The sequence below is a fragment of the Mobula birostris genome, chromosome 10 (genome assembly GCF_030028105.1).
Source record: "Mobula birostris isolate sMobBir1 chromosome 10, sMobBir1.hap1, whole genome shotgun sequence".
In the NCBI taxonomy this organism is placed as follows: Eukaryota; Metazoa; Chordata; class Chondrichthyes; order Myliobatiformes; family Myliobatidae; genus Mobula; species Mobula birostris.
The window spans coordinates 110,320,556-110,464,734 of NC_092379.1; the positions used below are offsets into that span (position 1 = coordinate 110,320,556).

At 40.6% G+C, this 144,179-nt stretch overlaps 1 protein-coding gene across 2 annotated transcripts; it reads right to left on the reverse strand.

Annotated features, from left to right (window-relative positions):
- Positions 1-21,085: 21,085 nt before the first annotated feature.
- On the reverse strand, positions 21,086-109,253 carry LOC140204255 (uncharacterized protein C8orf48-like). Of its 2 annotated transcripts, none has more exons than XM_072270818.1 (6): positions 109,087-109,253; positions 104,532-104,820; positions 89,552-89,701; positions 48,916-49,148; positions 32,201-32,353; positions 21,086-25,949 (listed from the first exon to the last, which is right to left on the reverse strand). In XM_072270818.1, exons 2-6 carry the CDS (start codon positions 104,785-104,787, stop codon positions 25,845-25,847), a joined length of 897 nt encoding a protein of 298 aa, XP_072126919.1. In that variant the 5' UTR covers positions 104,788-104,820; positions 109,087-109,253; the 3' UTR covers positions 21,086-25,844. The 2 variants fall into 2 exon arrangements, with proteins under 2 accessions (XP_072126919.1, XP_072126920.1); XM_072270819.1 differs by lacking the exon at positions 109,087-109,253 and adding an exon at positions 108,964-109,018.
- Positions 109,254-144,179: the final 34,926 nt, after the last annotated feature.

Below are 144,179 nucleotides of genomic sequence, written 5' to 3' on the forward strand. Positions count from 1 at the left end.
AAGTGCATACATGTGCACATAAATATCTGATGAGATTTTCATTGCTTGTAGTTACTGATGGAAATCTTTGCAAAAGCTTGGTAAGTTTGGTAAGGCATGGGCAGGAGTGGACATCCAAAATTTCCTAATGTAGTACTGGATATTTTGGTTCACAGCATAGAGAGGAGAGATCCCCTTAAGAAGCCCTCTTAATCCACTATAAAGCAGCAGTGAGAGAAGATTATGTTCGTCTGGTTGAAACACCAAAACCAGGGACCCATTGGTCCAACTCAGTATAGCTGGCTCCAAATCTTTGTTGCCATTAATAGCACTTCTACACTCATACACAGCTCCGTGCATTATGTCCTTATTACTCAGATAAGAATAATCTATCAGTCAGGGTTTTTACCCAAATCTGCCACCTCCATCATTTGATTCCATATTCTTCTCCAATCTGATTCCATCATCTTTGACCCTATGTTGCTTTTAACTATTTCCTCCCAGCTTCTTCCACTCTCCCCTATCTGCCTATCACCCCTCCTCACTTGGTTCCACCTATCCCTTGCTAGCTCTTGCTCTACCCTTTCCCTTCACATTTTTATACTGGCTATATATAATCTCAGTCCAGAATATCAGCTATTCATTTCTCACAACAGATGCTGCCCAAGTTTACCTTGTTTTTAGTAGTAGTAGTAGTAGTCGTAGTCATACTTTATTGATCCCAGGGGAAATTGGTTTTTGTTACAGTTGCACCATAAATAATAAATAGTAATAGAACCATAAATAGTAATATGTAAATTATGCCAGTAAGTTATGAAATAAGTCCAGGACCAGCCTATTGGCTCAGAGTGTCTGACCCTCCAAGGGAGGAGTTGTAATGTTTGATGGCCACAGGCAGGAATGACTTCCTATGACGCTCTGTGTTGCATCTCGGTGGAATGAGTCTCTGGCTGAATGTACTCCTGTGCCCACCCAGTACATTATGTAGTGGATGGGAGACATTGACCAAGATGGCATGCAACTTAGACAGCATCCTCTTTTCAGACACCACCGTGAGAGAGTCCAGTTCCATCCCCACAACATCACTGGCCTTACGAATGAGTTTGTTGATTCTGTTGGTGTCTGCTACCCTCAGCCTGCTGCCCCAGCACACAACAGCAAACATGATAGCACTGGCCACCACAGACTCATAGAACATCCTCAGCATCGTCCGGCAGATGTTAAAGGACCTCAGTCTCCTCAGGAAATAGAGACGGCTCTGTCCCTTCTTGTAGACAGCCTCAGTGTTCTTTGACCAGTCCAGTTTTTTGTCAATTCATATCCCCAGGTATTTGTAATCCTCCACCATGTCCACACTGACCCCCTGGATGGAAACAGGGGTCACCGATACCTTAGCTCTCCTCAGGTCTACCACCAGCTCCTTAGGCTTTTTCACATTAAGCTGCAGATAATTCTGCTCACACCATGTGACAAAGTTTCCTACCATAGCCCTGTACTCAGCCTCATCTCCCTTGCTGATGCATCCAACTATGGCAGAGTCATCCGAAAACTTCTGAAGATGACAAGACTCTGTGCAGTAGTTGAAGTCCAATGTGTAAATGGTGAAGAGAAAGGGAGAAAAGACAGTCCCCTGTGGAGCCCCAGTGCTGCTGATCACTCTGTTGTACACACAATGTTGCAAGCACACGTACTGTGGTCTGCCAGTCAGGTAATCAAGAATCCATGATACCAGGGAAGCATCCACCTGCATCGCTGTCAGCTTCTCCCTCAGCAGAGCAGGGCAGATGGTGTTGAACGCACTGGAGAAGTCGAAAAACATGACCCTCACAGTGCTCGCTGGCTTGTCCAGGTGGGCGTAGACACGGTTCAGCAGGTAGACGATGGCATCCTCAACTCCTAGTCGGGGCTGGTAGGTGAACTGGAGGGGATCTATGTGTGGCCTGACCATAGGCCGGAGCAGCTCCAGAACAAGTCTCTCCAGGGTCTTCATGATGTGGGAGGTCAATGCCACCGGTCTGTAGTCATTGAGGCCACTGGAACGCGGCGTCTTCAGCACAGGGACGAGGCAGGACGTCTTCCACAGCACAGGAACCCTCAGGAGCCTCAGGCTCAGGTTGAATACATGGCGAAGTACTCCACATAGCTGAGGGGCACAGGCTTTGAGCACCCTGGTACTGACGCCATCCGGTCCTGCAGCCTTGCTTGGGTTGAGACGTTTCAGCTGTCTTCTCACCTGTTCAGCCGTGAAGCCCACCGTGGTGGTTTTGTGTGGGGGAAGGGTATAGTCATGACAGCAGGCTGGGGGACTGTGAGGAGGGGTAGGAGGGGAGAGTGGAACATGTGTTGGTTGGGGGCCGACAACAGATGGCTAATGTGGGGGATGGGCAGGGGCCACAATGTCAAATCTGTTAAAGAACAGGTTAAGTTCATTGGCCCTATCCACACTGCCTTCAGCTCCTCTGTTGCTAGTTTGCCGGAACCCAGTGATGGTCCTCATCCCACTCCAGACCTCTCTCAGGTTGTTCTGCTGGAGTTTCCACTCAAGCTTCCTCCTGTACCTGTCTTTAGCCTCCCTGATCCTGGCTTTCAGGTCCCTCTGTATTGCCCTCAGCTCCTCCCTATTTCCATCTCTAAACGCTCTCTTTTTAGCATTCAGGATGTCCTTAATGTACTTTGTCGCCCATGGCTTGTTATTTGAATAACAAAGGACAGTTCTTGTCGGAACATTGCAGTCCACACAGAAGTTGGTGTAATCAGTGATGCACTCTGTGAGCCCATCAATATCCTCTCCATGTGGCTCACAGAGTGCCTCCCAATCTGTCACCTCAAAACAACCCTGGAGCCTCTTCCGACCATTTCCTCACTGTTCTCGAGGTTGCAGGTTTACTCTTCACTAGAGGCACGTAGTAGGGTTTTAGATGCACCAGGCTGTGATCTGACCTTCCCAGTGGGGGGAGGGGAGAGGAGCTGTATGCATCCTTAGCGTTAGCATACATCAACTCCAGAGTCCTCTCCCCTCTGGTTGTACAGCTCACATACTGCGTGAAGTTGGGCAGTGTTCTAGCCATGGCAACATGGTTGAAGACACCTGAGATGGTAATGAGGGTACTCGGGTGCTGGGTTTGTAATCTGGCTATGACGGTGTAAATGATGTTACACGCCGACGTCGGGTTGGCAGAGGAAGGGATGTTCACAACAACCACAATTGCATGCGAGATTTCCCTTGGCAAACCAGTTTTCAGCATCAGCAGTTTATTGTGTCTTCTTACAACACGTAGCAGGGTTTTAGATGCACCAGGTGCATCGGTTGATCTTTTCCACGGATGCTGCCCAACCTGCTGAGTTCCTCCAGTGTGTTGTGAGTGTTGCTTTGACCTCAGCATCTGCAGATTATTTTGTGTTTATTGTGTCTTCTTTTTACCTATCATTCACCAGTGCTCCATAATTGCATTCACATCTCATGACTATCACTTTTCACCTGCTATTTAAATATAATCTGCATTTCATCGAAGCAGACTGCACGTCATTGAGCACCCTCTTTCTTGTAGAAGAGGATGCTTAACTGATACTACAAACAGAAGAATGATGGGGAACAAGCTGGGATAAATCAGCTCAGTGGATATTTTCAGCAGAACCTCTGGGTAACATAAATCATAAGACAAGGAGTAATGAATACTGTACACAGAATGGTTTGTGCGTTTATGAAGTTAACTTCCCACATTTCTGTTGTAGTTCCACATTCTTGACTGACTATACCTTGAATTAACCATGCTAACTATGATGAAGCCTGAAATATCTCTTTGAGGAAGTATCAAACTGTAAGACTGCGTGATTTTATCAAATACGCAGCAGCCATGGTCCACAGTGATTTTAGCTGAAGATGTTCCAATGACTTCTACTAAATCTAGCACACACTAGGCTTTCTCTGTGTTAGACATACAATTCATGCATCTCAAGCAAAATAACGCACCTCATGCTGTTGTTGGCCTGAGGATAATTCCTCTCCATTTTGAAGAGCGCGATGGTAATTCTGTTGACAAAGTAGGTAGATTAACAGCCTCTGGTGTGACCTCAATGTGGGCTGCACTTTGAATTCCATAAGAATGGTAATGGAAGCAACTCCACCTCTAAACTTTCTGTCCAAGTTACACACTATCCTGACTTGGAAATAGAACAGCATTCATTCATTGCCACTGGATCAAAATCCTATTACTCCTCAGTCAATAATAATATGTGAGGATATCCACCATGCTGCTCTTAAGAATGCAGTTCAATATCAAATTTTCAAGGGTTATTAGAGATCACTTCAGATGTATGAATACAAGAAAACCCAGTACACTTTGCTGCTCTGGCTAGATCATTCAAGCAGTTATTGGAATGAATCTTGGTCATGGGTATAGTGCTACAACAATTTACCAGCTCTTTCCAAAAGTACTGTGGACTATACTTAACCACTTTAAGCATTAGATGAGAAGGGCACATTCTCTTTTTTTTCCCTTTCACTTTTTCAACCAGCACTTCAACAACTGGACCCGTGACACAAAATAAAACGGAAAGGGCTTGAAATAGTTTCTCATCAGGTAGCATTTGGAGAGCAAGAGAAAAAATGAGAATTAGCATTTAGTTTACTCTAGGATGAATCACAACACCATAAATGAATCTTTGGATAAATTAATTTGGAGTTACCGACAACATGAATACAACCTCCCTTTAAGAAGTACAAGTCACACTATAAATAGTGAGTGGGCAGTCCTCAGGAAATCTTGGATTCCAAGTGTGTAGGCTGCCTGTACTCAATTCAATTGTGTGGGTAGTTCACCAGTCATATTAAAATAATGTCTGGCTTTCCACCTGCCAGAAATCATAATGGTTTAGATTCTCCACCTATGCTTTCTCTCTAATACCTGCTTGTTCACATGTTCATTAAATGCACCTGATGAACAAGGTAATTTGCTATAGTCACCATAGATACTGTGCAATAGATGGAATTTGCTCCACAGAAACAGGTTATTCATACTAAAAGGTGTGTGTGACTGCTTATGCTCCATGAAGACCTTTTTCCTCTTCCTTTTCATCTAGCCCTAATAAAATACCCTCCCTTTCCTTTCCTCTTCACATACTTATCTGATGAATATAGATGTATGCTAATTCATTTCAACTACTTCTTGTGCTACTCAGTTACATAATGATTCTGTAAAATGAAGTAATGCTTATTTCTATTTGGATTTATTTTGAATTCTTTATTTTACCTTCTCAGATCTCATTGTAAAGCTGAATCCCTGATCATGCCACTTCTGGTACAGCATTACCAAATTTCACATTCCATTCCCTCCATCAATAGAGTTGAATCTTAATTTACCAGGATCTGCCCTAATTTACCCAGAGAGTAGCCATTGGCTCCAAAGTTTGTAGCCTGTAGCAAAGGGAAAAGAAAAAAAAAGTCTTCTTCTATGTCCTTATTGAATATTTTCAAATCAGTATATGGACATCCACTTTGGTAGAAGAAATAAATGTACAGACTATTTTCTAAATGGGGAGAAAATCCAAAAATCTGAGATGCAAAGGAAGTTGGGAGTCCTTATGCAGAATACCCTAAAGGTTAACTTGTAGGAAGAGTCAGTCGTGAGGAAAACAAATGCAATGTTAACAGTCATTTCAAGAGGTCTAGAAAACAACTGCAGGGGTATGATGCTGAGGCTTTATAAGGCACTGGTGAAGCCTCACCTTAAGTATTGTAGACAGTTTTGGGTTCCTCATGTACGAAAAGATGTGCTGGCATTCAAGAGAGCTCAGAGGACGTTCACAGGAATGAAAGGGTTGTCATACAAGGAATGTTTAACAGGGCTTGGACTCGCTGGAATTTAGAAGGGTGAGGGCAGATCTCATTGAAACCTTTCGAATGTTGAAAGGCCTAGACAGAATAGATGTGGAAACTACACCTTATATTCCGTCTGGGTAGCCTCCAACCTGATGGCATGAACATCGACTTCTCTAACTTCCGCTAATGCTCCACCTCCCTCTCGTACCTCATCTGTTATTTATTTTTATACACACATTCTTTCTCTCACTCTCCTTTTTCTCCCTCTGTCCCTCCGACTATACCCCTTGCCCATCCTCTGGGTCCCCCCCCCTTGTCTTTCTTCCCGGACCTCCTGTCCCATGATCCTCTCATATCCCCTTTGCCAATCACCTGTCCAGCTCTTGGCTCCATCCCTCCCCCTCCTGTCTTCTCCAATCATTTTGGATCTCTCCCTCCCCCTCCAACTTTCAAATCCCTTACTCACTCTTCCTTCAGTTAATCCTGACGAAGGGTCTCGGCCTGAAACGTCGACTGTACCTCTTCCTAGAGATGCTGCCTGGCCTGCTGCGTTCACCAGCAACTTTGATGTGTGTTGCATAGATGTGGAAAGGATGTTTTGCTTGGTGGGAGAGTTTAGGACAAAGAGGCCGCGGCCTAGGATAGAGGAGTGTCTATTTAAAACAGAGATGAAGAGAAATTTATTTAGCCAGATGGTGGTGATTTTGTAGAATTTATTACCAGAGGCAGGTGTGGAGGTTAGGTCTTTGGGTGTATTTAACATCCAGAAACATCCACTGTACCTTTTTTCCAAAGATGCTGCCTGGCCTGCTGAGTTGCCTCAGCATTTTGTGTGTTGAAAGGGAACTTTATATGTTTTCACCATAATAGGATTAAGATTTTATTTCTTTTGTCTCTCCTTAGATTACATGCCTCTAGATGGGCTGGTAGAATTTATATTGCTTTGAATAAGAGATTATGACTGAATACCACAGGATATACAGGGAATTTTTTGTTGTATATTTTAATATGTTCATTTTTGCCACAGGCAGTCACACCATTTAGTTATTGCTGAGAATGGCCAATCATATTGATGTTAAATGTATATTTTCTTTCAGATATTCTGGTCGGTTTTGTACCTCGGCCGTAGTTTTGATCGGCTCGGTGGCACCGGCATTCTGTCTGTACTCAAGTTATTGACACGCTAGTCAGCTTTAGCAGTGACTGAATACTTGCTCAACCTTTCCTGTCTAACGCACCACTCCGCCTCTCTTGCGCAATAGTGTGCTCAGAATATAAATGCTATCTAAATATCATTTTTCTTGTGGACTTTTGTGGATATCTCGCTGATGGGGAATAATAGTGGGGAGCAGCATCCTTTGTATTTTTAGCACTCGGTGATATCATCAAGTATCCCAGGTCGGGTATAATCTATCTCGGCGTAAATAAAAATCGTTTGCATTAAACAGAGTAATTTATCCCGGTACTAATCAAAGAAGAGCACCCCCATTCATACCAAATAGCGCAACGTAATAGTAACTTTAGTCCAATAATTAATTTTATCCCAAAAGCATTACGACACATCTATGTGAAGTGTCACTGTACGTTGATGAGGTTTCAGTTCACATCACCAGCTTTGAACTGACTGAAACAAGACAAAAGCTCCATCGTCCTAACGAGAACTGCACTGGAGGAAGGCTGCGGCGACCAGATTAGCAACACTTCTCAGGGTTCATGAATTACTATCTTCAACTAGACAATTTAATCGGTTGTATGTTCAAGTGGGGGATTGATTACCCAGATTCTATTTTTATCCCCCCTAGTTGACAGCGTGTTGCGTTACCGCAGAATGGGCCATTAAAGAACAGTGTAAAACAACAGGATCAGTCTCCTTAATGATGTTCCCGATGACTGAACAGCCAACACCCACTGGCACCACTAATATATCAAGAGCAGGTACTTTTAGGGGCACAGGCATGGTAGAGACTGGGTCAATATCTTTAGAAAGGGCTGGGTAAAAATACTCAAGATTTCTCAAAGCAAAATGTGTACGGACATGCTTTTTTTCGATTGACTGTTTTTGTCATAGAATGCTGGATTTACTTATTCTTCGAGGGTTTCCGACCAAGCTCTGCTTGAACCATACTGCCAGGGCTTGACTTGCAAAACAATTATTGTGTGGTGCATATTTAGCTAAATAAAGTATGCTGCTCTCGCATATTTATGTTATCGTGTCAGTTATCATGATCACAGAGAAGTATAGAGGAGCTCCGTAACCTTGGCATTTCATCGGGGCTTGTCCTAACAGCCTTTGAATAAAAAAAAACACGTAAATCCTGGAAATATACTTTACTGTTTAGTTTGAGTTAATTAAACTTTACCCTCCTCTCAGTGTGAGTACCGTTTGGCATGGTCGAATAAATAGTTCTGCTTCGTGGCGTTTCTCACCGCATCCCTATTTTTCTGAGCTCTCTGTCTCCACCTCCCTCGTTTTCTGAATCGTATCATTTCTTCCCAAGATCTCGTATTGGACCGTACCATTCCGTTCACGTGATGTGATTCTGAATAAAGTAAAGTAAAGTTGAAGAGAGAAGGGAGATACCGGCAGGGTTCATCACTGAATGTTGATCAAACTGGAATAATGCTGGATCATTTTAACGCCAGCGCGGAAACCTCTGATACTGCAGCAGGGGAGAGCGCCTGTTCAGCATTGGCTCCCCATTATTAAACATTCTTCCATCTGCGGCAGATCTTTCAAAAACAGGTAACGGTTTTAACCATTCCGAAGCTATCACATTAAATAAAGAAATCAGGCATCGTTGCTGTTTTTACATAAATTCTGTAAAAGAATAAACCAGAGTTTACAGTATAAGGCGGCGGGTGGCAGATGATTTCTAATTTTATGAAATGAGAAACTATGTTTAAGGAAAGATGGTATTGCAGTTTGCGATTTGCGAATCCCGCTTTTGTACATAAAACGACAGATTCCAGTTCAAATATGCCGAGGCTTCTGTAAATCCTCAGTAATCACTTAAAAGCATCATCATTGCCCCTGGGATTAACCGTCGCTACAATTCAGTCAATGCATGGCTTTAAATTATCTTCCTAATATTTAAGTTCCTGCAGGGCTTCGGTCATTTTATTTCTTATTATGCATTCATCGCCAGCCTATATATGAATGTAGATTTGCCTTGCTTTTTTTTAAACGTGATATAGAACTGCTAAATGTATCAACACATATCTATAAGTCTGAATAAGTTTGTTTCAGTGTATACATTTATGTGCATATGCTATTTTGCTTCCCATGCAATCATGAATTAGTTTCCATAGATATCTAATAGTCATATATGAATAAATAGATTCGGAAATTAAAAGGTTAATATATAGCCCACTGAATGATTTATGTGTGGGAGAATAGTTTCGCTATGTCTCACTAGACACTGGGTATTTGTAAATGTACTGAAATAAATGCATTTTCACTACAGTTGTTCACTCCACTCATCTATTCCCTTAGTGCTACCAACGAAACAAGACTGTACAAAACTGCAATAGAATTTATCCTGCATAACTATCTGAGCAAATAAGGTCACATAGGAATTACCAGCACAGTCATTATGTAAATAAAAATGTAATGGATTTTTACAAGAACATACCCCATGAATTTAAGATGATCAAAACATGATTTTCTATACAATAAATGTTTAAAAGGGAAATAGTTCCTTTCCTATCCTTGTAGAGATGCTCCTTTCCAAAAATGTTATTTGGTTCATTGACTTAACTGGGTTTCAAACTTTTCAGTCAGTGCTTTCAATACCAACTGGTTAAGTAATTGAATGCCCACATTTGTAGTTAAAGGAGAGACTGATTTTCAATATTTATCAAAAAAATTAAAAGACAGCATTTAGAAAAAGAACATCTCAATGCAGTACTGTATTGGGTTATAATACACTGAGACACCATATAACTGAACATGCCTTATATATGGTCCAAATCGCTGCCATATATAATGATACTGTAGTCTTAAAATAACCTTTCCAAATTGTCTATTCATAATATTTGGCTGTGTATACTATACCACTGCATTTACAATTCAACCATTTAGAGTGAAGTAATCACATTTTCTATTAAATTACTTCCCATTCACTGTCTTGAAATCCAAGTAAAATTTGTGCATAAGCTTAACTCAGGGTAAAAGATTATTTTTAGAAAAAGGTATAACAATGTAATATATTCTAAGTGTTGTCCTCCTCTCAAACATTTTCTCAAAATGTTGTTATACAGAAGAATACTGGCAAAACACGATGTTTTGTCTTTGCATTGCTTTGCGTAGAGCCTCTTTCAACCAAACATGGGCCAAAGTAATAACTTGGGTTTATTCAAAAAGAACCTTTCATAGTAAGACCATGTTTTGCGCAAAACAAAACACATCACAAAGTTGCTCTCATAATTTTAAGCATAATCCCAGTTTCCTTATTTTGTACTTTATTTGCAGATGTAATTTTTGTTTAAAGTTCTTACATTTTCCATATCTTTTTCCTGTACTGCTCCAGTATATAATTCACCCTAAAGCTACTGTACACAGCAGAATCTATATTTTAAAAAATCAGTAACTACATAAAATCATTAGTGCTGTGAAAGATTTTCATATATGATTAACATAAATGTTTACTGTAAAAATAATTCAATTGTCTGACAAAAAAAATCCAAAAGTACAGATACATGAAATTAATTACAACTTCCATGAATCTAGATAGAACATGCTGGTTTGTTATTAGCAACATGCTGTATATTACATCAATTTTCTTTGACTTGATTAAACCTATTGAGCCTCTGATACTTGTCTTAACTGGAGCATCTTTACAGTTTACCAGTGCACCATTGATTGTCAATTCCCACATTCTCTACCCTGGGGCTTTACTGATTGCAATGCCAAGATGATTCCATTTAGATTGTATGCACAACTACCAGAAAATGCATTGAAACTATGCAAAATCATTGTGTTAAATCAGAAGTAACCATTTGAGAAATAGACAACACTGGAAGTAATTTCATTTTGGACATTATTAATGACTCTTCTCATTTGTATGCAACATGGAATAATATGGTCGATATAAATGCCAATAGAATTTTACAATTAAATTACTCAGCATTGCTATTAAGATATTCCACCTGTCAGCTTCCCATTCTATCAAAGAAAGACATTAATGATTTTATCTATGCTTGAAAAACAGAATTAAGCCTATGCTTTAAATAGAAATGTTTCTTTCTCTAGACTGCCTCCTGATGCACCATATTTGAAATTCAGCAGTTTTCCTAAAAAGGGCTTTGAAACTACGTGTGAACCTAACAGCAAGATCACTTAAAACCAACTACAAAATAACTGAAGATACCAGCACTTTGACAAAGCTAGCTTGTGAGACAATGGAGGTTCATGTTTGCTGACCATATCATCTTATCATGAACAGTTCTTGATCTCTTAACATTATCTATGTTGATTCTTTAACATTAAATATAAACTTACACTATGTTAATGGAGACACATTTTTGAAATTAGAATTTCATGATAAATCCCAAACTCAAGTTCATGCTTCATGAAGAATCAGTGAAATAGATATTTTGAGCTTTAATTTCAAAATGAATTCTAAGTTTCATAAAGTTTTAATGCCAACATTGCTGCCAAGTAATCAAAATGAAAACATTTCAAAATTTAACTCAACTAATGAAGGGGACCCAAAACGTCTGGAGGAAAGTATCTCTTCATTTGTGGCACTGCTTATCCTGCTGGCTTTAATAATTACCTTATTATCTACATCTCTTGCAACCTTTCACTTCCATAAATGGAAACTGAAAAGCAAAAAAATTCAACGAGCCCAGGAGGAATATGAAAGAGACCAAGGGAATTCCAAGCTACACCATTCCACCTGAATAATTCTAAAACTCGGTCAATCGAGATTCTGGAAGACTTTTTTTCCACCAGGAATAGTTGAAGACAAAACTGGCCTGTTTACAATAAAGACATTTAAGATTATAAACTCTTTTGAAAATAAACCATTTAGTCTTAAGCTTGCCTGCACAGACATAGTAAGGGTTACCTATTTTTACAGATGGAGGGGAGAGAATATAAGTACTGACAAGTGGTAAGATGAAAAAAATATTTACTGCATTTACTTTGTTTTGCCTTGCATAATCTGTAACTTTTTGCATGAATGTAAGTTTATAGTCCTTAGTTCTTGTTTCTATATTGGACTGGTCATTTGAAAAGTCCACAGAGCTGATCAACTCCTGTCAACAATGATGTCAATCTAACTTACAGAGTACATCTATTTTCATGAGACAAACATTTTCCAAGATAGAACTCCATTAAACTCACCATCATCCACGAAAAGAAAATATTTTATTTTGCAGGCAATTTTTGGTCAATTTTTTGTGCTTCATTAATGACAATTTTCAATAAGACAAGCTGCAATACAAACAAAACTATCTGTAAATTTCCTTTTTTTTGCTCTAGTGGGTTATTTTACTTATGGTCTAATGATAGAGATAAGAATGTAAAATTATCATATATAAATATATATCTATATATAAACAATAGTACTTTTGCACACAACATTGTTTATACGGAGGTAGTATCGAATTACTTTTTCCTCAATTACCTTAACAATACTTAACATTTGTTATGATTTTAAAGAATATATGCTTCTTGCAAACGCAAACTAACAGATATTATCTACTTTGCTACAAGACATAATGTTCTTTGATTAAAATGTGAATATTTCTCTTTATTGAAAGCTTAAGCAATAAGATCAAATGATAATTTAAGTGATAATTGATCATGGTTTCTTGAATCTGCTTATACAAGGTCATAAAAGGTGTATGGAACATATGAATGTACTTATCCCTAAAGAAAATTAAATTGATCTTAAAATGTCCTCTGTGAATTCTTGTGAGGTGATGGTCAGTGTTTCAGTTCCAATACTTTTTTCAAAAGTTATATTCAGTATATATCTTTCTGAAGTAACTACATAGCAAATAGTGCAGAGGTGTAGTATTCAATTTAAGTGTATTATATTTAAATAAAATTATTACAATTTTTAGCCTTTAGCTTCTTCTCATTGCTATTTGTCTGCTATGTATTTGTGGTATTAAATGCTAATATTTGGCACCACTATCCATTTTCTCTAATTGAAAGCCAGAATTAAACAAAGATCTAAGAATTACACAGTAATTCCAGAAATGGCTGGAAAGAGAGAGAGAGAAAAATAATGCCTGCTTAATATTTTTCCATCATCTAAATGATCTCGTTAGGTATGCCCTTTTTGAAATACTGACCTAAACAATACTCAAGAAACTCCACTTTGAATGGAAGCTGGATTTGAGTGGTCAGAAAAGAAAACTGACAGTTCCTAATTGGCTTTACTCTGACCTTTCACCACCCAAATACTTTCTCACAATTACTGTCAATCCACCTTCAACAATCATTATCTCAATCTTTTCTCTCTGCGAACTACAGCTTCCCATATTCTCTCCGCGCCCACCCAACCACCACCCCAACCCTGCCTCCCAAAGCTGTTTTCCGGGAATATCCATGAGAAACCACCATTGATGAAACAGAAGCCTTAAGTTTACATCTGTTCCAATGGTAAGCTACCTGGATACAACAGTTATGCACATTTTGTCAGCCTGATTTAAAATAAAAGTTGTGTGCCTAAGTTTGGACTACTACCTTCAATACTAAGAGAACTCTCACCAGAATGACACTATTTAGCTTCAACTTCATAGTTTTTTGATAATTATTGCAAAGTTACAAATTATCATGCCAAATGAACACAAGAACATAAGAAAAAGAAGCAAGACTAGGTAAATTAGTCCCATATGCCTGCTCCACATTCAGTAAGATCATAAACTGATCTTTAGTTTCACTGCCACTAACCTGCACAAACTCCATCACCTTTGGTTCCTGGAAAACCTAAACATTTATAAATTACTATCATGAATATATTTGGCAGCTGGGGCTCCACAGTCCTTTTGGTCAGAGAATTCCAAAGATTCACCATTTACCGGGTGAAGAAATTTCTTCTGAACTCCGTCCTGAATAATTAATCATGACTTTTAGACTGCAATTCCTGAATATACCCCAACCATAGGAAACATTACACATCTATACTGGAAAACCCTTTAACAACTTCTGATACTTTAATGAGATGAACACCCATTCTTAATCTCTCCTCATATGTTGTACCCACCATGCCAGGAAACAAACTGGTGGCCCTTCACTGCAATCCTTATATGGCAAATATGTGTATCCTTCTTCAGGCTGGGAGACCAGACCTCTACATAAACTCCAAGATGCTATCTCACTAGGACTCTCTAGAACTGGATCACAGCATCTCTATTTTGTTGTTATTTTCTCTTTTAATTGTTTACTTAATCTGTATGTTAAACTTCAGTTAGTCTTGTACAAGAACACCCATGAGTTCTTTTGAACTCCAGTATCTATCACATTTACATAAAATACACTGCCTTCCTATTTTCAATCTCACATTGTCCAGATTATATGCTCTGTAATAGCTTTTGTCGTTTACTTGGCTTGTTCACATAATCATAGTGTCATAGAGTACTACAGCACAGCAACAGGCCTTTCAGCCCATCTAGTCCGTGCCAAACAATTATTCCGTCTAGTACCATCGACCATCATCAGGACCATAGCCCTTCAAACCCATCCCATCCATGTACTTATCCAAACTCCCCTTAGATGGTGAAATTGAAAAATCGAACCCACATCCACCATTTCTACATTTCTCATCACCCTCTGAGTGAAGTTCCCCCTCATGTTCCCCTTAAGCATTTCACCTTTTACCCATAAACCCTCTAGTTCTAGTCTTACACAACCTAAAAGGAAAAAAAAAAGCTTGAATTTACTCTTCATAATTCTGTATCCTCCTAAAAGCTCTGTATCCTTCCTGCAGCCTACGTTACCACCTAAATTTATATCATCTGCAAATTTACATATTGTCCTTGATTTTCTCATCTAAATCATTAACATAAAATGTGAACAGCTCGGGACTTGGCGCCAATCCCTGCAGCGCTCCAATGGTTACATCCTCCTCACCCAAAAACGAGTCAATGATATTCACTATGCGTTGTCTATCCACTAACCAATCCTCAATGTACACTAGTATATTATTTCTAATATCGTACACTCCAATTTTATTGAATAATCTCTTATGTGGCATCTCAACAAAGGCCTTCCACAAACCCAAATACAACTCATGAACTGGTTTACCCTTAAACTAAAGAATCAAAAAATTCCAAAAGGTTTGTCAAACACAATTTCCCCTTGATAAATCCATGTTGACTCTGTCCAATCTTACTAATAATTTCCATGTCCCATTGATTACTTATGGATTCCAGCATTTTCCCTACTATGATGTCAGGCTAGTTATTCTACAGTTCCCTGTTATCACTCCTTTACCTTTCATAAATAGTGGGATTACAATTTCTACCCACCAATCTGGAGAAATGATTATGGAATCTATGGAATTTTGGAAACTGCAACCAGGGTGTCCATTATCTGCATTGTTACATTATTCAAAACCGTAGGATCAAGTCCTAGAGATCAACTTTCAAAGCTCAAAGCAAATTTATTATCAAAGTACATATATGTTACCATATACTATACCTTGAGATTTATTTTCTTGCGAGCATTCACAGTAATTACAATGGAATCAATGAAAGACCATGCACAACAAAGACAAATGAACCAGTGTGCAAAAGACAATAAACTGTACAAATACAAGAAAAAAAGTCATAATAAATATATAAGCAATAAATAGCGAGAACATGAGATTGTAGAGAGCTTGAAAGTGAGTCCATAGGTTGTAGAATCAATTCAGTGTTGGGGTTTGTGAAGTGAAGTGAATTTATCCCTTCTAATCCAAGAGCTTGATAGTTGAGGGGTCTTGAACTTGGTGGTGTAGACCCTGAGGCTCCTGTACCTCCTTCCTGTTTGCAGCAATGAGAAGAGAGCATGGCCTGGATGGCTGCGGTCCTTGATGATGGATATTGCTTTCCTGAAAAAGTGCTCCTTGTAGATGTGCTCAATGGTGGGGAGGGCTTTTAACTGTGACGGACTAGGCTGTATCCACTACTTTTTGTAGGCACTGGTATTTCCATACCAGGCTGTGATGCAGTAAGTTAGTATACTCTCCACCTACAGAAGTTTGTCAAAATTTTACGTGACATGAGAAGCTTTGCAAATTTCTAGCACTTATGAGCTGGGCCCAGGACAGATCCTCTTAAGTGATAACAGCGAGGAATTTAAAGTTGCTGACCCTCTCCACCTCTGATCCCCTGAGGAGAACTGATTCATGTTCCTCCTGTAGTCAATAATCAGCTCTTTGGTAATGCTGACATTGAGTGAGAGGCTGTTGTTATATCATTCTACCAGATTTTCAATCTCCCTCCTTTACGCTGATTCATCACCATCATTGATTCAGCCATCAGCAGACATGTCATCATCAAATTTAAAAATGGCATTGGAGCTGTACTTGGCCTCACACTCATAAGTGTAAAGCAAGTAGAGCAGGGGGCCTTGAGGTGCACCTGTGCTGATGGTGATTGTGGAGATGTTGTTACCAATCCGAACTGACTTGGTTCTACAGGTGAGGAAATTGAGGATCTAGTTGTACAAGCTCACACTAAGGTCTAGATCTTGGAGCTTATTGATTAGTTTTGAGGGGATGATAGTGTTGATGCTGAACTATAGTCAATGAAGAGCATCCTGATGTATGTGTCTTCACTGTTCAGATGTTCCAGGGTTGAGTGAAGAGCCAATGAAATGGTATCTGCTGTTGAGCTGTTGAGCCAGTAGGCAAATTAAAGTGGATCCAAGTCGCTCCTCAGGCAGGAGTTGATATACTTCATCACCAATCTCTCAAAGCACTTCATCACAGTGGATGAATGTGCTAAAGGATTTATTACCTTTCATTCCTAACACTACAATTTTATTACTCCAGACCTGTAGTCCAGTGTCATTTCCAAAAGGTTTTCTATGCATTCTTTTATGAAGACAGACACAAAATATCTGAGTCTGTCTTTAAAATGAATGCCATAGAAATTGCAAAATTACTTTCACTTGTTATTTTTCAAATGGTAAATGGTTTTCAATTACCCATGGGAAGGTCTGTAATTTCAGCAGAATCCTTGGGTTTTGTAGTCTATTGAAATAGATAAGCTTCTGAAGGAGCTTGACAGAATGTTTTGACTCATGGAGGATCTAAAGGAACCATGGTTTCAGATCTAAGAAACAAAACAATTAGATATATTTTCTATCGGAGCGTCATAAATGTTTGGAATTCTCTATCTCAGAGAGCAGTGTAGGCTGAGTTATTGAAGTTATTTAAGGCCAAAACAGATAAATGTTGGTACTACAAGGGTATGGAGAAGAAAGCAGGAAAGTAGAGTTGAGGTCAAGATTAGATTTGCACTGAAGTGCAAAGCAGGTTTTAATGGCCCATGTAGCCTATCCCTGTTTTTATTACTCATGACACACATTATCTCAATTTGGAAATATATTAGAAATACATTGTGCTGTATCAAAAACCTGGTATGTCTGATGTAACAGCTTTATGGCAGTATGATCAATCAAAGGATTGCAGTGAATTAAACAGGCAACAGTCTAGTACTTTATCAGACATATTCAGAGGTGGGTGTTAAATGGTGGTCTTGCCAACATGAACCATACTGGACAAATAAAAGACAATAGACCAACACTGTCTTGATAAGGAGCTTGACAACAACAGCATCAGACATTCTCAATAATGGCAGGTCCCAAGCTAAGCTGATGTGTCTGCAAACAACTTCACCCAAAAGTGCTTTGTGGATAATTCATCGCTGCTTTGTCTTCAGGCATCCGTCAGTCACAGAAAAGTTCAGATCACTTAATAGGATACCAAGAACAATGGATAGAGGAAAGTCTCAAAACAAATCACAGATATTAAGCTGAAGATTGTAGTTCCAGAACTATCTGTGCATTAAGCCAGTGGTATTTATTTGGCAACATGGTAAAATCCCAGGTCTGTCTTGTAGATAACAACAACACATAAATGCAATCCAGCTAATTATGTACTTTCCATCAGGCTACTCTCAGTTATCAAGTGATGGAAGGTATCATGAACATTGGAAATAAACATCACTTAATTACCTGCTCACAGATGCCCAAGATTTGATTGCATCAGGACCACAAAACTCCAGATCTCATTGCAGCTTCTCTGAATTTCAGCCATGAACTGAAGTAAAAGTAATTGCTCTTGGCATCAAGTTTCTTTGGTGAAAATGAAGTCAATGGGCATTAGTGGGAAACTTTTACCTGGCTGGAGTTGTTCCAAGTACAAGGGAAAGATGATTCAGATTGTTTAAGAATACATCTAAATTGAAGAAGATCTTCATGATAGCTTCCTGCCCACAACCATGTTCAGTTGTTTCATTAATCACCTTACCTCTGTCATAAGGTGTGTTCCTTTCCTATTCTTACTGGTCCACCTAATTTCTCTCTTCCTTTGTTTACAATTTCCACCCCCATCCTCTTACCTAGATTCAATTCCCTCTCCCACCTGATTCCATCTGCACTATCCACTTGGTGTTTTTCTCCTTTAGTCTTACTTTCCTTTCCCCTCTCCCATATGGCTCCACCTGTCCATAATCTTCCCTCCACCTCCCACCCGATCATGTTCTACATAACACCTTCTCGACTTTGTCTGAAACTGTTCCTTAGTTTCCCTCACCAGATCCATCTGCCTGATTTGATTGTCTTATCTGTTTCCATCTATCAACTACCAGCCTCTGCCTTGAAATTGGTACCATAGGTTGGGACAGTAGTCATAAAAATATTTGGAATCTGTTTTTCACAAATCCAAGAGCAAGAAAGTCATGATAAATATTTATAAAGCATTAGTTCAGCCTCTGTTGGGGTACCATGCCCATTTTTGGGTATCACACTTTCATAAGACGTGAAGATGTTGGAGGGGCTTCAGAAATGTTTACCAAAATGATTCCAGGAATGTGAAATTCTAGTTATGTAGATAAACTGCAAAAGCTGGGATCATTCTAACCTAGAATGGAGAAAGTTGTACGAAGTTATAATATATGTTTTTAAATCACAATGGGTATTTACAGAGCTAATAAAGCAAAACTAGTGGAGAGGCCAAAAGCTAGGAGACACAGGAAGAAGATGCTTGGCAAAAGAACCGAATAGAAACATGAGGAAAAATAATGTACACAGAAATTAGTTAGTGTCATGGGGTTGTGAAATCAGATGCAGCTGCAGTATTAAAAAAAAAGGAACCAAAACCATAAAAGAGTATATAAACATGTCATATGGCCCACAATTTTGTTCTGATCTTGACACCAATTTATACTAAATGACCATCTCCTTTAAATTATCCAAATCCAATCTAATTACTTCATATTCATGTGTCTATTTAAAAGCCTCTTATACTCCACCAAACTGCCTGCTTCCAATGATACCTCTGAACAAATACAGTACGTGAAAAAAAGAAACACAAACTACAAAGCTTGGGTACAAAGCAGGAGGTGGGACTCAACTGGGTGAACAGCTGGAACCATTCTGAAGTTATGTGATGCTGAGCTGCAATATATCTCTCCTTAGATTTATTGTGAAACAATTTGTTAATTTTTCTGACAAATTTTTCATTACCCTGTCAAATGTGCTACCAGTTGAATTCTTTAATTCTGCATATCATGGTGCCAATATTATATTCAAATTCACAGAGATCACAAAAATACCTTGAGGGTCTGTACCCACAGCCCCAAACAGTATTCTTGCCCTTCTCATATATTCAGGAATGCAGTGTTGGTAGAGTTTTACAGGTACGTAACAGTTTAGAACTTGAAACATAATTAAATTTGACTGGATCATCCTTCACCAACTAGCTAAAATTATGTTTTCAAAACACTGGCATGACAGATTCACTTCAATGTCAAAATTTATGAACCAGCAATTGCTTTGATAAAATGTGCCTTGATGCATGGGATACAATTTTCTGCATGGCGGTAAACCAGCATGGAAAGGAGTGACCTGCAAAATATAGTCCAATGGAAAGCTTGATTGACTTTTTATTTGCAGCAGACCGGTTCCTAAACCTGGCAAAACTCATATTATAAGGTTTTGCACAATGGTTTTAACACAAAGAGGGATCTTATGCTTCAATCCTACAGAGAAAACACTTTTTGACTGTAGAGAAAGGTCTACTTTGGTTGGCATGTTCAATCTTCTTTTCATTGATAAAGAAAGCCCTTTGTAAATAAGGCATTCAGTGATCCTCATAACATATTCTACATGCTTGTACTTACTGAGGGTTTTCGGTCAGCCACTAAACAGATCATGTCTTCAAATAAAAGTGCTTCAAACCAACAGCTGAGCTATTGTACAGATACAGTATTGGACATAATCATTGCATTTAATAAGAGGCCTAAGGGAAAAACAGGTAAGATTACGTTCTGAGCCTTAAACAGGTCATGTAATGTAGCAAAATGACTGAAAGGGAAAAGTGTAAATTAATCAAATATAATTCAGTTAAATCATAGACATAAGAGATTCTGCAGATGCTGGAAATCCTCAGCAACACACACAACATGCTCAAGGGGCTTGGGTATCTTTGGAGGGGAATGAACAGTCAACAATTTTGGCCAGGATCCTTCATCAGGACTGCTAAATCAAGCTTAATGAAGCAGCCAGAATGGTTAAATGCTCTAATCCGATTCCTAAATGTCTTCTTGCTATGTTTTAAAGTGTTAACATACCACACATTACACAATCCAAATCCTACAGTTCTCTGTAGATCTTTTTGGACCATTATATTTTATTCGAGAATCATTTCTAAATTTCTGTTAACTCTTCAATGTTTCCTCAATAAGCTTGTTCCGATATTCAAAGGACATTATATCTAACCTGCAGTTCTGTTCGCTATCATCCAGGTTATTAAAATACCTCTAAAATGCAAGGCAAATACCGAAACACTCCTTATAGAACAGAAATAATGTGAAGACATCAGTTGCTATAATTAATAAAAAGCTTCAACATATATTCAGTAGCAGCAAAAAAAAAAGACACAAGTGTGATTGCACCTCTTCCCTCATGTAGGGATTGGAGTTAGCAAAAGGTAGTAAATCAATCTATAATTGCCATCAACACCCAGCTACAAAAAACTTGCAAGCATCTGAAATTGTAGAAGAATGCCTAGACAATTCTTTTAAAGAAAGGCCATATTCAATGACATTCAAACTAAGTCCTACAGTTCAATAGATGCAGGAAGCTCTTCCCAAATGCACGAAACTCATGTGACATCTCTTTTATGGGTCATGATTATAAAAACTTGGCCAAGAGCCTTAGCCTGTAATTAGATACTATTCCATTCAGGTTTGTCCAGCCTGATCAAACAGATTTGGCACAGAAACAGCACTTAGATTGTATTATAAACTCTTTGTTAAGTACTGGAGACTGTTAGTCCTCCGTTAGCTCTTACAGCTGCGCAAGAGAAGTGATTGGGCGAAATTGAAATGCCTTTATCTTCCTTAAGTGGATTCAACTACCCTAATGTCTGCCAAATCCATTAAGCTGGATACAGGCTCTTAATTATAATAAGCTGTCCTTGGTCTGCCTAACATAAAAATATTAAATTAAATTTGACTATTACCTAAGAAGTCAAAACAGCAAGAGTCACATTAGGTCATGGAACATTGGAGAATCTTGGTGGTGGTTCTTCATTATAACCAACAATGTTAACCATCTTAACTGAATGTGAAAATTGAAATGCTCATGAATTCTCAGATGAGCCCAACATGTAGCCATTCTGTGCATGATCAAGTTCCATCTAGTCATATTGAAAATTAATGTTTGCAGTTAATTTGTACTTTTCTTCCACTGCTTACTTTTTTATTGTTTTATTATACACATAGTTCAAATTTTGAACACACTTTGTCTACACTTCCCTTATAAATCTACAATACTTTTGTATGTAAATAGCTTGCAAAGTACATTATGTTCAGATTATTACAAAAAAAAGGCAAACAATCCCAGTACTGCCAAGTAAGGAGAATTTCCCTACCCACATATTTACCTTTTGAAAAATAGTGCAGGGGTGTAATTCTCTGTTCTAAATGTCAAATATTTCCACTTTTATAGCTGTAATATATTTTTTTAAATAATTGTAGGGATTTACATATAAATTCCTCTTGGCTAATATTCTATCACAGCTTCTTACCCAAATTTCAACAGTTCAAACCATTAGCCAAGTTACAATAATTCACGTGTACAGTAAGTATTCTCAGTGTCTCAGTGGATAATTGACAGTATTTTTAATCACAGTGGAGTTCAGATATGATAACAGATTTTTTTTAAACTGCAGATGCTGGAAATCTAAAACAAAAATAGAAAATGCTGGAAATATTCAGCAAGTCAGCCTGCATCTGTGGGAAGAGAAAAATAATTATTTCTTCAGATTTTAAGACACATTGTCATTACCTTAGCCCATAAAACATTCATTTTGTATCTTAAGCAGTTCTGGATTGAAGATTATTTGCTTCCACACCATTTTGTTTGTTCTGAAGGGACCGATGAAGTTAATATGGGAACTGCAGACTCTTCTCCAGATAGGACAAGTGAACAAGTAGGCATGTGGAGAGTTTGGGGGGGGGTTTGTTTGTTCCATTATTTGAGCATGGGTTTGATGTTCTCAATACCATTGCCAATGCTCTTACTCCATTTGGAAAGGTCATAAGCTCGAGATTCCCAGAGTTTCGTGTACTTCTTCAAGGAGACCTTGAGCACCACCTTGAATCTTCTCCTCTGTCTACAGAGTCATCACTGTGTGACAAAGCCAGAATAGAATGCAAACTGGTATGCAAACATCATGACTTGCCCAGCATAAATAGAATCTCCACTGGGGTGCTGGCCGAGGAGAAGACAGTGAATTTGGATGAATTTGTAGAAATAGCATTGGTGGTATCTTTCTATTGCCCTGATGTACCTATTGTTGCCAGCCCAAATCTAAAATATAGGATTAAGGATCATCGTTGGCCAGCAAATCATCTATTTTGAAACAGGTATAGCAATCCAACTGCTGCCCTGTTAATTTGCTGGTCTCGGGATCCAGTAGCTGTATCCAGGAGATATTGGAGACCATATCTCTCTTCTCTCTTACCCCACTGATTTCACCTCATCCACGAGACTCATCTTCTGCTCTCTTGACCCCATTTCCAGAAAAATACTAACAATTTAATTAACCTTCTTGGGACCAATGCCAACTGAATTTCTTTGGACTGTTTCAGTCCCTATACCCTTGTCCTTTAGTTTCTTACAAAGAAATACCAAGTTCAGCTAAGTTCCTTCCTCAAATATCATTTTCTGAGTCTCTTCTACAAGTTCAAGGAAAATTCTGGTCACTTTTAGAACTAAGGGACATTTATACAGTCAGTATCATGCAGCACAAAAACAGGTCCTGTGGCCCAACTGGTCCATGCAGACCAAGATTCCCATCTAAACTCGTCCTGTTTGTCTGCATTTAGCCAATTTCCCTCTGAACCTGTCCAAGAACCTTTCCAAATACCAGCTCTTTACTTATAGTGTAATACTCATTAGTTTCCACCTCTGTGGCCTTTTCACACAGGTATCCACATTATTCTAAACAAATGCACAGTGTAATGCTGCTCCTAATTTCCATCCATCTTCCTACTAGATTGGAGTTAATTTACAGGAAGAATGAAAGTATGAAAAAATGTAGTTCTGATAGTCCAGAACAAAGGTCACTGTAATCTCAGCATTCAAGCTGCAATTTACAAAAAAACAAGTACATCTGGAGACTAAGCTACAAATTCTTGACTCATCTGCTGAAGAATACAAGAGGATGGGCATTTCTTTTATTATGTTCTAGACAAAGGTTTCTTATCAACTTGCACTCCAACAATAAGGATTCAGAAAAACTGTGAACCACTTCTCACAGAAAACAATGAACAGTACATCACAGGAACAGGCCCCTCAGCCCACTACACCTGCATCCACCACGATGCCAATCTAAACCAATCCCATCTGCCTGCACATGATCCACATCCCTCTATTCCTTGTCTGTTCATGTGTCCAACTAATGCCCCTTGAAAGCATTGTTGTTGTGTTTCTGCCACCTCCTCCTATATATCATGTCCTGTATTTTAAAAAATTGTCTCACAACTCACCCTTAAATAAGGTTTCCTCTCACCTTAAAACTATGCCTTTTAGAATTTGGTATTTCCGCACTGAGAGAAAAAAAAGAAAAACAAAGAAAAAAATATCAACCTCACATCATTTTATATACTTCTATCAGATTACCTTTCAGCCTCTGAAATTTTAATCCAGGCAATATACCAGTGAATTCATTGGTGTAATGGTGATCAGAACTGCATACAATATGCTAATTTTAGCCTAATAGTTTTATAGTTGCAGCAGGACTTTCACTCATGCTCATTGCCTCAAGCAATGAAGGCAAGCATGCCAAACACCTTCTTCACCACCCTACCTACATGTGTTTTCACTTTCAGAAAACTACACTTGTACCCCAAGATCCCTCATTAATGATTCACGGATGCTGTCTTTTTTTGTATGCGTCTCTCACTTGCACTTGACCTCCCAAATGCATCATATCAAGAGTAACCGTTCAGCAAGGGCACATACCAATGAAAATTTAACCAACTGAGTAAAATATTGTTTGAAGATTAAGGGCACTAATCTCCTCTTCCACTGGCCTCCAATAATCCCTGATCTCCTATATGTTTCATGAGATTTAGATTGCCTACAGCAGGCACCTCAACACAGGGAAGTCCCAGTAAAATCTTCTAGATCTACTGGAAGATTAAACAAACTATCCCCAGTGTCCTCTCTCAGGCCGACCTTAACACTGTGATCCTAATTACATTTAGTCATCTCTGTTGGGCTATAGCATATTCACAAAACAAAGGCTCTATTCAAAATCATCAATGGACATGAATTATTCAAGAATGTTTGGAAATTCTCCTGAGAAAACACAATATCCATATTGACTCCTCAGAACCTTTAGTCTATGACTGCTTACAGAGGAGAAGAAGCATTTAGAATGTCTTTGGAAATCTTAAATTCATACACAAGAGCACTTAGAAGCCCGATATAAATGGTGGAAGGAGAGCACCACTTCAGTAGCTACCCTGCCTCCCACCCTTAAGGCATCTCTTTTTATGGAACAGGTTATGCTTCCAGTAATGACTTCAACAGTCACCTCAGAACGCAATGAACTGGAGTGGAAGCCAGTTATCTTCAGGATGCCAAAAAAAAGATGAAATAGACATTACAAAACCTTTCTACCTGAAGGGACAGATGGAGGAATAGCACAGGGTGGGAGGAAAAATAAATTGGCAATGTGAACTTGAAGCAGTGAGAACATATGCAATAATATGCTGTGAGATGTTGTTGTGAGATGCTTTGAAGTATAAATAGTGTGAAGTAGAAGATAAAACATTCTAATGAAATACAATTTCTAATGAAGAGACTGAAATTCAATTTCATCACTTGCTTATAAATATGACCTCTGCTGTTTTCCTCTCAGATTTTTAAACCCTATCAAAGGGATATCGCAGCTAATCTTTTCCTTATCTAAGCTGCACACAGAGTTCTCATGATACAAGCACGGGCAAAATCCTCATAGTTCTTTTCCATTTTATATCCCATTGAGAGCATTTTTGTTGCTTAATTATTGTACTAGTCAAAATTAACAAACACAGCATTGACCAGGCATGGAAATGTTGCCCTTCTAACATTTATAAATATGTCCTGCTTTCATTATCTAGACTATGTGGCAAGTGATGTTGTTGTCTGATGCAGGATTAGTTCAACAACCGTTATTTAAGTGTTTGGAAAAGACGACTTTGGTTAGGTCCTTATTAGTCTTTTTGAATCCAGAGAAGCCCCAAGCATTCAGTAACCATTTCTTATTATATTTTGACCATTTTCAAAGGTCTTCTTGCTTCGACAGGTTCAATTATTACATCATTATTTTAGAATTATTTTATCAAATAATCTCTTCCAGACCAGAGAAGTAGCATCTGAATACTTTGGAAGGCTGCTGTGTATTTCTCCAATCAATGTAATTCCATCCTACAAAAGAAACAAATGAAAGAGCAAAATTAAGGAAAACTTAACAAACAATGAAAACATAATGCAGATCAGCCAGTATAATCATATGAAAAAAAGAAATATTATGACATTGCAGCTACATCTTTCATTTGAACGTAGGTAGGCCTGGACAAAAACTAGAATCCTAATAAGAACGGCAGTTTGTTCACATGATACAATGATAAAATCCCTCAAACCTTAAATTCTGATACAGAGGTATATCTAAAATATTAGTCTGTCACAGAGATACATACACTTCACACCTGTTTTAAACATATAAAGTACTCTAGAGTCCCTAAAACACTGAAGGTTTCCCTTTACCTGCTCCAGAACAAAGCAATTGACTGATTGGTAAAAGCCATCCTTTATCAGATTCATCTTCTGCCCTGGATGTGCCGCTGGAGTCACAGCTGGCACCAATATTATGTAAATGAAACTGACAGATCAGCTTTGCAAGGTCTTGCTCTTATCTCCATCAGACAACTGTAATGCATATTCTTTCAGAATATTTACTTTACATACAGTATGCTAACAATATACAACAAAACAACCAGGTTTTCCTTACAAATGTTGCAAAGGCAAGAATTTAAAGATATCTAATCCTTCATATCATTGAATCAAATCAAGTACTCCCTCTCATGGGAAGACAAATGGAGCAACAGGTTTGGGCTTCATGCAGCTGATGAGACTAGACCATAGAATTCATCAGAAGGCCTAAATCAGTTTAATTTCCCACTCTTACCATTGAGCTTTGCCACCCTACAAAACTGTAGTAACTTAGTATCACCAACTATTAAAGGGATGAAATTTCATGTTCCGGAAAATAACGAATCCATGATTTGCTATTGTTTTATATTGATGTGTTGCAGGTTTTGCCTGCAATGCAATGCTTATTATCAACCCTTGGCTGTGGTGAAGACGGGATCCAGTTTGGTTTACTCTCTGTGCCTCCATTCAGTTGGAATTAAAAAACAGTACAGACACTAATTTATGGGCATGCAGAGGCAAGGGTGTTTCTGCAGAGGTATTTTTGGATAGGTATCTGAAGAACTTAGCCTTAAATCTTTGTTTTCTCCAACTATTCCCTCTTGAACTAACACTGAAAAAAATCACTGAAAGAAAATACTGGAAATAGTAGATCAAATAACATTGAAAATATAAGGTACAGCTTTTACCAAAAAAAATCTTGAAATCAAGAGTTTTCTGTTTCATCAAAATAAGAAAAATATTTTTGTTTCTAGTGGGCTATTGCTAGCTAGCTGTTGGGGATTGGGGCTGTGTAGGGGGAATGGTTGGAGGTGGGCATCACATTTTTCTGAAATAACAAATCAGGAGTGTTGAAGTAGAACTCCCTTTATATATGGTGTGAATCATTATTCACTTTTGAAATTCCAGCAGTTTCTAGAAACTGTGAACCACATTTTGTAAGGGAAGGAACATGGCATGGATACCAAGGAGAAAGAAATAACAGGAAATGTGATACATCAGCTCACAGCATTTGGGCTGCTTCAAGTTCATATAACCACTTTAAACAACTGAGTCTGCTACAACTAAAAGAAATGCAGTTAGTCATGTATATGTCACTCAAGTAAGATTTTGCTGCAGAATAATGTGAAAAGATGTGAATCAGAAGTTACAGAATGAATTGGACACTCTGAATAGTCAGTTGAAATTTAACACAGACAATGTAAACAATACAGGTGGTCACTTTTGCCTTTGAAATAATTGAGGATGACTGGAAAGACCCAAGAATTTTCAGTGCTAAATAATTAAATCCAAAACAGACCATTAAACTAACAAATGATGAAATATGCAGCTCAAACCACAGAATGTAAGCCAGAGGAATTTGTACCTTGACTGCTGCATCCAATTCAGAATACTTTAGCGAAAATTGTATAGCAGTACACAGAAACAAAGCTGCTCCTTAGTTTTAGATGTCTATGTTAAGAGGTAAGACTTCGGCTTTGCAAAGTAGAAAGGTGACATTTCAAAGGTAATTTTAGAGTTGATTAAGGAACATAAAATGTGCAACTGATTACGGATAGGATTCAAATTAGCAAAAAAAATTTTTTTTGATTTGTGTTCTGAAACTTTAAAATAAAACGTAATCAATACATGAAGCAGTGAGTGAGAAAACCTTTGAATTCTGTAAGAACCAATTATTTGTAGACATTGAGAACATCAGGACTATTTTGAATGGACGAACTAAAATGGATTGAAGAGTGCAATATTTCCTTAGTTTCCATTGAAATTGTGATGATGAATGAATCAAGGATGAATGACTTTTGCTATCCTTTCCTGGTCACCCATTTTATATATTTTTTGTAAACAGATGATGGGCATTACTGACAATCCAGCATTTATTCCCCATTCCTAACTGCCCTTGAGAAAGTGGTAGCAATCCACATTCCTGAACCACTGCAGTACTGCTGATAAAGGTACTTTCAGAATGTTCTGGGCAAGGGACGACCGTTACTTACAAACCCCATTTCCAGAAAAGTTGGGATATTCTCCAAAATGCAATAAAAACAAAAATCTGTGATATGTTAATTCACGTGAACCTTTATTTAAATGACAAAAGTACAAAGAAAAGATTTTCAATAGTTTTACTGACCAACTTAATTGTATTTTGTAAATATACACAAATTTAGAATTTGATAGCTGCAACACACTCAACAAAAGTTGGGACAGAGTTAAAATAAGATTGAAAAGTGCACAGAATATTCAAGTAACACCAGTTTGGAAGACTCCACATTAAGCAGGCTAATTGGTAGCAGGTGAGGTATCATGACTGGGTATAAAAGTAGTGTCCTTCAAAGGCTCAGTCTTTGCAAGCAAGGATGGGTCGTGGCTCACCCCTTTGTGCCAAAATTCGTGAGAGAATTGTTAGTCAGTTCAAAAGGACCATTTCTCAATGCAAGATTGCAGAAAAATTAGGTCTTTCAACATCTACAGTACATAATATTGTGAAAAGATTCTGAGAATTCAGAGACATCTCAGTGCGTAAAGGGCAAGGTCGGAAACCACTGTTGAATGCGCATGATCTTCGAGTCCTCAGGCGGCACTGCCCAAGAAACCATCATGCTACTCTGACAATTATAGCCACCTGGGCTCGGGAGCACTTTGGAAAACCATTGTTACTCAACACAGTCCGTCGCTGCATCCAGAAATGCAACTTGAAACTTATTATGCAAGGAGGAAGCCATATATCAACTCTATGCAGAAACGCCGGCGAGTTCTCTGGGCCCGAGCTCATTTCAGATGGATGGAAAGACTGTGGAACCGTGTGCTGTGGTCAGATGAGTCCACATTTCAGCTAGTTTTCAGAAAAAATGGGCGCCGAGTTCTCCGTGCCAAAGATGAAAACGACCATCCAGATTGATATCAGCAAAAGGTGCAAAAGCCAGCATCTGTGATGGTATGGGGGTGCATCAGTGCCCACGGCATGGGTGAGTTGCATGTATGTGAAGGTACCATTGACTCTGAGGCGTATATTAGGATTTTAGAGAGACATATGTTGCCATCAAGGCGACGTCTCTTCCCGGGATGTCCATGCTTATTTCAGCAGGACAATGCCAGACCACATTCTGCACGGGCTACAACAGCGTGGCTTTGTAGACACAGAGTGCGTGTGCTTGACTGGCCTGCTGTCAGTCCAGATCTATCTCCTATTGAAAATGTATGGCGCATCATGAAGAGGAGAATCAGACAACGGAGACCACAGACTGTTGAGCAGCTGAAGTCTTATATCAAGCAAGAATGGACAAAATTTCCAATTGCAAATCTACTATAATTAGTATCCTCAGTTCCAAAACGATTAAAAAGTGTTACTAAAAGGAAAGGTGGTGTAACACAATGGTAAACCTGTCTCTGTCCCAACTTTTGTTGAGTGTGTTGTAGCCATCAAATTCTAAATTTGTGTATGTTTACAAAATACAATTAAGTTGGTCAGTGAAACTATTGAAAATCTTTTCTTTGTACTTTTGTCAGTTAAATAAAGGTTCACGTGAATTAACATATCACAGATTTTTGTTTTTATTGCATTTTGGAGAATATCCCAACTTTTCTGGAAATGGAGTTTGTAAAATCAGTGATGATAAAGAGGTGGCAATATACTTCCACATCAGGATTCAAGTTTCAAGATTGTTTAATGTCATTTCCAAAACACAAATGTAAAGCAGCACAAAAAGAAACACAATAAGATAAAGAAGACAATAATTTAAAAAACCACAATAAATATAAATACATAAGACAGCTTATAGATAGAGACTGATTGTATATCCATAAATTAACACTAGGCACACAAATATCGTACATAAGGGGACTCTGACCAGAAATAATAAAGTAATGGTGGTGGGGTGGAAGGATGGCTAAGTGGGTGGAGACGTTGATTAGCCTAACTGCTTGGGGGAAAGTAACGCAAACACGAGAAAATCTGCAGGTGCTGGAAATTCAGGCAACACACACAAAATGCTGGTGGAACCCAGCAGGCCAGGCAGCATCTATAGGAAGAAGTACAGTCGACTTTTCAAGCCGAGACCCTTCCTGCGTAGTTCCACCAGCATTTTGTGTGTGTTGGGGGAAAGTAAGTGTTTTTAAGACTGATGGTCCCAGTGTGGATGCTACGTAGCATCCTCCCTCATGGGAGTGGGACAAACATTTCATCAGCAAGGTCAACAAGATGCTTCATGATGTTACTAGTCCTTTCCTGGTGCCTTTCTCTATACATGTTCTTGATTACAGGTAGGCTGGTGCAAGTGATGCGTTGAACTGTTTAGACTACCCATTGTAGAGCTTCCCTGTCTGCTACTGTGCAGTTTCCATGACATGCAGTGATACAGCTTGTTAGGATGCTTCTTACTACACATCTGTAGAAGAATGAGATCACTGATGTGCATAGTCCAGATCTCTTCAGCCTCCTCAGAAAGCAAAGGTGTTGGTGAGCTTTCCTGATTGTGTAAAATGAGTTCTGGAACCATGGGAGGTTGTGTGGGATGTGTACGCCCAAGAGTTTGAAACTGCTTGAAGTTTCCACTGCTGTGCTTCCGATGTAAAGAGGGGATATGAGTGGTGCGAGTTCTCCTGAAGTTAATAACCATCTTTTTTATCATGTTGACAGTGAGGAAGAGCTTATTTGTCTGGTACCAGTGAGTAACTTGGAGGGGAAGCTGGAGATACAAGTATTTCTGAAATCTGGTGCTCCTACCCTTTTTGTTGGCAAAACTTGTAGATTTGTGAGGTATTGTTGGATTAACCTTGCAAAGTAACTGAAACATGTGTGCTGGGTGAACAGACTACAGCCAGTGGTATAGAGAATGAAGCTAATGGATGGGATGCAAATCAAATGGGCAGCTTTGGCCAGGGTGTCAGTGATTTTATTCAGAGTTGTTAGAACTGCATTAATTAGGTTCTGTGGGAAAGGACAAAATCTAAATCTGAATCACAGAACATCAGCAGGTAGTTCCAACAAGTAGTTCATAAGGTAAAGGGAATATAAGCCTTTATTGCAAAGGGGTTGGAGTTTAAGAATAGAGATGATTTGTAACATTTGTGCAGTACGCTAGTGAGGTCACATCTAGAATACTGTGCACAGTTTTGGTACCCTTACCAAAAGGGGATGAATATGGTAGCATCAGAAGCAGTCCACAGGAGTTTAACCAGGCTAATTCCTGGATGAGAGGGTTGTCCTATTCCTTGGAGGTTAGAAATGATAAGTGACCTTATTTAAAGATATGAGATCCTCAGGGAGCTTGACAGGATAGATATTGGGATGTTTTCACTAGTGGGAAAGTCACAAACAAGGATAACTGACAATAAGGTAAAAGGGCTAGTCATTTAGAACAGGGATTTTGAAACTTCTTTGCTCAAAGGATGGTCAATGTCTGGAATTTTCTGCCTTCAAGGGATATGGAGGCCAGATTATTAGATGTACTTAAGGTAGAGACAGATAAATATTTAAAACATCTAAGAACTAACGGTCATGAGGAACTGGCACTAAAGCAGAGTTGTGGTCAGCATAGATCAGCTATGTTCATAATAAAGGATGGGGCATGCTGTGGGACTGAGTGGCATACTCCTGTTCCTCTTTTCTCATGAATCAAACCTGGGATTTTCTGATTTGTATAGCTCAGTTTCACTGCATCTAATGATAGAAGAAAGAAAACTGTTCTTAAAAGACAGAAATTGATGAGAATATGCAAAAAAGCAAATAAGCAAAATATAAAGTTGTATACCTTAGTATAAATATGTTCCTCTATTTTCTCCTGTATAGAAGCTTCTTCCAATTGTATCTTCTTGACACGGAAAAAATTCTGTTCTGCCAGTTTACTGATCTCTTTCAAGCAGGCAGCACATCTGGAGGGTTGGTGCATATTTGTCTGAACAACCTACGACCAACATAATAGAGAACATGGCAACTAAGTAAATAGCCAAGATCTTCTACCACTTCCTCTTTACTGATTCACTGTTTCACAAGCACCACTGAACTTCAAACTGTACAAACAAGTACAATTCAGTGTGTAAGGGCAGTCAGTAAACTATTCAACCACCAGAGGTATTGCTAATCAGCCGTCCACATATGCATTCACCTACCAGTAGGTCCCAATAGATAAATTTGTAAATCTGGTAAATTGGTTTATCATTGTCACGTGTACCAAGGTATAGTGAAAAACTGTTTTGCATGCCATCTATACAGATCATTTCACGTTAATACACTGAGGTAGTATAATAAATAACGAAATGCAGAATGCAGACACAAGACAGACTGCAGATGATGGAAACCTGGATCAACACACACAAAACGCTGCAGGAACTCAACAGATCAGGCAGCATCTATGGAAGGAAATGAACAGTCAGTGTTTCTAGCTGAGACCTTCGGAAGAGGGCAGAAGTCAGAACAAAAGGGTAGGGGAAGGGGAAGCAGTGCATGCTGGCAGATGATAAGTGAATTCAGGTGAGAAGGTGGGAGGGGGACAAGGAGTAATGTGAGTTGGGAGATGATAGGGAGGAGAGGCAAAGGACTGAAGGAGGAGGAATCTGATGCAAGAGGCACTGAAGTGGGAGTGATGTAAGTGTAGATAGATAGCAATTAGAAAATAAAATCCTGGCTGATTACTTTTTATCTCAATGCTGCCTCTTTGCATATGTTTTAATTGTTAAATCATTTGAGAATGACATGTGGAAATCATATGTGGAAATCACAGGTGGAAGGAGAAACTGAATATATATCCATAATCTATATAATATGCTATGTGACAGCAATATGAAAATTAAGCTGTTGAGGTGAAACTAATGGGCCTAGAACCAAATCAGATGGCCCAACAAGCCAAAGTTCAAAGCACATTTATGATCAAAATGCGTATACCATATGCAACCCTGAGATTCGTCTTCTTGCAGGCAGCCGTTAAACAAAGAAATATGATAGAATTCGCAAAAAACCCACAAAGCAAAGATGGTTACACATCCACTGTGCAAAAAGAACAAGTCATACAAACAACAAATAAAGTAAACAAATAACACAGAACCTGAACCGCAGAGTCCTTGAAAAGTGAGTCCACAGTAACAGAACCAGTTCAGTGCTGAGGTGAGTGCTGTAGTTAGTTCAGCTCTGAGGTGGGTGAAGCTTCACAGAGTAGTGAGCTGAACACTGGTCTGTCCTTCGCCCTTGGCCTCAATGCTTTTAATGTTTTAATCAGGCTCAGTGCTTTAATCAGTTAAACATCAGTTAGTTTTCTGCTCTCAGGCCATGCCACGTCAATCCAGCCTGGAGTCTGCTCCAGCAATGGCCACGGTGGCTGTACCTGCATTCTCCCAGTTCACCAAATCCTTCAGGATACCGCAAAAACGCCAGGTTGTACAAACGGTTCAAAAGCACAACTCACAAAGGGCAATTAAAGGCTGTGGATTAGTGATTGTAGTCCAGAAAAAATATATTTAATGGAAAATCAATAGTGTCTTGACAACACCATCTTGAGAGGGCATTGGGAGGCATCATGGGAGTCAGCATCTCTGATCCATCTCAGCTCATGTACACTTGTTGAGATGAAGTTATAACCTGTTTAAGTTAACTTGTATGTAATACCCCAGTTAATTTAAATGGGTTGCAACTTTAGTTAATTTATTGGTCCAATTTTTAATATAATTATTGAATACAAAAGTATTTGAAATTTTTCACTTAGTAATATTTCTATGTCTATGAGGATAAGTCATAATTCTTCAAAAATCATTTCAAGAAAAAGAATTTAGTGATAAAGAGAACCATAATTCAATAAAAATTTTTTAAAATAGCATAGCTAACAACATTTTCCATTATGGTAAAGATACAACAGCTTAAACATGAAAATTTGCAGATACAGTAAAGGGGAGCACTTATATTTTGATCTTGCTTTGTTTTAACCTGTTCTTTCTTATTTCTACAGCAAAATCCTTGGCACAAGAAAGAGTATGTGAACAAAGCAGAGGACAGGTTCCAAGAACAATTATTCATGGAATGTCAGGTCAGCTTATACAAGATGGAAGATGATTGGTGTTACACAGAGCCTACAGCATAAAAAGAAACCAGTTGGCGCAATGAGCTAGCATCTCTGTTTCAGATCAGCCCAAGAGCATTAGAGAAATGATGTGTAGGTTACAACCACGATTTGCTACTTCTGTACTGGCAGCAAAGTGACTGTTCGTGTTTTGAACCTATAGTTTCTTTCATATGGTTTTAGATACTTGAGAAAGCACGTTATAAATCAAAACAAGCTTTTTTTAGTCTAGCTCTGAACTTGATTCAAAGTCAGACACCAAGATCAATTTTCAAGGTGTTAACCCACTAAACTTTGCCCATCTCTGGTAACGTCCATTGAATTCTGCCCATGTCCCCCCCAACCAATCATGACTTATCTTTTTACCTATTCTTTCCTATTTCTATCATTCTATCCTTTGTTTCCTTCAATCGATATTTTCAGCTTCACTGTAAATCCAGCTGACATGCTAAACACTCACAGAACTATGGTGTAAATTTAACTGTTTACACATCAGGAGCTGGCATCAGATACAGAGGCTTTATATAGGTGACCTTCACATATTTAACTAGAAACTCTGTGGAGATATCTTGTGCATTAAGAGTAATAATTATGCCAGTTTTCAAGCAATCAGGGAACACTATTGTAACAAAGATTTTAAAGTTGGAGAGGGTGAACAAAATGAAGCAGGGTCACTGAAACAATAATTGTGAAAAGTACTTTGAGAACTTTCCACTGGAACAGGAAAAACTGAAAACAGATTTGATGGAGCATTTTAAAATTGGAAAAGTCTTTGACAAATTGATAGAAATTTAACCAGTACATACCCATTGTTGGGAATAAACAGTATTTATAGTTCCTCAGATTTTCCCTGAATTTCCATGAGATATGGCAATCAAGTTGGTGTTAGTGAAAAATGGAAAATGTGTACTAGTCCCCCTGAGGCATCAGTGATTGTGTGTACAAGGAAAACAATTATTTTCTAGAAACAAAATGATGAAGCAGTACTTCTGAGGGATCGAGACAACTCCATTTCAATAAAACTAAAACATAACTGATAATGGGATCTTTCCATGTGGATTGGAAAGTCTGTCTTTGTTCTATAGTAATGCTGATGTATTAACGAATGGAGACACACAAGCATGCACAAGAGTTCAGTGACACACCCCAACACCATTGCAATAATTTTCATTGATGTATGGGTGACCCTCATCACCCAATGACCACTCCTACAGAACCCAGCTGCATTGATCCTGTTACCCCTTCTTCAGCAGGACTTAAAGGAACCTCTCTGGCAATCTAACAATGGGGGGGTCCAATGTCATGAGAGGTCTCCGTTATACTCCTGAACATTCCTCTGACACATTTCTCATCTTCATCCCCACCCTTGAAATTCTCACAAGTACGATTCCCTCCATCCCTACACCAGAACCATCCTCTTTTAACTATTCACCCTGTACCTCAACTGCTACACCTCTAAACCCTAGCCCTAGTCCTTCTTATTGGTTGTCACATCTAATATTAACTTCCTCCACCATTTATAACTGCACCAATTCCCACATTAACTGCTGACCCCACACAACTGCACACATTGGCAATTAAAGCCTCCTTAACTACCCTTTCTATCCATCAACTATCACTCTATCACTCAATCCTTACCCCTCTGATTCCTAACCCGCTGGCACAAATTATGATCTTCCCATGTACCCGCAAGCTCCTGTCCTTCATGGTGGCAGAGGTTATGGGCTTCTGAATTACTGTCAGAATAGCCTAGGTGAGTTAACTGCAGTTCATTTTGCACATGGCACGCATTACAACTACTTCAGCCTTTTTTCCTTGGAGCGACAGAGGATGAGAGGTGACCTGGTAGAGATGTATAAGATGATGAGAGGCATTGATCGTGTGGATAGTCAGAGGCTTTTTCCCAGGGCTTTAATGGCTACCATGAGAGGGCACAGTTTTAAGGAGCTTGGAAGTAGGTACAGAGGAGATGTCAGGGGTAAGTTTTTTTTTCTCGCAGAGTGGTGAGTGCGTGGAATGGGCTGCCGGCGACGGTGGTGGAAGCAGATACGATAGGGTATTTTAAGAGACTCCTGGATAGGTACATGGAGCTCAGAAAAATAGAGGGCTATGGGTAACCCTAGGTAATTTCTAAGGTAAGGACATGTTCGGCACAGCTTTGTGGGCTGAAGGGCCTGTATTGTGCTGTAAGTCTTCTATGTTTCTACTTCGCAGCTATAATGAAGGGAATGATTATTTAACATGGTTGATAGGATGCTGATTAAATGGGCTGCTTTGTTCTAGATGGTGGTGAGCTTCTTGTGAGTTCTTGGGGCAAGTGGAGAGTATTTTAATCACACTCTATATAGATGACGGAAAGGGCTTGGGGTGCTAGAAAGCGAGTCACTCACTGTAGGATGCTCACCTTCTGACCTGCTCTTATGGATGCAGTATTCATGTAGCAGGGCCAGGTGAGCTTCTGGTCAATTGACTGCAAAAGGTGCCTTCACAAGTATCAAACATTTTTTTAGAATTTATTCCTGTGATCTGTTTATGTCATCACCTCAGGATTAAATAATGCAGAGTTTGAAACAAGCATTGCAAGACAGAATGAATCAACAAAACAAAAAGGTAAAGAAAAAATGATTGACAGAAAATATCGAGAGAAAAAAGTAAAGTAAAATTGAAGTCAGGATGCTTTGCCACAGAAACCTTAGTTGAATAAAACAAGTTGAAAATAGTCTTTGGCTTTGAGTACTAAATGAAAATAAATCTCCAACATCCATTAAAATTTGAAGGATTGAACAAGAATCAACATTTTAACATGATGATTCATTGTTGGTGCCCAAGAGGTTGATTGTTAGCAATTAACATATAACCACTTTAAAGAAAGTACTTAGAGTGACAAGGTTTGACTTTCACTTGTGACTTTACTGTTATTTTCTACAGCACAGTTGTTGAGCTCACAAACGAGAAAATCCGCAGATGCAGGAAATATGAACAACGTCGTACAAAATACTGGAGGAACTCAGCAGGCCAGGCAGCGTCTATGGAAAAAAAAGTACAGTCGACGTTTCGGGCCGAAACCCTTCAGCAGGACTGGAGAAAAAAGCTGAGGAGTAGAGTTGAAAGGTGGGGGAGGGGAGAGAGAAACACCAGGCGATAGGTGAAACTTGGAGGGGGAACGATGAAGCAAGGAATTAGGAAGTTGACTGGTGAAAGAGATAAAAGGCCATGGAAGAAAGAAAAGGTGGAGAGGGTGGGGGGAAGGAGCACAAGAGGGAGCCAATGGGCAGGCAAGGGAATACAACAGAATAAGCGGGATCTCCCAGTAGCCACCCATTTTGATTCTACTTCCCCTTCCCATCCAACATGTCCATCCATGGCCTCGTCCACTGTCAAGATAAGGTCACACTTATGTCAGAGGAACACCACCTTATATTCCATTTGGGTAGCCTCCAACCTGACGGCATGAACATCAATTTCTCAAACTTCCAGTCATACCTCTCCCCACCCCTTCACCATTTCCCATCCCCTTATCCCTCCCTCATGTTATCGCCTTGCCTGCCCATCACCTCCCTCTAGTGCTCCTCCCTTCCCCCCCCACCTTTTTTTCTTGCTTCCACGGCCTTCTGTCTTCTTCACCAATCAACTTCCCAGCTCTTTGCTTCATCCCTCCCCATCCAAGCTTCACCCATCACCTGGCATTTCTCTCTCACCCTTCCCCCCACCTTTCAAATCTACTCTGCAGCTTTTTTTCCTCCAGTCCTGCCGAAGGGTTTCAGCCCGAAACATCAACTGTACTTTTTTCCATAAATGCCGCCTGGCCTGCTAAGTTCCTCCAGCATTTTGTGTGTGTTACTTTTTGAGCCAATACCCATCCCAGATAGTAACTTCCAGATTTTCACATTTAACTGCATATCTGCACTCACTTGTGATTTTGATCTGAATTCTACATAGTTAACAAGGAGTATTATTTTCATTCATAGTTCTGCAACAAATTCTGTCCCAATTATTTCTTGTCGTGGAGTTGCTGTTGAGGAACCATTATATGAAAACTTATTTATTTAAAAGTTAAGAGATTTTTTAAAACAATCCTTCTTAGTTAAAACACAGAATGCTTTCCTGCAGAGATGATTAAAGACACAATTGAATTGATATTTATCCTTGGCTATGAGCACTAAATGCCAGGGCATCAATCACTAGTTGTACCCACCTCCATACATTTGGTTCCAAGTTTTAATAGATCTAATGTACGCGAGATAATTGATATTCTCACACATGTTGAATGCTAATGACTAAAAATGAAACTCTTCACAAAAGTTCAGAGGAAAGTTCGTCAGATAATTTTAAAGCAAGAGCGACATTTGGATTGTTTTAGAATTACTGTGGCAAAGAGTCAGGGGGAAATAGCAAGATGAATGACCTGTTTTGAAGCTATAATCTGTTGTGGAATTGCAAAAGACTTCAATCAACATTAGAGGGGATTGTAAAAATACAAATAATGGAGGTCACACTTATCATTCTTCATTTAACATAATTTTAGAATATTTCTAAGCACTAGCTCCAACAAAATAACTATCAATTGATTGTGGAGGTTTTAGTTATTTATGGCTTGAGTAGCATTTCACCAGTAGATTTTAATTATTAAACTACACAGAATTTAAAATTATATTACATTTTTCTTTCTGAATATCATTGCTAGTTGTCAAGAATATTCTCAAAATTAATAAAAAATAAATCTTGCCTCATCTTAAATGAAGTAGCAGTGGTCGGCAATGTGAGAAGACTCCAGACCAAGGTTTCTCAACTGGGGTTCCGCGAGAGATCATGATTAAAAATAAACATTGTTTTTTGAACTTTGTCCGATGCTCACGCTTGCAGTGGTGTGCAGTAACTAAGCAGCCCCGTGAGAGGCCTCTCAGTCCAGTATGGCACTGCGCAGTAGGACCATGTTTATTTGGTTCAGTCCATTCTCAGTTTCTGACATAAGATAGGGGAGGCTGTTGATAATTGGTGAGTGCTGTATTGCACAGAGGGGAGGATGTAGGTTGATAATTGGTGAGTGCTATATTGCACAGAGAGGAGGATGTAGGTTGATAGTTGGTGAGTGCTGTATTGCACAGAGGGGAGGATGTAGGTTGATAATTGGTGAGCGCTGTATTGCACAGAGGGGAGGCTGTAGGTTGATAATTGGTGAGCGCTGTATTGCACAGAGGGGAGGATGTAGGTTGATAGTTGGTGAGTGCTGTATTGCACAGAGAGGAGGATGTAGGTTGATAATTGGTGAGCGCTGTATTGCACAGAGGGGAGGATGTAGGTTGATAATTGGTGAGCGCTGTATTGCACAGAGGGGAGGATGTAGGTTGATAATTGGTGAGTGCTGTATTGCACAGAGGGGAGGATGTAGGTTGATAATTGGTGAGTGCTGTATTGCACAGAGGGGAGGATGTAGGTTGATAATTGGTGAGTGCTGTATTGCACAGAGAGGAGGATGTAGGTTGATAATTGGTGAGTGCTGTATTGCACAGAGAGGAGGATGTAGGTTGATAATTGGTGAGCGCTGTATTGCACAGAGAGGAGGATGTAGGTTGATAATTGGTGAGTGCTGTATTGCACAGAGAGGAGGATGTAGGTTGATAATTGGTGAGCGCTGTATTGCACAGAGGGGAGGATGTAGGTTGATAATTGGTGAGTGCTGTATTGCACAGAGGGGAGGATGTAGGTTGATAATTGGTGAGCGCTGTATTGCACAGAGGGGAGGATGTAGGTTGATAATTGGTGAGTGCTGTATTGCACAGAGGGGAGGATGTAGGTTGATAATTGGTGAGTGCTATATTGCACAGAGGGGAGGATGTAGGTTGATTATTGGTGAGTGCTATATTGCACAGAGGGGAGGATGTAGGTTGATAATTGTACTGCACAGAGGAGAGGATGGTAAGTTGATGAGGAGCCTGAAGTGTGTTTTCCAAGCATTGAGTGGACTCGCCCAACTCGGGCTGTAACATCAGCTTCTCCTTCCTGAATTATCTCCCCCAACTTACCCTGGCGTGCTGCCGACTGACTTACGGGAGCATACAAACTACCAATGTAGTAGAAAATTAAGGGAAATTTTCATTCTAAAGAAGGTTCAGTGTAGCAATTTTTGAAGAGTAGGTGTGAGATGGAAAAGGATAATTCTAGGTCTAGACCTATGGACAATTCTGATAAAGTTAGTGATGAAGAATTACAATTTTCTGAGTCATTTCACTGTACTAGTGCAACAACGGACACACAAGAAAGTCTGTCTTTACAATGAAAGCTACTTATCAATGGGTTTTACATGGACTGGTGATCCAAGGTGTCCTATTCCATTGTGCCTAGTTTGTGGCAAACAACTTACAAATGTAGCAATGGCTCTTGCAAAATTGAAAAGATATGTAACTACAAATCATAGCCATATGAGACATAAAAGTGCTGATTATTTTAAATGATTATTGGAATCTCAAAATAAACAGATTAAAGCTTTTGAAAATAAAATCATAGTCAGCAAAAAAAAACCTCAGGAAGCAAATTATTTAGTAGCTTTAAGACCAGTTCACTCGAGAATGTTTAAAAAACTGAAAACCTGGACAGAGAGCACACCATTCTCCTGCTACTTACAGAAATCCAGGGGCTTAGCAGAGGAAGAGTTCTAAATAGGGTGTTTGAGCTGAAAGATGAATTGCTGGAGTACTTTCAAGAAAATAGTAGGTCAGATTTTGTAAGTGTTCTAAAAATGAAGAATGACTGCAGAAACTAGACATTTTTCATCATATGAACCAGGTGAACAAGTCTCTGCAAGGCCCTGGCAAAAATGTTTTGACTTCAAGTGACAATATTTTTGGATTTAAGAGGAAATTGAATCTTTGGAAATATCATGCTGCAAAATGAAATTCTGAAATGTTTCCACAAATGCTTGGGCTTGAGAGTGAGGAAGGATATCAGAAAGTTTCGAGTCTTATTGAAAACCACCTGTAAAAACTGTAGAACAAAATTGAACAGTATTTTTCATCCCTTTCAACACAAGTGCATGACTGGGTGAGGGGCCCTTTCTCTGAATCTTCCACTCAGCCTGAGAACTTGACTTCGAGAGAAGAGGAAGAACTTTGTGACCTGCACTCTAACCATGCATTCAAGATGAGATTCATTGAACTGCCCCTGGACAAGATCTGGATTTCTTTGAAAGAAGAGTATTCTGCCATTCATGGGAAAGCAATGAACATTTTGCTGCAGTTTTCAACTTCTTACATGCGTGAACAAGCTTTTTCTTGTTTAACAAGCATCAAGAGCATGGACAGAAATCATTTCATTTCATTTGGAGCTGAAATCTATGTGAGCTTATCTCAAGTTGGACCCAGAACTGAGAAATTTATTATGTTTGCATTATGAGTTTTTAAAATTTTATGGAAGGGAAAGAAAGAGATTAATTTCAAGAAAGATAAACTAAGCTTAACTATCTTTTTCTTTCCCCAAGAAAGGTTGGCTAAATGTTCATTCTCTACTCAAAAGAGCATTGACAATCATTTTTGGATTATTATATCTACAACGTACTGATCACGCCAATGTTCTGTAAGCTCTAGATGTAATAATTTTTATGCAGAGGTTCACTGAGACCTGAAAACTATTTCAAGGGTTCCTCTAGGGTAAAAAGGTTGAGAAAGGCTGCTCCAGACAGTAAAAGGATAGCAACTTATGATTCTTAATCTTGAAAGTTAACTTGGGCCTTCAGAAAAGAAACACAGAAAAGGATAACAGCTGTAGTACAGCTGATGATCCCATTCATTGTTGAGGAACTTGCAATAACTGACAGTTGAATTTTGTTTCTGCTACTGCTTATTAGTATATGATCTACTGAAACAAAATCAGATTTATTATCACTGACGTATGTTATGTACTGCAGCAATACAACGCAAAGCAAGAAAAAATTACAAGTTACAATAAATAGGTAGGTAGGTAAAGTTAAAGAGGAGTAGCAAGTTTGTGTGCTCTAGTGAGGAAAATAATTAGGTGCAGATGTCTCCCCCTAAAGACAGCCAAATCTATTAAAGAGAGATACATTATAGTTGCAATCATTAACAATGGCTAAAAAAACTTATCAGCCACATACAAAGTGGAGTTGCTGCAAAGAATGCCTGGAAAAAATTGGTAAGTGGGAGGGAACTGCTTTTCCCAATCAGTAAACAACACATTCTCCAAACTGATTACGCATTATATTTGAATGGACCAGTTTAAAATGGATCTGTTTAAAAGATTGTATTCAGTATTATGCTAGCTATGAAGGAAAAAGTTTAATAAGATCATGTCTGGCTTACAACTCACCTAGTTTCAACTTCCTTTCGCTTTCCTGCATTCAGAGCAGCATATTTCACATTTTCTTTGTTGCTTCCGTTAAGAACATAGGGATGGAAATAGCTATTCAACTGCAAGTTTATTCTGCCTTTAGATTGTGGCTGATCTCTGTGTTGCTTCCATTTACTTGTTTGTACTGCACAATCTATTAATTCATATCAATAATCTAACAAAATTGTCAAACTAGTTCATTTTGCTTATCTCACAATCACTTGTCTCCTTTACCCATACACCTCACGTCTGCTAACAGGTTCTGAAAATGACTCACCAAGCTACCACTAAAACTCTCCCTTCTTTCTTGTAGGAAATGCTAGATATCAAAGCAGGAGTCTGTTGTAATTTAAAATTGCAGACACAAGGATGACGGAGTTATTGGAACTGTCATGTCATAGAGGAACTTCTACTTATTCATGTAATGTGGGTATCACTGACAATAGTGGAAGTTATTATTCTGTCCTAAGTTTTCTTGAGCTGAGAAGCTATTTATGAATGAACAGAACTCTGTACCTGTAAACTCCGCTATTATTTTGCCATTAGTGGTACATTTTCAATGATACTGCATCTATGGTGATAAAATTGTTAAATTACTTTATTATTGTCACATGCTGTACTGAGGTATAGTGAAAAACTTGTCTTGCATACTGTCCACCACACAGATCAATTCATTACACAGTACAAGGTAAAACAATAACAGAGTGGAGAATGTAGTGTTACAGTACAGAGAATATGCAGTGCAGGTCACAAAGAAGTAGATGTGAGGTTGTGTCCATCTTATCGGAAACAGTCAGTAGTCTTATAGCAGTAGAATAGAAGCTGTACTTGACCTTGGTGGTACATGTCTTCATGTACATACTTTACCAATGAATAGGGTAGCTTCATTATGTGCCGTGTTGTATGACGTAGGCAATCATGGTCTCATGACCATGATTGTTCTTGACAAATTTTTCTACATTAGTGGTTTGCTATTGCCTTCTTCCGGGAAGTGTCTTGGCTGGGTGACCCCAGCCATTATCAATACTGTTCAGAAATTGTCTGTCTGGTGTCAGTGGTCACATAACCGGGACTTATGTCCTTCCACCACCTGCTCCCATGGATTCATGTGACCCTGATCGGGGAGCTAAGCAGGTGTTACACTTTGCCCCAGGGTGAGCAGCAGGCTAGTGAAGGAAAGGGTCAACTTACACCTCCACCTTGCCACCCATATAGGGTATGTACAAGTAGTAATCCTCAAATGCTTTGGCTTATGATGATGTGAACTGCATTTGCATTGATGTTGTTAACAAAAATGTAGCACAATTAACGGGCCTTGCAATCTGTGACGGGGTCCTGAATTACCCCTATGAACTGTGCTCGATTACCCCTATGAACTGTGTTTTGGAAAAGAGACAGAGAGAGAGTTATTTAACACCAACAACTTGTTTTTAAAAGAGAGAGAGAGATGAAGACTGCTCACAGGTTGTTCATACTGTCTTCAAGGATATTTGCCTGCTTGTACATTTCTTACACAGAGAAGGAAGAGTTATTTGAATGACAGCTAATACCCAGTACAGTGAGATAAATAGGAGGTCAGATGATATAGACCTCAGACACGTTTTGGGACACTGAATGAGCTTTGTTGTGTCCGCAGAAAAAGTGGGTTTTTGGAGGCTTGATCAGGCAGATCGATCAGTCGTTCTTGCAGTGAAAAGAAAAGGCAGTGACCGGTGGGGAGTTGTCCATGAGTCCACCCTTGCCTGGGTGATAGCTCCACCACAGAAAACCGGTCCCCTTTGTTGAAGTCACATTCGGTGACTTTTAAAGGGTTTCAGAGGACAACAAGAAGATCGACGGCACCAGCTCACCTGAAGACTCAAATCTCTCCCTCTCCCTCTCTCGCTCCATCACTACTCAACTCAATACCACGAACTGAACTGAACTTTACTCATCTTCATAAGACTGTACCTTTTTACCCCTAGACTTGAAGAAGCTTGATTTTCATATATATTCCACACTTACTTTTATATAATCATTGCTAACCTGTTTGATTTATCTACATTTATATTACTGTATTGTGTAGTTACTAATAAATATTATTAGGTAATAGCAATACTGGACTCCAAAGTGTTTTCTATTTCTGCTGGTTCTTTATTCCCCTCACGGGGTACGAGACAAATCCAATATCTTATTTGGTAAAGCTATTTCCACTGAATTCAGTGCTATGATTGGAAAAGCAGATTATGATTTGGAATGAGAGTAAAAGGAAAAAAAGTTTCATATTTTATGACAACTGATTTTAGTTCACAACTAACACGCCCTAACAGTGAACTTTAATTAAATTGTTATGATGTTCAAATAATGTTGCATTCATATAAAAACCTGAGGAATACATTGCAGGGTGTGTTATTATGAAGTTGTTTGAATATTCAGATGTTTCAAGCAATAGCCTACCCCTGGGTCCAACAAAATGAACGTTATTGATCTCTAGCTTTTCTCCCTGGTTGTGTGTTGCTGCATGTGGATAAAGGAGTCATGGAAATCAGTCTCACTGTTGGCTAAGCCTTTCTCCAATAACAGTTCTGAAGGCAAAGAGAAAATGAAACATGAAATTTTGGACATGGAAGTGGTGCAGTTCTTAGTGGTGTTGTTTCACAGCTCCAGAAATCTGGCTTTAATCCTGTCCTTGTTGTGTGGAGATTACATATTTCCCAAAGGGATCCAGTTTCCTCCCACGTGGTAGGTCGATTGCTAGTGTAAATTACCCCTTATGTACATGAGTAGCAGTAGGATTAGATGGGGTGGGAAAGGAAATTGATCAAGAATGGGAGAGGGAAAATGAGAATAGTGTACATATGTGTGCTTGAAGGCCTGTTTCTGTGTTATATAACATTGAGTTCAGTGGTCAGTTATGACATGATTAGTATGTTATACATCTCCTATAACATATATAATAAGTGTCTGTGGATGAAAATTGCTCCTTACTGGCTTTACAAAACAGTTTGTGACAGGAATTCCAGAAGAGAACTACTGAAATGAAATAGCTTTTAAGGCTGTTTTGTGAATGTGGTATCTCTGTTTATAGTTAAAATCCCAAAATTTACCAGCATCAGCAAGAGAATAGGGGAGACACTAAGACAAGTACTGGTAAGTGATAATACTTCTCATGATTTTATGCTGTGATTTAGCAAATAATATTTGGCAGCTTATTAATTTTGGCACCCTGTGGTTGAATATCCAGATCTGTATATTATTTTTATTTATATACTTAATGTTATTAAAACTAATGGTAGTTTATACCTTAATTCACATGCTACTAGAACACTTATATTGTTTTATAAAGTCAAGAAATTTGTGGAAGGACATAAAATGTTCATTAAACCAAATACACTGACAAAGACCTCTATTCAGCCCCATGCATTTACAAAAATGAACTGAATGACTAACAGGTAAAGACTTCCTCTATTCATGGAAGAAAGAAGGCTTGTTTATTGAAATCATTTGCAACACTGACATAAGAAAATAATCAGAGGAAAGTTTAACCGATCAAAACAAATATCACTAGCTTTTCAGAGTTACAAACAGAAATTGTTTTCTTGGCTGGCACACACTAGGTTCTGAATTTTCTGTGATGCATTGAAGAAAATCTATCTGAATTTCATCTGTTTTTACTGATTTAGATTTGCTTCTTGGAATTCTGACCATTGACTTAACAGCAATCTCTATAAATAGACTGCCACTTTGGTTGCTTTTCTAAGCTGCATTGCAAATTTAATTGCTTTAAATCCCCACAAGAATGGTTCTGCAAGAGTGCCAAGGATTGAATGTAGGTACGATTTGCAATAATGTTTAATTACACTTTAGTGGATAATCCCACAAGAAAGGTGCATCGCAGCTGCAGAGTTTGGTTTCCAATTTCAGTATTCCATTTATTGCAATGCACTAGGGCAAATTTAATCGTACATAATTGCAAGATTGCTAAATACCCCTTTCATTTTTCTTTCCACCAAGATCTTCTTATGGTGGAAGTGCTTGTGATAGTTGGCTGCCAGCTGATGAAGTGGCAAAGAGGTTTGATTAAGGCTGATTATGTGGAATGCATAGTGAAACTAATGAATCAAAACCAATTAGAGTCAAGTTGGACAGTGCCTATCACCATACTGCCATTTGCCACAGGGCAACCTTTAAAATTTAGCTAGAAAAATATCTACTTAGAGGTAACTTGCAAGGTTTATCCTGACCTAATGAAATGTCATATGCTGGATAAGTTCTACATTTGAATCTCAGTTTTGTTGATTTACTTAATCTTTGCCAAGGCAGCATGAAGTTGTCCTTGACCTGATTACTAACTTGTGATTGTGGCTGGAAAATAGGCATTGTTGAATTTAGTGCCCTGACGTTAACCTCTTCCCTCCCTCCCAATAGCATGGGCAAGGCAGTTAAGTTGGCCTTGGTGATTGGACATCATAACCTTCTTAATTTTACGTACAAGAACAAACAATGGGAGCAAACTAAAGAGGAAAAGATAAGCCACAATAACAGAACATACACTCAATGGCCACACCTGACCATTAGATATACCCGTTTGTTAATGCAAATATCCAATCAGCCAATCATGTAGCAGCGGCTCAATACATAAACACATGCAGATGTGTTTATTTGACACAAGAGATTTATTTGACATTCAGACCAAACATCAGAATGGGGAAGAAATGTGATCTAAGTGACTTTGACCATGGAATGATTGTTGGTGCCAGACAGAGTGATTTGAGTAGCTCAGAAACTGCTGATCTCCTGGAGTTTTCATGCACAACAATTTCCAGAGAATGGTGCAAAAAACAAAAAACATCTAGTGAGAGACAGTTCTGTGGGCAATATTGCCTTGTTATTGAGAGAGGTCAGAGGAGAATGGCCAGACTGATTCAAGCTGACAGGAAGGCGACAGTAACACAAATAATCATGTGTTACAACAGTTGTGTGCAAAAGAGCATCTGCACAACACAAAGAACCTGGAAGTGGATGGGCTACAGCAGCAGAAGACCACCCTCGGTTCAACTCTATACTTTAAAAAGTGGCCACTAAGTATACAAACCATTTTGAATACGGGCTTGGGGAAGTGCTGCAGTCATGCTCCCTTGTGTACCGAGCTGTAAAATCTGGTAAAGTTCCTGCCTGAAAATGCTTAGGGAAGCAGGTTTCTGCTAGTCCCAAAAAGAAACCTCGGGCCTTTGTTTACTTTGGTTTTACTACCTTCCTTCTGTCGTGCAGCTTTACAGTTCCTCATCCCACTAGAAGTCTGTTTACCTTGTCGAGAAGGATTTTTGCGGCACCCCTGTGTCAACTTGATCACACTATATTACATTTCAACTCCCACTTAGTGATAATAATATTGCTGTTGCCAGCTTTTGTTGGGTGTCAGATTAGTAATGAAAGCTAAAGCCGCTCCAGGTCATCCTGTTGTAGTCACTCTCTGAAAGCCAAATATTTCACTGCCTATCCCTGCTATTGAAGTCCAACATCCGAGCTCAGTGGTGGTCAGAATTGAACCAGATATTTGACCCCTTTCCCAAAACAGATGAAATAACACCACTGATTACATCTCCCTTAAACTTTCCTCACATTGCTGACACCAGCCACAGTTGAAGCTACCTAAAACAAATGAACATAATTTTGTAAACAGAAGAGATTCTGCAGATGCTGGAAATCCACAGCAACACAGAGAAAATGCTGAAGGAAATAAGCAAGTCAGGCAGCATCTATAGATATGAATAAATCGAAGGTTACATTCTGACTTTTTCCCCCTTCCTTTCCAGTCCTGATGAAGGGTCTTGGCCTGAAGTGTCAACTGTTTATTTATTTCCATATATGGTTCTTGACCTAACGAGTTCCTCCAGCATTTCGTGTGCGTTGCTCTGAATGTGATTTTGTGCAAGATATGGAGAATCCTTAATGTTGCAACAAGAGAGGAACACTGTCAATTATAACTAAATTAACTTGCTTAATGCATTTTAGCCCTAAATCCAATGTCTTCTATTCTCAATACACTGCAACCAATACATGAACACACAATGGGTTGAAATAAGAAAGAGGACTAATACCTGTTTGACTGACTCTGTGATGTACTTGAGCCTTACTTGATTTATCAGATGCTGGGGCACTATGCAGTTTTGCTGAGGAGCAGTTTCTCTCCCCAATGGCTTGGTCAAATGTTGCATTCCATACATATTAGGCTCTGATTGCTCCTGTTGAATGCACTGTTGAATCTGATCAATTTTCAAGCTGCAGTATTTTTGCACAGGTGCTGATTCTTCTAGGATTGGCTGAATAGACTCTGTAGAAAAAAGTAGTTCAAAATAAATTGTACGTGGAGAAGGAAATTCACGGGTATAAAGTTCACAAAATCAAAAGCTACTGTGGTGAGGAAATTAGTTTTGCTTCACATAAATTTACCTACTCCTTCTACGCAAATGCAGTGTAACATCCTTTATTGAAACTGGCCACAGTTCTAAGCGCCTCAGTTGGCTTAAGTTATTCTCCCAAATTACAGTCCATGAATCTTCTGAGCACAATGCTTCACAGAATCCCACTACATTCATTACTATTCCATATTGCAAGAACTTACATTTATCATTAGAGATACATTAATGCATAACATAAAACATCTCTAAATTATCCATCATTTGCCAAAGATGATTATATTCTGGAACACAACAGGATCTCTCGAGTAGGTGAGCATCCTCCATAGCTTGAACTCTTGTGCTAATTTTTGCATTATCCACAAACTTCTGTTTCATTTCTTGAAAGTGTCTACATCATGAATACAAATAATATTAGAGCCCTTAGTATTGATTTTTCAAGGAAGCACTGAAACCTGGTTTACAAGTTGATCAAAATTCCCTGACTGAATGATGAACGATAGCAAATAGTTATCAATCTCAATTTAGATTATCACTATATTTTCAAACTTTTATTTTATAGAAAATCCTATTGTTAGGTCACCCAGAGAAATATCCACATCCTATGTGGTCATATGCCCTATGTTGAAGGAAATTAGTTAAACATTACTTTTTGCATGAAACTGCATTGAATACCACTGATTTGTTTGTATGTAATCATACATGGCATCCATAATTATACAATTGAGCTTTTCACCTAGGCCCAAGTGAGTGTGTGAGTGGGCCAACAACTACTTGTTTTTTTTTACCTTATCCAAGTATTTTCAAATATTGAAAATGTGTTGCCTCTTTTCCTGTGTACAGGAGGAACCTTCAGAAATATATTAAGGATAAATTAGATGCACCACAGTGTCTTTTTTAGAATGTTCCTTAATTTAACAAACACAATATTCTTATCTATAGTAATGTCAATAATTACATTCCTAACATCATCATAAAATGCTGTCAAGTTGAACCATCTTTTGGAGAGAAGGCCAATGTAAACTTTTATGACAATCATGATGCCATATATTTAGGAATCATTTGTAACTTGTCCTTCTGTATTATTCAATAACCCAGTATGATTTTAATGGTACTTCAGTTAATGTCCATTTCCCAGCTTTAGCCATATGAATGTAACTATGACACTAAAAAGTAACTCATTCTTTATAAAACACCTTAGGATATAATTAAAAATTGCAATAATGCCATGGTATGAAATAATAAATCTCCTCATCATTGCAATGTGTACAAGAGTCCATAAGTCAATTATCAAGATTTTTAAAAAAGCTGCATCCCCTTCAAGTCAATGAAGTAAACTTTGAAGTTTATATTAAACTAAGAAAAAACTTATGTGTTTATATTGCACCCTTCATAATCTAGGAAACCCCAAAACACTGGAGAAATAACACACTTTTAACTTGTCAGTATTGTAATCCATGGAAACACAACAATTTCTACACAGCAACACGCACAAGTTGCTGGTCAGCAGGCCAGGCAACATCTATGGAAAAAAGTATAGCCTACATTTATACACAGAAAGGTCTGACTAACAACAAAGAGATAAATGACTGGGGCTTGAGCTGCAGTTTTTGCATGTTGTATTTTTCAATTTTTTCCATTAAAATGTTTTATCAGCAGGAGCCATGATCATTTTTATGCGATCTTATGGAGAATTAAAAAAGCTTATGTTTAGGGTGGCAGGGTGGAGATACACCTATATCAGAGGAGCTATAAAGCTCTCCTTCCTCCTGCTAGCTAACACGTCACCCTTGGGCAAGGTGTTGCACCTGTTTAGTCCATCCCCCCTACCCCATGATCAGGATCATGCGAAGTCACGGGAGAAAGTGGCTGATGGTCCTATGAGCAGTTGGTGTATATCACAAGTCCTGGTTATGCGACCACTGACACCAGGCAGCCAATCTCTGAAAAATATATTTATAGTGGCTGGGGTCACCCATCTTGTCAAGACACTGCCCAAAAGGAGGCAATGGGAAACCTCTTCTGTAGAAAAATTTGCCAAGAACAATCATGATCATGGAAAGACCATGATCGCCCATCTTATACAACACAACACATAACAAACAAATGAATGATGCTTTGGAATTAAAATTTTTTCTTTTTTTATATTAGGTTACTTTCTGTGTTTTTGAAAAATTAAAACCATGTCCTTAGAAGCAATATTTCTTAATGGTTGACACCAGAGATTCTGCAGATGCTGGAAATTCAGAGTAACACATACAAAATGCTTGAGGAACTCAGCAGATCAGGCAGCACCTCTGGAAGGGAATAAACGGTCAACGTTTCAGGCCAGGAGCCTTCACCAGTCCTGATAAAGGGTCTCAGCCCGAAACAACCACTGTTTATTCCTACCCATAGATGCTGCCTGACCTGCTGAGTTCCTCCAACATTTTGCATTTGTTATTTCTTAACGGTTGATTCTGGATTCATTGCATCAGTTTACATTACTAATGAGAAAGCCTGCTGGTTTGTTAGTCCCATATAAAGATCCTGTAGAGATCTTGAACAAGTTAACAACTGATGCCTATAGCTATAAAGCAGGGGTTCCCAACTTTCTTTACGCCATGGACCCCTGCCATTAACCGAGGGGTCGGTGGACCCCCAGGCTGGGAACCCCTGCGAGGGTGAAAGAAATCAGATGGGAATCACATACTACTCTGCAGTGACATCTGCTGGAAAGTTCAGGTGCAATCATTGGCCTCGATTTTGATGGTTCATGCCAGTAATACCATTCAGAAATGTAGATATTTGCCCATTTCAATGACAGCAATTCAAATGAAGATAAGCAAGAGCAGACCAATTAGCCTGTCAAGGTTGCTCCACGATTCAATAAGATATTAAATGATCCAATCTTCACCTCTATACCACTCTCCCCATTCACTCCCTTGTTCAACTGTGTTAATTTCTGCCTCGAATGTATTCAATACCTCCGCATCAACTGCTCACTAAGAGAAGTCCCTCTTCATCACCTTAAATGGGCAACACCTTACTCTGCAACTATGCTTCTTTTCCAGATACACCCTAAAAGAAATATCATTTCAGTATCTACTCTTATCAAGCCCTCTCATGGGCACTGCAATGGTGTAGTGGTGAGCACGAAGCTATTACAGCAGAGTTCAGAGTTCAATGCCAGCAGCCTCCCTGTGGAATGCCTGGGTTTTCTCCAGCTTCCTTCCATGGTCCAAAGATGTACCAGGTAGATCACCCAAGCTGAGATGGGACTTTGCTAGCTTTCAAAGTTGACAAGGGAATTTCAGGTAAACTAGTTCAGTGCACCACTCAAGGTTGTGAGGGGTATGGATAGGGTAAATGCACGCAGGCTTTTTCCACTGAGATTGAGTAAGACTAGAGCTAGAGGTCATGGGTTAAGCATGAAGGGTAAAATTCTTAAGGGGAACGCGAGGCGAAAAGTCTTTAGAGGGAGGTGAGATTGAAAGTGATGAATGCAGGTTCAATTTCTGCATTTAAGAGAAGTCTGGATGAGTACTTGGATGGGAGGGAAATGGAGGGCAATAGTCCAGGTGCAGGTAAATAGGACTAGACATAATAACAGTTCACAAGGACTAGGTGGGCGAAACAGCCTGCTTCTTTGCTGTAGTTCTCTATGACTCTAAGTTTTACAATTTCAGTGGAGTCTGGGATACATCAGGCTCATATGCAAGGAGAAATCCAGGGAGCCTTCATATGACTAGAAGGATATCCCAATGTATTTTAGAACCAATAAAGTACTGTTGGGGTGTAGTTACTGTGGGAAGCACCACAGCCATTTATAGAAAAAATATCTCACAAACAGCAACATGATAATAACGGGACCATTTTTTTTTCCGTTAAGATTGTTATTTTTTTCAGGACATAAGACATAACTCACAACTCTGATATAGAGTCAGAGAGTGTAAAATCTTTGTGGGTGGAGTTAAGAAACTGCAATGATAGATAAAAATCATTATGGGAATCATATATAGACCTCCAAATAGTAGCCAAGATGTGGGGTTGAAAATGCAAAGAGAGCTGAAAAGGCCATGTAAAGAGGGTAATGTCACAATTGTAATGGGGGACTTCAATATGCAAGGGGAGCGAGAAAATCAGGTTGGTGTTGGATTGCAAGAGAAGGAATTTGTTGAATACCTATGAGATGGCTTTTCAGAGCAGCTTGTGCTTGAGCCTATTTGGGGAAAGGCCATCTTAGATTGGGTGTGGTGCAATAACCCAGATTTTATTAGTCATCTTAATGTAAAGGAACCTTAGGAGGTAGTGATAATAAGATATGACTGAATTCATATTGTAATTTGAGAGGGAGAAGCACAACTCACATGTATTAGTATCGCAATGGAATACAGAGGCATGAGAGAGGAGCTTGCCCTCGAGATTGGAAGGGGGTACTGGTGGGGATAACAGCTGAAGTTTCTGGAAATAGTTCACAAGGCACAGGACAGATATGTCCCAGAAAGAAGTTCTCAAATAGCAGGGCTAGGCAACCATGGCTGACAAGGGAAGTTAAGGACTGCATAAAAGCCAAGGAAAGTGCATATAAGGTAGCAAAAGCGAATGGGAATTTGGATGATTGAAAAGTTTTAAAAATCCAACAAAAGGCAACTAAAAAAGCTACAAGGAGGGAAAAGATGAAATATGAGGGCAAACTAGCTGATAATATAAAGCAGGATACTGTTTTTCAGTTATATAAATAACAAAAGGGAGGTAAGAGTTGATATTGGACCACTGGAAAATGATGCTGGTGAGGTAGTAATGGGGGACAAAGAAATGGCATATGAACTGAATAAGTACTTTGCTTCAGTCTCTACTGTGGAAGTCACTAGCAACATGCCAGAAGTCCATGAGTTTCAGCGTGCAGGAGTAAGTGCCATTGCTATTTCAAAGGAAAAAGTCCAAAGCAAACTGAAAAGTCTTAAGGTGGATAAGTCACCTGGGCCAGATGGACTACATCCCAGAGTACGGAAAAGAGATTGGTATGGTCTTTCAAGAAATCACTTGATTCTGGCATGGTTCCAGAGGACTGGAAAATCGCCAATGTCACTCCACTCTTTAAGAAGGGAGCAAGACAAAAGAGAGGAAATTATAGGCAGTTAGCCAAACCTCAGTGGTTGGGAAAATGTTGGAGTTCAGTATTAAGGATGAGCTTTCAAGGTACTTGGGGACTAATGATAAAATAAGTCAAAGTCAGCATGGTTTCTGTCAAGGGAAATCTTGCCTGACAAATCTGTTAGAATTCTTCAAGGAAGTATCAAGCCGGGTGGACAAAGGAGAGGCAGTGGATGTCATTTACTTAAGATTTTCAGAAGGCATTTGATAAGATGCCTCACATGAGGCTACTTAACAAGATAAAATCCTACGGTGTCGCAGGAAATATACTGCCATGGATAGAGGAGTGGCTGACAAGCAGGAGGCAGCAAGAGATGCAAACACAAGGAAATCTGCAGATGCTGGAATTTCAAGCAAAACACATAAAAATTGCTGGTGAACACAGCAGGCCTGGCAGCATCTATAGGAAGAGGTAGAGTCGACGTTTCAGGCCGAGACCCTTCGTCAGGTTGCTTGAGTGGGAATAGAGAGGGCGTTTTCTGGTTGGCTGCCGGTGACTAGTGGTGTTCCTCAGAGGTCAATATTCAGACTGCTACTTTTCACATTGTTCATCTGTGATTTAAATATTGGAATTGATAACTTTGTGACAAAGTTTGCTGACGATACGAAGATAGGTGGAAGGTAGTGTTGAGGAAGCAATGCGATTGTAGTAGGACTTAGACAAATTGGAAGAATGGGCAAAAAAGTGGCAGATGGAATGCAGTGTTGGAGAATGTATGATAACACATTTTGGTAAAAGGAACAATAGTGAACAACTATTATATAAATGAGGAGAAGGTTCAAACATCACTGGTACAGAGGGATTTAGGAGTCCTTGTGCAAAACTCCCAGAAGGTCAATGCACAGGTTAAGTCTGTGGCAAAGAAGGCAAATGCATTGTTGGCATTTATTTCAAGGGGAACAGAATATAAAAACAAGGAGACAATGCTGAAGCTTTAGAAGACAATAATCATACCACACTTGGAGTACTGTCAACAATTTTGGGCCTCCTATTTCAGAAAGGATGTATTATCATTGGAGAGAGTCCAGAGGAGATTCACTAGGATTATTCTGGAAATGAAAGGGTTAACATTTGAGGAGCAGCTTTGGGCCTGAACTCACTGGAATTTTAAAGAATGTTTGGGGATCACATTGAAACCCACCGAATGTTGAAAAGACCAGATAAGCTGGATATGGAGAGGATGTTCCCTCTGGTGGGGATATCAAGAACTAGAGGGCACAGCTTCAAAATTGAAGGGCAAACTTTTAAAACAGAAGTAAGGAGGTGCTTTTATTATTAAGCAGAGAATGGTGAATCTGTGGAATGCTCTGCCACAGACTGCGGTGGAGGCCAAATCTGTAGGTATACTTAAAGTGGAAGTTAATAGCTTTCTGTTTGGTCAGGTCATCAAGGGATATAGTGAGAGGGCAGGTGCATGGGGTTGAATCAGATCTGGGATCAGCCAAGATGAAATGGTGAAGTGGACTCAATAGACTGAATGGCCTAATTTTGCTACTGTGTCTGATGGTCTTCTGGTCTAACTCTTTGAAATGCTTCAGTATTCTTGAGAAAGTGCAAAGGATCAATTTAACCAGTTAACTCCAAGTGTGCATGCTTCCTTAGAAATGAACAGGAGTATCAACCCATAATTTTAAAATTCAAGTCCCTGGAATGATATTACTGTTGTATTCCTTGCACAAATATATTTCTGTCAAAAATAAATGATATTACATAGAAAAATAGTTTATGATAAGTGCAGAACAAAAATCAATGTGAAAAGATTTCATGGTATAATTACATCTTAAATGAAACCCAGTCCTAGCTAAAGCAGAAATAAAGTAACTGATAAGAGCAAATGAGATCCTACCATGAACTTTGTAATAGCTTGTGAATTAATCTTTATTCATAGCCTGTCAAATCTTAATGATATGAAGCAAGTCCCACTCATTTTGGCTTAATGATCTAAACAATTTCAATTCACCTCACATGCTCCAAAAGTTAAACATACAGTGACTCCTTTACAAATGATCTTTAAAAAATCCCTTATTCTGACTATAATCAAGCAATCAAACTGCATCTAGGTTTCTTCCAGTTAGAAATGAACCAAGCAAGTATCATAATTTATAATTGGGGAAGGGCAAATTATGAGGCTATAAGGCTAGAACTTGCAGGTGTGAATTGGGATGGTGTTTTTGCAGGGAAATGTACTATGGACATGTGGTCAATGTTTAGGGATCTCTTGCAGGATGTTAGGGATAAATTTGTCCCAGTGAGGAAGATAAAGAATGGAAGGGTGAAGGAACCATGGGTGACAAGTGAGGTGGAGAATCTAGTCAGGTGGAAGAAGGCAGCATACATGAGGTTTAGGAAGCAAGGAACAGATGGGTCTATTGAGGAATATAGGGTAGCAAGAAAGAAGATTAAGAAGGGGCTGAGGAGAGCAAGAAGGGGACATGAGAAGGCCTTGGCAAGTAGGGTAAAGGAAAATCCTAAGGCATTTTTCAATTATGTGAAGAACAAAAGGATGACAGAAGTGAAGATAGGACCGATTAGAGATAAAGATGGGAAGATATGCCTGGAGGCTGTGGAAGTGAGCGAGGTCCTCAATGAATACTTCTCTTCAGTATTCACCAATGAGAGGAAACTTGATGATGGTGAGGACAATATGAGTGAGGCTGATGTTCTGGAGCATGTTGATATGAAGGGAGAGGAGGTGTTGGAGTTGTTAAAATACATTAGGATGCATAATTCCCCAGGGCCTAACGGAATATTCCCCAGGCTGCTCCACGAAGCGAGGGAAGAGATTGCTGAGCCTCTGGCTAGGATCTTTATGTCCTCGTTGTCCACGGGAATGGTACCGGAGGATTGGAGGGAGGCGAATGTTGTCCCTTTGTTCAAAAAAGGTAGTAGGGATAGTCCGGGTAATTATAGACCAGTGAGCCTTACATCTGTAGTGGGAAAGCTGTTGGAAAAGATTCTTAGAGATAGGATTGATGGGCATTTAGAGAATTATGGTCTGATCAGGGACAGTTAGAATGGCTTTGTGAAGGGCAGATTGTGTCTAACAAGCCTGATAGAGTTCCTTGAGGAGGTGACCAGGCATATAGATGAGGGTAGTGCAGTGGATGTGATCTACATGGATTTTAGTAAGGCATTTGACAAGGTTCCACACGGTAGGCTTATTCAGAAAGTCAGAAGGCATGGGATCCAGGGATGTTTGGCCTGGTGGATTCAGAATTGGCTCGCCTGTAGAAAGCAGAGGGTCGTGGTGGAGAGAGTACATTCGGATTGGAGGGTTGTGACTAGTGGTGTCCCACAAGGATCGGTTCTGGGACCTCTACTTTTCGTGATTTTTATTAACAACTTGGATGTGGGGGTAGAAGAGTGGATTGGCAAGTTTGCAGACGACACAAAGGTTGGTGGTGTTGTAGATAGTGTAGAGGATTGTCAAAGATTGCAGAGAGACATTGATAGGATGCAGGAGTGGGCTGAGAAGTGGCAGATGGAGTTCAACCCGGAGAAGTGTGAGGTGGTACACTTTGGAAAGACAAACTCCAAGGCAGAGTACAAAGTAAATGGCAGGATACCTGGTAGTGTGGAGGAGCAGAGGGATCTCAGGGTACATGTCCACAGATCCCTGTAAGTTGCCTCACAGGTGGATAGGGTAGTTAAGAAAGCTTATGGGGTGTTAGCTTTCATAAGTTGAGGGATAGAGTTTAAGAGTCACGATTTAATGATGCAGCTCTATAAAACTCTGGTTAGGCCACACTTGGAGTACTATGTCCAGTTCTGGTCACCTCACTATAAGAAGGATGTGGAAGCATTGGAAAGGGTGCAGAGGAGATTTACCAGGATGCTGCCTGGTTTAGAAAGTATGCATTATGAGCAGAGATTAAGGGAGCTAGGGCTTTACTCTCTGGAGAGAAGGAGGATGAGAGGAGACATGATAGAGGTATACAAGATATTAAGAGGAACAGATAGAGTGGATAGCCAGCGCCTCTTCCCCAAGGCACCACTGCTCAATACAAGAGGACATGGCTTTAAGGTAAGAGGTGGGAAGTTCAATGGGGATATTAGCGGAAGGTTTTTCACTCAGAGAATGGTTGGTGGGTGGAATGCACTGCCTGAGTCAGTGGTGGAGGCAGACAGACTAGTGAAATTTAAGAGACTACTAGACAGGTATATGGAGGAATTTAAGGTGGGGGGTTATATGGGATGCAGGGTTTAAGGGTCGGCACAACATTGTGGGCCAAAGGGTCTGTACTGTCTGTACTGTTCTATAATGGCACCAAACAGAAGCTAGTCATCAGTGGTTTCTCTGCTGATCAAAACTTTTCAACCAGTTGACAAGCTACTTTGCTAAATGAGAAGTAGAAACCTTTCTGACTTTATTTAGATGCGAAATAGGAGCAGAGAGCCCTTTGAAAATTTTACAAAATCTTGCATTTATAAAACATTTCACACTGCAAATGAATGATTCCAAATGGTTTACTCTCTAGGTTTGTAAAAGATAAATTCAGATGATAAAAAAATAAGAAACAGGCCTTATTTAAATTGAATGATGACTGCTTCCTATCTTAGGAACTCACTTTTTTTCCATCACCATTTCAGATAGTCTCTATATGTATGCTCCCTGGTTCATTCAAAGAACTTTCAGATACGAGTCTCCAACTTGCTTTTTTTTTGCTTATTTAAGCTTGAGTCCCTTTAACTTTGGGTGGCAGGGTAGAGCGACATTTCTACCAAAGGAGGCATAAGGCACTCCTTTCCACTGGCCTGCAAGTTACTTTCGTGCAAGACAGATAGATTCCAAATAAGAAGAAATTTTCGAATGAAAGGAGGACTATACCGTGACTGACAAGTGAAGTCAGAACCAAAGCAAAAGCAAAAGGAAGGGCATATAAGAAAGCCAAAGCTAGTGGGAAGATAGAGGATTGGGAGCTTTTAAAAACTTGCAAAAAGGAAACTACGAAGGTCATTAGGAAGGAAAAGATGAATTATGAAAGGAAGCTGGCGACTAATATCAAAGAAGATACTAAAAGCTTTTTTAAGTAAATAAAGGGTAAAAGAGAGTCGAAGGCAGATATAGGAGTGATAGAAAGTGGCGCTGAAGATATTGTAATGAGAGACACAGAGATGGCAGAGGAACTTAATGCGTATTTTGCATTGGTCTTCACAGTAGAAGACAGCGGTGTACTGGACATGCAAGAGTGTCAGGGAAATTAAGGATGTGCAGTGAAAATTACGACTGAGAAGGTGCTCAGGAAGCTTAATGGTCTGAGGGTAGATAAATCTCCTGGATCTGATGGAATGCACCTTCGGGATCTGAAGGAAGTAGCTGGCGAGACTGCGGAGGCATTAACAATGATCTTTCAATAATTGATACATTCTGGCGTTGTACTGAATGACTGGAAAATTGCAAATGTTACTCAGCAATCTAAGAAGGGTGGGAGGCAAAAGAAAGGAAACTATGGACCTGTTAGCCTAACATCAATGGTTGGGAAGTTGTTGGAATCGATTGTTAGGGGTGAAATTATGGAGCACCTGGAGACACATGACAAGGTAGGCCAAAGCCAGCATGGTTTCCTGAAAGGAAAAATCCTGCCTGACTAACCTACTGCAATTTTTTGAGGAAATTAGAAGCAGTGGATGTGATGTAATTGGATTTTCAGAAGGTCTTTGACAAGGTGCTGTACGTGAGGCTGCTTAGCAAGATAAGGTCCCATTGGATTTACAAGAAAGTTACTAGCACAGCTGGAGCATTGGCTGATAGGCAGGAAACAGTGGGAATAAAGAGATCCTATTCTGGCTAGCTGCCGGTTACCAGTGGAGTCCCACAAGGTTTGGTGTTGGAACCACTGCTTTTTACGATGTATGTCAATGATTTGGAGTATGGGATTAATGGATTTGTGGCTAAATTTGCTGATGATACAATGATAGGTGGAGGAGTGGGTAGTGTTGAGGAAACAGAGAGCTTGCAGAGAGACTTTGACAGTTTAGGGGAATGGGTAAAGAAGTGGCAAATTAAATACAGTGTTGGAAAGTGTATGGTCATGCACTTTGGTGGAAGAAATAAATGTGCAGACTATTATTTAGATAGAACCATAGAAACTACAGCACAGAAACAGGCCTTCTGGCCGTTCTTGGCTGTGCCGAACCATTTTCTGCCTAGTCCCACTGACCTGCACACGGACCATATCCCTCCATACACCTCCCATCCATGTATCTGTCCAATTTATTCTTAAATGTTAAAAAAGAACCCGCATTTACCACCTTGTCTGGCAGCCCATTCCACACTCCCACCACTCTCTGTGTGAAGAAGCCCCCGCTAATGTTCCCTTTAAACTTTTCCCCCCTCACCCTTAACCCATGTCCTCTGGTTTTTTTCTCCCCTTGCCTCAGTGGAAAAAGCCTGCTTGCATTCACTCTATCTATACCCATCATAATTTTATATGCCTCTATCAAATCTCCCCTCATTCTTCTACGCTCCAGGGAATAAAGTCCTAACCTATTCAACCTTTCTCTTTAACTGAGTTTCTCTAGTCCCGGCAACATCCTTGTAAACCTTCTCTGCACTCTTTCAACCTTATTTATATCCTTCCTGTAATTTGGTGACCAAATCTGAACACAATACTCCATATTCGGCCTCACCAATGCCTTATACAACCTCATCATAACATTCCAGCTCTTATACTCAATACTTTGATTAATAAAGGCCAATGTACCAAAAGCTCTCTTTACGACCCTCTCTACTTGTGACGCCACTTTTAGGGAATTTTGTATCTGTATTCCCAGATCCCTCTGTTCTACTGCACTCCTCAGTGCCTTACCATTAACCCTGTATGTTCTACCTTGGTTTGTCCTTCCAACGTGCAACACCTCACACTTGTCTGTATTAAACTCCATTTGCCATTTTTCAGCCCATTTTTCCAGCTGGTCCAAGTCCCTCTGCAGGCTCTGAAAACCTTCCTCACTGTCTACTACACCTCCAATCTTTGTATCATCAGCAAATTTGCTGATCCAATTTACCACATTATCCAGATCATTGATATAGATGACAAATAACAATGGACCCAGCACTGATCCCTGTGGCACACCACTAGTCACAGGCCTCCACTCAGAGAAGCAATTCTCTACCACCACTCTTTGGCTTCCTCCATTGAGCCAATGTCTAATCCAATTTACCACCTCTCCATGTATACCTAGCGACTGAATTTTCCTAACTAACCTCCCATGCGGGACCTTGTCAAAGGCCTTTCTGAAATCCATGTAGACAATATCCACTGCCTTCCCTTCATCCACTTTCCTGGTAACCTCCTCGAAAAACTCCAATAGATTGGTCAAACATGACCTACCACGCACAAAGCCATGTTGACTCTCCCTAATAAGTCCCTGTCTATCCAAATGCTTGTAGATTCTGTCTCTTAGTACTCCCTCCAATAACTTACCTACTACCGACGTTAAACTCACCGGCCTATAATTTCCCGGATTACTTTTCGATCCTTTTTTAAACAACGGAACAACATGAGCCACTCTCCAATCCTCCGGCACCTCACCCGTAGACAGCGACATTTTAAATATTTCTGCCAGGGCCCCCGCAATTTCAACACTAGTCTCCTTCAAGGTCCGACGGAGGGAACACTCTGTCAGGTCCCGGGGATTTATCCACTTTAATTTTCCTCAGGACAGCAAGCACCTCCTCCTTTTCAATCTGTACAGTTTCCATGATCTCACTACTTGATTCCCTCAATTCCATAGACTTCATGCCAGTTTCCTTAGTAAATACAGACGCAAAAAACCTATTTAAGATCTCCCCCATTTCCTTTGGTTCCGCACATAGCCGACCACTCTGATCTTCAAGAGGACCACTTTTATCCCTTACAATCCTTTTGCTCTTAATATACCTGTAAAAGCTCTTTGGATTATCCTTCACTTTGACTGCCAAGGCAACCTCATGTCTTCTTTTAGCCCTCCTGATTACTTTCTTAAGTATTTTCTTGCACTTCTTATACTCCTCAAGCACCTGATTTACTCCCTGTTTCCTAAACATTTCATACAACTCTCTCTTCTTCTTTATCAGAGTTGCAATATCCCTTGAGAACCAAGGTTCCTTATTCCTATTCAATTTGCCTTTAATCCTGACAGGAACATATAAACTCTGCACTCTCAAAATTTCCCCTTTGAAGGCTTCCCACCTACCAATCACATCTTTGCCAGAGAACAACCTGTCCCAATCCACGCGTTTTAGATCCTTTCTCATTTCTTCAAATTTGGCCTTCTTCCAGTTCAGAACCTCAACCCTAGGACCAAATCTATCCTTGTCCATGATCAAATTGAAACTAATGGTGTTATGATCACTGGAACCAAAGTGCTCCCCTACACAGACCTCCGTCACTTGTCCTAACTTGTTTCCTAACAGGAGATCCAATATTGCATCCCCTCTAGTTGGTCCCTCTATATATTGATTTAGAAAACTTTCCTGAACACATTTTACAAACTCTAAACCATCTAGACACCTAACAGTATGGGAGTCCCAATCAATGTATGGAAAATTAAAATCCCCTACCACCACAACTTTATGTTTCCTGCAGTTGCCTGCTATCTCTCTGCAGATTTGCTCTTCCAAGTCTCATTGACTATTGGGTGGTCTATAATACAATCCCACTAATGTGGCCATACCTTTCCTGTTTCTCAGCTCCACCCATAAGGACTCAGTAGAAAAGCCCTCTAATCTGTCCTGCCTGAGCACTGCTGTAATATTTTCCCTAACAAGCAATGCTACTCCCCCACCTTTCATTCCTCTGCCTCGATCACATCTGGAACATCAGAACCCTGGAATATTAAGCTGCCAGTCCTGCCCCTCCTGTAGCCAAGTTTCACTAATTGCTATAACGTCATTATTCCACGTGTCAATCCACGCCCTCAACTCATCCGCCTTCCCCGCAATACTCCTAGCATTGAAATATATACACCTCAGAAGATTTCTACCATCACTCACAACCTTTCTATCAGCGGATTTGCTTGAACTTTTAACATCATTTATTTTCACCCCAGCCACACTGTCAGCTCTGGAACTCTGGTTCCCATCCCCTTGCAAATCTAGTTTAAAGCCTCCCCAATAGCACTAACAAACCTCCCTGAAAGGATATTGGTCCCCCTGTAGTTCAAGTGTAACCCGTCTCTCTTGTACAGGTCCCACCTGCCCCAGAAGAGGTCCCAATGATCCTGAAATCTGAAACTCTGCCCCCTACACCAGTTCCTCAGCCACTTGTTCATCCTCCAGAGCATCCTATTCCTACCCTCACTGGCACCTAGCACAGGTAGCAATCCTGAGATTACCACCCTTGAGGTCCTGCTTTTCAACTTCCTACCAAGCTCTCTATACTCACTCTCCAGGACGTCCTCACTCTTCCTTGCTATGTCATTGGTACCAATGTGCACCACGACATCTGACTGGTCACCCTCCCACTTCAGAATGTCGTGCAATCGATCAGAGACATCCTTGACCCTGGCACCCGGGAGGCAACAAACCATCCTGGATTCTCTGTCACGACCACTTTCCTCTTTTTCCACCCTCCCTTCTGCACTGCAGATGGGGAGAGAATTCCAAATGCAAAGGCGCAAAGGGACTTGGGAGTCATTGTGCAGGATACCCTAAAGGTTAACCTCCAGGTTGAGTCAACGGTGAAGGTGGCGAATGCAATGTTGGCATTCATTTCTAGAGGTATAGAATATAGGAGCAGGGATATAATATTAAGTCTCTATAAGGCACTCATGAGACCACACTTGGAGCATTGTGTGCGGTTTTGGGCTCCTTATTTTAGAAGGGATATACTGACATCGGAGAGGGTTCAAAGAAGATTCATGAGAATGATTTCAGGAATGAAAGGGTTACCGTATGAGGAAGATCTGGCAGCTCTTGGGCTGTATTCACTGAAGTTCAGGAGGATAATGGGGGATCTCAAGGAACCACTCCTAATGTTAAAAGGCCTGAACAGATTAGATATGGCAAAGTTATTTCCCATCGTAGGGGAGTCTAGGACAAGAGGGCATAACTTCAGGATTGAAGGCCGTCCACTTAGAACAGAGATGCAGAGAAATTACTTTAGTCAGAGGGAGGCCAAGTCATTGGGTGTATTTAAGGCAGAGATAGATAGCTTCTTAATTAGCCGGGGCATCAAAGGGTATAGGGAGAAGGCAGGGGAGTCAGGATGACTGGGAGAACTTGATTACCCATGATTGAATGGTGGAGCAGACTCGATGGGTCGAATAGCCTACTTGTGCTCCTATATTTTATGGTCTTATGGTCTTATAATATTTTAGAAAAAACTGTGTCAATTCAGGTTAACCACCTCATTCACATGGAGCCAGATTGAAATGTATCCAACACCCTCAAAACAAACTTTCTCCCATTTTCCCCTCAATGGATTTGACCTGATACAATAATCAACTGATCTACAGAGCTTTGCATCTTTCTCTTTTTAATTGCTTGGGGATCAAAGTGTTCTAGCTAGCTCAGAACTTATTGCTTGTTTCTAATTATCTTTGAGATAATGGTGACAAATGCCTTCCTGCTGGAAGCCCTTCCTCAGTGCTACTAGGAAGAAAGTTCCAGGTTTATTCACCCAACACCGTCAAAGGATTAGCAGTACATTCCCAAGTTCAATTTTCAGGCAACAGTGTTCCCACGTGCCTGCTGTGAATGTTCTTCTTTGTCGTATAGATCATGGGTTTAGAATAGCTTAGGCAAGTGACTTTCATCCATTTTGTACATGGCACACACTATGCATTCATAGTGAAAAAGATGAATGTTTAGGATGATGGGTGTAATAAGAATCAAGCAGGCTGCTTTGTCCTGGGCTGTATCAAGCTACTTGAGAGTTGTTGCTGTTACATTGCTCTAGGCAAGTGGTGAGTATACCACCACAACCCCAACTTGTGCCTTGTAGATGGTAGTTTAGTTGGGGTATCAGGAGGCAAGTCAGTTGCTGCTAGATACCCAGCCTCTGGTCTTGCCTTTACGGCCACATCTGTTACTTGCCGGCCCTGCTGATTTTTGAGTCAATGCTGGCCTTCAGGTTACTGATGCCTCTTGTAATGTCAAAGGTAGGTAGTCAAACACATTCTTCCGGGCAATTGCCATTGCTTGGCTATTTTTGACATGAATACCATCAGCTACTTATCAACTCATAGCTGGATGTTGTCTAGGTTGCGCTGCTAACAGGTATGGACTGGTTCATTTGTACAGGACATACAGAAGTAATGAAATAATCAATAACCATCTCCACTTTTGAACATGATGGAAGAAAGGCTACTGATGAACCACCTGAAGATGGCTAAGCCAAGAAAACTGCTCCATTAAACTCTTGGCAGTAGGATCCCAATCCTGAGATGATTGTCTTCTAATCAACATAACGTCGACGTGGCTATCCCTCGAGGTCGAGGATGATGGTCGTCATTCTGTTGATCTACTTATGGGCTCTCAAGTGGCTTATGAGTCCAATCTTGGCTTTGAAAGTTCTTCCACATTCAGGACAGGTAGTTCCAGATGGCAGATCGGGCTTTGGTTGTTGCTGCTTCTCTTTCCATTTTCTTCTCTTTTCTTCTAATTCTGCACATCTGTTGGCTTTGAAAGTTGCTGTTCCTTCTCGGATGATGGCTTGCCAGAGTTTCCTGTCCTTGGCATTGGTTTCCCAATTGCTGATGTCGATGTTACATTTCTTCATGTTGGCTTTTAAGATGTCTTTGAATCTCTTCTGTTGTCCGCCTCTTTTACGTTTGCCTTCTTTAAACTGGGAGTAGAAGATTTGTTTCAGCAGACGTTCGTCTTTCATCCGAACAACATGACCGTTCTATCTTAGTTGGTTCTTGATGATGTAGGCTTCAATGCTTGCTGTTTTTACTTCATTTAGCACACTGACATTGGTTCTTCTACCTCCCCAGCTGATATTTAAGATGTTTTGAAGACAGTGTTGATGGAACTTTTCAAGTGCCTTCAGATGTCATCGGTATGTTGTCCAGGTTTCTGATGCATACAGGAGCATTGGGATTACCACTGCTTTGTACGCTAACACTTTGGTGTCTGTTCGAATGTCACGATCATGAAAGATTCTTGTTCGGAGACGTCCAAAAGCTGTTCCAGCGCATTTAAGACGATGTTGGATCTCGTCATTAAGGTCGACGTTGGAGGAGAGGTGACTTCCAAGATATGTAACAACTGTCCTTTGAAAAGAGGATGACCCCCAATATTGGAATGTGAATCCTTTTTTTGCCTACTGACTTCGGTTTTACCAGGGCTCCCCGGTGCAGAAAAAAATGATGCCTTTATTTCAGGGGTGGTCAATCTCACTTAACTTTATGAATTCAGCTCCTCGGAGCCTGTTTGGATAGAGTGGTTCGGCAAAAGCCTGTTTAGGCATCAGTAAGAAGGTTATTTTCCTTCATTCTGCTGATGACTGAAAGCAAGCTGATGAGGCAGATTGTATTGTTCACACTTTTTGAGAACAGGACACATTTGGACTATATTCCACATTGTTGGGAAGAATTCATTGCTGTACTTGCACTGGAACAGCTTGGCTGGAGGTGCAGGTAGTTCTGGAGAGGAGATTCTCATTACTTTAGCTGGAATGTTTTTCTGTCCCATGGCCTTTGCTGTATCCAATCCTTTCAACACTCTCTTCCATTTGAAGTACATCTAATTGGCTCCAGAATGATTTCTGTAATGGTAGGGACCCAGGAGGATGACGAGATGGATCATCGACTCAACTGTTCTAACTGTTAACAAGGTTTCAAATGCTTCAGCTTTATCCTTAACACATCCTGTGTCCTGCTATCAAGAAGTTCTTGAAACTTCCTCCTCCTATTAGTTTTTAACTGTTCAGCACCATTCACAACTGGATATGACAGGAGTGCAATCTTTAATCTGATCTGTTGGCTGTGAGATCTGTTGACTGCATGCCAGAAACAAGCTGTGTCTTTATACAAGTTCTTTCAGTACAGTTGGAACATTGACAGTGTATTTTAAATGTGTATTTTAATCAATCAATCATTATCATTCTGTTTTCAACTTGTCTGACTGAATGTAACCTGGCAATACAAGGGAATTATTTGTGTCAAATTTCAAGCTCCTTCAACTTAATCCTCAGTTAACTTTCCATGCTTTTAGCATTACGTCATATTTTACATTCATCAGCAAATTTTCCACTATTTTGTCCACCAAAAGTGAAAGGCACCTGGCCAGTCACCCAACATGAGCACCAAATTTCAGATAATTGTGCAATTTCATTGTTCAGATCATCCAGCTATGAACAAAAGTTCATCCCCAATACCCTTATCTTTTCCCGTCAAGTCTAAGTTAATATTACACATGGAGTCATAGAGCAATACAGCACAGATCATCATCAGCACCACCAATACAGACTCTTTGACCCAACAAATACACGCCACCCATATTGCCCAACTTCCTGCTTTTGGCCCATTTCCCTCTAAACCTCTCCTCTCTTCTGAAATTTCCTCCCACCAGTATAAATAAGTAAAGCAAATTCAGGTGTTTCACCACTATCTTCACAAAGGCAAGCAGGGGAAGAAATGCTCATCTTGCTAGTAACACCATATCTCATGAATGAATTTCTAAAAGCATATTCTGCTATTCAACGCAGGTTGAATTGGCTTAGTACCAGGAGCTAACAGGGACCATTATCCCAGTGAGATGTGTTATGGTGACAGTGGCGATAGAAAGTTTTCTGTGCTGGCTGCACCACTGCAACGAGCAGTGTTATGCTGATATTGGCAGGTCCAACGTTTTCATTCAAGCAGCAGGTGCAAGTTAAGAGAATATCATCAAATTACTTCTGCACTGAGAAAAGCAACAACTTCAACATGCTCATGGAGAACGCTTTAAAAAAATCAGTCGATAAGCTCCTCATATCCTCTGGCTGCTTTTGTTATTTATACTGTCAGTAGATTACACACAGGTAGTAATTAAATTTAGGCACAAAGAAGACTATCATATTTCAGACCAGTTAATGCACACTGAACTGTCCTGGAGGACAATACTGTTCATAGGCTAGAAATAGCAAATGACATCAGAGTCTAGAAACCAAAAGGGTTTGGTTTGAACCAGAATGGAATGAATGTCAAACAAGTCTCATAAGCTATTTAGACTAATCCACTGAAAGAAACATAAAATAAAGAATTAAAAGATTCAGAATGGTCATAAACTGTAGTATAACATATCAATTAGGCATACTAATTGAAACCATTGTCATTTTTCTCTGTTTTAATTTGATACTTTGAGATTTCATGACTTTTAAATTGTTCTCTCAAAGTAACTTGAAGTTCAGGGTGAGAAAAAGAACAATTTTATGGATCTTTAGTTGATCATAAGACACATGAGTAGAATTAGGCCATTTGGCCGATCGAGTCTGCTCCGCTATTCAATCATGGCTGATGCTTCCCCACTCCCTGGCTTTCTCCTCGTAACCTTTGATAATGTGCCCAATCAAAAACTTATCAAGCTCTGCCTTAAATATACCCAACACCCTGGCCTCCATAGGCTGCCTGTAGCAATAAATTTCACAAATTCACCACCCTCTGACTAAAGAAATTTCTCCATATCTCTGTTTTAAATGGAAATCCCACTATCCTGAGGCTGTGCCCTCTTGTCCTAGACTCCCCCCATGCGAAACTTCCTTTCCACATCTACTCTGTCTAGGCCTTTCAACATTCAAAAGGTTTCAATGAGATCCCCTTCATCCTTCTAAATTCCAGCGAGTACAGACTCAGAGCCATCAAACGTTCTTCATATGATAACCCTTTCATTCTCAGAATCATCCTTGTGAACCTCCTCTGAACCCTCTTCATCTTTTCTTAGATGAGGAGCCCAGAACTGTTCACAATACTCAAGGAGAGGCCTCACCAGTGCCTTATAAAGTCTCAGCATCACATCCCTGCTCTTGTTCTAGACCCCTTGAAATGAGTGCTAACATTGCATTTGTCTTCGTCACCATCAACTCAACCTGCAAGTTAACCTTTAGGGTGTTCTGCACAAGGAGTCCCAAGTCCCTTTGCATCTCAGATTTTTGGATTTTCTCCCCACTTAGAAAATATTCTGCACATTTATTTCCTCTACCAAAGTGCTTGACCATGCATTTTCCAATGCTGTATTTCATTTGCCACTTTCTTGCCCATTCTCCTAATTGGTCTAAGTCCTTCTGCAGCCTATGTGTTCCCTCAACACTACCTGTCCTTCCACCAATCTTTGTATCTTCTGCAAATTTACCAAAAAAGCCATCTATTCCATCATCTAAATCATTGATATACAGCATAAAAAGAAGTGGGCCCAACACCAACCCCTGAGGAACACCACTAGTCACTGGCAGCCCACCAAAAAAGGAACCTTTTATTCCCACTCGTTGCCTCCTAACAATCAGCCAATGCTCTAACCATGCCAATAACTTTCCTGGTAATACCATGGGCTCTGAATTTGGTACGCAGCCTCATGTGTGGCACTTTGTCAAAGGCCATTTGAAGGTCCAAATATACAACATCCACTATATCCCCTTTATCAATCTTAATTGTAAACTCAAATAATTCTAACAGGTTTGTCAGGCAAGATTTTTCCTTAAGGAAACCATGCTGACTTTGTCCTATCTTGTCCTGTGTCACTAAGTACTCCATACATCATCCTTAACAAAGATCTTGCAAACAGGAAATGGGAGATAGTTGTGCCCAGAGTTCTGGACAGGATATTGAGAGTTCTGGGCAGGACATTGAGAGTTCTGGGCAGGACATTACGAGCTCTGCCTTTTATCGTTGACAAATTCTCTGCCCAGAAGTCCTCCTGAGGCCTGCCATCCATTTGGTTTTTCGCAGTATTGTTTGTGGTCCATGAGGGGCAGGAGAGTTTCTTTATGGCCTCAAGTATACCTCATCTATTGGATCTCTCTCCCATATCAATTATGTTGATGTTGATCTACTTTTCCTCACTTCAGGCTCAACTTGCCAACTCAACCAAGCTAGTTTATTGCAAGTATTTAAAACTACAGAAGTGTTTAAAGAGGTTAAGGTAAATTTCTGAAAGATTCTAGTATGGATACGGCCTAGTTTGGAAACACCAATGCCCTTAAAACGCCAAAGGGCTCCAAAAAGTAATAGATACAGTCCAGTCCCTCACGGGTAAAGCCCTCCTCACCTGTTTTGAGCAGCAGCCACTCAGCAATTGAAAGTGCTAGAAGAAGTAGCTCATGCAGGCCTGCCAAAAGGCATCAATTCAAAGTGGTTTGGTGTTTTGAGCAGCGGCCAATTAGCGATCAGGATTGATTGGCATGAACAAATTAAAATAAGGCAGGGCAAGCGGAGCAGACATTGCTGAGTGGACAGTGCTAGAGTGGATATATGCTGCTTTAGCTCTTTAAGGCTTCAGTGAGGAGAGGCTTGTGTGAGAGAAAGTGAAAAAGTTGTGGACAGATTATTTTTCCCCCAGTTCATTTATTGTTTTCCTTCTTTATATTTGTACAGTTTGAACAGTAGGGATTCCAGATAGGGTAGCTGAATGCTCCTCTTGCGGGATGTGGGAAGCAGGGAAACCTCCAGTGTCAGTGACTTCACCTGCGAGAAATGCATCCAACTGCAGCTTCTAAAACTCTGCTTTAAGGAAATGGCGTTGGAACTGGATGAGCTACGGATCATTCATGAGGCTGAGGGGGTGATAGTTAGATATATAGAAAAGTAGTTACATCCACAGTACAGGACCCAGGAGACTGGGTGACAGTCAGGAAGGGGAAAGGAGTTGAACAGCCGGTGCAGAGTATTCCTCAACAACAAGTATACCGGGGGCGTCACGTGATGACGTGGGATTGAGACGTGTAAATCCAGCTCTCCCGTAAAAAATCAGCAAAGTACCGGTTAAACAAAACAAAGTTAATAAATACTTTCCGAAAATTATTTATAAACTTTGCAAGACTACTTTACGATATGCCTCGTAAACCACATCAGAAGAAGTCTGTTGTTGTGAAGCCGCCGCGAGATGGGAAGAAAAAAGGGCCTACTGCAACGATGGAGGCTCGAACTCAGGTTGGATCTCCTTCGGAGGAGATACATTCTATCTCCGGCAGAGAACAGGGAGCAATGGCGGCGGTAGCGGTCTCTCGGAAGAAGATGCCGGAAATGTGCATGTGCAAAGAAGGGCACATGCGCAAATCGACACAACTCAAACTACAAGAACCGACAGCCACTGCAACTGAAAGTGACTCAGAGTCAGAATTGGATTCTGCAGAGAATACAGATGATGAAGAAGAGGAGGAAGAACTGGAAGAGATTGGAAGTAAAGGAGATGATGGAGACATAAAAGAGGCTTTAACTAAGAAAAGTAAGAGCAGAGATTAGAGATATGAAGATGTGCTATAATAAAGCTATGAAAAGACAGGATAAAATGGATAAGAAGCTTCAGAAGATGGAAAGAGCAACGGGGTATATGAATGATAGAGTGGAAAAAACAGAAAATAATCTGCTTGTCTGGAACTCGGAAAGAAATCGACTCTTGGAGAAAGTGGACATGTTGGAAAACTTCAGTAGACGTAATAATATCAAAATTGTTGGTCTTAAAGAAGGTATGGAGGGAGAAAATCCAATAGAATTTTTTCAAAAATGGATCCCAGAAGTTTTGCAAATGAAAGAGGAGGTTCGATCAATTGAAATTGAGCGGGCACATAGAGCTCTAAGACCAAAACCACAAGATGACCAATATCCACGATCAATTTTAATAAAATTCTTAAGATTTCAAGACAAGGAAAGGATTCTACAGGCAGCTACCCAAGCTGTCAAGAATAGAAAAGGGCCATTGATGATTCAAAGGAATAAAGTTTTTTTCTACCCTGACATAAGTTATGAACTTTTGAAGAGAAGGAAGAAATTTAATCCAGTGAAAAAAATCCTATGGGATCATGGTTATCAATTTATATTGCGTTATCCTGCAACCTTGAAGATTTTTTTGGCTCGTGGAGAAAAAAGATTTTTTGATGACTACCAGAAAGCGGAGCAATTTGTGCGAGATTCTCTGAATATTCATCAGATACAAGAACAAATCTAGGGGAGCGAGATAGATTGAAGATGGACTGGGTCAAAGAATGGACTTGTTGGATTTTTGGGCGGATGAATATATAAATATATTATTAATTATACGAGGGGGAAGAAAGATTAAAATTTGAAGAATACTAGTTGGGAATGGTAATATTAATTTTGTTTATATATATATAATTTTTTTTGTTGCGGGGGAGCTGGAAGAAGCACTGACCAATTGCTACGCTAATCATGTGTGCAAGCGTGGCTTTAGCCACGACCCGTAAAATGGAGGGGGGTAGTGTTGTGTATCTTTTCATTCACAACATTAGTGGGGGGGTATTTTGTTTTTTCTGTTTTTGTATCTTTTCAATCTTCTTTTTTCTTTTTGCCTGGAGGGTTGGGAGGGAGACACGTAGCAACATGGTGAAGTTCAAAGAGATTCCCCAAGGAACTATGAGAGCTGAGAAGATAAGTAATGTTTTAGATTGGAGTAACTTTGTTAAGAATAATGGCTAATTTATTGAATTTTTTGAGTTTTAATGTTAATGGGCTTAATGGACCAGTGAAAAGAAAAAGAATCTTAACACATATTAAGAAAATGAAGATAGATTTAGCCTTTTTACAGGAAACGCACTTAACAGAAACAGAACATCAGAAACTAAAGAGAGACTGGGTGGGTAGTGTTGTTGCGGCTTCATTTAATTCAAAAGCGAGGGGAGTAGCAATTTTGATCAATAAAACGTTACCAATTAGAATACAAAATGTAATAACCGATTCTGCGGGGAGATATGTGATTATACATTGTCAACTTTTCTCTGAATTATGGACATTTATGAATATTTATGCACCAAATGAAAATGATGCAAAATTCATACAAGAAGCTTTTTTGAATTTGGCGGATGCACATGAAAAAATATTAATTGGAGAGACTTTAATTTTTGCTTAGACCCAATCTTAGATAGATCAACCAAGGCTGTTATAAAATCGAAGGTAGTAAATCTAACTTTATCATTGATGAAAGATTTGATTTAAGAGTCTTATTGGAACAAATTACTGGAACTCAACTTCCACATAACCCTGTATTATTTCTATTAGGTGATATTGAAGGGATAAAGCTGAAACTTAAATTGAATAAATATCAGAAAGAATTTATAAAAATTGCATTGGCAGTAGCTAAGAAGACTATAGCAGTTACTTGGAAATCTGATTCGTGTTTAAGTATGAATCGTTGGAATAATGAAATCGCTAGTTCTGTTCCACTCGAAAAAATTACTTATAATTTAAGAGATAAATATGTAACATTTCTGAATATTTGGCACCCTTATTTACAAAAGATAGGATGGCATATTTAAGTGCTCCGATAAAGATCTTGGTCCCTTGGGGAAAGTAACGAATAAGTATACCAAATTTATTTTGAACTCCATGGAGCATGTGGATACCTTCCAACACCCAGGCGGTTCTTCTTTTTTTTTCTTCTTCTTTTTTAGGTAGGACTATATATGGGGGGGGGAGGGTTAAGGGGAGGGGGGAGGGTAGACACTATCTTTTCATGTATTCATTTTGAAAATTCAATAAAAATTATATTAAAAAAAAACAACAAGTATACCACTTTTGGATATTGTTGTGGGGAATGACCTAGCAGAGGAAAGTCACAGCGGTTAGGTCTCTGGCACTGAGTCTGGCTCTGTGACTCATAAGGGAAGGGGGAAGAAGAAATGAGCTGTGGTGAGAGGGGATCTGTTAGTTAGGGGAACAGAAATGAGGCTCTGTGGACAAGAACGAGATTTCAGGATGGTATGTTGCTTCTTGGATGTCAAGGACATTTTGGATTGAGTCTTCAGCATTCTTAAGTGGGAGGGTGAGGTAACAAGGTTCTACAAAGCAAGTCAGGGAGATAGGTGCTAAGTTAAAGGACAGGACCTCCAGGGTTGTGATTTCAGGATTGCTACCCATGCCATGTGCTAGTGAGGCTAGAAATAGGAAGATCATACAGTTTAACGCATGGCTAAGGAGTCGGTGTAGGTGCGATAGGGCATCAGATTTTTGGATCATTGGGCTCTCTTCCAGGGAAGATGGGACCTGTACTGTGGAGGACTAATATCCTAGTGAGAAGGTTTGCTGGTGCTGCACAGGGATTAAATGAGACTTGCGGGGGGATGAGAACCAGAGTGCCAGAACAGATAGTGGAGCAGTATTGGAGACCAATGTTGTTAAGACCTCAGACAAAGTCAAGAGCAAAAAGGTTGAGTATGGTGCGACTAACGTTCTGAGCTACATATATTTCAATGCAAGTATTGTAGGAAAGGCAGAGGAGCTCAGGAGATAGATCAACTTAAGGAATTATGTATTGTAGCCAGTTGTGAGATTTGGTTGCAAGGGGGACAGGACTGGCAACTCAATATTCTGGGGTTCTGTTGTTTTAGGCACAACAGAGCGGGAAGGAGAGCGGGAAGGATTAAAAGGGAAGGGGTATCGTGACGAATCAGGGAAAATATCACGGCAGTGTTCATTCAGAACAGACTTCACTCATCTTGTGAAGCTTTACGGGTGGAACTGAGGAATAAGAAAGGTATGGTCATGTTAAAGGGGCAATATTATAGACTACCCCACAGTCTACAGGTTTTAGAGGAATAAATTTGAAGAAAGATCACAGACTGTTGCAAGAAACATAAGGTTGTTACAGTAGGTGATTTTAACTTTCCACATATTGACTGGGATTCCTATACTGTAAAAGGACTAGATGGGAAAGAGTTCATCATGTGTTCAGGAAAGTTTCCTTAATCAGTACGTAGAAGGCCCAACAAAAGAGTCTGCAATACTTGATCTCCTATTATGGAATAAGACAGGGCAGGTGACAGAAGTTTGTGAGGAGGAACACTTGCTTGTAGTGATCACAATGCCATTAGTTTCAATGTAAATATGGAAAAAGATAGACCTGATCTGCAGGGTGAGGTTCTAAATTGGAGACAGGCCAATTTTGATGGTATCAGCTAGGATCTGGCAAGTGTAGATTGGGACAGGCTGTTTTCTGGCAAAGGTGTACTTGGCAAGTGTGGGGCTTTCAAACTTGAAATTCTGAGAGTACGAAGGTTGTTTGTGTCTGTCAGGATAAAAGGTGAAGGTAACAGGTTTAGGGAACTTTGGTTTTCCAGAGATATTGAGGCCCTGGTTAAGAGAAAAAAAAGAGGTGCATGACAGATATAGGCTGGTAGGAACAAATGAGCTACTTATGAAGTATAAAAAAATGCAAGAGAACACATACAAAATCAGGAGGGATAAAAGGAGGCATGAAGTTGCTCGAGTAGATAAGGTGAAGGAGAATCCGCAAGGATTCTACAGATATGTCAAGAGCAAAAATATTGCAAGGGACAAGATTGATCCCTTGGAAGATCAGACTGGTAAACTTATGGATGACCCCAAAGAGATGGGGGAGATCGTAAATGGATTTTCTGTATCTGTATTTACTCAGGAGATAGACACCATGTGTACAAGTAAGGCAAAGCAGCTGCAAGGTCATGGAGCCTATAGAGATTACAGAGGTGTTTGCTGTATTGAGGCAAATTAGGATGGATAAATCCCCAGAACCTGACAAGATGTTCCCTTGGATCTGTGGGAGGCAAGGACAGAAAATGCAGAGGCTCTAGCAGAGATATGTAAATCATCCTCAGCAGCAGGTGAGGTACTGGAGGATTGGAGGAGAGCTAATGTTGTCCTGCTGTTTAAGAAAAGCTCTAAAAACAAACCAAGAAATTATAGGCCGGTGAGCTGGACATCAGTAGTGGGAAAGTTACTGAAAGGTATTCTAAGGGAGCGGATATATGTGCATTTGGATAGACATACACTGATTAGCGCTAGTCAGCATGGCTTTGTGTCATGTCTAACCAATCCTATAGAATTTTTTGAGGAAGTTACCAGGAAGGTTGATGAATGCCACGCAGTGGATGTTGTCTACATGGACTTTAGCGATGCACTTGACAAGGTCCCACATGAGAGGTTGGTCAAGAAGGTTCAGGAGTTTGACATTCAAAATGAGGTAGCATATTGGATTACACATTGGCTTTGTGGAAGAACCCAGAGAGTGGAAGTTGATGGTTGCCTCTCTGACTGGAGGACTGTGACTAGTGGAGTACCACAAGGATCAGAACTGGGACCATTGTTGTTTATCATCTATATCAATGATCTGGATGACGAAGTGATTAACTGGATCAGCAAATCTGTGGATGACACCAAGGTTGAGGATGTAGAGAACAGCAAGAAAGACTATCAGAGCTTGCACTGGGATCTAGACCAGCTGGAAAAATGGGCTGAAAAATGGTATATGGAATTTAATGTAGCAAGTGCAAGGTGTTGCACTTCAGTAGGACCAACCAGGGTTGGTCTTACAGAGCGAATGGTAGGGCACTGAGGACTGCAGTGGAAGAAAGGGATCAAGGAATACAGATCCATAATTTATTGAAGGTGGCGGCCCAGATAGGTAGAGTCGTAAAGAAAGCTTTTGGCACATTTCATAAATCAAAGTGCTCTACCACCATCAACACAAGTTCCAATGACTCCGGACATTTTCAAAGTGCCTATTGTGCAACCTCCAATCCCAACTCCGGCCTGGACCTTGACCAACAGCACCTCTGGCCGGGACTTTACATGCTGCTGTTGGAACCCCAGTTTCCCTTTCCCCCACCACCACTTTGCAATCCCTTGTCTCTTAGGTCCCACCATCAGCTCTTGAATCCTTGGAGACTCCATCTTCTTCCCACCCCACCTTCCCTGAAAACACCAACTCTCCCTTCTCCTCAGACACTACCAACTCTCTTCTCTCTCTGATCTTCCTCTCTCTGAGGCAGAATGTTCTGACCTCAGTAAAGGCCTCACCTTTGTACCTCTGCACCCATACCTCAGTGAGTTCTGCGTCTGCCATGATGCTGAGCTCTTCTTCTGCCGCCTCTGTGCCTACTTCTTTGGCAAGGACTCTCCAGCCAGCACCAATGACTCCTTCCCCAGTCTTCAAACCTCCTCCTCTTCCTGGACACCTCTCTCTGGTCTTCTGCCTGCTCTGGATCTTTTCATTGCCAACTGCTGACATCAACGATCTCAACTTCTCTACTCCTCTCCCCAAGTCTAACCCTACTTCCAAATGCACTGCTCTCCACTATCTCCACACCATCAAATAAGGGGCTGCTGTAGTAGTCTGATGGACTGACCTCTACCTTTCTGAGGCCAGGCGACAACCCTCAGACACCTTCTCTTACTTGCCCCTCAAACAGGACCCCATTAAGCAGCTTAGTCACCCGCACCATCACTGAGCTTATTAACTCTGGGGATCTTCCATCCACTGCCAGCAACCTCATAGTTCTACCTCCTTAACAAGATCCACACAACTGCCTGTCCAGGTAGACCCATTGTTTCTGCTTCTTCCTGCCCCACTGAACTTGTATCAACATACCTCAACTCTGTTTTATCCCCTTGTTCAGAACTTTCCTACCTATATCTGTGATACTTCACCTGCTCCTGCTCTTTTCAATTACTTCAAGTTCCCAGGCCCCGACTGTCTCATTTTCACCATGGACATTCAGTCTGAATACACCTCCATTCCCCCATTATGAGGGCCTTAAAGCTCTCTGCTTCATTCTAGATAACAGACCCAACCTGTTCCCCTCCACCACCACTCTCTTCCATTTGGCAGAACTGGTCCTCACTCTCAATAATTTCTCCATTTCCTCCAAACCAAAGGTGTAGCCATGGGTACTTGCATGGATCCCAGCTATGACTTTTTATTGGTTATGTGGAACAGACTATGTTCCAAGCCTATACTAGTATCACTCCCCAACTTTTCCTCCGCCACATCGATGACTGCATTGCGGCTACTTCCCATACCCATGCTGAGCTCAGCGGCTTCATTAGCTTTGCCTCCAACTTCCATCCTGGCCTCAAATTTATCTGGTCCATTTCTGACACCTCTCCACCCTTTCTCAATCTCACAGACTCTATTTCCAGAGACTGTTTACCTACTGATATATTTCACAAGCCCACTGATTCTCACACCTACCTGGACTATACCTCTTCCCATCCTATCACTTGTAAAAACACCATCCCCTTCTCTCAGTTCCTCCCTCTTCACTACAGCTGCTCTCAGGATGAGGCTTTTCATTCTAGAACTAATAAGATATCCTCCTTCTTCAAAGAAAGGAGCTTTTCTTCCTCCACCATCATCACAGCCCTCACACGCATCTCTTCCATTTTGCTTACATCTGCCCTCACACTATGCTCTTGCCATCCCACCAGGAATAGGGTTCCTCTTGTTCTCACCTACCCGTCCAGTGGCTTCTGCATCCAGAACATAATTCTCCGTAACTTCTGTCATCTCCACCGGGATCCCACCACCAAGCACATCTTTCCATTCCTCCCCCCCCACTAACTTTCCACAGCAATCACTCCCTATGTGACTGCCTTGATCATTCATTCCTCCTCACTGATCTCCCTCCTGGCACTTACCTTTGCAAGAAGAGCAAGTGCCATACCTGCCCCTACACCTCCTCCCTGATTACCATTTAGGGCCTCAAACAATCCTTCCATGTGAGGTGACACTTCACCTGTGAGTCTGTTGGTGTCATCTATTGCATCTGGTGCTCCCAGTGTGGCCTCCTGTATATGGGTGAGACTCGATGTAGACTGGGAGACCGTTTTGCTGAGCACCTCTTCCAGAAAAAGCAGGATCTCCTGGGCCACCTACTTCAATTCTACTTCCCATTTCGACATGCCAGTCGAAGGCCTCCTCTACTGCCACGATGAGGCCATACTCAGGTTGGAGGAACAACATCGAATATTCTGTCTCAGTAGCCTCCAATCTGATGGCATGAACATAGATTTCTCAAACTTCCGGTAAATGCCCCTCCCCCTTCACCATTCCCATTTTTCTCTCTCACCTCATCTCCTTATCTGTCTATCACCTCCCTCTGGTGCTTTCCTCCTTCCTTTTTTCCATGGTCATCTATCCTCTCCTATCAGATTCCCCCTTCTTCAGCTCTTTATCTCTTCCACCTATCAGCTTCTCAGCTCTTTACTTCACCCCTCTCCTGGTTTCAGCTATCACCTACCACCTTGTATTTCTTGCTCCCCTCCCGCCACCTTCTGGTCCTGACTTCCCATCCTTTCTTCCCAATCCTGGTGAAGGGCCTTGGCCCGAAACATTGCCTGTTTACTCTTTTCCATAGATAATGCCTGGCCTGGCATTTTGTGTGTTGTTGTTTATTGAATACAGGTGATGGGATGTTATGTTGAAGTTGCATAAGATATTGATGAACCCCAATTTGGAGTATTGTGCGCAGTTTTGTTCACCTGCCCACAGGAAAGTTGTAAATAAGGTTGAAAGAGTACAGAGTGCTCTTTCTGCCAGGATGCCTTCAGGGAGAACTCATTACGGTGAAGCTCGATGGATATGATTAAATATTCCCATTTCAGCCTGCTACAGCTGAGAATCACAACTGCATCCAAGGTCCGTACAGTTAATAAAGATGTTTTAATGTGATTGATTAATCAATCGCTGCTTAAAACCAATGGAAATAATGTCGATTGTGGCCATACTTCTCATCAGACTCCTCAAAGGAAATGTGGCTGTTCCTCGGGGCTACAAGTCCACTTAAAAGAAAAACGGGATTTTCAACTCCCAAGATTGACCATATTGTTGGCAAACATAGTCTCTAGTAAATAAAATTGACAATCTCAGAGCAAGGGAGCTGCATTGGAGGGACATCAGGACATCTGTACCAGACGCAGCAATTCAGATTGACGGGTTCACTATGCTCCATCAGGGTAGGACTGTAGAGTCTCGCAAAAGCAAAGGTGGAGGGGTATGCCTCATGATCAACTCCTGTCGGTGCACAAATGTGTCAGTGGTGTCCCAATTCTGCTCACCAGACCTGGAATACCTTGCAATGAAGTGTTGGCCATTTTGCCTACCATGGGAGATTTCAGGGATCATTTTGGTAGTGATATACATTCCACCTCAGGCCAATGTCAAACAGGCTCTAGATAAGTTGAGCAATGTGATCAACAAGTACGAAACAGCACACCCTGACACCTTCACCATCATTTTGGGTGATTTTAACCAGACCTACTTAAAAAGTCACTAAATAATTATAATCAACAAGTCACTTGTAGTACCATAAGAACCAACACACTGGACCATGTTACACCACCATCAAGAGTGCTTACCGTGCAGTTCCACACCCAGACTTTGAAAAGTCTGACCAACTGGCTATACTTCCACTCTCCGAGTATAGGCAGAGATTGAAGACTACTGCACCAGCAGTGAGGACCAAGAAAGTTTGGGATTCTCCAGGAGGCGCTCATGGAGTGAGGTTGATTCTGGCTTCACTCCATTATCGTTATTCTTTTTAACCTATGATCACCCTTATTTAATTTACTTTTACCTACCCTTGAAGATTTAAACTATATTATTGATTTTTCCTTGAATTGTGACTGTGAAATTTGAAGAAATGAGTAAAGAAATAAGTACAAGATCTAGAACCCGGGATCCTAAAGATGGGAAAGACTCCGATGGAAACAGGAGGAAGAAAGCTGAAGCCAAGCAACTGGAATTAACTTATGATACTCTGCTGAATCTCTTAGATGAAAAATTCGCACAACAACATCAAAGTTTTAAAGAAGATTTAAAGTCAATTACAGACTCTTTGGAATCGCTGGGCTCCGAAGTGAAACAGCAACAAAGTAAAATTACCGAATTGGATAGTGACGCTCGGGAGAGAGGTTTGAAAATTCAGAGTTTAGAACAGAAATTGTCTTCAGCGACTAAACAACTGGAGCGTTTTAAATCTAAGATTATTGATCTTGGAAATCGATCTAGAAGACAGAACTTACGTATATCCAGTCAAGCTTTACCAAATAAGTCGGCCACTCTTATCAACTCTTTTATGATTGATTCTGGAATTTTAGAAATTTGGTGATTTTTACATCCTAACGAGAAAGAGTACTCATTCTTCTCACATGTTTATCATTCATCTTCTAGAATTTATTACTTTTTTATAGACTTTCGTTTAATTCCATCTGTAATTGACTGTAATTATGACATTATTGCCATTTCTGATCATGCTTCATTGAAACTTTCTATCAAGTTAATGGATACATCTCCTAGTATCAGACAATGACGGTTTAATTCTAATTTGCTTTAAGACCCGGATTTTGTTAAGTTTATGAAGGAACAGATTGATCTCTTTTTTCAACAAATAATACGGAAGAAATTTCCATCGGGACAGTATGGGACACTTTTAAAGCATATATCCATGGTCAGATTATTTCTTATTCTGTTGGTTTGAAAAAACGTATTAATAATGAAACACTTTGGTTGGTTGAGGAAATTAAAGAAATTGATAAGAAATATTCTATTACTCCTAGTAAGGAGCTTTATAAACAAAGAGTTGAACTTCAAATGGAACATAGCTTATTATTAACATCCTCAATTGAAAATCAATTAATGAAAACCAGAAGTGAGTTTTATATACATAGTGATAAGTCGGGTAAACTATTAGCTAATCAATTGAAAACTGATTCGGTTAAATGTCAAATTATTAAGATTCGTAAACATGATGACATTTTAACAGTCAATCATGACGAGATAAATAAATCCTTTCAAGAATTTTACGCCTCTTTATACCGTTCTGAATTTCCTCATGATCCCAACATAATGCATGACTTTTTAAGGAAATTGAATTTTCCGAAATTATCACCAGAAGAATGTTTAACATTAGAAACTTGTATCACGGATGAAGGAATAAAAGTTGTTATTTCCTCTATGAATTCTGGCAAAGCACCTGGTCCAGATGGTTTTACAGTGGAATTCTTTAAAGTTTTTTTTCTTCTACTCTTTCGCCTTGGCTGTCTAGAGTTTTTAAAAAAGCAATCAGATTAGGTAAATTACCACAATCATTTTATGGAGCTTCTATTTCTTTAATTCTTAAAAAGAATAAAGACCCTACTCTTTGTGCATCATAGAGACCGATATCTCTGTTGAATGTAGATTCTAAGATTTTTTCTAAAATATTTGTAACTAGGTTAGAGAAGGTATTACCTCAAATTATCTCTGCAGACCAGACTGGATTTATTAAAAACCGTTATTCATCTTTTAATATTAGGAGATTAATGAATATTATTTATACTCCATCCCTTACTACTTCAGAATGTGTTATTTCACTAGATGCTGAGAAAGCTTTTGACAGAGTTGAATGGCCATATTTATTTACTGTGCTTGAGGAATTTAATTTTAGCCCAATATTTAGATCTCGGATTAAATTGATATATTATACCCCTGTAGATTCGGTTTTTACCAATAATCAAAGATCTCTCTTTTCTCGTTTATTTCCGGGTACTAGGCAGGGATGTCCTCTTAGTCCATTATTATTTGATATTGCCCCTGAACCTTTAGCAATTGCTATTCGAGATTCACCTGACATTCTTGGTATTACTCGTGTGAATGAAATACGCAAGGTATCATTATATGCAGCCGATTTGCTATTATATATCTCTAACCCTGAGAAATCCATTCCTGCTGTTTTATCCTTGTTGGCTCAGTTTAGTAATTTTTCTGTTTATAAATTAAACCTTAATAAGAGTGAACTATTTCCCCTAAATATGCAGGTTCCAATTTATGGATGTTTACCATTTAAATTGGTTACCGATTTCTTTACATAGTTGGGGGTTAAAATTACAAAAGCATAAGTATTTATTTATGGCTAATTTTTTATCTTTAATTGATCAGATTAAAATTTTGTTTACCAAATGGTCACCAATGTCTCTATCATTGATAGGTTGGATTAATGCAATCAAGATGATTATTTTACCTAAATTTTTATATTTATTTCAAGTGGTGCCAGTTTTTATTCCGAAATCCTTTTTTGACAAGGTTGATTCTAAAATCTCTTCATATATATGGCAGAATAAAAATCCTAGGATAGGTCAAAGATACAGAAATTTAAAAAGGAGTGAGTTCTGGCATTGCCGAACTTAAGATGTTATTATTGGGCAATGAATATTCGATATTTAAAATTTTGGTCATGGGATTTGGACATAACTTCAAGTCCACATTGGGTAAATCTTGAATGTAAATCTTTACAAGGGTTTTCATTGGGTTCTATTTTAGGGACCTTGCTTCCCTTTTCTCTTTCTAAATTGCATAAACAAATGGTTAACCCAATAGTAAAATATATTTTACGAATATGGTTTCAATTTTGAAATTTTTTGGGTTGAATCATTTATTCTAGCAAGTCCTATTATATCTAATTTGTTTTTTCAACCCTCTATCATGGATCAAGCCTATTTGGCTTGGAAAACTAAAGGTATATTAAGATTTTGTGATCTATTTTTGGATAATTGTTTCATGTCTTTTGAACAATTATCTAACAAATACAATTTGCCTAGATCCCATTTTTTTTAGATACTTACAAATTAGAAATTGTTTAAATACTGTCCTCCCTACCTTGCCGAATTTATATTCATTGGATATTTTGGAAAAAATTTTAGGTTTAAATCCTTTCCAGAAAGGTGTAATAGCAAACATTTATAATATAGTTATGAAAATACATCCAGACGTATCTAATAAAGTTAAGATCGATTGGGAAAGGGAACTTAAGATTACTTTACCTATTGAAAAATGGGAAAAATTCTTCAATTAGTTAATTCATCCTCTATATGTGCTAAATATGTGTTGATACAGTTTAAAGTAGTGCACAGGGTTCATATGTCTAAGGATAAATTAGCTCGTTATTATTCTCATATAAATCCTATATGTGATAGATGTCACTCCAAGATATCTTCTTTAACTCATATGTTTTGGTCATGACCTCTTTTTAAAAAATACTGAAAAGATATCTTTGATATTATTTCAACTGTTTTGAGTATTGATTTAAAACCCCACCCTATTACTGCAATTTTTGGTTTACCAATGATAGACCGAAATCTTTTAACATCTTCAACCTGTTGGATGATTGCATTCCTTACACTAATGGCCAGAAGATCCATTTTGCTGAGTTGGAAAGAGATCAATCCCCCCACCACATTTCATTGGTTCTCCCAAACTATGTTGTGTTTAAATTTAGAAAAAATTAGAAGTGTTATTTATGATTCCTCTATTAAATTTGAAAAGACTTGGAGGCCATTTATTCAATACTTTCATATGATGTAATTTGACCTTTTCCAAACCTACTCTATCTCTTTTTAGTATATGTTGAGAGGAGCGGAGTCGACGGCACTAATAGTTCATTTTTTTTATGTTTCACAACAGCCCATGTCTTCTTTTTTCTTCTGTAGTTTAATTGGTCTATCTTGTTAGATTAGTTTTTTTTTGGGAGGGGGGAATATATTTTTTCTTTTTTCCTTTTTCATGTTAATTTGTCTATATATAATATTTGTATCCTGTAAGATTGAGAGGTTTAATATCCATGTATTAACTGGGTTTATATTTATATATGATAATTACAACAACGTAATCCCAATAACTTTGTATGATTATTATGTTACGTTAATCTTTATCACTACGATACTAATAAAAAGATTGAAAAAGAAAAAGAAGGACAAGGGAAGCACAGGAGCACTTACAGGACTGCTTTGAATTGGTGGTCTGGACTGTATTCAGGGATTCATCTTCAAATGTGGATGAGTATGTCACAGTTGCTACCAACTTCATCAAAACCTGTGTGGATGTGTGTGTGCCTACAAAAACTTGCTATACATTCCCAAACCAAAAGCCATGGATGAACTAGAAGGTTCGTCATCTGCAGAGGGCTAGGTCTGTGGCATTGAAGTCTGGTGATACAGGTCTGTACAAGAAAACCAGGTGTGACTTCAAGAGCAAAGAAACAATTTGAAGTGAAATAGGAGACGACATCGGATACACATCAACTCTGGCAGGGTTTGCAAGACATACTCCCTACAAAGCAAAACCCAATAGCATGAATGGCAGCGATGCTTCACTACCAGATGAGCGCAACGCCTTCTACGTCCACTTTGAAAGGGAGATTATAACTACAGCTGTGAAGATCCCTGTTGCACCCGGTGACCCTGTGACCTCTGACCCAGAGGTCAATATCAGGCTGTCCTTTAGGAGGTTGTAACCTTGCAAGGTTGCAGTACCTGGTAAGGCTCTGAAAACTTGTGCCAACCAACTGGTGGGAGTATTCAAGGACATTTTCAACCTCTCAATGCTATTGTCAGAAGTTCCCACCTGCTTCTAAGAGGCAACAATAATACCAGTGCCCAAGAAGAGTAGCGTGAGATGTCTTAATGACTATTGTCCAGTAGCATTCACATCTATGGCAATGAGATGCTTTGAGAAGTTGATCATGGCTATAATCAACTCCTGCTTCAGCAAGGACCCGGACCCAGTGTGGGATATATATAGGGTAAATGCAAGCAGGCTTTTTCCACTGAGGTTGGGTGGGACTAATGAGAAGTCATGGGTTAAGGGTGAAAGGTGAAAACTTTAAGGGGAACATGAGGAAAAACTTCTTAATTCAGAGGGTTGTGAGAGTGTGGAACAAGTTGCCAGCGCAAGTGGTGCCTGCACGATCAATTTCAACAGTTAAGAGAAGTTTGGATAAATACATGCATGGCAGGGGCACGGAGGGCTATGGTCTGGGAAAAGGCAGTTTAAGTGGTTCAGCAAAGACTAGATGGGCTGAATGGCCTGTTTATGTGCTGTTCTTTTGTATGACTCTACACCATTGAGCGCATCTACAAGGAGTGTTGTCACAGAAAAGTAGCAAGCACCATCAAGGACCCCCACCATCTAATTCATGCTTTCTCCTCACTGCTGCCAAAGGAAGGAGGCATTTATTACCCTTCAACCATCAGGAACTTGAACCAGAGGGAATAATTTCACTCAACTTCACCCACCCGACAATGAACTATTCCCACAACCTCATTTTCAAGGACACTTCATCTCATGCTCTTGATATTTATAGATTTTTTTACTTATTTATTGTTGTTTTGTATTTGCGCAGTTGCTGTCTTTTGCACATTGGTTCATGTTAGTCTTATGTACGGTTTTTCATTGATTCTATTGTGTTTCTTTGTATTTACTGTGAATTGCCTGCAAGAAAAAAAATCTCAGCTTAGTATATGGTGACATACGTTGTACAAGGGGTGATTGATAAGTTCGTGGCCTAAGATAGAAGCAGTCAATTTTAGAAAACCTAGCACATTTATATTTCAACATAGTCCCCTTCTATATTTACACACTTAGTCCAGCAGTCGCGGAGCATACGGATCCCTTCTTTGTAGAAGTCGGCATCTTGGACCTCCAGAAGTGGTCCACAGCAGGGGTGATTGATAAGTTCGTGGCCTAAGGTAGAAGGAGATGAGTTATTAACTTCAAACTTTCTGCATAATCACTCAAAGAGCTAAACTGCATGTGCATGTAACGAGAGCTGTATAACTCATCTCCTTCTACCTTAGGCCACAAACGTATCAATCACCCCTGCTGTGGACACTTTCTGGAGATCCAAGATCCGTATGCTCCACGACTGCTGGACTAAGTGTGTAAATGTAGGAGGGGACTATGTTGAAAAATAAATGTGCTAGGTTTTCTAAAACTGACTCCTTCTACCTTAGGCCATGAACTTATCAATCACCCCTCCTATGTACTTCAATAATAAATTTACTTTCAACATTTAACTTTGAACTTCAATCTTTCAACGTTCTTGCAAAGACCCTTCCTTCTCCTCAAAGCTGCCCTCATCGCCTTTCAGTTGCATGTTCCCACAAAACCTTAATAGATTTTAAAAACGCAAACAACAGGAATTCTGCAGATGCTGGAAATTCAAGCAACACACATCAAAGTTGCTGGTGAACGCAGCAGGCCAGGCAGCATCTCTAGGAAGAGGTACAGTCAGCGTTTCAGGCCGAGACCCTTCATCAGGACTAACTGAAGGAAGAGTGAGTAAACCTCTTCCTAGAGATGCTGCCTGGCCTGTTGCGTTCACCAGCAACTTTGATCTGTGTTGCTTAATAGATTTTAGTTGGGATAGTGGCATTTCAACTTAATCGACAAGACAGACCAAGAGAACTTGCTGTGGAATGAAGTTAAATTGACGTCAAGGGCAGAGATGGGCTGAAGATATTTTAAAAGTATTACTAACAATGGGTCTTGACTGCCCTTCTGTTCCTAATGAGTTCATCCTTGTTCCTGCCTCTGAGTGAGGTGGAGCTTTAGGTGGTGGAGCCACTTGCGGCTTTTAGACAACTAAAGAAATGTCATGCCTCTCTGAAAATTGCTGAGCCTCCTGTGCTCTCACCATCCACCGTCAGTTCCTTACTCCCCCTTTGACATCTGGATCTCTGCCTTCTGGTGCCTGTAAAGCTGTTTCCTTTTCCTTGACGAAACAAGGAATTTGCATTTGAGGACAGAGTTCAGTCTTACATGCCCAACATCAAAGTCCTAAAACAGGCATTCTGTTTCAGGCTGTGCCACTGACAGGATATTCAAGGCTGTTCTCAAAGCCTTCCAACAATGTAACATCCTCAATGACTCCAGGAATCTTTACAAATAGACTGCTCAAAGCACAGTGGAAACATTTGGGATGGCTTGAGAACATCAACACCATGAATTAAGAGCACAAGAGGCCCATCATGAGCAATGGAAAGAACTCACTACCTCACAAACTACACGGCTCCATTGGCCTCCATCTGCCCCTTCTGCAAGACAGCTCATGGTTTGAACATTGTACTCATGAATTACCACCTAACCCACATAACCAGAGTGGAGCTAAGTCAAACTCAATCTCAAGAGACAGCTTAAAAATAATTAAAAAAAATAAAACTTCAAGACACTTTCTCCAGTGATGCTTAGTGTTCTGAAAGATACAGCAGGTACCGTTTTGACAATAAGAAATAACTGATGATGGTTTGGACAATATGTGTTCATCTCTTTTACAGAATTACCAAGTTTGCAGATGGCAGACAAAAATTGTTGGTTTTGGAAACAGTGAAGTATGTTGTCTGAAGATGCATCAGAATATAGATCATCTAGGAAAGTGAGCTAAGGAATGACATATGGAATTTAACTATGAGAAGTGCTAAGCGATGCATTTTGGGAATTTAAACCAGGTCAGTTCATACACTGTGAACGACAGGGCCTGGGGAGTGTTGTAAAATAGAGAGACCTAGGGAGTACAGGCACATAGTTCCCTGAACGAGCTGACAGAACACGTGGTGATATGTGAAGGCATATGGCACTTTTCCTTTCATTGGACAGGTCACTGAGTACAAGAGTTGGGACGTCATGTTACAGAAGTAGAAGACATTGGTGAGACCACACCTGGAATATCATGCACCATTCTGGTCACCATACTGTAGGAAGGATGTAAATAAGCTAGCAAGGATGCAGAAAAGATAGTACAGATGTTGCTGGGACAGGAGGACTTAAGTTAAAAGGGAAAGATGGATGGACAGGTAGTGTTTTCCCTAGAGCAAAGACTACTGGTGGGTGACCTTATCAAGGTTTATAAAATCATAAGATGGATTGTTATAATCTTTCTCCTAGGTTAACAGAGACTTAAAATTTGAGGGCATAAGATTACGATGAAAGGGTAAAGAATTAGAGAGGTGATTTCTCCACATAGAGGATGATGGAACAAGCTGCCAAAAATGATGAGTACAATTATAATGTTTAGGAGTCATTTGAACAGGAAAGGTTTAGATGGATATGGTTTAAACGCAGGCAAATGGGTCTAGCTCAGAAAGATTCCTAGTCTGCATGGACGAGTTGACCAAAGGGTTGTTTCTATGTTGTAAACTCTATGAGAATGGGATGGCTTGATTCTCCATCTGTTGCCCATGATATATGTTTAGGTCCAATATTCATTTGTTTGTAAGAAGTTCCAGTTATGCTGGTCTCTATAACTAACTAGTTAACGTCTGTTTGGAGAAAATTTTATGCCGATGTCTATTTTTCTTAAACAGTAAGAATTTCTTCCAATAATCGACAGCTTTTACTGCCATGAGAACAAAAATCCAATAATATATCAAAAGTAAATCCATCCTTATCAATACAGAATACACGGCAAATAATGTGCTGTTTAAATTATTACCAAAGCAATGTGAAATTATGCGTTTGAACACTTTTCCCATACAGCTTACCGCCGCGGGACACTGCGCATTTTTCCTTTTGATGATGTGGAGCAGAAACAAATCTGTTACTGTTCAATACACCGAGGAGTTTTTCTACAAATTTTTCTTTCGCCAGTAGGTCTTCAGAGTCCTCATAGCATACAAGTTCTTCTTTTATTTCTAAGGATATTAAAAATAATAATTTTTTAAAAAGTTGACACAGAAACATAAGTTTATATCATGATACACAGATTGCTAGTGTTTCACACAAACTACTTCTTCTTTATCTGGACACTCTTAACATAGAGAAACGTTTCGAGCTATTCCACAAAAGGTGATCCAAAATTTGGGATGATGAAATAGATAAAGCAATGGTGAGGGGGGAAAAACAGAATAAGACAGAAGGATTTACAAGAGCAGTTCCAAAGGATAAAAGGAAAATGGCTGGAGACATGTGTGTACATAAGCAAGTGGATTTGAAGACACTGAATGGGATTCACAGTCGAAGGTGGCTGCAGAAATTAACTAAAAAAATTACACTACTGCTTTCATGTGAAAATTGGCTGCAAAGTTCATGACATCACAACAGTAACTACACTTGTGAAATACAGTATGCATTTGTGAAGAATATTAAAATGCATCCTATAAATGCAAGTCATTCTTTCAGGCTAGAAATAACCAAACCAATCATCTGATGAAGAACAAACACGAGAAAATCTGTAGATACTGGAAATCCAAAGCAACACACTCAAGGTGTTGGGGGAACTCAGGAGGCTAGGCAGCATCTATGGAAAAGAGTAAACAGTCGTCATTTTGGGCTCAGCCCAAAACATCGACTGTTTACTCTTTTCCATAGATGCTGCCTGGTCTGCTGAGTTCCTCCAGCATTTTGTGTGTGTTCCAGTTAATGAAGAATCGTTTTACAGGTGCTAGGTGTAGATCCATCCCCTCATATGCTTTTATGACTGAGTCAATGGTAGCTTGGAATACATACTCCATACACAGAGTCAAAGATTCATACAACAAAGAAATAGGCCCTTCCACCCACCAAATCTATGTCATTCTTTCAGGTTAGAAGTAACCAAACCACCCACCATTATGTACCAATCAACACTGATCCCCATTTATCAGCACTTGGTCGGTAGCCTATTATTCCTCGGTGATTCAAATGCTTTGCAAATGTCACAAGAGTATGTGCCTTTGCTAACTTCTCCAGCAGTGCATTCCAGACTTGAACCACCTTCTGGACGAAAAAAAAACTTCTGCCCTCTTTGCTTTGGATTATAGCTGACATGTCATTGTGAAGCCAGTATAAAATCAAGTTTCGCAGGTACCCAAATTAGAAAGTGGTGCTCCACAGTCACTCCCAGTTGATAGTCAAAAATTAAGGTGAGGCCATAGGAGGCCATGTACAGCAATTATTGTGGCTCCCTGAAAAACCTATAAACATTCAGACAAGCAACATTTATGCCACCGAAGTTCCAGGCAGTGGCCATCCCAACAAAAGAGTATTCAATGACATTACAGTTGCCATGTCCCACACCATTAATATGTGTCGTCTTCATTCAATATCCTGGAGCTAACCAGAAGCTTGATTGGACCAGGCCAAGGGCCACATATAGATCAGGCCAAGGGCTTAATACTGTGTAACAAATAACCCAACCCTGACAAAGCAGGAGCATGACAGAATAATATCTATTAATATCTATTTACCCCAATGAAGACAGCATCAACAACTCTCCAGATCCGGTTGCCACCCCCTTGGCTCCCAGACCATATCCCCAGCACCCCCTCTCCTTTTCTAGCCATTACACAAAAACTATAAAGAATTTTGCTTTACGATGCACAGCGAAAGAAACTAGAAACTGCAAATTCAAAGGGTCAGAGGGGCAGAGCTTAGGGTGATGGTGCCTAATGGCGCCTCCTTTGCTTGCAACTTCGGAAACTTTCTATCTTTGTTAACTTTTTTCCCCCTTTCAAGTTTCTTTTGAGGACTCTGACCTGGAGTTATACACTAGCTTTGGTTCTTTGCAGGAATGGGACCTGCGCTCAGGGCTTTTCGATATGTCAAGGATGTGGCCTGGGAGACTAGCGTGCCTCCAGGGTGCAGGATATTTGTGGTTCAATGAGACGGGCTGATTTCGAGACTAGTGCCACTGCCCGATGGGTCGTGGGAGTACATGGAAAATCAGAAGCAGTGAGCTGGCTACTGGCTATGTGCCCAGAAACTCGAGTTCTTTGGGCACAGAGCTCGGAAAAAGCAATACAACAGACTTTTAACACCATAAACCAGCGAGTTGTTTTGTTATGTCTCCCCTCTCACTATGAAACAGGGACACCTCTTTTTCCCTTAGTAGGGAGAGAGAGAGCCTGTGTATGTCAAATTACCGGGTGAACAAGTTGTCTTTGGGGTACTGCAAGTCTGTGTCTTTATTGATGCTTTGCTGCACGCTTGAGTGCTCAGTGGGGGGAGTTGGGATGGGGGTTTGGGGTTCTAACATTAACTGTCATTCATTCTTTGGAGCACTCCTCTGTTTTTGTGGATGTTTGTGAAGAAAAAGAATTGCAGGATGTATATTGTATAGATTTCTCTGACATTAAATATACCCACCGAAACCTATTGAAATTCAAAGCAGTGGCAAATAACTGCAAAAATTATTCAAATCTATTTAAAGCTACAAATAAAATTATCTCTTTAATTACAGTATAAACAACTTTCACCAACATTAATAGTCAACATTAGTATTTCATTAGTAGTCCAACTGTTCACTACTTCATTGCTTTTTCACCTTTCAATAAGACGGATGGGCTTGGTGCAGTGATATCCGCTTCTCAACATCAGACTAAATATCACTCAGAAGGAGTCTCAGATCCCCACTTCAATAATTTGCAGTCTGTTTCATTGCTTTGAAAGAAGTTGGGCATCTGTACTGTAACTTCGTACCACTAAATATGATGCTGGGAAGAAAATAAAGAACATCTTGACCTTTTTCCACAGCTCAGGATAGCACGGACATGATTTTTTTTAATACTTTATACTTTATTGTTGCCAAACAATTGATACTAGAACGTACAATCATCACAGCGATATTTGATTCTGCACTTCCCGCTTCCTGGATTACAAATCGATAGTAAATATTAAAAATTTAAATTATAAATCATAAATAGAAAATAGAAAATGGAAAGTAAGGTAGTGCAAAAAAAAACGAGAGGCAAGTCCGGGTATTTGGAGGGTACGGCCCAGATCCGGGTCAGGATCCGTTCAGCGGTCTTATCACAGTTGGAAAGAAGCTGTTCCCAAATCTGGCCGTATGAGTCTTCAAGCTCCTGAGCCTCCTCCCGGAGGGAAGAGGGACAAAAAGTGTGTTGGCTGGGTGGGTCGTGTCCTTGATTATCCTGGCAGCACTGTCCTGACAGCGTGCGGTGTAAAGTGAGTCCAAGGACGGAAGATTGGTTTGTGTGATGTGCTGTGCCATGTTCAGTCTTCTGCAGCTTCTTCCGGTCTTGGACAGGACAACTTCCATACCAGGTTGTGATGCACCCTAGAAGAATTAGAGGCGATTGCCCCGTCGCCTCTGATCTGGGCTGACATTTACGTGCTGGGCGGCACCTAATTAATTAGCTTGTTTACTTAGGCTTTTTTCTTAAAGATGGGCTGGGTGCATTCCGGCCACCACTGCATTCTTCGCGGCAATGTATCGGTCCGCGACCTGGAGGTTGGGGACCACTGGTCTAAGAGAACAATGGGTTAGCAAGAGACGAGGTGATTACATGATCATTGTAATTAATTATAAGGCTTTGAGGATCAATTGCTTATAATAAGTAACTAATTTCTTAAAATTAGCCTGTAATACCCCAGCTGCCCCTTTTACTAATGAGCACCACCCTACTGTCTTTATCTTTATCACCCCCTTAGAAACTCCCACCACCCACAGTGGGGTAATTCTCTCTCAGTTTGGGAACGCAGATCTAGAACTCTTGGCTTCATCCCTCCCCCTCCTGTCATCTCCTATCATTTCAAGTCTTCCCCTCCCCCTTTCAAATCTCTTACTATCTCTTTTTTCCATTAGTCCTGACGAAGGGTCTCAACCCAAACATCTACTGTATTTCTTCCTATAGATGCTGCCTGGCCTGCTGCATCCACCAGCATCTTGTGTGTTTCCAGAATGTGTAGCCTGTTTTAATAGCACCCTATAAACCACTCTAAATATTCATTTCCTCCAGCAATAGCACAATCCCTTGGTTATGAATCTATCTAACTTTGCTTTTACAAAACATTCAATGATTCTGAGTCCATGGCTCTTTGAGGTAAAGAATCCCAAATTCATCACTCCAGAGAGAAAAAACCTTATGTCTTTTAAGGTCTTAAACACAAACCTGTCATGTGATCAGTGCTGAAGATTAGAGCACCCTGTACTTCTCAGCCACACTACCTTTTGAAAAATGGATCAGACAGACAGCCCCTGGTTTTTGTACTTCATACCATGGGTCCCAACGGTCAAAACAATATAAAGCTTTCAGGTCAGAAGACTGCAGTATTGATCTCTCTGCCTAGACTCACGCAGAGAGAATAGCTGCATGGCACAGAGGTTTGCTGACCTATAAAACCATGCCCCAGGAGGAGACCATGCCTTCCGGTGAATAGAGAAGGAAATTAGAAATTAGAAAAAGAATGAATGTGGTTCTGTTCTGTACATTTTTGATTGCTATTTCTTAAGTGCTAATAATATAGGAAACTGGCTCACAAGAATTAATAAGCCTGAGGAAATCAGGATGGCGAATTAACATTCATAGCTCAATTGTCTGTTGCAATGACCATCTCAGTTAATGAGAATTTGCTTTTTAAAACAAACACTCTCAGTACTCTGGGAAATGTTCAGAAATGATTGAAAATAATAGTAAATAATGTTTAAACATTTTGTTCATGCCCACCTGAGCTTCACTCAGGTTCTATTTCCATTGTGTCAGCAACTCTCCAGTGTCTACTCAAATTATTCTTAAATTGAAACTGCTGGCTCCCAATTCAGTGCTGATGGTGACTTAAGTGGGTTTGATCTTATACTCACCCAATGAGTGCTTTCCAGCAAGACTCACTAGATAATGATCATTAGTTCTGTTCTCAGTCTATGCTAGACAGGATGATTTCAACCACACAACAGTAAAGAGCAGTACAAATGTCCTCAGCACATGGACAGGCAAGTGTGGAAGTCATCCAATGTTCATCTGCGAATATTGGCTAAAGGTATTTACTGTATTAGTTCTATTGTTGAAAGATCTTTTAAATGAGGCAACTATCTAACAGCGCTTGATATGCAGACATCCCACCCCTCCCGGAAGATCCGGGAGTTTCCCACATATCGATAGTGGCTCCCTGACGCCCGGAAATTACATACAATATCCCGGAAATAGATTTTTTTGAGAGCGAGAGGGAGAGGGAGAGCGAGCATCCTGATTGGTCTCTCTTCATGCTAAGAGTGGTCCCCAACCACCGGGGAAATAATATGATTTGGCGATATGAAACGATATGAGTCATTTGCACCTTTCCTCATTCCCTGTCATACACTGTTGAATTCAAACGCACGCGAGGTCATTACCCACGCATCATTCATGTCAGCGCGGAAAAAAGATCAACTCCTCAAGCTTGTAAATGACGGTGGGCTGAAAAGTATGTTTGACATAACATCTCTGCCAGCATTCTGGATCAAAGTCAAGGCTAAATATCCTGAGATAGCCACGAAAGCACTGAAAACGTTGCTTCCATTTCCAATATCATATCACTGCGAAACGGAGTTTTCTGCAATGAATACAACGAAAACTAAATTGCGGAATAGACTGGACATAAAGAACCCCCCTCGAGTATCGCTGTCTCCCATCACCCCTCGATGGCACTGTCTTGTTGCAGGATAACAAGCCCAGGGCTCCCACTGATTCAGCAATATTGGTGTGTTGCAATGATTTTATATGTTCATACAAGGAAAATATGCGCTGTCTGTTTAATATCCAAACTTTACCTAAAATGTTATGATGCTATTGACTTATCACCTATATTCCGGTTGTGATTAACATCCCCCCCAACCCGCGGTCGGCCGGTCTGCAAGAATATTGTCAATATTAAACCGGTCTGCGGTGCAAAAGATGTTGGGGACCCCTGCTAAGTAGACCTATCAGTTTTCTCTGTAGGCGGGCTTTACAGTTGACCTCAAAAATAATGACAGTGTTGCTCGCTGCACTGTTTGCAACAGTGACTTTTCTATTGCCCATGGTGGGTTAAAATGTAAAAGACACGTTGAGGTGAGTTTACAGCATAGCTAACGTTATTTAAACTAGCTGGCTAGCTGCTAAGAAGCTACGCTATTGATGTCCTACGTGATGAGCCCAAGCTCCCTGTAGACTTGCTTAAAGTTGTAATAGAATAAACATGATAATATAAGTACATATTTTAATGTCACATTTGCTGCATATACCCAACTTGGTTTACAGATTAGACAAAATCACTAAACAAAGTATTACATACACCCTCGGAGGTCGACGGGCAGGGGGGGGGCGGGATATGGTGTTGCAGGGGGGTGGGGGTGCTACCTCCCTGAAGTGATGGTGATACCTCTCTGAAACGAGTTTTTGCAGGGTGGGATGTCTGGATATGTATGTAATCATGCATTGAATAGAAAATGATACTCCTGTAGAGTAAATACAGTAAAAAAAAAGGAGAAAAAATACTTTTGGAAGAAGTTATCTTATATCATGAATTCCCACTAACCTACCCCTTCATACCCTCAACCATCACAACCATCAATTTATTATTTCTTGTCAGTTATGTTATGTACAGACACTCCTAAATCAGAACCAGAAAATCAATTATTTCATTCTCCTTCACGCTTATTAAACAACCTTGAATTAAAATACGCAAACACGAGGAATTCTGCAGATGCTTGAATTAAAATAAGCTTCTTTCCCACCCTAGATAATCCTCAGAATCTACAGTTCAACAGCCTCCTAGTTATATTGATCTTCTACACCTTCTTCAAAAGGACCTCAGTTGTTATATATAATGATAGCTAACCCACCACTGTGGTTTATGACCACAAAAACTACGTTCGAATGCAGAAAGGTTGTAATTACTGGGTAGATTAGATTATTGAGTAGACTGGTCTCAATAACTGCACAAAAGATAAAAAAAAACACTGAATAAATAACTCAGCAGGCTAAAAGCAGCATTTCTTTCTTTTTCAATATTTTTATTAATTACTTGCATAGACGAATACAGAATTCATGTTATTATGGAAACAGAAACAAGATTGAATTTCCCCATAACTATGTATAGTATAATATTGAAAAGGTATATTTTTTCTAATCTAAAGCAAAATCAAAACCCCATAACAAAATAGAAAAAAAAGAGAAAAAAAAACAGAAAAAAGCTGTTTGGTTAAAAGAAAAAAAAAATCTGACATATAGTCATAAATTCAAACATATAATAGCCATCATCATTGCTGACCAAATCGTAAATTGTGAAAGTAGTTCTAAAAAGGTCCCCATAATGTGAAAAAATCTTGTCTAGGTATAGAAATAGAACACCTAATCTTCTCCAGATTTAAACATGACATAACATCAATCAACCAATGGGCATGAGTAGGCGGAGCAGCATCTTTCCATTTAAACAACAAAACACTTCTGGCCAAAAGAGAAATAAAAGCCAAAATATGCAAATCATTCGGCTTAAGAGTAAAATCATTTCCTCCAACAATGCCAAACAAGGCAGTCAGAGGGTTGGGTTTAAGGTTTACTTTAAAAAGCTCCAAGAAGCAGCATTTCAAAGATTAGTAACTGCAAATGTGCACTCTTGTTGATAAGAATCTTATTAGCATGTTGTATCCTAGTACTGACAGCGCTAGATTACTCCATTATCATTACCAATTGGGCATAAACTGCTAGGCACATACTTAATTGGAAAACTGAATAGCCTGTGTCTACTTCCTCTAGAATAGAGATGATCGAGGAATTACCTAATAGACCACCTTTTCAAATTAAGGGTAAAATTGATGTAGATGAAATGCTTCCACTTGAGAGGGATTCCAAAATCAGAAACTATTAAAAGAGAAGCTAGTAAGATATTCAAGAGAAACTTTTTAACCCAGAAAATGATTAGAACATCAAACTTGCTATAAAATTTGGTCATGTTTTTGAGAAGAATTTGATAAACATGAGCAAAAATGCAATAGGAGGACATGCAAAAAGGATTAGGTGAATTTGAGTGGGAGTTGCCTTAATCACCTAAACAGACAGCTTACATCAAATGGTTTGTTTCAATGTTGTATTTCTATTAATTTTATCTAATGCTCCCTTATTTTTTGAGACAAATCTCATTCTCTCCACTCTCCAGAAATAAAAGAGAGTATTAATACCATCAAAGCATTACTACCCTACTACTCTATCCTCAGGCAAACTACATCTGAAACCATGCAACATTCATATTACACAAGTTCATCCACAAGACAGTCTTAATTCCTGAAAACCTGCAGTCAGTTAGTTACACACATCAAAGTTGCTGGTGAACGCAGCAGGCCAGGCAGCATCTGAATGGAAGAGGTGCAGTCGACGTTTCAGGCCGAGACCCTTCGTCAGGACTAACTGAAGGAAGAGTGAGTAAGGGATTTGAAAGTTGGAGGGGGAGGGGGAGATCCAGTTAGTTAGTTCGTTCTCGTGTTTTTTCTCTTTTTTCTCTCTCTGCTATGATCCTTTGTGTTGCTGCCTTAGTGTATATTTGAAGACCTGTGTCATTCTTTCCTAATATATTTGTTCGATTTATATTTGTGCTCCTCCATTTAATGCCAGTATACATTTCTTCTGTTCCCCTCTAACTTTTAGCATGACCTCTCGTGCACAATACTATTGATCCAATTGAACCAATTGCTAGATATGGACACAAGTGCCTATTAGTTTTAACTGGTAGAAATACTAATCCACATCAATTGCAGTTACCATCTATCCTTGCCTGACCAGTTTCATAAAAGATGAATAGTAATACCACAGAATTCTTCTTTAACCAGCTCCATTGGCCCTCTCCTGTGTTGTTCCCTTAGAGTTTTGCCTATTTTTTAAAAATTAACATAATGTATAAACTGAACATGTGCTGAATACAGTTGCTTTATTCTGTTGGTTTCTGTATCATAAATGGTCACAAGTAAAAATTGAGAAATAACTATGAAGACTAGTCACAAACCCCAAATTATGGGGAGTGGATTATATTCCAAGGAAACAGTTAATTAAGGGCAAGACCGTTAAGTGTTGATGAGCAGAAGAATCTTGGGGTCCAAGTTCATAGCTCCCTCAAAGTAGCTATGCAAGTTGATTGGGGTGGGGGGGGGGGGGTAGGAGGGCACATGACATGTTTGCCTTTATTAGTTGAGGTACTGAATTCAAAAGCCAGGAAGTAATGTTACAGTTTTATAAAACTCTAGTCAGGCCACTTCTGGAGTAATGCATACAGTTCTGCTCGCCCCATTATAGGAAGGATGTCAGGGCTTTGGAGAGGGAGCAGAAAAGGTTTATCATGATGCTACCTGGATTAGAGAGTATGGTGTATTAACGAGAGGTTGGACAAACTTGGGTTGTTTTCTCTAGAGCGGTGGAGGCTGAGGGGAGATCTGATAGAGGTTTAAAAGATTATGAGAGGCATAGATATCGGAGACGGTATCTTTTTCCCCAAAGTTGAAATGCCTAATACCAGAGGCTGTATATTTAAGGTGAGAAGGGGTAATTTTAAATGAGATGTGAGAGGCAAGTTTTTTACACAGAGAGTATTGGGTGGCTGTCATGCACTGCCTGTGGAGGTGGTAGAAGCAGATACATTAGGAGCTTTCAAGAGACATTTAGAAATGCACATGAATGTGAGGAAAGTGGAAGGATATGGACATTGTGTAAGCATTAGTTCAGTTGGCCATTTGACTACTAATTCATTTGCTTCAGCACAACATTGTGGGCCAAGGACCTGTTCCTACGCTGCACTGTTATTTTTTTTTGTAATACAAACTCATGATACCTATTCATGCATCAAGAAACGCATACAACATGCTGTTGGAACTCAGCAGTCCAGGCAGTATCTATGGAAAAAAGTACAGTCGACGTTTCAGTCTGAAACCCTTCGGCAGGACTGGAGAAAAAATGCTGAGGAGTAGATTTGAAAGGTGGGGGCAGGGGAGTGAGAAACACCAGGTGATAGGTAAAACTTTGAGGGGGAGGGGTGAAGTAAAGAGCTAGAAAATTGATTGGTTAAAGAGACAGAAGGCCATGGAAGAAAGAAAAAGGGGGGAGGAGTACCAGAGGGAGGCGATGGAGGGGCAAGGAGATACCATGCGAGAGGCAAAAGGGGATGGGAAATAGAGAAAGGGGGTGGGTGCGGGCTGGGGGGAGGCATTACTGGAGGTTTGACAAATCGATGTTCATGCCATCAGATTGGAGGCTACCCAAACGAAATGTGATGTGTTGTTCCTCCAACCTAAGTATGGCCTTATCACGATAGTTGAGGAGGCCATCGATGGATATATCGGAATGGGAATGGGAAGAGGAATTAAAATGTGTGGCCACTGGGAGATCCCACTTGTTCTGGCGGATGGAGCGTAGATGTTCGGCGAAACGGTCTCCCAATCTATGTCGGGTCTCACTAATATACAGGAGGCCACACCGGGAGCACCAAACACAGTATATGACCCCAACAGATTCATAGGTGAAGTGTCACCTCACCCAGAAGGACTGCTTGGGGCCCTAAATGGTAATGAGGGAGGAAGTGTAGCACTTGTTTCGCTTGCCAGCAGTGAAATCAGTGGGGAGGGACGAATGGACAAGGGAGTCGCATAGGGAGTAATTCCTGCGGAAAGCAGTAAGTGGGGAGGAGGGAAAGGTGTTTGGTGGTGGAATCCAGTTGGAGGTGGTGGAAGTTTAGAGAGTTATGTGCTGGATGCAGATTGGGAGACTGCTTCGCTGAACAGACACAGATTGGGAGACCGCTTCGCAGAGCATCTACACTTCCTCCGCCAGAACAAGAAGGATCTCCCAGTGGCCACCCATTTTAATTCCACTTCCCATTCAATATGTTCATCCATGGCCTCCTCCACTGTCGTGATAAGGCCACACTTAGGTTGGAGGAACACCATCTTACAGAGCATAGAACATAGAAAACCTACAGCACAACACAGGCCCTTCAGCCCACAAAACTGTGCCAAACATGTCCTTACCTTAGAACTTACCTACGGTTACCCATAGCCCTCTATTTTTCTAAGCTCCATATACCTATCCAGGAGTCTCTTAAAAGACCCTATCGTATCTGCCTCCACCACTGTCACCAGCAGCCCATTCTACGCACTCACCACTCTCTGCGTAAAAAAACTTATCCCTGACATTTCCTCTGTACCTATTTCCAAGCACCTTAAAACTGTGCCCTCTCATGCTAGCCATTTCAGCCCTGGGTGAAAAGCCTCTGACTATCCACACGATCAATGCCTCTTATCATCTTATACACCTCTATCAGGTCACCTCTCATCCTCCATCGCTCCAAGGAGAAAAGGCCGAGTTCACTCAACCTATTCTCATAAGGCATGCTCCCTAATCCAGGCAACATCCTTGTAAACACAAACACGAGGAATTCTGCAGATGCTGGGAATTCAAGCAACACACATCAAAGTTGCTGGTGAACGCAGCAGGCCAGGCAGCATCTCTAGGAAGAGGTGCAGTTGACGTTTTGGGCCGAGACCCTTCGTCAGGACTAACTGAAGGGAGAGCTAGTAAGAGATTTGAAAGTGGGAGGGGGAGGGGGAGATCCAAAATGATAGGAAAAGACAGGAGGGGGAGGGATGGAGCCAAGAGCTGGACAGGTGATTGGCAAAAGGGATATGAGAGGATCATGGGACAGGAGGCCCAGGGAGAAGGAAAAGGGGGAGGGGGGGAAAACCCAGAGGATGGGCAAGGGGTATAGTCAGGGGGACAGAGGGAGAAAAAGGAGAGAGAGAGAAAGAATGTATGTATATAAATAAATAACGGATGGGGTAAGAGAGGGAGGTGGAGTATTAGCAGAAGTTAGAGATGTCAATGTTCATGCCATCAGGTTGGAGACGGAATATAAGGTGTTGTTCCTCCAACCTGAGTGTGGCTTCATCTTTACAGTAGAGGAGGCTGTGGATAGACATATCAGAATGGGAATGGGATGTGGAATTAAAATGTGTGGCCACTGTGAGATCCTGCTTTCTCTGGCGGACACAGCGTAGGTGTTCAGCAAAATGATCTCCCAGTCTGCGTCAGGTCTCGCCAATATATAGAAAGCCACATCAGGAGCACCGGACATAGTATATCACCCCTGCCAACTCACAGGTGAAGTGTCGCCTCACCTGGAAGGACTGTCTGGGGCCCTGAATGGTGGTAAGGGAGGAAGTGTAAGGGCATGTGTAGCACTTGTTCTGCTTACAAGGATAAGTGCCAGGAGGGAGATCAGTGGGGAGGGATGGGGGGGACAAATGGACAAGGGAGTCGCGTAGGGAGCGACCCTGCAGAAAGCAGAGTAGGGAGGGAAAGATGTGCTTAGTGGTGGGATCCCGTTGGAGGTGGCGGAAGTTACGGAGAATAATATGTTGGACCCGGAGGCTGGGGGGGTGGTAGGTGAGGACCAGGGGAACCCTATTCCTAGTGGGGTGGAGGGAGGATGGAGTGAGAGCAGATGTGCGTGAAATGGGGGAGATGCATTTGAGAGCAGAGTTGATAGTGGAGGAAGGGATGTCCCTTTCTTTAAAAAAGGAGGACATCTCCCTCGTCCTGAGAGCAGATGCGGCGGAGACTGAGGAATGGCAAGAAGGGGATGGCATAATCTCCTCTGAGCTCTTTCTATGGTTTCCACATCAGTGAGGCAACCAGAACTGCGACTCCAAGTGGGGTCTGACCAGGGTCCTATATAGCTGCAACATTACCTCTCGGCTCCTGAACTCAATCCCACGATTGATGAAGGCCAATGCACCGTATGCCTTCTTAACCACAGAGTCAACCTGCGCAGCAGCTTTGAGTGTCCTATGGACTCGGACCCCAAGATCCCTCTGATTCTCCATACTGCCAAGAGTCTTACCACTAATGCTATATTCTGCCATCATATTTGACCTACCAAAATGAACCACCTCACACTTATCGGAGTTTGGGTTGCCTCCAACCTGATGGCATGAACATCGATGTCTCAAACGTCCAGAAATACCTCCCCCCACCCCCCCATCACTATTTCCCATCCCCTTTTCCCCCTCTCATGTAATCTCCTTGCCCACCCATTACCTCCCACTGGTGGTCCTCACCCCCTCCCCTTTTGCTTTCTTCCACGGCCTTTGGTCTCTTTCATCGATCAACTTCCTAGCACTTTGCTTCATCGCTCCCCCTCCAAGTTTCACCTATTGCCTGGTGTTTCTCTCTCCCCCTCCCTCATCTTTCAAATCTACTCCTCAGCTTTTTTTTTTTCCCCAGTCCTGCCAAAGGATTTCAGCCCAAAGTATCGACTGAGCTTTTTTCCATAGATGCTGCCTGGCCTGCTGAGTTCCTCCAGCATTTTGTGTGTGTGGTTTGGATTTCCAGCATCTACAGATTTTCTCTTGTTCATGCATCAAGAAATGTGTGTTTGAAAAAGATCTAAATTTTGTATAGTTTTTTTTCCCTAATAAATTTTATAAGAACAAATATTTATTCCATATCTCAGAGTTTTCAGTGATGATTTGTGAATTCTAAAAAGGTAGATTTCCATTTATCTGCCATAATGTGGGGGTTGCCGACCATTATACACAAGAACATTGTTAATATTACAGTTAAAAACTAACATTTGTTCAAATAACAAAAACGTATTATTAGGTTCAAAATTCAATTGATACATGTACATTATGAATGCATTCAAACTTATATGACAGGTGAAAAAATGTGAAAAAAACAGCCAGAAAAATGCATTCCCTTGTGTGGCTGCAAATTTACAAGTTAATTGCTGCACAATTTCACAGATATTTTAACAGTGTATTCTAAAGGCGGCTAGACTAAATGATGTCAATGTCTGTTGGGAAGGGCTGGGTTTCAAGTTGAGGACATTTGGCAATTACAATGATTGATAATTTGAAGGTGAAGTTGGCACTCTGGTGGTGACTGAATAATTGGTTTTCACTATAGAATCTGGAAGGTTGAAGACAGAAATGGTCAGGAGTGAAGACACCTGGAATTTATTAGTATGTAAGTATTCTGATTATTATCATAGATAGTAACATGCCATTCGATTTTTGGGGAAGCTTGAGTGAACTGTGCTAACGCTGGGAAATAAACTGTTCTAGATATTCATGCATACACCATTGTTTGTTCAGATATGATGGATTAACATTAGAAATTGCAGCACCAAACATATTGATAGCAAGAATAAATAAAAACCTCCAACCCTGAAACAGGAAAAGCTGAGTTGCCCCACATCTGGTGGCATCTAGTTACTAGGCTATAAAAGTCCAATTCTGTGTCAGATCTTACATTGTGATTAGATGTAGGAAAGTTTGAAGTACTCCCAACACACCTAACAGCCTGGCCAATTCATTACTTGAAACTAGAAGACTAAGCCTGCATCTAATGTCTAGGATTCCATCCATTCAGCTACTGAGAAAAGTGTGAGCCCAGACAACAATTTAGGTCAGTTCAACCAAGTGAAGTATCATGCCAAAGCTAAATCCTCTCTACGTCCACAAAGTATATTTTTCCAGAGGTCACTGGGTAAAGTAGGAGAGGTGGTGGTAGAGACAGATACATTAGAGACATTTAAGAAAGGCATATGGATGAAAGAAAAAAATGGAGGGTGATGCAGGAGGGAAGCTTTAGGTTGATCTAGGAGTAGGAAAAACGGTTGGCACAACATCGTGGGCCAAGGGACCGGTACTTTGCTGTGCTGTTCTATATTCTGTGAATTAAACTCAGAAAGGAAAAATAATTAACAATATCCAAGCATCTTGGCAAGTACTTGATTGCTCCTTCTCACCTTTGAAACTCTGAGGTGACATAAATTCCAATTCAGATTTGATTGCAGAGATTTCTGATTCTGTTTCTTGCTCAAAGTCCTCATAGAAAGACTGATAGGATTCAAATGACTGACTGTAGGACTGAAGACTCTCCTCACTCTCATCACTGTAGGTCGCAAGAGATTCATCAGAGTACTGCAGTACACTGTTCATGCAGCTGCTGCCGGATTCAGAGGAGTTGTCAGGATTTTGGACTACAGCTTGTCTTTTACTCATAGCAGTTTTGCCTGTGATTTGTAAGTAATGTACCTAAAATAAAAAGCATAAACGTTTCTGGTAAGTGATGGCAGTGCAGTCTCCCTTTGGGATTGCACATTTAAAGCAAAATTCATCTTGAATACTAAACCCTACAGAATATACACTCAAATTCTTTGCATATGCATATTCAGTTGATCATTCAGAGATTTCTGTAACCAGAGGGTAGTGAATCTTGGGAATTCATTGTCATAGACAGCTGTGGAGACCAAGTCATTGGGTATATTTAAAGTGGAGGTTAATAGGCTCTTGATTGGTATGGTTGGCAAGGGTTACAGAGATTAGGCAGCAAAATGGAGTGGAAGGGATAATAAATCAGGCATGATGGAATGCCAGAGCAGACTCGATGGCCAAATTGCCTAATTCTGCCCCTGTGTCTTGTCTCTCAACTCCATTGGGATAGTAAGTAGCTAAAGTTCAAAGTAAATAAATGTCACCATATACTACCCGGTGATTCATTTTCTTGTGGGCAGTCACAGTATGCAGTTGCACAAGAGGTATTGAGGCCTAGGTTTTGGAGCTATTTGATCAGTTTTGAGGGGATGAGTGTTTAATACAGAGATGTAGAGAATCCTGTTTAATGTACCTTCACTGTCCAGAAGTTCCAGGGTTGAGTGAGGAGCCAATAAAATGGCACTTCTGTTAACCTGTTGTGGTGGTAGGCAAATTGGAGTGGAGCCAAGTCACTCCTTAGTATCCTCTAGGAATAGTATTCAGACTAACACATTATCCAGACTTGGAAAAAACAACTGGGTCCATGTCCCTGGGCACCCTTGTTGGTATATCAATATCAGGATCAGATTTGATTGTGGTTTCATTCTGTTGTTAGATAGCCAGCCAGTGCTTGCTGTCAAGACATAACTGTACGTAGCTCAACACAACCAATGGTTTTCAGTGAGGATGCAGATAAAACTGAGGGACTAGGGTCGTTAGAGGCTTACTGAGCATGCAAGAGACTGGATTGATTTTAATCTACAAAACACACTAAATTAGATGAGTGCAGGAAACTGTCCAACATAGTTGACGAGAAATACTAATCTTCGATCTCTGTTTAGCTCTGTGGAGTGAAATGAGGTTTAGAAACAGGTTCAGCTGGTAAGTTCCTCTCATCAGTAACTGATGCTGGTATAGGGAACATTTTGTTTTGCTTTCTAACCCCAAAACATTAAAAACTACTTTAAAGGAAATCAAGGGATCAGGGATATAACTCGCATACATTCGTTTTTACTTTAAGAGAAGTGCACATATGATATGGTGGCATGATGACCTATGCCACTCACATTCTATTCCATATAACCCACAATTATTTTTTAAACAAAGAATGCTTAATCAGACAATGCATTTATAAGATTACTCAAATATCACTGAAATATTAAATACGTAGAATACAAGTACTATATACGCATTCACAGCATAGTAAATTTTAAGTTGCCCCATTCAGGCCTAAAGATTTAATCACTGAGGAGGATTTCTTACTCTTGTGGGATAACGTCTTTTTTGATGGGGGGTGGGAGGGGGTGGTTACTGCTTGGCAGTTGAGACGTGGTTGTGAAATAATCTCAAGTTCAAGGGCCTCCTCCCACAGTAGTTGTTGGAGTTGACTTTGGGACTGCACAAAGTGGTTCTGACAGCTCTGGATACCTTTCTTCTGAATGTATTGGCATTCCAAATGCTGCATGGCAAACCTCACTGGACGACGTGGATCATGTGTGAGTACAGTGTCTGAATCCACCATTTCCCTACCTTTTAGAAAGCCACCTCAAGGTTTGTAAAAATATCCTCTGCTCTGGGCAGACGGTATTGATCTACTTTCAGTATTAGGTTGATGGTAACCTTAAAATCAACACAGATTCTGACAGACCCATTTTTCTTGGTTACTGGGGCCACTGAGGTTGTCCATGGGCTCCACTCAACGTTGGAAAAAAATTACTTCAGCCGCCATGCAATATACATCACTGGCTACTTGATTGCATACAGTATAAGGACCAGAAGGGCTTTGCAAAACTTGGGTGAGGTATTTTCATTGAGCACTATTTTACCCTTGATTTGCTTGAGTTTTCCAGTGCCATTCTTGAACACTGTTGTGGCATCATCCAGTACCTTTCTTAATCTGTTTTTAGTTGACTATCGCAGGGGATGTGGCATGCAAGTGGTGGATGGATCTCCAATCAAGTTGCAGCTACCTCAGCTGTTTACACCCCCACAATGTTGGTCCTTTTGTTTTAATCACATACGTACTAGCCCAATATAGCTTATTGGTTGTTGTATTTCACTATTACGAATATCATTTCCACAGGAGCTATCTTTTCTCTAGTTTAAGTTCTTAGTTGGATACCTGCTGGCTTCAGTAGCTTTGAAATACTGTCCAAATTCAATTTGTGGAATGACTGAAACAGCCGAGCTAGTGTGCAATTCCATTTTAATTAATTTGCCACTCTCTTCTGATGTAAGCCATATTGATGTTTATTGGTGAACAGCAGATCAGGCAGCATCCATGGAGTGGAATAAACAGTCACCATTTAAGACCAGGACCCTTCATCAGGCCCAAAACATTATTTATTCCCATCGATTGATGCTACTTGACCTCCTCCACACATTGTGCATATTGCTCTCGATTTCCAGCATCTCCAGTAGCCCATGTCCTTGCTTGTCTGTTGCTAGTTCTGATATTGTAAATCTCAAGGCTACACAGTCCTATGTCATACTCATCATTATCAGAATTTTCATCAACAGCATGCAGATTAGTGCTCTTTTTGAAACTGCAACTTCACTTTTTAATCTGGTCTGGTGTACATCAGCCACTGGTACAACAGTAACACAATTTGTAACAGGCAACAGGCAGGTTTCTGTTTAGATGTTGCAATTTTGTTCAAGCTTACTTTCATTCCTGACTGCAACTCAACTGCGTCTCTGCTATTTCCATTGATATACCAATTACAACTGCTCTTTTAATTGTAAGTTGTGCTTCAGTTAGGAGCCATTTTTGAATGCTGTCTTGTAGGATTCCACAAACTAAACAATCGCTCTGTGCATTATTAAACCCATTACCTAACCGACAATGCTCGACAATCTCTTCAATTTAGCCACATACGCTGAAATAGACTCACCTTCCCTTTGATTCCACTAATGAAACCTAAAGTGCTCTACAATCAACAATTTCAGTTTCTGCATTACTTTCACAATATCAGTAAAGCTCATTTCAGCTGGTTTGGTTGAAGCAGTTAAACTTCAAACTGTATGCCTTTAAACCCAATACACTCAGTAAAAATTGGTGCTTGTTTCTCATTGTCTGTTTCATTTGCTTCAAAATACTGCTCAATCTGTTCAGTCTGTAAAATCCAGTTGTCACTTGTGGAATCAAACGCATCTACCTTTCCAATCTAGCCAGCCATTTCTGATTTTTAAAAAATGTATTATTATTACCTAATACTCATTGGTTATGAACCTGTAAATTTGTCCATTATCTGCCCTTTTTTAAAAAACTGACCACAGTTGTGCTTTTTTTACTCAACAGTTTCTCGCTGTGCTGTTTTTAAAAACTTAAATGTTTTGCTCCACTTCAACAAGTCATCTCTGATTCTTTTAATACTTCCTTGGCACCACTGTTATGTTTTGTAACTACAAAATATAAAATTGGAAGAAAAACAAGGGGACGCAGGGAGAACTTGTAGGCTTCTTTTTTTACACTTCGAGAGACATGAACATTATTGATTTGAATTATTAAACAAAGAATGCTTAGTCAAACAACATATCTACAATATTATAGAAATATTAATTACACAACGCATTTTCTTTAAATGATGAGTTAGGGGAGTTAATTTAGTTATTCGTCACTGCTTCAAGTTACGACAAATAGGAGAATTTAGATAAGAGTGTGGTAAAATCACACACACACAAAATACTGGAGAAACTCAGCAGGTCGGGCAGCGTTTACAAAAAGTCTATGTTTCGGCCCGACTCATTCTCCCAACTTCCCAAAGAGTTTGGAACTGTGACATTAGCCAACGTGTTACGAGGAAACAGAGAACAATCAACTGTTAAATTTAACGAAATCAATGAAGCCTGGATTACAGGCCTGAAAGCACAATTAGAGAAAATACAGTTTGCTTTTAACCGTGATAATTTGTTTACTCTCACACACACAGACTTCGACGCAAATACAGACAAGTGAAGAGGTTGCTGCTGCCCCCCAGTTCCCTTCTCCAAACCTCTGCGGTCTGAAACTGTTGCCTTGGTAACCGGCATGTTATCGCTGCTCACCTTTCAGCTCGGTAAACTGCGACCCTAGGCCGCTCACAGACAGGAGGGCGGCTTTTGCTTCCCCTCCACTGGAGGATTATGCACTGCCTACACAAAACTCGTAAAAACAACAAATTCAAACTTAAATGTCGGTGTACGTGTGCGAGCAGCTGTTCTCCCTCCCCAGCCTCACACCGGCACAAAGTTGCACTAACAACGGGAATGTTCCATTCTTTACTTATTCCAAGGGGAAGAATTTTTCCCCCTGGTCTTAACCAAGCCATTTGTTTTTACAATCAGCTGAATAAAAAACAGTTTGAAGTGGACGCTGTGCATAATTGCTTAATACTAATACAGATAATCTTTCCTACCGACTAAAAACAAAAGTTCTCTCGCTGTATCAAGGCATGGGAACGATTAGACTCCCACATCACTCGATAATGTAAATAAATACAGTACCTCCTACTAATCACTGTGAGATGTGGCTCCAAAATCCTGTTTGCAATTATTCTATGCGTTCTGTCAGGATTTATTTAATGCTGGTACAGCACACTTGTAGATTTTGCTGGGCTAAAATTATCTGTTCCGAATGGCCCAGAAAGTACTTATAACTTTGCTAATGTAATGGAAAAGAAATATTTTGGAACATTCTCAGATTATCATATTCTCTCAGAACTCAGTGTTTCCTTTTACTACAATACTACTCAAATATCTTTGAAAAATTAATTACACAACACATTAAACTCTCTCCGCGATATAGATTGTTTAATGTTACTGTCCATGGGTGGATTTAAAAGCAGGATAACAGTAAAATCTCAGCAGTGAAGTCTTGAGGATAGTCCACATTGCAGAAGAGGAGGTGCTGGAGGCCTTAAAATATATAAAGGTAGATAAATCTTTATCAGGTTGCGCCTGAACCTGAAGGAGACCAATATCCTTGCAGGCAGGTTTGCTAGAGCTGTTGGGAAGGGTTTAAACTAATTTGGCAGGGGGATGGGAACCAGAGTGATAGGCCAGAGGATCGGGCAGTTGGTACGCAAGTAAATGCACTGTGTAGTGAGACTGTGAGGAAGGACAATGCTGGAGAGGGACAGGAGCAGACAATTTGGGAAAACATTTAATTGGGGTAGGAGAAATATGATGCTATTAGGCAGGATCTTGACAACATAAATTGGGATCAGATGTTTTCATGGAAATTCATGGCAGAAATGCAGCAAATATTCAGGGAACATTTGCATAGCGTTCTCCATAGGTATGCTCCATTGAGGCAAGGAAAGGATGATAGGGTAGACGAATGATGGCGCACAAAGGATATCAAAAATCCAGTTAAGAAGAGAAGAAAAACTTATGAAGGTTCAAGAGTACTATTCGAGCTCTAGAAAATTACAAGGAAGGAAGGAGCTCAAGAATGAAATTAGGAGAGCTAGAAGGGGTCATGAGAAGGCCTTGAAGAGCAGGATTAAGGAAAACTCCAAGGCATTCTACAAGAATATGAAGAGCAAGAGGATGAGCTGTGTGAGAATAAGACCATTAAGGAGTGAGAGTGGAAACATGTGCGTGGAGCCGGAGGAGGTAGCGGAGGAACTTATGAATACTTTGCTTCAGTATTCACCAGTGAAAAGTACCTTGGCAATTGGGGGATGACTTACAGCAGACTGAAACGCTTGAGTGTATAGACATTAAGAAAGAGGATGCGCTGGAGCTTTTGAAAGGTATTAAGTTAGATAAGTCGCCGGGATCAGATGAGATATAGCCCAGGCTACTGTGGGCAGCGAGGAAGAAGATTTCTGAGCCTCTGGTGATGATCTTTGCATCATCAATAGAGCCAGGAGGATTGGAAGGTTGCAAACGTTGTTCAAGAGAGGAAGCAGAGATTACCCAGGAAATTATAGACCAGTGAGTCTTGCTTCAGTGGTAGGCACATTGTTGAAGAAGATCATGAGAGGCAGGACATATGAGCATTTGGATAGATATAATCTGATTAGGAATAGTCAGCGTGGTTTTGTCAACGGCAGGTCATGCCTTACAAACCTGTTTGAATTATTTGAGGATGTAACAAAACACATTGTTGGAGGTAGAGCAGTGGATGTAGTGTATATGGATTTCAGTAAGGCATTTGATAAGGTTTCCCATGTGAGGCTCGATCAGAAAATAATGAGGCTTGAGATCGAAGGAGACCTTGCTTTGTGGATCCAGAATTGGCTTACCCACAGAAGGCAAAAGGTGGTTGTAGATGGTTTGTATTCTGCATGGAGGTCGGTGACCAGTAGTGTTCTGCAGGGATCTGTTCCGGGAGCCTTCCTCTTTGTGATTTTTATAAGTGAGCAGAATGAGGAAGTAGAAGGGTGGGTTAGTAAAGTTTGCTGATGACACAAAAGTTGGAGGTGTTGTGGATAGTCCAGAGGATTGTCAGAAGTGAAAGAGCAACGTTGATAGGTTGCAGAACTGGGCTGAGAAGTGGCAGATTGAGTTCAACCCAGGTTAAGTGTGAAGTGGTCCATTTTGGAAGGTCAAGTTTGAAGACAGAATATAATACTAACGGTAAAGCTCTTGGCAGTGTGGAGGATCAGTGAGACCTTGGGGTCTATGTCCATAAGACACTCAAAGCTGCTGCACAGGATGACAGTGTTGTTAAGAAGGCTTGTAGTGTGTTGGCCTTCATCAACCGTGGGATTAAGTTCGAGAGCCGTGAGGTAATGTCACAGCTACATAAGACTTTAGTTAGACCTTACTTGGAGTAACAAATTTAGTTCTGGTCACCTCATTACAGGAAGAATGTGGATGCTATAGAGAGAGTGCAGATGAGATCTACAAGGATTTTGCCTAGATTGGAAAACATGCCTTATGAGAATAGGCTGAGTGAACTTAGCCTTTTCTCCTTGAAGTGACAGAGCATGAGAGATGACCTGATAGAGGTATATAAGATGATGAAAGGCATTGATTGTGTGGATAGTCAGAGGCTTTATCCCAGGGCTGAAATGGCTAACATGAGGGGGCATGGTTTTAAGGTGCTTGTAAGTAGGTACAAGGGGAATAACAGGGTATGATTTTGAGTGGTAAGACTGGTAGGTGCGTGGAGTGCACTACCAGGGCAGATGGTAGCGGCAGATACAAGAGGTCCTTTGAAGAGACTCTTGAATAGGTACATGGAGCTTAGAAAAATAGAGAGCTATGTGGTAGGGAAATTCTAGTCAGTTTCTAGAGTAGGTTACATAGTCAGCACAACATTGTGGGCTGAAGGGCCTGTATTGTGCTGTCGATTTCTATCTTTCTATGACAGGCAGATGATAGGACAAATTTACAGTCAGTGGGGTGAGTTAAAATGTAGCAGTGGGCCAAAATTGAAAAGGATGATGAATACAGGACTGGAGGTGTCATCTTTGAAAATATGCAGTATAAGGTAAAGGATCTAAATTAGAAATAAAATGGATGATCTTGAAATTCAGCTACAGATTGGCAAGTATGGTGTTGTGACCATCTCTGAAACTTGGCTAAAGGATGTCTGCCATTGGGAGCTGAACATCCAAGGATATTTGGTGTATCAGAAAAATATGTTAGTAGGCAAAGGCTATAGTGTGGTCCTGTGTATAAGAAACAATATTAAATCATTAGAAAGGAATGACATAGGATCGGAAGGTGTAGTCTGTATGGGTCGAGTTAAGAAATGGCAAGAGTAAAAGGACCCTAAAGAGCAGTTGTATACAGGCCTCCAAACAGCAGCCAGGATGCGGATTACAAATTACAGCAGGAGGTTGAAAACCTCCTGAAGGTTTCCTAGAGGTCAGAAGGGCAATGTCATGGTAATTGCTGGGGATTTTAACATGAAAGTGGATTGGGAAAACCTGGTCAGTACTGGACCTCAAGAGAGAGAATTTGGAGAATGTCTAAGGGATGGCTTTTTAGAACAGCTTGTTGTTGAGCCCACTAGGGGATTGGTTGTGCAGGACTGGGTGTTGTGCAATGAGCCAAAGATGATAAGAGAGCTTAGGGTTAAGGAACCATTAGGGAGCAGTTATCACAATATGATCAAGTTCACTTTGAAATTTGAGGAGAAACTAAAATCCAACGTGTCGGTGTTTCAGTGGAATAAAGGAAATTACAATGGCATGAGAGGGGAACTGGCCAGTTGACTAGAAAGGGACATTAGCAGGAAGTACATCAGAGCAGCAATGACTGGAGTTTCTGCAAAAAATGAGGGAAGTGCAAGACAGATGTATTCCAAATAAGAAGAAATTTTCGAATGAAAGAAAGGCACTATTGTGGCTGACAAGTGAAGTCAGAGCCAAAGTAAAAGCAAGAGAAAGGGCATACAAGGAAGCCAAAGCTACTGAGAAGATAGAGGATTGGGAAGCTTTTAAAAACTTGCAGAAGGAAGCTAAGATGGTCATTAGGAAGGAAAAGATGAATTATGAAAGGAAGCTGGCAACTAATATCAAAGAAGATACTGAAAGCTTTTTTAAGTACATAAAGGGTAAAAGAGAGTCAGGGGTAGATATAGGACCAATAGAAAATGATGTTGGAGATATTGTAATAAGAGACGCAGAGTTCGCAGAGGAACTGAATGCGTATTATGCATCAGTCTTCACAGTGGAAGACAGCTGCAGTGTACCGGGGATGCAAGAGCGCCAGGGAAATGAAGTGTGTGCAGTGAAAATTATGACTGAGAAGGTGCTCAGGAAGCTTAATGGTCTGAGGGTGGGTTAATCTCCTGGACCTGATGGAATGAGCCCTTGCGTTCTGAAGGAAGTAGCTGGAGAAATAGAGGAGGCATTAACAATGATCTTTCAGGAATCAATAGATTCTGGCATTGTACCGAATAACTGGAAATGCAAATGTTACTCTGCTATTTAAGAAGGGTACAAGGCAGCAGAAAGGAAACTATGGACCTGTTAGCCTAACATCAGTGGTTGAGAAGTTGTTGGAATCGACTGTTAGGGATAAGATTACGGAATACTTGGAGGCACATGACAAGATAAGCCAAAGCCAGTTTGATTTCCTAAAAGGAAAATCCTGCCTGACGAACATACTGCAATTTTTTGAGGAAATTACAAGCAGGGTAGACAAAGGAGGTGCATTGGATGTGGTGTACTTGGATTTTCAGAAGGCCTTTGACAGGGTGCTGCACATGAGGCAAGATAAACTCCCATGGAATACAGGGAAGTTACTAACATGGGGGAGGGAAGTATTGGCTGATCAGCAGAAAACAGAGAAAACCAAGGGATCCTATTCTGGAATGCTGCTGGTTAACAGTGGAGTTCCAGGGGTCGGTGTTGGGATTGCTGCTTTTTATGATGTGTGTCAATGATTTGAACTATGGGATTGATGGAGTTGTGGCTAAATTTGCCAAAGATATAGAGATAGGTGGAGAAGCGGGTAGTGTTGAGGAAACAGAGAACCTGCAGAGAGACTTAAATAATTTAGGGGAATGGGCAAGGAAGTGGCAAATGAAATACAATGTTGGAAAGTGTATGGTCATGCACTTTGGTGTAAAAAATAAAAGAGCAAACTATTACCTAGGTGGGGAGAGAATTCAAAATGCAGAGATGCCAGGGGCCTTGGGAGTCCTAGTGCAGGATACCCTAAAGGTTAACCTCCAGGTTGAGTCGGTGGTGAAGAAGGTGAATGTAATGTTGGCATTCATTTCTAGAGGTATAGAATATAACAGCAGGGATATGATGTTGAGGTTGTATAAGGCACTTCCGAGATCACACTTAGAGTATTGTGTGCAGTTTTGGGCTCCTTATTTTAGAAAGGATATACTGACATTGGAGGGGGTTCAGAGAAGATTCTTGAGAATGATTCTGGAAATGAAAGGGTTACTGTATGAGGAATGTCTGGCACCTCTTGGGCTATATTCCCTGGAGATCAGGAGAAGAAGGGGGGAATCTCATAAATATATTTTGAATGTTAAAAGGCCGGAACAGTTTAGATGTGGCAAAGTTATTTCCCATGGCAGGGGATTCTAGGACAAGAGGGCATAACTTCAGGATTGAAGGATGTCAGAAGGTGGTAAATCTGTGGAATTTGTTGCCACGAGTGGCTGTGGAGGCCAAGTCTTTGGGTGTATTTAAGGCAGAGATAGATAGGTTCTTGATGAGCCAGGGCATCAAAGGGTATGGAGAGACGGCAGGTGAGTGGGGATGAATGGAAGAATTGGATCAGCCCATGACTGAATGGCGGAGCATACTCGATGGGTTGAAAAGGCTCCTCCTGCTCCTATATCTTATAGTCTTATCTTGTAACACAGTTAGTGATTGGCAGGTATGATGTTGTGGGCATTGCAGAGATGTGGCTGAATGTTAGGAGCTTAACAAGAATACTTATTGTATCAAAAGGATAGGCAGGTAGGCAGAGTGGGTGGGGAGGGGGTTCCATTGGTAAAAAATGAAATCAAATCCTTTGGAAGAGGTGACAGGATTGGAAGATTTAGAATTCTTCTGGGGAGACAAGTTAAAAAGGAAGGTAGAAAAGGCATGTGAAAAGAGCAATGTTACAATAGTCAAGAGAGATCTCAATATGCAGATAGATTGGGAAAATCTGTTTGGGTGGATCCCAAGAGAGGGAATCAGTAGAATGCCTCTGAGTTCAAGTTGAAGATCAAGTTCAAGTTTGTTGTCATCTGACTGTGAATATATACAACCAAACTAAACAATGTTCCTCTGGATCATGGTGCTCCTATACAAAATATCTTACACACGGCACATAAGCTAAAATATTAGATCATCAATAAGTTAATAAAATATAATTCAAAATGCATGTGGTAAAGAGCAGCACAGGTAAACAATAAACATTAAGCAGCTCAGTGGTAGCAGAGTTCTCATAGACTGAGGGAAGAAACTGTTACTCAGTCAGGACAGTCCTAGTCCTGATACTTCTGTATCTCCTTCCTGACTGTCAAAGAGATTGTGGGATTGGCGGTAGGGATCCACAACAATGCTTTGGGCCCTTCGTCCCCAATTCTCCCAGTAAATATCACAAATAGGGAGGAGGAAGTCCCTGATAATCCTCTTTTTTAGGTGGCTTTTTAGAATAGCTTGTGGCTGAGCCCACTAGGGGACCAGCAATTCTGGATTGGGTGTTGTGCAATAACACAGGTGTGATTAGAGAGTTTAGGGTAAGCCAAACCCTAGGAGGCGGTGTTCATAATATGGTTTAATTCATCCTGAAGATTGAGAAGAAGAAGCTAAAATCGGATGTGTCAGTTTACAATGGAGTAAATAGAATTACAGAGGCATGAGAGAGGAGCTGTCCAAACTTGATTGGAAGGAGACACTAGTAGGGATGATGGTAGAACAGGAATAGCTAGAGTTTCTGGGAGCAAAATGGAAGGCACGAGAAAGGTACATGCCAAAGATGAAGTATTCTAAAGGGAGGATGAGGCAATTGTAGCTGACAATGGAAGTCAAAACAGCATAGAAACAAAAGAGAGAACACGTAACATGGTAAAAATTAGTGGAAAGGTGGAGGAATGAGAAGCTTTTAAAAACCAACGGAAGGCAACTAAAAAATTCATAAAGAGAGAAAAGATAAAATATGAAGGTAAACTAGCCAAAAGTATAAAAGGAGATACAAAAAGGTTTTTTTTCAGATATACGAAGAGTAAAAGAGAGATGAGAGTGTAAATCAGACTACTGCAGAATGTTTTTTTAAGAGACCTTTGGATAGGTACATGGAGCTTAGAAAAATAGAGGGCTATGGGTAAGCCTAGTAATTTCTAAGGTAGGGACATGTTCAGCACAACTTTGGTGAGCTGAAGAGTCTGTATTGTGCTATAGGTTTTCTACGTTTCTATGTTTCTATGCTGGAAAATTATGCTGGAGAGTTAGTAACGGGGGGGGAGGGAACGGAAAAGTTGGATGTATCTAATAAGTATTCTGGTTCAGTTTTCACTAAGGAAGACACTAGCAGAATGCCAAAAATGCAAGAGTGTTAGAGGGCAGATATGAGTGTCATTGCTATTTCTAAGGAGAAGATGCTGGGAAAGCTGAAAGGTTTGAAGGTAGATAAGTTACCTAGAACACCCTAGGGCTCTGAAAGATGTAGCTGAAGAGATTATGGAGGCATTAGTAATAGACTTTTAAGAATCACTATATCCGTGGACAAATTATTTCATATTCTGCTGGACTGAAAAAATGAATTAGTAATGAAATACTTATACTGGTTGACAAGATTAAAGAAATTGACAAGAAATATTCTATTGCCCCCAGTAAGAAGCTTTATGAAGACAGAGTCGAACTTCAAATGGAGCACAGTCTATTACTAACATCCTCGATTGAAAATCAATTAATTAAAACTAGCAGTCAGTTTTATATACATGGTGATAAATCTGGTAAATTACTGGTTAACCAATTAAAAACTGCTTCGGTTAAATGCCAGATCATTAAGATTCAAAAAAGAGATGGTAATCTGACGGTTGATCACGATGAGATAAACAAGTCCTTTCAAGAATTTTATACTTCTTTATATCAATCGGAATTTCCTGATGAGCCCCGCTTTAATGCATGAATTTTTAAGGAAATTGAATATTCCAAAATTACCACCCAATGAACGTTTAAAATTAGATGCGCCTGTTACGGAAGAAGAAATAAAGGATGTTATTTCTTCGATAAATTCAGGTAAAGCACCTGGTCCGGATGGCTATACAGTAAAGTTTTTAAAATCCTTTTCTACTATACTTTCTCCTTGGTTATGTAGAATCTTTAAGGATGCATTATTTATAGGTAAATTACCATGATCTTTATATCGAGTTTCTATTTCCCTAATTCTTAAAAAAGATAAGGATCCTACTGAATGTGCATCATATAGGCCTATATCCTTGCTGAATGTGGATTCCAAGATCTTTTCTAAAATACTGGCAACTAGACTGGAGAATGTATTGCTTCAAATTATTTCTGTCGACCAGACTGGATTATTAGAAATCGTTATTCTTTCTTTAATATTAGGAGATTAATGAATATTGTTTATACTTCTTCATCTAGAACTCCAGAATGTGTCATTTCACTGGACGCTGAGAAAGCATTTCACAGAGTCGAATGGACATATTTATTTAATACACTTGAGAAATTCAATTTTAGTCCAATATTTATATCTTGGATTAAATTGATATACCTTACCCCTTCGGCTTCGGTATTTACCAATAATCAAAGATCTCCCTTTTTTTCAGTTGTTTCGTGGTACTAGGCAGGGTTGTCCTCTTAGTCCATTATTATTCGATATTGCCTCGGAACCTTTAGCTATTGCTATTCGTGACTCACCTAATATACTTGGCATTACCCATGGGAATGAGATACACAAGTTATCGCTATATGCAGATGATTTATTACTAATATATCTCTAACCCTGAGAAATCCATTCCAGCCGTAATATCCCTGCTTGCTCAGTTTAGTAACTTTTCTGGCTTCAAATTGAATCTTAGTAAGAGAGAACTCTATACATTAAATGTGCAGGTTCCAATTTATAGACGTTCACAATTTAGATTGATTACTGACTATTTTACTTATCTGGGTGTTAAAATTACTAAAAAGCATAAGGACTTATTTAAGCTCAATTTTTTACCGTTAATTAATCAGGTTAAACAATTGTTTACTAAATAGTCCCCATTGTCTTTATCACTGATTGGCTGAATCAATGCTATTAAGATGATTATTCTACCTAAATTTTTATCTCTGTTTCAAGCGGTACCAATTTTTATTCCTAAATCCTTCTATGATACTGTTGATTCTAAAATTTCCTCACATATATGGCAGAATAAAAATCCTGGACTAAGTGAAGAATACTTACAGAAGTCCAAAAAAAACGTTGCTTTGGCATTGCCGAATTTAAGATTTTATTACAGGGCAATTAATATTTGATATTTAATATTTTACTATTTTGGACACAAGATTTGGATTTAATTCCAAATCCACAATGGGTAAACCTTGAATGTAATTCTGTACAAGGGTTCTTTTCAAATCTTTTTATTATTATTATTGTTCAGAATTAACACGAGTACATCAAAGTAAGCAACACTTACGACGTCTCAAGAAAAAAACATTATTTTAAAGATTCAAAAATTTTTGGTGACAATAAAGAAAACTCTACTGAGCAAGAAAAAGTGGGGTGGGGGGGGAACCCATTAGGTGTTCAACCCTGGAGCCATGCATCATACAGAAAGCTTCTAAAGATAAACATCAAACCGCCAGCAAGAAAAAAAAAGTACCAAAAATTTACAATTAGATCGTGGAGGAAATCTATCAATTAACTCAAATGATAATAACGAGCAAATGAACCCCATCTTCTCTCAAAATCATATATAGGTTCAAAGGTTCAACTTCTAATTTTCTCCAAACTAAGACATAGCATCACTTGAGAGAACTATTGTGACAAAGTGGGAGCTGATGTATCCTTCCACTTCAACAAAATGGCCCTCCTGTACAAGGGTTCTCATTGGTTTCCATTTTAGGGACTTCGCTTCCCTTTGTTCTCTCTAAATTGAATAAACAAATGGTTAATCCAATAATTAAATGGACATTACAATTATAGTTTCAATTTTGTAAATTTTTTGGTTTGACCAAATTTATTTTATCAAGCCCTATTATATCTGATTTTTTTTCCAACCCTCTGTTATGGATCAAACCTTTTTGATATGGAAAATGAAGGGTATAATATGTTTTCGTGATTTATTCTTGGATAACTGTTTCATGTCTTTTGAACAGTTGTCTAATAAATATAATTTGCCCAGATCCCATTTTTTTTAGATATTTACAAATTAGAAACTTTTAAAATACTACGCTACCTACCTTTCCGACTTCATATCCAACTGACATCATGGAAAAAATTTTAGGTTTAAATCCCTATCAGAAGGGTTTAATAGCAACTATTTATGATATGATTATGAAAATACAGCCAGGTACATCTGATAAAATTAAGAATGAATAGGAAAGGGAACTTCAATTTCACTTACCTATAGAGAAATGGGAGGAAATTTTTCGATTAGTTAACTTTTCCTCTATATGTGCTAAACATACATTGATACAATTTAAGGTGGTGAATAGGGCCCACATGTCTAAAGATAAACTAGCTCGTTTTTACTCTCATTTAAGTCCTGTTTGTGACAGATGTCATTCTGGGGTAGCTTCTTTGACTCGTATGTTCTGGTCTTGCCCTCTTTTGAAAAAATTTTGGAAAGACATTTTTGATATTATTTCAACAGTTTTGCATATTGATTTACAACCTCATCCTATGACTGCAACTTTTGGTTTACCAATGATGGAACATAGTTATTTATCCTCTTCAGCTCGTCGGATGATTGCATTTTTTACATTAATGGCGAGAAGATCCATTTTATTGAATTGGAAAGGGATCAATCCCCCTACTACATTTCAATGGTTTTTCCAAACTGTATCATGTTTAAATTTAGAAAAAATCAGAAGTTTCACTTTTGATCCTTTGGTTAAATTTGAAGAGACTTGGAGGCCATTTATTCAACACTTTCATATGATGTAGCTTGACCTTTTCCGAATCCTTTTTATTAACCTAAAATATATGGACAGAGGAGCGGAGTTAATGATATTAATGATTGTATTCGATGTAATATAATAGCCCAGCTTTGTTTAGTTTTGTTTAGTTCAGTTTTTGGTTTAGTTTAGTTTTTTTTATTTTGGGTTTTTTTTCTTGACATTTTTTCATTTTCTTTTTTATTATGTTTAATTATATTAAGAGTTTGAGAGGTCTAATATACTTGTATTATCTGTAGATTTTACTTGCATATGTCAATTACCAATAATGTAATCCCAATCTCTTTGTATTAGTACTGTTCCTATATTTATGAATTTGAAAATTAATAAAAAGATTGAAAAAGAAAAGGATCACTAGATTCTGGATTCATTCCAGAAGACTGGAAAATTGCAAATATCACTCCACTCTTTAAGAAGGGAGGGAGGCAGAAGAAAATAAGCTATAGGTGTTAGCCTGATTTCAGTGGTTGAAAAAATGTCTGAGTCTATTATTAAAGATGAGATTTGGGGATAATTGGGGGCATGCGATAAAATAAGCCAAAGTCAGCATGGTTTTCTATCGGGGAAATCTTCCCTGACAAATCTGTTGAAAATCTTTGAGGAAATAACAGGCAGGATAGATAAATGAGAGTCAGTGGATGTTGTTTATTTTGATCTTTGGAAAGCTTTGATAAGGTGATGTACATGAGGCTGCTAAACAAGGTAAGAGCCCATGTTGTTACAGGAAAGATACTGGCATGGATAGAAGAATGGCTGAGGAATAAAGGGTGCCTTTTCTGAATGGCTGCCAGTGGTGTTCTGCAGTAGTTGGTGTTGGGACTACTTCTTTTCATGTTATACTGTATGTCAATGATTTGGATAAAAGAATTGATGGCTTTATTGTCAAGTTTGCAGATGATACAAAGATAGGTGGAGAGGCAGGTAGTGTTGAGGAAGAAGAGTGTCTGCAGAAGGACTTAGGTTGGTTGGGAGAAGGGGCAAGAAAGTGGCGGATGGAATACAGTGTGGGGAAGTGTATGGTCATGCACTTTGGAAGAAGGAATAAAGGTGTGGACTATTTTCTAAGTGGGGAGGAAATTCAAAATCAAAGGTGCAAAGGGTCTTGGGAGTCTTCATGCAGGATTCCCTAAAGGTTAATTTACAGGTTGAGTTAGTGGTAAGGAAGGCAAATGCAATGTTAGCATTAATTTCGAGATGACTAGAATAGAAAAGCAAGGATGTAATGCTGAGGCTCTATCGGCCCACACTTCGAGTGCTGTGAGCAGTTTTGGGCCCCTTATCTAAGAAGAGGGGTGCATTGGAGAGGGTCCAGAGGAGGTGCACAAGAATGGTCTCAGGAATGAAAGAGTTAACATGTGAGGAACATTTGATGGCTCTGGTCCTGTACTTCGTGGAGTTTAGAAGAATGAAGGGTTCTTCTCATTGAAACCTATCAAATATTGAAGGGCCTATACAGAGGGAATGTGGAGAGGATGTTTCCCATGGTAGGTAATTCTAGGACTAGAGAGCACAGCCTCAGAATAGAGGGACATGCATTTTTAACAGAGATGAGGAAAAATTTCTTCAGCCAGAGGGTGGTGTATCTGTGGAATTCATTGCCACAGATGGTTGTACAGTCCAAGACATTGGGTATATTTAAAGTGGAGTTTAGTAGGCTGTTGATTGATCAGGGCATCAAAGGTTACAGGGAGAATGCAGGAGAGTGGGGTTGAGAGGGATAATAAATCAGCCATGATGGAATGGTGGAGCAGATTCAATGGACCAAATAGCCTAATTCCACTCCTTTGTTTTATGGTCTTATGGTCTTAATCCCCAGAACCTGATCAAGCTGCTATCCCTACAATTTATTCCCGAGGTATTTGTGTCATTGATAGACATAGGTGATGTGCCAGAAGGCTGGTTTGTGGTGTGCTTTTACTTGAGAAAGGCTGCAGTGAAAAGCTTGGGAACTACAGACCGGTGAATGTAACAATAATGGTGGGTTAGTTATTGGAGGGGATTCTGCAGGTCTAATGCCATCAGAAGGGTGAGGATTGATCAGGGATCGTCAGTATGGTTTTGTAGGTTGAAAATCATATTTCACAAATTTCAATGAATTTTTTGAAGATGTGACCAAGAAGATAGATGAGGGCAGTGTAATTGACATTTTCAACACAGACTTTAGCTAGGCCCTTGATAAGATACTGCTTGATTGGCTAGTCTGGAAGGTTAGTTTACATGGGATCCAGGGTAGGCAAGCCAATTAGATACAATATTATCTGGATGGTAGGAAACAGAGGGTGGTGGTAGAGGGTTGTTTGGGACTCTTGACCTGTGAGTCTAAAACCAGAGGGCATAGTTTTAAAGTAAGAGGAGATAGATGCAAGCAAAAGAGTCACTGTTAGATGCCATTGACTCTCCTAAGGATTTTCTTCTTGGATTTACAGGGCGAAGTCAACTGAGATTGCAGGCAAGTAGTACGGCAGGTGAGTCCCCAACTCAGTAGTGTACTGCATGTCCAGGCACAGTGTGGAGAGCCAGAGGCATCCAACATAAGATGAGTGTGGGTGAGTCGATCCGGAGGAACTGAATGAACTCGTGGTTCACGCCGATGCTTGTGTGCACAGCTGTGTGTGCGCTCTGACCGTCCTAAACCCCAAGGGACATCCTTAAATGGCCGAGATGCAGAAGAGTGAGAGATAGGCTCGGTAGGAAGTCCAAGCTACGCACAGAGCCCTGACCAGAAAGTTGTTTGCTACACTGAAATCCACCAAAGTCTCCTGTGTGTGTGTGTGTAGAGCCATCGGTGCATGGAAGATGACAGAGAGAGTGCGTTGGACAATGGTGCTGGAACGAGGGGCCAGGGGAAGCTTACCAGAAAGAAGTCCCCTCATCTCTACCTGGTGATGCCATTTCCCCGGATGCAGTGGGCGTTTGAACCCTGGATGACTGGCAGCTTTGCAGGAAGTGCACAAGTTGTTTCTCCATCACGGTCTTGGGGGTTTAAGGGAACTCGCCGTCACTACCTTGGAGGCATTGATGATGGGGTACTGCAGCCCGAAATGGTTCTGGGAATTGAATAGGGGTTCTGGCTAATGGCCTGTCATGTCGGTCCATGAGACGCTTGTCAGTTTGGAGGGTCAGAGTGATAATGCTTCCAAGGACAGTGAGCATCACCCAGGTGCACAGCTCATCTTTCAAGTGTTCTGAAAGACCGTGGTAGTAATGGCCAACAGCATTTCTGCATTCCAGCCATGCTCTGCCGCGAGGGCCCTGAATTCCTGGAATGATGTTGCAACCCTCAGGTTCGGCCAACATGCGTGTGTCCAGGGGAAGACAGCCTCTGGCCCGGCCAAACTGAGAGATCTCGTTTGTGTGGATGCTGCGTGATGTGTTGCCCGGTTACAAATCCGAACCGCAAAATATCAAACAGTACACCGTATGCAATTAAATGATTGAAATTTATAAACCTTTATCTGACTATAGGGTTAGTAAAGAAAATAAAAAAAAGGGCCCATTTCAATGAAATAGTCTAATGCACACGTTGCAGCTGACAGAATCGTCCATTCGATCCCCATCGACCTCCTCCGAGCGTCACTGACCGTCGGACCCTTGCTCCAAGTCCACTCCGTCCGGCGGTCTATCAACTCTCTTCACTCGCGTCTTCTCTCTTCATCTCTCGCCAACAAAAGACCGCGAAATCCCTGCTCTCAGACCCACAAGAAAGAACAACATGCCTGCCATTGGATGGTGCACATTCCAAAGCCCCCATATCTCTAGTCATAACCCAAACATTGCTGCTACAGAGAAACCATTACATTAGCAGTGAACCATTACCGAGAGGCCATTACATTAGCAGTGAAATCTTACAGAGCGTTACAGTGCAATCTTGTATCGAGCATGATCCTTGATGTAGGAGAAGTATGCAATCCACCGGCTCCTTCCACTTTCAGGACGGTCAATAACCCACTGCAGCTCGGCGGTGAATTCCTCTTATTTATTGCTAATGATGGTTTCATTGTCCCAGTTAGTGGTGGCCCAGGAGAGCTCACCCAGTCAAGAGAGAGATGATGAACGCAATTTTGGCTCAGTCCGAAACATACAGAGAAGGCTGGAGCTCGAAGTGAAAGGTGCACTGGGACTGGCACTGAGCTGGCAATTTCTCAAAGGATTCAGGCACTGGAACCTGGGCTCTGAGGGAGGAGGTTGACTGGTGCGAGGTTGCTATAAGGAGACAGAGAGTTGGTTCAGAGTGGTGAGCAGATGGTCAATGGTTTCCTGCTGCTTCTGGATTGCATATTCTTGCCAGTGGCTGACTTCCTTTAGGTGAGCAAACTCTGCTGGTTCAATCGTACTGTTAGTAAATACAGAGGAGACCAGTGAAGATGATATCGCAATGAGTGATCACTTTAATAATAAACTGCAAAATTACAAGCCATGAGGGGCCACAAAATGAGAGAGAATGAATAATTACCATGATGAGACACTAAGATAACTGAAGGCGAGGAGCAACTGGTTGAGACTGGCGAGTTTGGTAGGTGAACAGGGTCTGTGGCTAGGAGTTGGGTTTAATTAAGCTGGAAACAAGTGGCTGTTAGCTGGCTGGAGACTGAGAGCTGCCTGCCTGTGCACTACATTGGGCCTTTACCTTTGCATAATAAGAAGTGATATTTTATTTATAGAATAGTAGGCCCTTCCAGCCATTTGAGCCACACTCCCCCAGCAACACTCCAATCTCGATAACCCTAACCTAATCATGGGACAATTTACAATGACTAATTAACATCATTGGACCTTGGGAGGAGGGGCTGGAGTACCCCGAGAAAACCCAAGCTTCCCACGGGAAGTTCATACGGAGCCTCCTTATGGAATGGCGCTGGAATTGAACTCCGGACTGCTCCGAGCTATAATAGCGTCACGCTAAGTGCTACAAGTACGTGTTGACTATGGTGGATACTTACTCTGGGGTACCGGTGGCATTGCCTGGCTGTCATGTTGATCAGGAGCATACAATTCAGCACCCACGAACATTTGGGAAAGTATGGGCAGAACAATCAACCACACCGCCGGGGGAGGGATTGTGGCACAGGTGCCGGGCAACATGCGGTGGGGTGGACCTTCAGGGAGAACAGAGAGGGATGTGTCTGAACACCTAACAACCAACTAAAAGGGAGACATAGTGTGCTTCCCTGAACTGCAGAAATGACCATGATATTGCTGCTACTCCTTGCTACGACAGCGCCAATGATCTGCAACACATCATGGACTAATACCTTTCTCCGAACGTCATACGAATATGCCTATCTTCTGAATATATCGAGGGGAGGAGAAGATGGCAGTGCGACGCAGTGCGCGGCCGCTCCAAAATGATATCATATTTGTTAAATAGGGGCCATGCACAATCCTGATTTGATGGAGACAGACGTGAGAAGCACGGAAGAGCATCTGGAGAAACTTCTGAAATGCCTGCTTCACTGCCGCTGCTACTGTGTGATCGAGAATCTCCGGAGGGGGAGGCCCCAAATCCTCGGCTTTGCCTATTCCCTGTTGCCGGGGCCGGGGTGAAGCGCTCAGCAGAGATGGTGCTTGGTGCTCGGTGTCGAAGGGCTGGTCGGAGGCTCGAAGTTTTCGGACAGACTCAGGAGTCGGCTGTGGTTGGGTGCTTCCAGGGTGCTGCATCGGCAAGTTTGCGGCGCTGGAATCTCATGGCAGGGAGAGTTTCTCCCTTCTACCGTCTGCATGAGATGATAGGACTTTTGAGAGACTTTGAGACTTTTTTTTAACCATGACCATGGCCTGCTCTTATCAAATTACAGTATTGCTTTGCACTGTTGTAACTATATGTTATAATTATGTGGTTTTTGTCAGTTCTTAAGTCTTGGTTTGTCCTGTGTTTCTGTGATATCATTCTGGAGGAACATTGTATCATTTCTTAATGTATGCATTACTAAATGACAATAAAAGAGGACTGCGTTTCCTCATAATCTAATCTAATCTAATCTAATCTAATGTTGTGTGTGCACCCGGATTCCAAAACACTCAGGTTTGGGAGCGTTGATTGCTGTCCTTCTGAATGACACTGAATACAGGACATGGAATGAATCTGACATGAACATGTCAGGTAAGAGTGCTAATGGGTCAGTAAAAGGGATGGTATGTACCAGCATATAATACTGTAAAACCATAGGACATAGGAGCAGAATTAGGCCATTCAGCCCATCGAGTCTGCTCTACCATTCCATCATGGCTGATCCTGGATTCCATTCAACCCCATATTGCCTTCTCGTCACAATCCTTCAATGCCCTGACTGATCAGGAAACTATCAATATCTGCCTTAAACATACCCACAGACTCAGCCTCCACCGCAGTCATTGGCAGAGCATTCCACTGATTCACCACTATTTGGCTAAAAAAAAATTCATCCTTACTTCTGATCTAAAAGGTCACCCCTCCATTTTGAGGCTGTGCCCTCTAGTTCTGGACACTTGCACCATAGGAAATATTCTCTCCACATCCACCTTATCTAGTCCATTCAATATTCAGTAGGTTTCAATAAGATCCCCCTCAATTCTTCTAAATTCCAGTGAGTACAGGCCTAAGGCTGCCAAACGCTCCTCATACGTTAACTCCTTCGTTCCCAGATCATCCTCGTGAACCTCCTCTGGACTCTCTCCAGTGACAACACATCCTTTCAGAGATATAGAGTCTAAAACTGTTGACAATACTCCAAGTGCGGCCTGACTAGTGTCTTATAAAGGCTTGGCATTATTTCCTTGCTTTTATATTTAATTTTTATTTATTCATTTACAGGATGTAGGCATTGCCAGCTAAACCAGCATTTATTGCCCATCCCTAGTTGTCCTTGAGAAGGTGGTGATGAGCTGCCTTCTTGAACCGCTGCAGTCCCTGAGGTGTAGGTACACTCACAGTGCTGTTAGGGAGGGAGTTCCTGATTTTGACCCAGCGTCATTGAAGGAATGGCGATATGTTTCCAAGTCAGAATGGTGAGTGACTTGGAGGGGCATTTCCAGGTGGTGGTGTTCCGAGGTATTTGTTGTTCTCATCCTTCTAGATGGTAACGATCGTGGGTCTGGAAGGTGCTGCCTTAGGAACTTCGGTCTGTTGCAGTGCATCTTGTAGATAGTACATACTACTGCAACTGTCCGTCGATGGTGGAGGGATTGGATGCTTGTGGAAGGGGTACCAATCAAGTAGGCTACCTTGTACTGGATGGTGTAACACTTCTTGAGTGTTGATGGAGCTGCACTCATCCAGGCGAGTGGTGAGTATTCCATTACGCTCCTGACCTGAGCCTTGTAGATGGTGGACAGTCTTTGGGGAGTCAGGAGGTGAGTTACATGCCACAGGATGTCTGACCTTTTATCCTGCTCTGGTAGCCACGATGTGTATATGGCTAGACCAGTTCAGTTTCCTGTAAATGGTAACCCCCAGGATGTTGATTGTAGGGGAATCCATAGAAACCATAGAAACCATAGAAACCACAGCACAGAAACAGGCCTTTTGGCCCTTCTTGGCTGTGCCGAACCATTTTCTGCCTAGTCCCACTGACCTGCACACGGACCATATCCCTCCATACACCTCCCATCCATGTATCTGTCCAATTTATTCTTAAATGTTAAAAAAGAACCCGCACTTACCACCTTGTCTGGCAGCTCATTCCATACTCCCACCAGTCTCTGTGTGAAGAAGCCCCCACTAATGTTCCCTTTAAACTTTTCACCCCTCACCCTTAACCCATGTCCTCTGGTTTTTTTCTCCCCTTGCCTCAGTGGAAAAAGCCTGCTTGCATTCACTCTATCTATACCCATCATAATTTTATATACCTCTATCAAATCTCCCCTCATTCTTCTACGCTTCAGGGAATAAAGTCCTAACCTATTCAACCTTTCTCTGTAACTGAGTTTCTCAAGTCCCGGCAACATCCTTGTAAACCTTCTCTGCACTCTTTCAACCTTATTTATATCCTTCCTGTAATTTGGTGACCAAAACTGAACACAATACTCCATATTCGGCCTCACCAATGCCTTATACAACCTCATCATAACATTCCAGCTCTTATACTCAATACTTTGATTAATAAAGGCCAATGTACCAAAAGCTCTCTTTATGACCCTATCTACCTGTGATGCTACTTTTAGGGAATTTTGTATCTGTATTCCCAGATCCCTCTGTTCCACTGCACTCCTCAGTGCCTTACCATTAACCCTGTATGTTCTACCTTGGTTTGTCCTTCTAACGTGCAATACCTCACACTTGTCTGTATTAAACTCCATTTGCCACTTTTCAGCCCATTTTTCCAGCTGGTCCAAGTCCCTCTGCAGGCTCTGAAAACCTTCCTCACTGTCTACTACACCTACAATCTTTGTATCATCAGCAAATTTGCTGATCCAATTTACCACATTATCATCCAGATCATTGATATAGATGACAAATAACAATGGACACAGCACTGATCCCTGTGGCACACCACTAGTCACAGGCCTCCACTCAGAGAAGCAATTCTCTACTACCACTCTTTGGCTTCTTCCATTGAGCCAATGTCTAATCCAATTTACCACCTCTCCATGTATACCTAGTGACTGAATTTTCCTAACTAACCTCCCATGCGGGACCTTGTCAAAGGCCTTACTGAAGTCCATGTAGACAATATCCACTGCCTTCCCTTCATCCACTTTCCTGGTAACCTCCTCGAAAAGCTCCAATAGATTGGTCAAACATGACCTACCACGCACAAAGCCATGTTGACTCTCCCTAATAAGTCCCTGTCTATCCAAATACTTGTAGATTCTGTCTCTTAGTACTCCCTCCAATAACTTACCTACTACCGACGTTAAATTTACTGGCCTATAATTTCCCGGATTACTTTTCGATCCTTTTTTAAACAATGGAACAACATGAGCCACTCTCCAATCCTCCGGCACCTCACCTGTAGACAGCGACATTTTAAATATTTCTCCCAGGGCCCCTGCAATTTCAACACTAGTCTCCTTCAAGGTCCAAGGGAACACCCTGTCAGGTCTCGGGGATTTATCCACTTTAATTTTCCTCAAGACAGCAAGGACCTCCTCCTTTTCGATCTGTACAGTTTCCATGATCTCACTACTTGTTTCCCTTAATTCCATAGACTTCATGCCAGTTTCCTTAGTAAATACAGACGCAAAACACCTATTTAAGATCTCTCCCATTTCGTTTGGTTCCTCACATAGCCGACCACTCTGATCTTCAAGAGGACCAATTTTATCCCTTACAATCCTTCTGCTCTTAATATACTTGTAAAAGCTCTTTGGATTATCCTTCACTTTGACTGCCAAGGCAACCTCATGTCCTCTTTTAGCCCTCCTGATTTCTTTCTTAAGTATTTTCTTGCACTTCTTATACTCCTCAAGCACCTTATTTACTCCCTGCTTCTTGTACATGTCATACAACCCCCTCTTCTTCTTTATCAGAGTTACAATATCTCTTGAGAACCAAGGTTCCTTATTCCTATTCAATTTGCCTTTAATCCTGACAGGAACATACAAACTTTGCACTCTCAAAATTTCTCCTTTGAAGGCTTCCCACCTACCGATCACATCGTTGCCAGATAACAACCTGTCCCAATCCACGCTTTTTAGATCCTTTCTCATTTCTTCAAATTTGGCCTTCTTCCAGTTAAGAACCTCAATCCTAGGACCAGATCTATCCTTGTCCATGATCAAGTTGAAACTATTGGTGCTATGATCACTGGAACCAAAGTGCTCCCCTACACAGACTTCCGTCACTTGTCCTAACTCATTTCCTAACAGGAGATCCAACATTGCATCCCCTCTAGTTGGTCCCTCTATATATTGATTTAGAAAACTTTCCTGAACACATTTTACAAACTCTAAACCATCTAGACCTTTAACAGTATGGGAGTCCCAATCAATACAGTGATGGTGATGCAACTGAAAGTTAAGGGACAATGGTTAGAGCCTCTCTTGTTGGAGATGGTCATTGCCTGGCACTTGCATGAGTCAAATATTACTTGCCACTTGTCAGCCCAAGCCTGGATATTGTCCAGGTCCTGCTGCATTTGGGTATGAACTGCTTCACTATCTGAGGAGTCATGGATGGTGCAGAACGCTGTGCAGTCATCTGTGAGCATCCCCTTTTTTGACCTTATAGTGGAAGGAAGGCCATTGATGAAGCAGCTGAAGATGTTTGGTCCTAGGACACTTCCCTGAGGAACTCCTGAGTGACATCCTGAGAATGAGATGATTGACCTCCAACCACCACAACCATCTTCCCCTTGAAATAAATGCCAACATTTCATTTCCTTTCTTCACCACAGACTGAACCTGTAAACTAACCTTCTGGGAATCTTGCACGAGGACTCCTAAGTCCCTCCGCACCTCTGATGTTTGAACCTGCTCCCCATTTAGATGATAGTCCGTGCTATTGTTCCTTTGGCTAAATGCATTATCATACATTTCCCAACACTGCATTCCATCTCTCACTTTTTTGCCCATTCTTCCAATTTGTCCCAGTCCTGCTGCAATCACATTGCTTCCTCAGCACTACCTACCCCTCCACCTATCATCGTATCATCTGCAAACTTTGCCACAAAGCCATCAATTTCATTACCTGAATCATTGACAAACAATGTGAAAAGCAGAGGTCCCAATATTGACCTTAAGGGACACCACTAAGGGACACTGCCAGAGAAGGCCCTCTTTATTCCCACTCATTACCTCCTGCCTGCCATCCATTCTGATAACCATGACAATATCTTTCCTGTAACGCCATAGGATTTTATCTTGTTGAGCAGCCTCATGTATGGTACTTTATCAAATGCCTTCTGAAAATCCAAGTAAATGACATTTTCTGCCCCTCCTTTATCCACCCTGTTGGTTACTTCCTCAAACAACTCTAACAGATTTATCAGGCAATATTTCCCCTTACAGAAACCATGCTGACTTTGAATTATTTCATCATTAGGCTCCAAGTACCCCAGAACCTCATCCTTAATAATAGACTTCAACACTTTCCCAACCACTGAGGTTAGGCTAACTGGCCTATAATTTCCTTTCTTTTGCTTCCACCCTTCATAAAGGGTGGAAAGACAGTTGCAATCTTTCATTCCTTTGGGACCATGCCAGAATCAAGTGATTCTTGAAAGATTATGACCAATGCATCTGTTATCTCTTCAGCATCCTCTCTCAGGATTCTGGAACACAGTCCATCTGGTCCAGGTGACTTACCCACCTTATGTCCTTTGAGCTTGCCAAACACTTTTTCCTTTGTAATAGCAACAGCGCTCACTCCTGCTCCCTGACACTCCTCTGGCACACTGCTAGTGTTTTCCATAGTGAAGACTGATGCAAAGCACTTATTAAATTCATCTGCTATTTCTTTGTCCCCCAGCATCATTTTCCAGTGGTCCAATATCAATTCCCACCTCACTTTTACTCTTTATATAGCTGAAAAATCTTCTAGCATCCTGCTTTATATTATTGGCTACTTTGCCCTCATATTTTATCTTTTCCCTTCTTCTCGCTTTTTAGTTGCCTTTTGTTGGATTTTAAAAGCTTTCCAATCATCCAACCTCCCACTCATTTTTGCTACCTTATATGCCCTTCCCTTGGCTTTTATGCAGTCCTTAACTTCCCTTGTCAGCCACAATTACCTACCTCTGCTAGTTGTCTTCTTCTGTGGGACATATCAATCTTGCACCTTGTGAACTATTCCCAGAAACTTCAGCCATCTCTGTTCTGCAATCATTCCCGCCAATATCCTCCTTCAATCCACCTGGACAAGCTCCTCTCTCATGCCTCTGTAATTCCCTTTATTCCATTGTGATACTGATACATATGAGTTATGTTTCTCCCTCTCAAGTTGCAGTATGAATTCAATCATATTGTGATCACTGGCTCCTAAGGCTTCCTTTACATTAAGCTCCCTAATAAGATCTGGGTTATTACGCAACACCCAATCTAAGATAGCCTTTCCCTGAGTAGGCTCAAGCACAAGATTCTCTAAAAAGCCATCTCATAAGCATTCAACAAATTCCCACTCTTGCAATCTGACACCAACCTGATTTTCCCAATCCCTTTGCGTACAGAAATTCCCCATTACAAATGTGTCATTACCTTTATTACATGCCTTTTCCAGCTCCCTTTGTAATATAATCAAAGTAAGACTGAAGTACCAACGTTGAACGTAATACTGCAATCTATCAATAATTTCCATTGCCATTATGATGGACAGGTTCCAATGGGGAATAGCCTGTGTACCTCAATGCACCTTGATGGTACAAAGCAGAGCAACATTACTATGGTGGGAGTAGACTGTTTTGAGACAGGTTTGTTTTCCACTTTGAATGGCACGTACTGGGTGTACGGCTCCCGAGCCTCCCCACAGGCTGATCTAGCTGCTGCTACCTGGGATATGTTGCGCCATGTGCGTATCATATTGATAATTTGGCTGATCACCTGACTCAAGTCCAAACATCAGAAAAGCGGCACCAGGGAGGCTGATCAGTACTAGATAATAGCTTTTATGGTACTGCCCAGTTATCAAGGAAGGTTATCCTGATGGCCTCAACCATGGAGGCATTAGGCAATGAGGCTGCGCTGGGTTTTGAGCAAACAAAATGGGCCCTGATGGGGCTTTCAGACAAGATGGTAGCCATAAGGATAATGACCATTCGGAACAGAATGACATTGAATTATATCCTGGCAAAGAAAGGAGGCATCTGTGCCACAAGTTGTACATACATATCTGATGAATCAGAAAATACAACAAATTCAGCTGACCATGTCCAACAGGTGATAGATAAGATATGATTCATCATGGTAGGAGATCAGATCCATAACTATTATTATAGTGCCCTGGAGTGTTGCCATAGGCATTGTGCTTTTATGCTTTGTAGTTTTATTCCAGTCTCTCTACACCTACAATTATGTGGCTAGACACAGCTCAAATGCCATCCATAAATTTGCCAATGATGCAACCATTATTGGCAGAATTTCGAATGGTAGAATTTCAGAGAGATCAGCTAGTTGAGTGGTGTCGCAACAACAAGCTCGCACTCAATGTCAGTAAGACCAAGGAACTGATTGTGGACTTCAGGAAGGCAACGTCAAGGGATCCCACACCAGTCCTCATGAGGGATCAGCAGTGGAAAGGATGAGCAGTTCTAAATTCCTGGATGTCAACATCTCTGAAGATCTGTCCTGGGCCCAACATATTAATGAAATTACGAAGAACGCAAGACAGCGGCTATATTTCCTTAGGAGTTTGAGGAGACTTGGTATGTCACCAAAGACTCTGGCAAGTCGCTACAGGTGTAGCGTAGAGAGCATTCTAACTGGTTGTATCACCGTCTGGTATGGAAGGCCACTGCTCAGGATTGGAAAAGCAGCAGAAATTCGTAAACTCACCCAGCTCCATCATGGGCACTAGCCTCGCCAGATGGAGGATGCCTTCAAAAGCTGATGTCTCAAAAAAGTGGAGCCCATCATTAAGGGCATCCATCATCAGGGAGAAGGTACGGAAGCTTGAAGCCACACTCAGCATTTCAGGAACAGCTTCTTCCCCTCCACCATCAGATTTTTGAATGGACAATGAATTCATGAACACTACCTCAATATTTTTTTGCTCTCTTTTTGCACTGCTTTCTTAATTTATTTTTTTATGCACAATAGATTCCGGTTAATTGGGAGATATCAGGACCAATACATTTTAGCCCAGTTAAGCAGCCGTCCCAATTAGCCAAAATTTCAAGAAAATAATTAAAAGGATATAAAAAAGACAAATTACCATTTAACTGAGTAACAAATTACATATTTAAATTATGTACAGAAGAAAATAGAACACAAGCTATACTAAGGTTCAAAGTAAAATCTATTATCAACATACATGTATTTCATTGTATACAACACTGAGATTCATTTTTTGTGGGCATGCTCAGCAAATCTACAGAATAGTAACTATAACAGGATCAATGAAAGATCAACCAGAGTGCAAAAGACAACAAACTGTGCAAATACAAATATAAATAAAACAATAAATAACAAGAACACGAGATAACAAGATAAAGAGGTAGGATCATTGGCTGTGGGAACATCTCACTGGATGGGCAAGTGAGTGTAGTTAACCCCTTTTGTTCAGGAGTCCAATTGCTGCGGAGTAACAACTGTTCTTGAACGTGGCGGTGCGAGTCCTGAGGCTCTTGTACCTTCTACCTGATGGCAATATGACTACAGTACTATTAAACTGTGTATTAATTCCTAAAATTCATCTGGTGCATGCTGCCATGCTTTTTGATTAATTGTAAATAAACAAAATCAGTGCAGACACCAAGTGCAGATAATCGAGCCATTGCTTTCTTTGAACCTGAGAGTGTTGTGTGTTTGTAGCCAAGGGATCAGTTCAACATGGCAGGATTTTTAAAAAAACCTGTTTCTTCGGCTTTGTAGATATTATCTGCATGCACAAAACTTTGAAGCGAGTTAGGGCGTTTTGGAGACTTCCGTGCTTCTGCACTTACAGCATCAGCACTATCTTTCTCACTGTGTGCTTTCTTGAATTTAATTTGATGCCAACATCTCCATCAAGCATCTGTTACTTTAAAACCTTTGTGACCCAGCTTCTTAGCTACATCCTCTGGATTGATTTTTTTTTAAACATTGGTCCATTGACACACACACACACCTCATCTGGTTACAATGGAAAACCATTGACTGAGGGCCTCTTCAACATCCAGACCCCTACCTTCCTGCTTTCATTTTTGGAATCTTCCCTGTTGTCCCATTCTTCTTGCAGTCTATCATGCTGATGTATTGTAGATTTTGGCACTTCAATGTGTTGTGTTAGGTAGTTAAGTTTTAATTTAGTCCAGTAGGGTAATTTTTTTCAGCTAGTGTCAAATCCTTTCGCGGCATCTTGGCAACAGTCAGAAATTTTTTAAAGTCAAAATAAACAACAAAATTATCAAAAATCACTGCTTTTTGAATTGGCATACACTGGCCTAAATAGATAACATAACACAACCATATGCAACTGATGCTATTTTAAAACTGTTTGCTCTAAGCACTGTGTAGTGTCTAACAGCCACACAAGTACACATGACTGTCGCCAGTTAGAAACTGTTTGCAACAGACTCCTGCCCCAATTAAGCGGCATAGTGCTGCAAATAAACGAAGGGAGCCTCGGGTATTTTCTCAATTAGTTTTTGTTCTTAATTGAGAACAATAAGTAGCTGCCCCAATTAAGCGATGACCCAATTAAAAGGAATCCAAAGTATGTAAACACGAGGAATTCTGCAGATGCTGGAAATTCAAGCAACGCACATCAAAGTTGCTGGTGAACGCAGCAGGCCAGGCAGCATCTCTAGGAAGAGGTACAGCCGACGTTTCAGGCCAAGACCCTTCGTCAGGACTAACCGAAGAAAGAGCTAGTAAGAGATTTAAAAGTAGGAGGGGGAGGGGGAGATCCAAAATGATAGGAGAAGACAGGATGGGGAGGGATGGAGCCAAGAGCTGGACAGGTGATTGGCAAAGGGGATATGAGAGGATCATGGGACAGGAGGCAGAGGGAGAAGGAAAAGGGGGAGGGGGGAAAAACCCAGAGGATGGGCAAGGGGTATAGTGAGAGGGACAGAGGGAGAAAAAGGAGACTGAGAGAAAGAATGTGTGTATATAAATAACGGATGGGGTACGAGGGGGAGGTGGGACATTAGCAGAAGTTAGAGATGTCAATGTTCATGCCATCAGTTTGGAGGCTACCCAGATGGGCTGAGGACTCAGCCTTACCACCAAGCTGAAGGTCTACTGTGCAGTGGTCCTTACCACCCTCCTTTACGCCAGCGAGACCTGGACTGTCTACAGCAGACACGCCAAACAGCTCAACCACTTTCACCTGAGCTGTCTCCGCAGACTCCTCCACATCAGGTGGCAGGACAAAGTCCCGGACACGGAAATCCTGGAACAAGCTGGGCTCTGCAGCGTCTACACCCTCCTGCTGAAAGCCCAAGCCAGGTGGGCTGGACATGTGGTCAGAATGCCAGACAGCCGATTGCCTAAGCAGCTGCTGTACGGAGAACTGTGTCAGGGCAAGCGCTCAGTCGGGGGGCAGAAGAAACGTTACAAAGACTGCCTGAAAGCGTCCCTCAAAGGCCTGGGTGTCGACATCAACACGTGGGAGACGCTTGCCCTCGACCGTCCAGCTTGGCGCAGCAAGATCACCACAGGAGCCCGTGCAGCTGAAGTCAGGCGCATCATCGAGGCGCAACGAAAGCGTGCTGTGCGCGAGGCCCGAGCAGCATCCACTGCCACGACAGCACCCACCCACTTGTGTCCCACATGTGGGCGAGCCTTCAGGGCCTGGATTGGCCTCATCAGTCACCTCCGGACCCACAGCCACCAATCTCCCATTTGACTTTGAAGCCATGGTCATCTTCGACTATGAAGGACGAACAACAACAACAACAACAACAACAACAACAACCCAGATGGAATATAAGGTGTTGTTCCTCCAACCTGAGTGTGGCTTCATCTTTACAGTAGAGGAGGCCGTGGATAGACATGTCAGAATGGGAATGGGACGTGGAATTAAAATGTGTGGCCACTGGGAGATCCTGCGTTCTCCGGTGGACAGAGCGTAGGTGTTCAGCAAAACGATCTCCCAGTCTGCGTCGGGTCTCACCAATATATAAAAGGCCACATCCGGAGCACCGGACACAGTATATCACCCCAGCCGACTCACAGGTGAAGTGTCGCCTCACCTGGAAGGACTGTTTGGGGCCCTGAATGGTGGTGAGGGAGGAAGAGTAAGGGCATCTGTAGCACTTGTTCCCCTTACACGGATAAGTGCCAGGAGGGAGATCAGTGGGGAGGGATGGGGGGGACGAATGGACAAGGGAGTTGTGTAGGGAGCGATCCCTGCGGAATGCAGAGAGAGGGGGGGAGGGAAAGATGTGCTTAGTGGTGGGATCCCGTTGGAGGTGGCGGAAGTTACGGAGAATAATATGTTGGACCCGGAGGCTGGTGGGGTGGTAGGTGAGGACCAGGGGAACCCTATTCCTAGTGGGGTGGTGGAAGGATGGAGTGAGAGCAGATGTGCGTGAAATGGGGGAGATGCGTTTGAGAGCAGAGTTGATGGTGGAGGAAGGGAAGCCCCTTTCTTTAAAGATGTACTTGTATGTACTTGTTATTGTAATTAATTGATTTTTTTTACTATTATGTATTGAAATGTACTGCTGTTACAAAAGAACAAATGTACCAGGGATATTAAATCTGATCTTGATTGTGATTTGTTTGTAATATGGTGGGACATCCATACAGGTTGTGCCCTATCATACTCTCTTCTCACTGTTGCCAAGAGGAAGAAGGTACAGGAGCTTCAGGATCCACACCTTCAAGTTCAGGAACAGTTATTACTCCTCAACCATCAAGCTTTTGAACCAGAGGGAAACACTTCACTCAATATCACATGCCCTATCACTGAGCTGTTCCCACAACCTATCGACTCACTCTAAAGGACTCTTCAACTCATGATCTTGATATTTATTGGTTATTTACTTTTTCTCTTTTTTATATGCACAGTTTGTTGTCTTTTGCATCCTGTTTGTCCATCCTGTTGGGTGCAGACTTTCACTGATTCTATTGTGTTTCTTGGACTTACTGTGTATACCCACAAAAAAATGAATCTCAGGGTTGTCACAAGGAAATCTGCAGATGCTGGAATTTCAAGCAACACACATAAAAGTTGCTGGTGAACGCAGCAGGCCAGGCAGCATCTCTAGGAAGAGGTACAGTCAACTTTTGGACAGTCAGGACGAAGGGTCTCGGCCCGAAACGTCGACTGTACCTCCTCCAATAGATGCTGCCTGGCCTGCTGCGTTCACCAGCAACTCTTATGAATCTCAGGGTTGTATTTGGTGACATATATATACTTTGATAATAAATTTATTTTGAACTTTGAACTTTGAACTAGCTGCAGAAGCTTCAATGGTGACTGCAAGAACATGGAAGTCTCATGAACACGGGGAGAACTGATGAAGTGTGGTGACAAGGGATAATTGGTCCACTTACTGCGGCATTTTGTATCATTGGGTTTAAAGGTAGAACAAATGGGGCCTCAGGAGGGTGTCTATTGGGGCCTCACAGTTGGGCTGGATGCAAACTATCAGGCAAAGCAAGGGGTGTGTTGAGGTGAAAGGGGTCCATGCACATCTGGATAAGTATTTGAATGCTTAAGTAATTTTGCCTTATTGAGCTGGACCTCAAACCCTTTGTGTTACACCATGCTGTGCAGCTGCATGACTCCATGTTAAAAGGATCACCTATTTCTAAGCTCAGTAATTGAGCATTTAATAAGTTCAGTTTTTCTGTATGCTAAAAGAATCAAAGATAGTATCAGTATCATTCTTGATTCAGACATTGGGAATAATTTGCAGATTTTGAGAAATAGTTAATCTTATATTTGTACTGATGTCCAGAGTGTTTTCCCAGTAAAGAAGATCACATATCAATAAGCCTGAGGCATACTGGGAATCTGGGGGAAGTATTATCAAATTCTTAAGCACCAACAGGAAACAAAGCCAGTGTGTGAAAATTGCAACAGTGCCATAGAGTTGTAGAACCCTACTGCACAGAAACAGGCCCTTCAGCCCATCAAGTCCATGGCAAACTATTATTCCATCTAGTCACTTCGACCTGCACTTGCACATAGCCCTCCATACTCCTCCCATTCATGTATTTATCAAAATTTCGTTTAAGTGTAGTAATCACACATCCACCACTTCTGCTGGCAGCTTTTTCATACTCTCACCACCATCTGATAGCGTAAGTTCCCTCTCATGTTCCTCTTAAACCTTTCACCATTCATCTTTAACTATGATTTCCAGTTCTAGTCTCTCCAAACATCAGCGGAAAAAGCCTGCTTGCTTTTGCCCTATCTATATCCTCATAATTTTGTATATCTCTATCAAACCTGTCCTTAATCTTCTACGTTCAAAGGAATAAGGTCCTAACCTATTCAAACTTTCCCTATATCTCAGGTCCTTAAGTCCTGGCAACATCTTTGCAACCTTTCTCTGCACTCTTTCAAACCTATTGATATCTTTCTTGTAGGTAAGTGACCAGAACTGCACACAATACTCCAAATTGGGCTTCACCAACGTCTTATACAACTTAAAAATATCGTCCCACCTCCTGTACTCAGTACTTTGATTTATGAAGACCAATATGTCAAAAGCTCTCTTTACAACCTTTACCCATGATGCCACTTTCAAGGAATTACAGATCTGTTTTCCCACATCCCTCAGTTCTGCAGCACTCCTTGGTGCCCTACTATTCACTTTGTAAGTCCTACCCTGGTTTATCCTCCCAAAGTGAAGCACTTCACACTTACTCTGCATTAAACTTGATATACCATTTTTCTATCTGATCCAGATCCTGCATCAAGCTCTGATAGCCTTCCTTGATGTCCACTATACCTCCAATCTTGGTGTCATCTGCAAAGTTTCAAGATTCAAGATTGTTTAATGTCATTTCCAGTAACAGTGGTGTTCCGCAGAGATCAGGCCCAGCACTGAGAGTCACTCCACCTGTCACACGCCTCCAGTCTGAGGGGCAACCACCTACAGCAATTCTCTGGCTTCTCCCGCTGAGCTAAGGTTGAATCCAATTTACCATCTCATTCTGAATGCCAAGCAACTGAACTTTCTTGACCAACATCTCATGAGGAACCTTGTCGAAGGTCTTGCTAAAGTCTATGTAGACAACATCCACTGCCTTTTCATCACCAACGTTCCTGGAAACCTCCTTAAGAAAGTCTGTAAGACTGGTTAGACACAAACATGGTCCTGATGAAGGATCTCAAGGTGGAATATCGACTGGTTACTCTTTTCCATAGATGCTGCCTGGCTTGCTGAGTTTCTCCAGCATTTTGTGTGCGTTGCCTGGTCAGACATGATCTACCATGCACAATCCATATTGTCTATCTCTAATCAATCCCTGTCTATTCAGTTATTCATATATTTGATCCTAATAACATATAATAAGTTACCTTCAGTAGCTATCCATTACTGATGTCAAGCTCACTGGCCTATAATTTCCTGGCTTATTCTCAGAGCCTTTCTTAAATAACAGAATGTTAGTCATCCTCCAATCCTCCGGCACCTCACACATGGTAAATACCTCTGCTAGTACCCTTGCAATTTCTGCATTAGCCTTCCACAAGGTCCAAGGAAACACCTTGTCAGGCCTTGGGATTTATCCGTCCTAATTTGCGTCAAGAGACCAAGCACCTCCTTCATGTGTTCCGTGACCTTATCTCTGTTTTGCCTCAGTTCTGTATCGGTCAAATATGGAAAGAGTGTGACCCCTGCAAACTAGGAAAGCTGACAATTGTTGATTTGATGATCTTGTAGTCGGAAACCGTTATCATTGGCAACCCTAAACATATTTATTGCCAATGCTGGCTGAAGGTCTCTTCTTTGCGCAGTTTCTGCAGTTTGTCTGGTGACCAACAGATGGCAAACATGTTTCAAGTTGTAAGTAGCCTTTTAGGAGACTATTCTTGCTTTAACAACAGATACAAAATAACTTCCCATAACAGTACAAAAAACTACACCCGGTGCCAGATAGATTTATTTTGTTTTATAAATATTTACTGTATGTAAGTAATTGATTTTTGTTCAGGTTTCTTGAACAGTTAGGAGACACGAGAGACTGCAGATGCTGGTGTAGGTTTTTGCAAATAAAACAAAGTGAGACGTTTTATGTTTAAGGAAGCCCGTAACATATTTTATTGAACTCCAAAACCTACACACAAAAGTGTGCTAAAGATCCTTATGTAACCACATCATCACGCCAAACCAGCCTCTTAAAGCCAAAACACAAGGAATTCTGCAGATGCTGGAAATTCAAGCAACACACCTCAAAGTTGCTGGTGCAACTTAAAGCGAAACCCCAGCTCAATGTCGGTGGTTGTGAATTATGTACATTTCTCCCAATTATGTGACCCGACAGGATTCTGCAGTCCAAAGTAAATTTATTATCAAAGTACATATTGTGTGTGTCACCATATACTACCCTGAAATCCACTGTGGGTGTTCACTGTAAATATAAAGAAACAATAGAATCAATGAAAAAACCATGCACAGCAATGACAGGCAAACAGCCAATGTACAAAGGACAACAAATTGTGCATATACAAAAAGAGAGAAAAAAACTAAATAATAATAATAAATAAATAAGCAATAAATATCAAGACTTGTAGAGTTCTTGAAAGTGAGTCCATAGGTTGTGGAATCAAGTCAGTGTTACTGTGAGAGAAGCTGAGTAAGTTATCCCCTCTGGTTCAATAACATTTTAATTCCACATCGAATTCCCATTCTGACGTGTCTATCCACGGCCTCCTCTACTGTCAAGATGAAGCCACACTCAGGTTGGAGGAACAACACCTTATATTCCGTCTGGGTAGCCTCCAACCTGATGGCATGAACATTGACTTCTCTAACTTCCGTTAATGCCCCACCTCCCCTTCGTACCCCATCCGTTATTATTATTTTTTTCTCTCTCTCTTTTTACTCCCTCTGTCTCTCTCATTACAATTCCTTGCCCATCCTCTGGGTTCCCCCCCCCCGCCCTTTCTTTCTCCCTAGGCCTTCCGTCCCATGATCCTCTCCCTTCTCCAGCCTTGTATCCCTTTTGCCAATCAACTGTCCAGCTCTTAGCTCCATCCCTCCCCCTCCTGTCTTCTCCTATCATTTCGGATCTCCTCTCCCCCTCCCACTTTCAAATCTCTTACTATCTCTTCTTTCAGTTAGTCCTGACGAAGGGTCTTGGCCCGAAACGTTGACTGTACCTCTTCCTATAGATGCTGCCTGGCCTGCTGTGTTCACCAGCATTTTTGTGTGTGTGTTGCTTGAATTTCCAGCATCTGCAGATTTCCTCGCATTTGGTTCAATAACCTGATGGTCAAGGGGAAATTACTGTTCCTGAACCTGGTGCAGTGGGACTGGAGGCTCCTGTACTTTGTTCCTGATGGCAGCAGTGCAAAGAGAGCATTGCTTGGATGGTGGGGGTCCTTGATGATGGATGTTTCTCTCCTGTGACAGTGCATCTTGTTGATAGGCTCGATGGTGGGGAGGGCTTTGCCTGTGATGGACAGGGCTATAGTCATTACTTTTTTTAGGCTTTTCAATTCAATGGCATTGGCATTTTCATGATCAAGCCGTGATGCAGCCAGTCACTATACTGTCCACTGAGCATCTATGGAAGCATGTCAGCAATGTTCAAGAGGAACTAGCCCATTGTGGGAAGGAAGAGTTTGTCAATGTTTCAGGTTTAGACGCTGCATCAGGAATGAAAATCTCAACTTAAAAAAATGATAACTTCCTACATCCCACGGATGCTGCATCTGTGGAAGAATTAGTAAGGCCAAGTATCATATTATTTTACATCCTGGTCAATTGTTCTTTAGAGGAGGAAGAAATGGCGTTCCCATGGTATCATACAGGAGAGTAAAGGAAGTATTGGAGGCCAGCCCGCACCCTTTCTGAGTGAGTGACTGCAGGTCAAGGCCAGACAATTAGTGCAAGTAATATTGGTAGAATCTGGAGCAACTAGCAGAACCTTTCCTGTTTCCTGACCTACAGGAGCCTGATTGCTCAACACCAACATCAGAAACTTGCCCACGCTCATTCCCACCCTGTCAGTAATGAGGCATGGCTACTCACAGGCAAATATAACAATGAACACAGAACATTACAGCACTTTGGCCCATGATGTTGTGCCGGCAGTTTAACCTACGCTAACATCATTCTAACCCTTCCCTCCTACATAGCCCTCCATTTTTCGATCATGCATTTGCCTATCAGGCCCTTCATTGGTCAGGGTTGATCATGGATGTTGTGTTCCGACTGTCTACATGATACACAAGCCAATACGCAAGCCTGGGCAGTACTATATGGAGAGCAAGCTGTTGCCCATGTTGCAGGCTCCCCCTCTCCACACAGCTGAATGATTCAAAGGAACGGCAGAGACTGATACAGTTTGGCACCACCTGCATCCCAGGAGTTGCCAGTCAGTGTTGTGGTGGGAGAGCCATCTCAATCTCACTGGTTTGGTGGGACCGGAGTGAGTATTCCCTAGGCTTATGCAGCCAAGGAAACCGGGGGGATTCATTACTATTATTATGTTTTTATTTTTTATCAACTCAAGCAGGTAAAACTCATTTCTCAATTGCTAGTAACTACTGGGCTATTCTAGTGGTGTCCGTTATTGTGATTTTCTGGAGATTTATATACACATTACTGTGTAGGCTTAATTGTTTAATGCTATTGTGTAGTGACTTTGGGATGATACCAGTTGTAGGTAACACTATTGGAGCAATGTATACCCTGTTCACGTTCCATAGTCTTTCAGTGTACTCTTTTAACTCAGCGTATTTCTGGTGTTTTTCACATATTGATTTCTGAATGTTGTGTGCGTTTGGAATGGCTATATCTGTTAAGTAGTTCTTGCTTATTTATCCTGTAATATTCTAATCGGAGCGTTATTATGGATTGTCCTATCTGTAATAATGGATCAATCATAATATAACTTGTAGAACTTAGACGCTAAAGCTGGATAAAGGTTGTATTT

Bases quoted from the DNA above. Each gene is read 5' to 3' on its own strand.
- LOC140204255 (XM_072270818.1), bottom strand. From the start codon at position 104,787: ATGAGTAAAAGACAAGCTGTAGTCCAAAATCCTGACAACTCCTCTGAA. The intron at 89,702-104,531 runs GTGAGAAGGAGC...TAATATCCTTAG, and splicing joins GTCACCTCAGAGTTTCAAAG to AAATAAAAGAAGAACTTGTA. The intron at 49,149-89,551 runs GTAAGCTGTATG...TTTTTTCTACAG, and splicing joins ATGCGCAGTGTCCCGCGGCG to AGTCTATTCAGCCAATCCTA.